Below are 144,179 nucleotides of genomic sequence, written 5' to 3' on the forward strand. Positions count from 1 at the left end.
AGTTTCATATAATTCAATGTTACGGCTCAATCCTGCATAATATAATTAATAACAACAATTTCAACATATATTTCCAACAAATAGAACAACTAAACAAATACAACATTATATAATTATATGATAATATGAGATCTCTTACGCACAAGTAATCTGTCATAATATAATCAACCTGCCAGTTTAAATCCTATATACTCACCTGTGGTCCTGCTACAGCATACACTCGCATTCCTCAAAATCCTTGGTTACCTATTAACCAAATTCATATAATCCATCAATATCTATATATATTGTCTTTTCTAACCTTTTCTTACTCAATACTTCCCAGGCCAATTATTTTCACTTCCTTATCATTATTTTATCATTACCTTATAAAATCATAGCTTTTCTTAAACTTTTTATGTCACATAGCGTGACACAAAAACTATCTCCAAATCTTACCAAAGTTTAATATATGCTTCATAGCTGAGCCTAAAAAGAAATTAATATGGACCCAAACAGCCACCTTTTCTTGACGTAAGGTATTTTTATACAACTAATAATCAGACTAGAAAACTATGAAATAATACCTTAAAAAGATGATAATCAAAACCTATAATCGATTAGGAATGATTTGGTATATTTGGTTTGGTCAGATACCCGCTATTCCTCTTCTCTTCTTCTTCTTTTTCTTTCTTTTTTAGTGGACCGTCTGGTCGTTTATTTCTTTTTGCCGACTTCATTTTCTTTTTCTTAAATGATCCTTTTGATCATCATCACCATATATATTATTTCATACCTTTGAATTAGTTTATATTTTACACATTAAGTCCTCCACTTTACAACTTTCTTGCACTTTTAGTCCTAATGAACGTCACGTAAAACACTAGGCCCGACATTTGGTTTATACGGCTTTTTAAATAACTCGGCATTTATTCATTTGATAGATATTACTTTTAGTAATTAGTTTTAGTAATAAAATACTACTGCGAAATTTGGTATGTTACAACTATCCCCCACTTGTTTGATTCGTGTCCTCACGAATCATCTTTGCACTGGGTTTGTCTTAACTGCAATCAATCTATCCAACTTCATAAATCTTAATAACTTGAAATCTTGGCACGATTACATATTGAGTGCAATTAGCTCATTTCTCTTTACGGCTAGTCTAAATATTATATCTGTTAATTCTTCGGCTTAATCGAAGGCATCTATCTACAAGGATAACTTCCATTTACCATTTTATAAGACATGTCATTAAGTCATTCAAATACTTTAATTGCTATCTGCGGGAACTCTGAATTAATATCTAATCAAAGGAGTTTAAGACTACTCCACTAACCAAAGGTTAGAAAAATATAGTTATTTTCCCTACAACAATTTATAAGGAGTCACTCTCTTACCCCTAATTATCTTAACAGTAATTAGGGTTTTGCGTCAATTCAATCAGTCTCTATTGGCAAATTATATATCATCATATATAAAAATATACATAACATCAGATTTACTAAATACGACAATTTGGGTTGCTACGCCTATTTACATCATAGGCTAAATTAAATACTATACTCAATGGCTACTTTTGGTCTTGTCTGCCTTGTTACCCGTTAAGCTTTCATTCTAACACTGTCTAATTGGTTACTTAAATCTTACCATCAACTAAATCTTACGATTACCAATCCACGACTTTGATTAACCGCATGTTCTTGGGAATTTCTCTTAAATATTATCTCAATCTCAAGTATTTATCGTTGGTCGCTAACATAAATAACTGCTATTTTACGGCTATTCAAATAAATATGACTTTATCTCATAGCAAACGACCATTTCCCGCCTAATATACTGCTAGTAATATTGGTTTCACACCGTTGGTGATTAAAATTTCAATCAAAATCTGTATTAAATTCCACCACTTAAGTAGACCTGGCTTAATGTGCATATTAACATGATGCACTCTTCTGGTAATATATTATCGTAGTCATTCAATGCTAACTTTACTATTATCAAAGTTAACTTATTAATATTACGTGGCTTGACCTTGCCATTAGCTTATCTCAGTATATGACATTCAATCTATCACTTGCCCTCAGACGACATATTTGTTTTACTTTGTGGACTTTTACCTAAATCTACGTCAACTTAACACTTATCACTTTATAATACTAATGGTTTATATATACCCTTATCGACTCGTATCTGAGTAGGATCCTTCCAATACTTGATTACTATATTCATGGTACATGACTACATGTATGAGCATTACTTTTGCATTAATATCTTATCTGCATATTACCATACTTCTTGTCTTAATTCTAGCCATGTTGCTATAATTATATATGCTTATCTGCAAACAAATAATTAACATATATATCAGCACAACCTAACGGTGACATATTTCAGCATTTTTAAAACAGTTATATATATATATTCGAATCTTTCCGGCCTTAGTTCTACTCGGCATCATCAATTACTGCATTGCTTAGTAGTAATAATTATTAACATTTTAGTAAGCACACTTTCTCATGTTTTCACAAAATAGTAATGCAATACAAATGTAATACTTGGTGACTCTAATGATTCCAGGTAGCGTAATACATCATAACCCTGTTGATCAGGCGAAGTTACAGTATTTTATACATACCATGCAATCACCATCATCGTCACTTCGTATCTTCAAATTAAGAGATATCAAATTTTCAAATAGCATATTGCAACAATTTATTTCATATAGATTTATACACAAAATTCAACTATTTGGTGCATCGGGATATTCTCATCACTATATAATAACTATTATGTCAATTTCAACCTTCATTTCGTAATCATTGTTTAGTGACTCTAATACGAGTCCCGCTAACGACTACTAACCTTGCATATTGATATAATGAATATACATCCATTCTAAGTCTTATATCGATTTTTCAGCTATTAGTTAGCCTATTAGTCATTACTAACGCAATCTATTTAATACAAAATATCGCCCATTTAATGTACATATGGTACAAACACATTCTGCAAGCATCACTTCCTTCTAACTCCAGTTTCTCATTTTCTATAATCTTATACTTTGGAAGATTTCTTTTATTGACGGCATACCCAACAATTATCAATAAAATATGGCTATTTATTCATTTACTCCCTATACTGAATTCTGCTAACGACTGCTAGGCTTACATATAATCACATGTTGATGATGTCGATACGTCTATTCTCAATTTCCTCTTTCGATCTTACTGCTATTAATTTGACTGCTATTCGGTATCGACATATCATATTCATTGAGAGACAATTCTAAGTCATCTTACTCATCGTACGAACAAACCTGCCAACATTCAGATTTACTGCCTATATCCTAACATTTAATACATAGTCTACTTACAAGGGACTTTCATTTACAACATGTTCATCAATTTTCTCATCCATATTTGTTCCCATTATACATAGATATGCATCTATATATTACAATCAATCAAAATCTATCCTCCTATACTTTTATCCTCTAGAAGAAGTTAAAATTCTTCTTTTAATGTAACACATATAAACAAACAATTGGACGTGAACATAAAACACATCTATAGTTATAAAATCTGCTAATCACATATCAGTCAAATATTTGTCCTAGTTTAGCATGTATACAATAGAATGTACTTCTAATTAACAAAATCTACATATAACAATTTCAACTAAACTACACAGAATATCACGGCTAAATATCCACTAAATACTAAAGCTAGAAGCGATTATAATTCTATAACCACTTATACTGTCCACACACACACATATATAGTCAGCCATCAACATTTCCGTACACTTCTTAGAAGTGATGATCCTTAATCACATCACATACTACCCATTACTGGTCAACTGCGTTTCTGCCTTTTAATAGTGTCATACAAGAAATTCAGCTATTTATTCATAATAATTCTCAAAATATAATGCCCTTATCTGCTAATATATAGGCAATTTTGGCTATACATTTTACATCACGTATATCAAATCTATTTTTGGGGACTAAACTGCTTGCTAACAAAACAATGTCTAATCATCATCAAACCTACATAATTTCATTTATCTTTTGTCCCAATACTAAGTCATGCTGCAGGCATTTAATTCATCTGTTTATGCATATCATAACAACTTAAGTCTAGATAACTCATACTGGTTTACTCAAATTTCTTAAATCAATGCTAATCATATAAGTGCAATTAATCACCAGCAAATAATTATGAACGGGGGATCATAGCAGTTCGAAATCAACAACTAAGTTAACAGCATATAATCAATACGGCTAATCATGCATATTCTATTGGTTTAAGTCCAGACAATCCTATTATGGATCATCTAAATCCCTTAAACCACAGCTCTAAGACCACTTGTTACGCCCGTTTATTTTTTTATTATTCAAGAAAACTTTATTTAACTATCTATAGATAAATATGTATTCAGTAAATACATATTTATTCGACAATGTCGAATGCCAATTTATTCAAATGACACCATAGAAAAATTAGAAATTTCGGCATGACCTCATCGTAATATCAACAATCAATACCTGCTAGTTTTCAAAACAACATGCTTTAAACAGCCAAAATACTTGACACAACTCAGTTTAACGACCACATTGCTAACTTAAAAAGAATTACATATTTAGTTCCAAAATATGGGCTATTAATGTAACAAACATAATATACTCGGCTGTAATTTAAAAGTATCACTTGCATAAACCTTCGGCAAGTGATCATCCACGGCTATGGCTTTCCTGATGCTCATCCTATCCAGTTGCTCATCATTAAACATTAAATCCATAAGCACCTACAGCATTATAATTAAAGGAATAAGCACATCGCTTAGTGAATATATAGAAAATAAACATATTAACCTTCTGCATTATATAAACTGCGTGTAACCTTTTGCACTATATAAACTGCGTGTATATTGCACTGCATAAGATAAATTGCATGATAAAAACTGCACTTATTAACTGCAAGTATAATCTCCAAGTATAATCTGCCAGCTGCTGCTCACTTATATGAACCAGACTACACGTATATAGTCAACCTCCATATAATCAACTCTGCCTGCTAAATTTAAGAGGGTCATTGTATCAAACTATAAGAAATTAAATAAGTCAGCTATACGCATAGAATGATTAACTGCTATTCTTTAATACATCTCTTCTACAATGTCAATCTACACACATCCACAAAATCTGCACATTAGCCTTATATATCTGAATGCACATCACACAATCACATAACGATTAAAGCATGAATGATTTCATAACATACACACTTACACAACATGACATCTAGATACAAATAACAACTTGACTAACACAATTCTACAATCACATAACAATGAAAGCACGTGTAGTTGCATAACATAGACACTTACACAACAAAACATTTAGGTAACCCATTGCTAATCCAATGAACAACATGGGTATCACATATCTAGCCTACTTAGCGTTCTCACTCACAATTAAGTCGATTCAGCGCTATAACCATACCTCAATGTAAAACATCAACGACCTAGATTCTGTCTTTGGCATGATCATTATCTAAAGTCAATAACAATGGTCAACTGCAAATATTGGCTATAAATCTTCAAGCTGCTTAATTATTACCTCAATATTTTAACTACAATAGAGATTCTGCTCAATTTATCAGCTTAATATTATATATCTATAACAAATTCTGCTACTAACTTCTCTATTACTATACTAATTACCATAATCTTATCAAATGAGAAATCTCATTGCTATGTCTTATTTATCTTCAGAATTTTAACAAAAACCATATCACATAACTAAACAAGACTGCACAACTACTACTATAATAGTGCCAACTGCATTATTACTTGAAATCGATCACACATATATAACCGAGTTTCATATAATTCAATGTTACGGCTCAATCATGCATAATATAATTAATAACAACAATTTCAACATATATTCCAACAAATAGAACAACTAAACAAATACAGCATTATATAATTATATGATCATATGAGATCTCTTACGCACAAGTAATCTGCCATAATATAATCAACCTGCCAGTTTAAATCCTATATACTCACATGTGGTCCTGCTACAGCATATACTCGCATTCCTCAAAATCCTTGGTTACCTATTAACCAAATTCATATAATCCATCAATATCTATACATATTGTCTTTTCTAACTTTTTCTTACTCAATACTTCCCAGGCCAATTATTTTCACTTCCTTATCATTATTTTATCATTACCTTATAAAATCATAGCTTTTCTTAAACTTTTTATGTCACATAACGTGACACAAAAACTATCTCCAAATCTTACCAAAATTTAATATATGCTTCATAGCTGAGCCTAAATACTAAGAAATTAATATGGACCCAAACAGCCACCTTTTCTAGACGTAAGGTATTTTTTTACAACTAATAATCAGACTAGAAAACTAAGAAATAATACCTTAAAAAGATGATAATCAAAACTATATCGATTAGGAATGATTTGGTATATTTGGTTTGGTCAGATACCCGCTATTCCTTTTCTCTTCTTCTTCTTTTCTTTCTTTTTCAGCGGACCGTCTGGTCGTTTATTTTTTTCTGCCGACTTCTTTTTTTCTTCTTAAATGATCCTTTTGATCATCATCACCATATATATTATTTTATACCTTTGAATTAATTTATATTTTACACATTAAGTCCTCCACTTTATAACATTCTTGCACTTTTAGTCCTAATGAACGTCACGTAAAACACTAAGCCCGACATTTGGTTTATACGGCTTTTTAAATAACTAAGCATTTATTCATTTGATAGATATTACTTTTAGTAATTATTTTTAGTAATAAAATACTACTGCGAAATCTGGGATGTTACACCAATCTAACCAAAAAAAAGTACAATGAGTAAGCATTATATTTATACATACTAAATGTTGTGTATCAACAGTTTCAAAACAAATAATTTTATTCATCAAGATCTCTTTTAGTAATCCAACTTACATATGAGTAAACGTATGTAGTTTATTTCTTCTGACAATAGTTTCCAAGTGTGTTCACATATGTCTCAAGACACGACAAACTATCTGAGGTAATAAGTGAAACAGACAGTTCGTCACCCAAAAATCAGCACTTGCCCATTTGTTTGCCTCGACTATGCATTCAATATAGTTACTCCTTGCCATCATCAAGTAGTCCAAGAGCATAGCATGCTTCCTTGCACGTAGATCATAGCTTGCCATTAACATAAGTTTGTTACCCAAAACACAAATCAACAAAAGTTAGCTCCCCGCTAACTTTTTACGGTAGAGCATATGCACGACACTCTTTACGGTAGAGTCTTTTATAGCAACTTGATCTTTATAACTGTTATTGGGTAGAGTCCAAAAGTAAGGCCAATGAATATGCCAGCTCTCTGCTCCTTTGACATAAAACTTACTGAGAACACTATTTAAAAAGTAAAAACACAAACACATTCAAAAGTAAAAACACAAACATATTCAACGCTTTTGCAGTCACATTACACGGGTAGTCAAAAGTTTGTAGATTGGACAAAAGGATGCTATCATTTTTAAATTACATAAAATTCTAATACAACTAAATACAATGTATGTCTTTGATCTCCATATTTGATATTCCTATTATAAACAATAAAAAAAATCTTTTTATGATAATATTGAAATTTGGTACTCAATTATGGAGATCTAGGAGTATTTTTTATCTGTATTTGTATAAAATCAAAAATCTTTGATTATGTAAATCTTTCCCAGTATCTGCATACGCTATATTTATATGAACGAAATATAAATCATAATGTAATTTGTTTGGATTGAAGCTAATATACTCATAAATACTCATTAAAAAGATGTAAAAAACTGAATCTAATAACTAAAGGTCCTGGTGAATATATAAGAACATATATATGTATAAAAAAATCCAAAAACTTTAAAATACAATAGAAAGAAACTGTTCAGTGCCGGTTTTGAGTCTCAATACCTCGACGGTGTATAGAGAGGTTAAGATGTAGGCACACCTTACCTCTACCGGTACCTTAAATATTAAAAAACCCTAAATATGCATATCAATCTAGAGCTTCGAATTTCTCGACAAGGAATTAAGATGTAGATGCTTACTTGATGCATCTTTTTAATTTTGAGACAAAGGTGTTTGGGAGATTGAATACATAGCAGAAAGATTTGATATATAGTTTGGAAAGATTTGATATATAGTTTGAAAAGTTGAATAGAAAGATCTGAAAGTAAATATTCTTTTCTTTTGATTTTGATTCATTGTAATTGTTGTATAGTTAGGATTTTTGGGTTTTTTTTAAGAGTAATGTGATTTTTCTTTCCTTGCAACTTTTACGACGACGGGAATTTTTGAAAGAGGGGGAGAGTTTGCCACGTGGCAACTTTTTAATGAAATTTAGTTAAGAGAACCTTGCTTTATTAGGAAGAAAGATGCCTTAAGACTTATAAAAGATTATTTAATGTACTCTTAACTAGGAATTATGAACTAACCTTAATCGAATAATTTAATGCCATTAGATGAGAGGGATATTGAGAAAATACCAACCTCATAAATATGTTACTTAATCTAGTGTCATGTCATGAGTTGACATTTTGCCGTTTATACCATGGCTAGCTGCTACCATTTGGTTGTATTCATATATATATATATATAGACCCTCTTTCTAGCTATCTTCTCAATCTTATTAAATAAGATGCTCTTTCCTTTCTAACAAAGAGAGACAATATAAATATGATCCTGCCTATAGTTAACTTATTAGTGAAAAGAATAAAAGAAGTAAATTTAGTGAAGATGCTCTTTCTTTTCTAACAAAACATAATTTATTTGGTACGTTCTTAAATGAGGTTTTGCTAGCTTCAATAGTCGCTACCATTACCACAACTCGTTTCCACCATCAGATCGTCATCGCAATATGCAGGTATCACGTTCATCTTTATCTTTATCTTTACTCCTTATAAAAGAAATGACCTTTTTTATTTTAAGTAATTCTACCTTTGAATTACCGGAATTACCATTGACTTTTTATGTTTTGCCCTTAATGAATTATAATTTACACTTTAAACCTTTATTTTAATAATTAACACTATAAGCCCTTATTTTTTTAAAATTTCCACTATCACAAATAAATCAACCTACACCACTTCACACCGCCACCAACACCAATAATACATCGCTGACACCACTAGACCGTCTTCCCCACCACCACCGCCGCATTACACGGGTACCATGCTCCTAAATTAAAAATTAACGTAACCGTTATAAAAAAAAGTAACGTCTAACAATCAAACCCAATTGATTACTCCTCTTTCCGATCCGATCCATCCCCATTTTGGCGCTTTCAAAATATTTTGAATTTAATCAAACACACATACACAGACACAGGTTAGGGCAATCTGATACTATTATTATTATTCCATTAATAATTCCAATGGAAATCTCCGAAGAAGACGATAATTCTTCTTCTCTTATCAAACAAATATATCCTCATTCTCAATCCTCTCTCATCACTTCCTCCCCTCTCATTCGCACCAGTAAGTTTCTATTTCTAACACATCTTCTTTTTCCTTATATATATATATATATAATGTGAATATATATTGTTATTATTATGTATTTCTATGTATGTATGCTTTACTTTAGGGATATAAATATCACACTTTCAATGTGCAACAAAGCTAGTTATATGATTTTTTTAGCGAAATGCTTTAAACTATTCTGGAATCTTCCTATTGTTAATTACAAGTGTGTGTGTTTTGTCGATTTAGGTAATTATAACTCTATTTGTATCCGCTAAATTCTAGGTTTTTTTTAATCATTTTAACCGGCGTGAATGGTTAAAATGGTAACAGTTAGGCTTTAGCAAGTTAAATATAGTTATAGTTACATAAACAGATCTTATAGTTACCAAGATGAGTATTTTCGGAAAAAGTTTATTGCTATTTTATGACATTGTTGTAAGGTTGAGTTTTTTTTTTTTTTTTTTTTCCGTCTGGTCATGGACCGAAGTTAAATAACGATGTTTATTGAAATTACAGGAAGTAGTGAGAAACCTAATAATGATAAAGAGAATGTATATTCAAACAATGTAGAAGTGCCAAATTTAGGGATGAAACCTATGCAAATGAAGTCCAAAAGGAAGGGAGGTGGATACAATTTGCGGAAAAGCTTAGCATGGGATAAAGCTTTTTTCACCGACGAAGGTTGCCCACTCCCTCTTTTTCTCTTTTCCTTTTTCCCTTATTTTTTAAGTAAGATTCATGTACGCTATTACATTTGATTCATTAGTCATTACCTTTTGATGAGGTCGTAGGAGTGATTGATACTTTCTTCTTTCTAAAGGCATCCTAGATCCTCTTGAATTGACATTGATTACCGGGATTAATGCCAACACAAGTCGGGGGGAATTGGCCACTATAAGTGAACAAGGAAATAGTTCTGATAGCAATAATGATGCGGAACTCTCTGAAGAATCTTTATGTAAAGAGTCACATGACACGACTCTTTCATCAAGGGGAAACAGAAAAAAGACAGACTCTTCATTAGGAAATCATGCTTCTTCACCTCATCGTAAAGTATGTTCGCATGTTGGGTTTCTTTATTTACAACTATTCTCATCTTCTGTAGTAATTGTCTTGTTTACATTGTTTTTCGTTCTTGATTTTGAATGTTTGCAGGTTACACACAAAGTTCTTTCAGTTAATCAAACAAAAAGAGTTGTGTCCAAGGTTGGTGGCTGTTCAGGGCCTTTAGCTGCATCATCATATCCTTTTTGTACTAGACCAAGATACAAATTTAATGTTTAAAAAGTTGACTTTGTTTGATCTTTTGCATGTAATCTGACCTACTGTTTGTTATGAGCCTTAACGCTTGTACTTTGAAAAGGCCGGCCAATTCAAGCATTATGAGAACAGCAAAGAAAGATTCCAAACTTCCTAAAATACCTGTTTCAAAGCCAGAACCGTGTTTTTCTGCAATGACCAAGGTTTCTAATGCACCAAGCCATTTGAGGCATAATTCGATTCCTAAACCACGTAAGTGTCACTGTATTTGCAGCACTTTTCTATATCTGGTCTAATACTAGTTTATTGCTTGGATCAATTTTGTTTTTCGTCATTCTTCCTGCAGTTATGGATGCTAAGAAGAGTGTTGCGTTGAAAAGCTATGCAAAAAATGTGCATGACTCCCAAAGTAAAGCAAAAATGAGTTCAGGCAGCGTCCATTTACCAAGTAAAGAACTACCTAAAAGAACTATACAGGATTTGGTAAGAACATAGAGGCTTGTTCAATATTTATTCTTCATAGTCTTCTAAATAGAAGCATGTTAAGTATATGAGTTGGTAGTTTGAAGTACATGAACCTCAAAGCCGTAGAACCTTAAGTTTGTTATACCTAAACCATTTTAAAATGACCCTCCTAACTTGTGCAGCCAAAGTCATCTTCTAAAGCAACTTCTTCGACCAAATCATGTTTAGTACGGACTGACAGATCTAATAGTGCGTCAGATATGGTACCAGATAGACTGTCATTATGCAAACGTGAAGAGCAATCAGAGCCTCTTGAAACTACAAGTTTAGCTCAACAGACTACAAAAAATGCGGTATAGATTGGAGGCTTTCTAACCTTTTTCAGTATTATTTGTTAAAATAATAATTCTAGTTCTGAATGCTGTTGATGTGAAAATGAAATGAGATAATCTACCATTTTACTAAGTAGGAAATACTAACATTTCTTTCAATATAATACAGGACAACTCATTGTCTGATGCAGCTAGGTCGACCAGTTCAGGACACTGCCATAATCAAAGAGCTAGTAATGGCCTAATGATCTCTAATAGATTGCATCCATGTAATAGTCAAGAGCTCCCTGTCGCACTTGCACCTCACCCCGTGATCCCTAACAATGGTGGTGTTCCTTCACATATCCCACCGGCAGGACCATCCAGACTGAGGTTGCCATCACCATCGCTGAGGTTTTTTGACCAGGTTATCCTTTCGTATATTATATCTGAAGATATTTGTATCTCTATTTGTTCTCACTTTTATGAGTTTTGAGGGAAAAAAATGGACAAACGAAAAAAGAAAGGATAGCATAGTTTTCCTCTGCATGTTCCTGAGTTGGAAATTAAAGAAACAAACTTGTCATACTTTATTCTTATTTGTTTATTCTTTTGTTGGGCAATGGTGGTGTCTGACCTTTGGTCCATGTCCAGCGGTACCCGAATCTCTTACCTCTATATGTGGTTTTTGTTTGAGAGAAACGGTAATAAGGGTGCCAAAATTTAAAATATACCCTCCATATGCTTAAGATGTCATTTTAAGGGATTGTTTGGAAATTAAAATAATATCATCAGACACTCTTTCCTTACATTCTATCCTATATTGCCATATTTGGGACGAAAGTTCTGGAGAGAAATTTACTCAAGTTTTTTTTTTTCTGGTCCTTTTATAACGACTAAAAAAACTTAATAACATATTATGATGTATTATCTGAAAGTTTATAATTTCTTGATGTCAATCATTGCAGAAAACAACTTCAGAGTGTAAGCAAGGAAGGTTTGAACAGCTGAACCCTATTATGGGTTCCAACAGAAAAATTGGTGAGCTGAGGCCACCAGTAGTACCAGCAAGAGCAGCAATGAAGATTAATGACACTAAAGAAAACTCATGTTCTGCACCATCTTCACTTTGTACTCCTAGTGGTAGCACTCAATTGAGTCTATCACCCAAACATGTGGAGAATACTTCTAATGTGGTCCCAGTTTCAAATATATATACAAATCTTGCAAGGAAAATGGTAGACATTAATGTGCTATATGAGGGTAGGGGTCCTGAGCTAGAGTCACATAAAGTCGTTGAGCAAGATAAAAGAAGCTTTGGACATGAGGAAATTAAGGAGAATGAAAAGACAAGTCATTCTACTGTGCAGTTGGGAGGAGGCTCCGGGGCCACCATTCATTTCGGTCAAAATGCAGGATACAATGAGGTTGGTGTAGGGACTCTTCAATTGATCCCTGAAGGTAATGATGAAAGACTTCCCTGTTTTCTTGAAACAAAAGACAAACGTGTGCTTCATATTGAGGAAGACAGACTACATAGTTATACTGCCATTTCAATGTTAAAGCTTCCACAATCCAATCAGCATGAAGAACATAATTTATCGACAATTAGCACCGACTTCAGAGAGGATATTGCAGTATCAGGGAAACAATCACATGTAGAAAAATCTGATGCTCTTAAGGTTAATTCCGAATCTTGTTTTGATGCTTGTAGCCTGGAGGCAGAAGACCGGGCAATTGAAGTGTTTGTTGATTCCCTGACAGACCAAATTGGAAAACGAGCAGATATTGTAGGTCTTGATTTGGAAAGACATTATTCTGTTCTGCAACATGAAATCATTGGGCAAGAAAATGATGTTGCTAAAGCAGTAGATAACAAAAATATACCTATGAATGATGATGCTAGATGGAATACTGACAGTCCTTGTGGAGGGACAACAGGAAGAATTAGCATTACATCCAGAGACTCTTTAATGGATATTGCCCAAACATCAAGGGAGCAATCGGGGGAAACAGAAAAATCTGATGCTCCCAAGGTAAATCTCGGGTCTCAGTTGGGTGTTGGTAGCCCGGGGGCAGAAGACCGAGTCAGTGAAGTGTTTGTGGATTTGCAGGACAGAAGTGGAAAAAAAGAAGAAGATACTGTAGGTACTGGTTCAAAAAGTTCTGCTTTTCTGCAAGATGAAAATGTAGGGCAGGATAATGATGTTACTAAAGCTGTAGTAGAGAAGAGTTTAACTATGAAATTTGATGCTAGATCGAAAAGTGATTGTGCTTGCAGCGGGACAAAGGAAAGCCTTAGCATAACGTCTATAGACTTTATGCAGGATATTACTCAAACATCATGGGAACAATCTGATGCAGAAAAATCTGATGCTCCCATGGTTAATTCTGAGCCACATCCGAATAATGGTAGCCCGGAGACCAAAGACTGGGTCGGTCAAGTGTTCGTGGATTCCCAGACGGACCATCCTAGAAAGAGAGAAGATGATGCATATGCTGGTTTGGTGAAGTATTCTGCTGTGCTGCAACAGGAAACCATTGGGCAAGAAGATGATGCTGCTAAAGAAGTAGATGACAAAAGTTTACCTATGAAAGACGATGCTAGATGGAATATTTCTAGTCCTGGCAGTGGGACAATGGGGAAAATTAGCATAACAATTAGAGAGTCCCCAAAAGATGAGGGTGAAATTGGAGTGAATACTGTTGCTACTAAGTCAATAGATAAGTTCCATTCTGAAGGGCCATCTGTTAGTTGCATTAAGCCATCAGAAAGCTCAGCTCTAAATAAGCGTCCATATACCAATGTCACTGAGAGTTTCCAAGGAAAGAGTGGCCTGAGTCATTTAGGGCCTGTCTTTTTCGAAGTACCAGAAGAGAAACAAGATGTGAAACCACTTGCAGAAGATCTGGAATATAGAAAGATTGATCCATTGATTGATGTTCATGAACAATTTAGCCATTTATGTACCAGACCTGGAGTTGAGTTACTAAGTGGTACTGCGTCATTGGGTGATGCGGAATCAATTCTGCAGGTTTCTCAATATGGAAGTACTTACCTAACGAATTTGGAAAAGGAAGGGCTGGATAAAATACCTGCAGCAACTGAAGCCGTACATCAAGTCCACAATGACCATATGGATCAGGTAACGGGGATAATCACTGGGAGCTTTTCAGTGGAAAGTGTTGTGGCTGGAAATTCACAGCACTTTCATGATAATATATTGGAGGCAAATCCAAATGTTCAGATAACCGAAGGGTCTGCTGCTATTGATAACTTTTCCAAAACACGTGTAGAAGATTCACAACTTCATATATTGGAAGAAGAGACGTTAGATCAATCCTGCAGCACATTAACATCTGAACTACACTGTCATTCTAAAGAAGATGTTGATCGTAGTGACGTATTTGGAAAACAGCCAGAGCTGCCTAGTATTGGCATTGAACTTGAAAAGGTATCCAGAAGTAATCAATTTCTCAACAATACAATCAACTTTCAGCAGGAGTATATTATTGATGCAGTAAAGGATGCTGTAGGCCGAATTGATGCTTATGAGTGGGATCTAAAACCGTCCAACATTGATGCTCCTATGCCCACTTTAGGGCCAGAAGTTGGTTTCCAGCTTAACAGTGAAGGTCAACCATGTGTTGAGTCCGTAACATCAGGTTATACAGTGATAGATTCTGCTACTAATTATGATGCAAACTGCAATGACAGGCAATTAAAAGAATGTGCTGATCTTTTGTTAGAGTTTGAGCCATCAGATGAAGATAAGATGTTTGTTGATTCTATGCTACAAGAAAAGGAAACATTGTTTGGGGAGTTTGCTGAAATCAAACAGGTTTCGGCAGATTATGATGGAGTGTTTATGGAGAGTTCATCTTCTGAAAAGATTTCCAACTCTAACAAAGACAACAATGCTTTGGACAGTGTCGCTTCAGAACAAAGTATTAGTTATGGATGTACTGTACAGACCTCATGTGCTGGTGTTCAGAATCTGCCTTTGGTGCAAGTTAATGTTTCTGATGTAACAGGAGGCAATAAGCCCAATGAGTCTCAAGGCTCCAATGAGATCATGCTATTGATGGATACTTCTGATCCTTTCACAAATGGACAGTCTAACTCAAGTTTTACAGTGAGCCAACAAGCGAATACAGGTGTGACAACTACTAGTACAACAGTCTGTTCAGTCACTGCAGAATTATGCTCGGATGCTGGTAGAGATGAGAGCATGCTAACAAGCACATACAGAATAGGAGACGAGGGATCGAAGGTGAACACTGGAGATGAAATTGATGCTGGAGTTTTTAAAGAAGGAAAGATTTCAATGGAGGATGAACTTCACCATGATTTGGACAGTGGGAGCGACCTAAAAAGGAACCAAGAAACAACAGTGTTATCGTATGTAGCTTTAAGTTGTACCAATACATATCTTTTAATACATATTCATTTCTGAACCTTTTCACTTATATCTTGCATTCTGTTGTCAGCAAGAAGCCAAATGACATCAAGAGGCAAGATACTTCTCTGGTCATACATCCGCCAAATGCTGTTCCCTTTTCTGATGAATGGTTAGCTGCTATTGAAGCTGCTGGAGAGGTAATATCCACTCACAATGTATAGTAATAGTGATGAACATCATAGAAGGAGCTTTTAATGCTTTTGACTTTGCAAACCACATGATCACCCATTAGAATTTACAGAATTTATCTTTTATATCGTCTAACTTGTCACGATGTGATTTGCATAATTTATTTGTCTGCAAAACTGTGATGGTATTATGCGTTAAAACTTAATTACATTAGCTAATAGCCTTAAATAATATCCTGTTGGGAACGTCATAATAAAGATAACTCTTCATTTGGCATTTTTTTTTATTGAACATGTTTTTGTTCCTTTTTTTTTTTTATTTGTGTTTAATTTTATTCTTTATATTTGAAATTTAGGCATCCAATTTCTTATACCAAACAGTTATGATATTTTTTTTCTTCCTTTTCCGTTTATATCTATCGTGAAACTCTCTAGACTGTACTCAAGCGGTTGGCTACCTTGTAGCAGGCGTGAAGTACTCTGATTGGAATTTAGCATGTTGATGTTCATATCTATCGTGAAACTCTCTAAACATAATTGTTCATTGGTCCCTAGAAATATGTTTAGAAACATCAACATACTTCAACGTTCTAACCCATTTTTCAATAAGGATTGACTGATTTTGAGCGAGTTAATACCAAGTTTTGGCAGAGTTGATCGAGTTTTGATAGAGTTGACCTGGAGTGAAATATTGTAGTTTTTGGTCGATTCAGCTCAACTCTCCTCGGTCACTGACCTTGTGTTGACTGGTGAGTAGTCTGATTTTTACAACACAGTAGCGTTGACACCCCAACCAAACCACCCTCTTTATCCTATAACATTTATATCTTCCTTACTTACACCACCGCCATCCGAAATCACCAAAATTATGTTCGAAACCACCAAGAAAATTGAAGAACTGCCGTTAACTATTTGCCACTGCGGTGCCATGCTGGTCATTTCTGTATCATACAGTAGCAACTTGTCATGTGTTTTTTTTGCCTTGTCGAAATATTGTCACTTTGTTTAGATTGGTGTATATATTTATTTATCTTACAAGTTGAGTATATTGATTCCTTGGCTTTACTATTCAACTATCATTAGAACATAATTATAATTAATAATTGTGTTATATAAAGTAGGCAAGTTATTATCTTCTATTATTCGATTAATGGGGAATAAACTTTAGGATCAGGTTTTGTCCAGCAATTTTAGGTTTAAGTCAAGTATAATTAGGGGTTTAGAGTTGTAGTTAAATATTGATAAAAAAATGATTTTATACCATTCAACATTGACACAACCTTAGAATATCATACTCGCCATTTCCTAGTAATGAATATCAGAATATGGAAGTTTTACATGCTTGGTTGCTTAAATGGATAAAAACTCTAGATCTGATAAGCAAATAGTTTTTATTAGTTTAATTTTGAACTTGTATTTTTGCAGTACCTGACTATTAAAGATAAACAAGTAAACTCATATAGTTATACGACCATAAATTTCTAACATGTGACATTATATATCTTTGGACTTTTGACCAGCTTGAGTAGGGGATCTGTGCTATCTTATTGCCTCAAACCTCTGATGCAACTTGATTAAAGTCAATACAGTAGTTTGGCATTGCATTTTGTAACCTTGTGCCATCCACACAAGATTAAAACTCATAAAATTGACTTTTTCAAGACTCGCTTTACTCTTCATTGACATATATTGAATTTCCTATTGATTACTGATTTTCTGAATAATAATTATTAAACATCCATACAAATTCTGCATATATTTACAAGCTCTCCACAATGGGACTGGAATCCACAACCAATTGGTTGATGTGTCATCACACATATCACTAGGATCAAGGCCCAAGGGTATTGATTACTGAGTACATATTGCCAATAGTATTGTTCATTGTACTTCAAACGTAGTCTTAGTTTATGTTTCTTCACATGGTAACAAAATAATGTTTTAATCAGAAAGAAATATACCCAATAGTGTTATAGATGAAGTATATATAATGCAAGGTGATGTTCAATTATATAATCATCTACATGGTTTTCTGCAGGAAATACTTACCATGAAGTGTGGTGCCGTACAACATTCACCTCCAGACAAATCTCTTCCTGAACCAAGCCCATGGTCTCCGGTATGACCCTACAATCTTAATAATCATTCTTTAATGGCTAAGCTAGCATGAGTGTGACAGAACCAAACTTTTTTACGACTATTGAAGCACCTAGTGGCTAGTACTTTTAGTCACATCAAATAACAATTTTGGTCTTTCATACTTGCCTGTAAGGGATAAAGGAATCCGACCACTAAATTCTTGCATGAAACTCCAATTTGAGACTTGGCCTATTTAATTTAACCTCTAATATTTTACTCATTGGGGATTCCTCTAACATCATATTTTTTAACTTCTTAACTATTTCTTAACATCATTCTGCCTGTATGGGGGACCTTTTTCTACACAGTCTTGTAATAGTTGTCGAAGATAAGATTGTAATAACAGCAGAATAAGGATTATTGTGTTAGATACCAGACAGAACAGCCTGGGACATGTTCAGGAATTATAACACACTTTTATATTGTTATTTCTTTTATTAACTGTCACAACTTCTTTTTTTGGGGTGAAGGAAAATTAATTTGCCAAACTTACGTCATTTCACAATTATACGTTTTGGACTCGATTTAATATACATCGCTTGCTTTAATCCTTTTATATAGTTCTGAATTTTGCTGTTACTCATTAAACTTCTAAGACTTGTATATTCATGTTAAGATCAAGTTATCAAGTTATTAAACAAACAAGGAAGAATCAGAAACCAAATTTAAAATCAAGTATAAGCCATCTCGTGCCCTCTATCTTTTATCCTTGAGTTTTTTTTTTTTTTTTCAAATCAGATATCATTAGAATTCATATTTACAACGAGGGTTGAAATCGCAAACTAATTAATTGCATGATATGGGACTATAGAATAATTATGGAGATTTTGACGCCACAGCCTTGACATGCAAGTTTATCTTTTTTGCTTTACTCATTTCATTTTGCAACATCCTTATGACGATGAGTCGATGACAACAATTCATTTTAGTCTCTCTTTACCTCAAGTGTTAGAATATTAAAAGAAGGATTCTCATTGCCGAGGTTCCTATTACTGTCAGGAATGAAAATGTGTAACTCAAAACTGTACTTGAAATTTTGACACCACTAACGTTGGCATTCTTTGTGCAAGTTTAAGTATGTGATGACCAATTCCAATTTGTTGGCTTGATCAGTGAACTCTGGTTAAGATGGTAATTAGGTGTGTTGGGTAACGGGCTGGTTGGCCCAAAAAGAATCGTATATCAAAAGTTGCAAGTGTGTTTTATGTATAATCAGTTTGTCAACTTTATAACAAAAGTCATGTCAATTGAATAGGTTTTAAGTTATTCGAAAATAATGATTTAGGATCTCTTATGCATTGCAAAATTTACCAACTTGGTAGTTTTTTCATCTGTTCAGCCCTTTTTGCGGTAAGCTACTTTTTTTTATTTAACCATGTCGCCTGTAGTAGATAAGACATAACCAAATTAACCCATTGATAAGTGAATGGGTCAAATTGCCACCTCTGGTTTCTGCTCTATCTTAATGCGTCTCTATTAGAATTGTGTTTGGAAGCACTTAGAATGGAGTTTTTTGTTTTGTTTGTGGCAACTTTTTTTCGTTGCTTGCAGTTTTGTATTATTTCTCATTGAAATTAAAACACCACTCATTTTTGTTCTCTGAAAATGCTTTCTTAAGGGAGTAGTTTATGTTGTGTTTTCTAGCTTCGAATACGCATCTTATATATTCATTTCAATGGATTTTCAGGTTAAGAAGAAAGTCAGTCAGATTGGACCATACGACTGTACGAAGTACACCAATGCTATGCCGTCAAATTCTCATTGATCATATTAATAGTTTAGTCTGGTGCATTTGTCCTGCCAACATGATGTACAGTAGAAATCTCTGCCAACTGTACTTCCTAATCGGCACTTCCTATTACTCCTAAAAGCATCAATAAGAGTGACCCTACCCTATTAGAAGGGTAAGGGACCGTCCAAAAAGCTATTGCCGCATTGGACTTTTTTTTTTGGTAAAGGGCTACCCCGCTTTACTTTTCTAACAACACAAACAATGTTTTACGAGTAATGTGGCTGAGATACGACATTAGGAAGGGGTCCATGGTGAATTGATGGCTAATGCAGTTGAGGTTATGATCATGCTTCATGACAAAAACAATCATATTCCTGAAGTCCAGGCCCCGGCTGGGATTTGAAACTGGGCATGGGGTTATGGTCCATGACTAAAGCTTTTGGCTGGCCATCTGAGTGCAAAACAGTATACCACTAAACCAAAGTTTGGTGATTCTAATGAGGGTTTATAGATTTTGCATAACTTTTGTGGTATTTTTCCTTTCCTTTTGCAGTTAGAATTAATATTTCCCTCGGTTAACAACCTGTAGCAAAGACAACATAACCAGATGTCCATTGTTTAAACTTAAAAATTCTCTGGATTGTAGGGCTTGTGACTCTATCTGTTGGAGATCTAAGTTTAAAGTTTTGAAACATTGTTTAATCATATCTAAAGAACGTGTGCATATGACAAGAGATTTTAATACAAGATATGGACTCAACTAAATTAGGTTAGAAGTTTCAACTTTCAACCTATATTGTAAGAAACGCATTCAGTTGTAAATTTATTTTTCCTTCTAACTTCTAATATTCATTTTTCAAGAAATTGAAATAGGTTTTCTTATTTGTAGAAAATCTGAAGATGCGAAGAGTCTTTTAATCTTATATAGTAAAAGAGTTTTAGAAAATCATAAATATGAGTTTTCCAAAAGTTAGATATAATTTAAAAAACAAGGTTTTTTGCTATTACGAAAAGTTGATTTGGAAAAATTATATTTGAACACATTTTTTTTTAGCTGAAATTGTTTTTTTTTTTATAGAAAATACTAACAAAATTGAAACCAGAAGTCACATAGGGGCGATCATGGCCTTAACCTGACCAGGTGACGGCCTGGCCTGGCCAGCAATCCGTAAAGTACAAGAAACATGACCCGAGGACCGGCCCATGTTTCACCGGGTTGGTCTGGTCTGGTTTATATAGCGGGTTGGCCCGTAGCCTGAAAAACTAATATTTGTCATGCAAAAAACAAGTGTAACTACTAATGATTAAATGTATTAGCAATTATTAGTATACGTTAATATGTTATACTAGTGATTATATGTTACATGTTACCATGAGATAAAGACGATATGCAAGAAATAAGTGTAACTTACATGCTCGATTCAAGTTTCTCGTCAATTAAAATTCTCCTTATATGTGTTAGCTAGGGATATACAGTAATTATTAAGCAATTGCATTTAAGAAGTATGCTACTATAATAAAGATAAACCAAATAAAGTTCATGTTGTGATAACTTTCGTTGGTGTCATGGTGTAGATGTAAAGTCAATATCATGTGTTAACACCTCACCGATGACAACATAAATAGTAATTTTTTTTTAAGGCAAACAAAGATTTTATTTATATATACTAGCTAATTAAACTCGGGTTCGACCCGAGTTTTTAAAATTAAATCGGTTCTGACCCAGACATTTTTCGTTCAAATCAATATTAGAAGAAAAAAGTTGAAAAGTTCAAAAAATTTTAAAAAAAATCCGTAAAAGGTTTAATGTTAATGTTGATGACTATTCATTTATCATTGTATATATGATTTAAAAATTATTTATATGAGGATAGAAAAAGGGATGAAAGTTTAAGATAGCTAAAGAAAGTAAACATGTTTAAGGTAAAAAAAAAAAGCAATAAAAAAATAAAAATACAAAAATTATGATGTTATATCTATTTAAATATTATGCTAGCAAAAGATGAAGACTTGTCATTTCATTCTTTTTCTAAAAAAAGTTTTTGAAAACAATTTTGTTTTATTAATATAAGAGAGAAGTAAACATGTCTAAGGTAAAAAAAAAACAATAAGAAAATAAAAATACAAAAATTATGATGTCATATCTATTTAAATATTGTGCTAGCAAAAGATGAGGGCTTGTCATTTTATTCTTTTTCTAAAAATAGTTTTTGAAAACAATTTTGTTTTATTAATATACGAGAGCAAGTACCCGCGCGTTGTGGCGGTGAGATGGTGGGGTGATACCTAGGTCATAGAGTATGATAGGTTATAGGAGTTGATATGTCATAGAGTATGATAGTCAAATGCCTTAACCGTACGGGCTCCGCCCTCGGATTTAAAAATTTGTCGAAAGTATATCGAATGACATCTCTAATGAAAGGGCATGAAATTTTAAGAACACCCATACAATTTTTATAATTTATCGATGTACGGCTTTTCAGATCAAAGATTTTGAATGAATTGGATGAATAAATGATTTATGGAGGAGAGAGAAAAAAGATGATTGGTTGAGATTTGAGGAGAGAGAAAGGGTATTATAGTTATTTTAGATAAATATAGAATAGATAGAAAAGGCATTTTGGGGAAGTACTTAAAATCAATATTGAAAATTTCAAGTTTAATGTTGAAAATCTAGGAAAAATCTAATATAGTATAGATAAGAGATATACTTAGTTAGATTTACATCCACGGTACAATCGCCCAAAAGGCCAAGAACAACAAAAAAAACCAACACAATATGAAATAATGTGGCTACGTCAAAAATCTTCCACTGGTCTCATAATAACGATGCTATTTTCCCCCTATTTTTAACCCATAAGAAGCTCGACACCGTAAAGAAGTAAAAATTTGGCAATCTACGTACACCATCTAGATATAAAATTCTATATTTCTTGAGCAAGAGATGAAAAGATGGTTTACAGCTTCTTTGTGTACACCGCAAATTGGTCACCGGGTGAATGGAACTGTTACGTTACGACGAGCTAAAGAGAAAGTTGGCAGCGTATCCAGGTCTACCTCCAAGCAGTGAAGGTTACTTTCTATAAATAGTAATTTCATTATGATAAATGAAGGCATACAAGGAGAGGTGTTTTGCTATGAATATATCATCAGTATTTTAGTTTATTAATTTTGTAACATGTTTAACATGTCTAGTGGCATACGGTTAAACATTATGGTGTACACCAACCTGCATCAACGCGTTGCTCAGCCCAGCTGACATGCTGAGTGTTGCATCTAACTAAAATACAATTCACATCATTCTCTACTAGTAGTAGTTGTAGCTCCCAAAATAATTCTGAATATCTGAAACGAATAAAATGTATACTTCACATATCACAAATGTAAAAATAACCAGAGAGATAACAGATACCAAAATCATATACAACACCACATCGCAATAGATGCTCGCTCAACTTGAAGACAGAAAAAACAACAAAAAGCAATTGAGATATATGGAAGTTTTTAAGACATAGTTAGCTAGCATAAGTAGCTGTTAAATGTGGAGCTAATCTGTTACATTTAGAAGCGTTTTCAGGATAATGTCAGCCATCCCATCTGCTAAAGAAAACATATGGCCTGCACGTGGGAGCTCCTTGTAATTGATCCATGGGAGTTGCTGGGCGATATAGCGTTGCAATTTCACAGGCGTAAATCGATCATCATCACCCTGCCATATATGAACTGACCCTTCATTATTTGGAAATGGGTTCTCAAGTTCCACTGGATCAAATTCCCAGTTGCCAAATGCAATTATCAAATCACGGTGAAGAGACTCGTATTCTCCTTGTTGTGTTGGCTGTGTCTTTAACAAAAGAAGAGGAAGACAAACGGGTTGAGTCAGTGAGAGTACATGATGCTTACTTGATGCAGTTCATCTACTTATGAATGAGGCGATATGAGTTCCATTGTAACTCTAACATATAAAACAAGCCTAACAAAATAGCAAGTTAAAAGTGAAACGGGTCAAAGAAATCTAAAGTCACACAAAATATACTTTTTAAACACCTAGTATCCATTTTGAGAAACCATCCACCACCACGCATTGTTCGATTCTATAGATTATTATTGAAATGATATTTTCAAATCTTAGTTGAAACACTATTTATCCAGTAAAATTTTAATTAAGTTGGAGAAAAAGTGTTTTGACAAAACCATTTTGGACATTTGAAAAAATGTGTTCTGACATGACCTGTCTTAGTCCTTACACTAAAATAGAAGAGCATGTATTCAGCATTTCCCTTCTACTGCAAATGCATCAACAAGGATTGAGATCCTCTAAAGTTAAAATGAACTTCATAGGTAAAGTTGATGGGAGTGGACCATTGGATTAAAATCAATGGACAATATTAAAAAAAATCATTTTTGAATCTTAACCTTTGATTTTAATCCAAAGATCAAGATCATCCTAACTTTACCTATAAAGTTACTATAACTTCTAGTTTTGAGAGATTTTCCTTTTAACATGAGATTCATCGACTGACACGATATGATTATGTTAAACAATTCTCTATCTGTGGCATAATATGTAGTTCAAGATATGTTAAACCACTCCCTGCACCTAGAATTTAGAAAACTGCCCGTTGTGAATTATAACTAGATGATTCATAATTCAGATCTACAGAGCAGACACCAGAACTAGTACCTTTTGCTTTTCTGTTGGAGCGGGTAACTTTGACAGAACTTCCATGTCTGGAGGAGAAAACATAGCACGGGATTGAGAAGTAACAGAGGAACTTGGGAACCATTTTTGCGTGTTCCACCAATAGGTCAACCACGGTAGATGGTGAACAACACGCAGACACCATTGGTCCTGCTTAAACTGCTCATAATATACTTCATTCGATAAGTTGGAAGGAAAGTTAGGCCACCAGTGATTGACTACTGGAGAAATGAGTGTTGCCCCTGCAAGCCTGTTTTTTAAGAAAAACAACATTAACACAATTATTACAAGTTCCTTAAAGAATATAACATGAACTCTCTCAATAAGCTAGAATCTACACATAAAGCTGGAAATTTCAATCTATTTACTTGTGAAAGGATCAAACAGGTTGAAAGTCACCCAAATTTAATGTTGCCAGATGAAATTGTATTTTGTTATGGTACATTTAATACTAGGTGGGATACGATATGTATAGATACAAGTAGCTAAACACAATCAAACCCTAACGGTGCATTGGGTTAACTCTAAATCTAAATAGAATCCAACAATGCCCCTGAAGCTAGAGCATAGATAACGGTCATAGCAGCTTGCTCCAAATATATAACTAATCTGACTTTCAGTCAGTGCATTGGCGACATACCTACTAACTCTAAAGTGACAATTAACTTATATGTTTGTACTTTGTTCATAAAACCCTGAATTGGTTGCAATATTAATATCTGCCTTGATAGAACCCCATAATTTCATTGGCTTAGTTTGAATAAACCCAGCTTCACAAAGTGAATTGCATAGTCATACAAGTGTACTTGTAGCCTGTACCATGGCCCTATATTCGGATTATGCACTTGAAAGAGATACAATATTTTGTTTCCTACCCTTGTAAGATACGAGATTTCAAGATATTTTGTTCCCTACCCTTGTAAGATACGAGATTTCTTCAACAAAGACTCAATAAACACCTGCTAGTAGGGTTTCCATTGTGATCGGATTTGTAAACCTTTCTATAATGTGGTGACATGATTTTGATACAAGATACCATGGCCCAACACACCATTTAAATATTTGAGAATATGACTCGCGATATCCTAACGTCAGACTCTTAGAGATACCATGAACCGACTAAGTAAGCTTACCGGAAGAGGGATGTCAGGTCAAGTAACAGTAAGGTTGACCCCAAGTGGCAAGTACAGAATTGTTAACTGTTGACTTCTCAGATAATCAATATCATCAGAACAATGCCAATATTTAAAAAACCAAATTAACAATCTGTAAAACTGTGACCCTTTGCCACCCTCAATAGTCAATGATAAAAAAAAAAAAAAACAAAATTCACCTCGTCAGATATATCCAAAAAAAAAAAAAACAAATCAGAACACATGACAATTTTATAATTCCAAATCAGATTTCTTAAACGCGAACAGAACAGAATAGGAGCAGGAGCCCGAAGGCCAAAGCAACACAATTATGAGAAACAAAAAGTGACATAACCTAAAAGATCTCACGATGGATCACGTGAGAGTCAAAAATTTTATGAACCATGAAGATAATGGAGGCACACAAGCGGCTACAGAAACATATTGATATCGGAGGAGTGTGAGTGATCGGATGACTACCAAAGTCGCAGGGTTTGGTTGCTGGAGTCTCCTAGAGTGATCTGTCTAGGTGGTGAGACTTAGACGAGAACTCAATCAGAGTACCCAAGGTGAATCACCACTAATTCTCACAAACCCTAGCCAAACTATTTTGTACATTTGATATCAATTATACATTTTGATATCAATTGGGGGATTGTTGAATTCAGGGGGATAGTTGGATTCTATGTACATTGGTTTAACTCTAATTCTACATACAATCCAACTAATTCTTAGTGTACATTTGATATCAATATGGTCCTAATGGCCAATTGGGCAACTACAGTTCTAAATAATATACTATGAACCAAACGCATACAGCCTTATAAATGCTTTTGTTACTTAGATAATTAGTGTCATACTTAACACAATCATAATCAAAATTTAACACGATAATTATTTGTAACAATTAATAAAATCTTGCCCCTCTTTGGCAAAAATTCTTAAAAGGCTATCGAATTTGATTTACGCTACCTGTGAGGGATGTACTTCAGACAAGGCCAGACCAATTCACCACCCATAGATAATCCAACTACATAAAACTTAGATCCAAGTCCTAGCTGATCAGCAAGTTCTTCAATATCCAAAGCTAAACTCTTCAGAGTTCTTTTAGGATCTGGATCACTCTCTCCATATCCAGGCCGGTCAAATGAAACAATGTACACCCCTAAATCTTCAATAAGAGCCTGTAATAAACACGATTCAACCATCAAAAGTAACCTCAAGCGCAAGACAAGGAAAGAAAAGGAAATGATGGAAGGGTCTATACCGGAGAGGCTCTACTAGCAAAAATATTATGATGCTTTGAACCACCAAAACCATGTACAAAAATAACTTTGTTCTTGGCTGTCTCTTTCGGGACACCAAATTCTAAATAGGACAGATGCCTTCCATCACGAAGCTTGATCCTGGGTGAAGTAACAGGTGGTCCATCTGGAGATCCACATATCTTTGGAGGCGGTGGACGTGTTGCTTGGTAGGCCCATGCCAAAAACCCCGTGAAAAAGACGAGCAACAACTTCTTGAAAATACCTAAGTAGTTTCCAATTGAGCAAAGTAATTAAAGCATGAAATCAACAACACCATGATAGGTAATTAAAGCATGAACCCAATATAACAAACACAAAGCCCTAAACTTGATTCGTTCGGCCACTAAAGCCAACTCCATGAGATAAAAAAGACGAATACGATTCAGAATTGACTCTCAACTGTCTTGCATACCCTCATAATTCGTCCACATGGATACAAAGACACCCTTGACCTAGAGGTATCTAAGTGGACCCACGCCAAGAGGTTGTGGATTCAAGTAAAAATATGTATTATGTATATTTTCTCAAAAAGAGAAGGCATACGTGCCCATTAGTTTTTTAAAATGAAAGACAGAAAGAAGGCTTTCTAAACAGATCGAATTCCATGAAAATCTAAAAGGATAAAGAGAAGATTGGCTGCTACTTTATCTATCAAGTTTATAAAAAATATCAAATTGAAATGAAGAAATGATAGTAGCACGTTGTTTTTATACACTAGTAGATATTAGCCAAATTAGAAACACGTAGGACTTGTTATAATGATAATTTGAATTAGACTAGAATAGGAATTATGTAAAACGGTCTACATTGGAGTGCAACACAAAGGAAAACGGTTATAAGGTAAGTTACATTCTAGGATAGTCTACAAGTTATATTTAGACTAGGATTGGGAATCCTAGGAATTTTCCCAGGGGGAGGCTGAAGTAGGTATCCCATCATACCGTTGTAAAACCGAAATCAGTTGGTCCATAATCAAGGATAGTTTCTGGTCACTTTCTCTCTTATATTCAAGCGTAACTTTGGATCGACTTTGTCTAAGGAATATAGGGAGGTTTTCAAGGGCGTTTTGCAGGGGCGGTACTACATCGAAAGTAGGGTAGTCCGAGCTACAGGTATGTTCAATCCATGTATAAAATAATTTGAAAAATGTTGGTACTACAGGGGTCATGTAACTGACTCTAAAACTTTTGAAAATGAAAAATGTCAAAAGTGCCAAAAACTCTTAAAAACAGTCAAATATTACTAAAATCCGCTAAAAATCATAACAATCTGGTCGTTATCGTTACTTTACGTGGATACATAGATACAAAAAAAAAAAAAAAAAAAAGTGCTATGGGTCACTTTTGATCCTAGTTCTGCCATTGTTATTTTGGGTAGATCAGCAGCTGCTGTCATAAAGGGCTGTTGATCAAACTCTTATAAGGGTATCGAAGTGAAAATAATAACATAGACTTTGTCATATTGAATCAGTAGAGTTTGTTTCAAAAGATTTTTGATTACTTGATATATTAATATTAATATTAATATTAATAAATAAATAAAGAAAACGGGAAAAGAGGGAAGGAGGTGGACTTGGAGTGACCTTTGGTGGGTTTGGACTTGGATTTGGTGCGGGTGTGAGATCTGGCTGATGCAGCTGATATCTTCACTTTCCCTGCCATTTCTTCTTTCTTTCACTACTTTGGAGTAAAAGAAAGTAGAATCACACAACAACTTTCTTTATCTTTATATATGTCTATAAAAAACGTCATTTACGGATCTATCATTCTATCTTAGTCAAACATGGCACCTAAATGAGTCAATTAGTGACGGTTTGATTAATGATTTTAAAATGTGAATAGTTTAAAGACTCTAAATAAAAAATGATTTTTAACCCTAAGTTATGGGTTTGACTTTTCACAATGATTAATTTTAGAGATTTACTGGTTCATGATTTACATTTAATAATAAGCACGGTATCCGTGCTATGCGGCGGTGTTCGTGACGGCGACGGTGTTGGTGGGGGACGACTGTTGATGGTAGAGGCGGCGTCGAGTGATATAAATAATTTATGTAAAAGTAATTAATGTAAAGAGTTAATTGAGATACTTTAAAAGATTAAGGACTAATAGTGTAATATATATTTAAGGGTATTTTAGACATTTTCCCCATATAACTTTCAACATGAGGGCTATTCTTTTTATAGTATAGTATAGATAAAATACGTGTAATACTTCATATAAAATATCTCATTATGTCAAATACCAAAATAAAATAAAATAAAATAATCTTCTAAATGAACGACTTACCTCTTTTACCATTGTACTAGTTAATCAACCCGGGTTCAACCCAGGTATGTTAATTAAAATTTTAAATTATAAACTATAAACAAAATTATGTAATGTTTTTCTTAAAACATTATAACTTGGTATAAATCTAATAATTCAACTAACGCAATAATGATATAGTTAATAAATCAACTAAATAAAAAGACATTTTATTTTGTAATATTATATAAGAGATAATTTTTTATTCTTTAAATAAATGATTAATATATTTATAAAACATGTAAAGAGTTATTTCTATTTTATTTATATATGACATCATAATTAAAAAAAAACTTTTTTAAGATGAAATATGGATTTGCCACATCAAAAAATTTCTAAGAATACTTATAAAAAACAATCTTGTTTTATTATATATAGAGAAGATATGATTTAGCATTGATTTATTTACGTTTATGTGTCCACTAATTAAAGTTTTTTATAAAACTATAATAATATTTAATTGTATAACGTATGGAGAAGATTTCTATCTGAGGGGTGGATAGACTATTAATTGATGTATCTAAATTTATGATCTTAATCTCTATTACTTTATAAAAATTATCACACTTTCTTTTAACACTTTTTAACACTTTTTCTCATAAAAATATCTTTATGCGAAATGACTATCCTACCCATAATTAATTAAATAATTCTCTCTTTTATTTATTAAATTAAACATCTTCACTTAAAATACCTACAATTTTTTAATGAAATAATCTACAACATAGACCCATAAATTCCTAAATACCTACATTAACCCTTTTATTTTAATTATTTTACGAAAATAACCACACTGCCACCACCTGCCACGCCACCACCACTAATAACCGCCGCCGCCAACACCACATCACCGCTACCATCACTATCGCCGTATTGCATATTGTATATTAAAAATATACATTACAGACAGGGGGCGTTTTTACTCTACCAGATTTGCCATTACAGACAGGGAGCCCACACTATTTTAAAGCGATATGGTCGAGATACCAAAAATTTGGGTCGGGATACACCAGACGTTTATAAAATACAAACCATGAGTTTATATATATTTAGAAAATATAATCAAACCATATATTGTTCAGGGAACATTATTATTGTTGCGAGTAGAAGTTTTTTTTATTCTTATATTTAAAACTGTCAAAAGTTATAAAATAAAATCGTCTATCAATTAATAAGGGTAAATAGTGCAACAAGTCCTTATTCTATTAAAGATATTAAAAAACTTTTGAAAGAAAAAATAAAAAAGAAGTCAAGGTAAAGACATATCGATCATATCATACATGATACATACGTGCTACTTAGACTTTACCTATATTTGAAAGTTTAAATTATAAATATAGAAATGTGTCTTTTATGTAGATAACAAAGAATGTATATAAATGTTGTTTGATTGCTGAAAGCATACCCCTTGACAACATTCTGTAATTTAATGGTGGTTTGCTTCACGTTACTGCAATCATATATGATATATGATATACAAACCTTTCTTAAACAACATTCCTTTGCTTCCAACATATAATGTTTATAAGTTTAGTTTCCTCCGTACTCCAAACCATGCCCAAATCATTCCCTGCCCTCGTCCTATTCCTAATTCCGATCTTGATTCTGGTCCGACCACACCATGCATCAGTGGATTTCGTTCGTCCATCTTCACGACCCATTGTTATCACCCCTCACAATCGTCCCGAATCTCATCCACAACAGGTATAAAATTAGGCTTAATACTACTTTGGGTTATGTCTTTTAATATGTATTTTTGGTAAGTTCGTGTATTAACTTACCTTAGACATATAACACAATAAGTTAGCTATATTATTGTTTTATTTGGTAAAGTAGTCAGCTATATTATTATGTGATGTAAGATACTACAGTATTTACTTATTTAGGAATGTTTTCTTAATTTCTTTAAGACGTAGTTTTATCAATTTGAATAACTTTTGCATGTTAAGAGGTATGATGTGGGCCCAAGTCCCAATTGTCTAGAAACGACTGCCATTTTGTTTTTAGAAGCCCAAGATCGTATGAGGCTTTCGCCAAGATGAGCATAACTTAGACTACGGGGATCCAGACTTGAAACCAGTCGAATCAAAGCTTCTGGCAAGGCCTTGTCGTTTTTTGGTCCCCCAAAAGCTTTATTTTCCGAGTCATTTGTATTTGGGAAAATGATCCATACCGAATACTTTACATAAATTTAGGTACCGCCACATTAAAAAAAGGTTACAGATTAAACATTTGAATTTGATAAACATACATAACTCCATGAATTTTAAATAAACCCTTCCTGAATTTTACATAATCCCCTGTTTTACCTAATATAGGTACTACATGCTTTATCCATTATTTCCCTTTTGTATTTTTATGTTTTCTTTTTCCAGTTTGTTGGACTTTGTTTGTGGACTAGTTTTTGGCCCATCTGTCTTTTCAAACCCAAACAGTCTATTATAGGGTTGATAGTGCCATAGTGGTACTATTTGATTATAAGAAATTTCAAATTTTTTTCTCCCAAATCACAAAATATGTGTTTGAGTGAAAAAATACCCTGATTATCTTGAATTAACAATAATTAGCAAATTATTCTTAACGTTCGTGTAAAAGCAATATGCTCAATTGTGTTTCTCTCGGTTTTAGACTACATCACAAATGTCAAAATGCTGCTATTAGCATCACCAAATGTTTGCTAACTTTTTTTTTTTTGTCCGAAGCTTCCAACCCAAGGCCCTTAAAATGGATATATATGTCTCTAGATGAAGTCATGCACAATAGATCAAAACATGAAAAAAGTATTTTTGTGAATTATAATGTAGGTTTGCATTTCATGTCAATAAATGGTTGAGCTTGTTCTAATGATAAATAAAAATATTGGCATTTTTAGGTGCATATATCTTTGGTTGGAAAACATTACATGAAAGTTTCATGGGTGACCGAGGGAAACGGCGGTGTGATGTCTACAGTCGACTACGGTAAATGTCCTGGGGTATACGAGTCGTCTGCAACTGGGGAACACACATACTACAACTATTTTCTGTATAGATCAGGTAAGATTCACCATGTCACAATCGGGCCACTTGATCCAGCAACAACTTATTACTACAGATGTGGTGGGTTGGAGCCAGAGTTTAACTTTCGTACACCGCCTGCTACATTTCCTATCGAGTTTGCAGTTGCAGGTTAGTACATAATTCAACTTTTAGGCCCTTTCATATTGGATATATTATCTATGTAGCACCGAAAAGGGTACGACAAAGGGGTACGGGAACGGAGAACGGCAAAACTAAAAAATCTAGAATACGGGTACGGCAATACAAAAAAAATTTACAAATATAAATTATATCAATTTTTTTATAGAGAGACTTGAGATTTGAGAGATTATATGTATAATTGTATAATACATGCTTGATCAGTGATCACTCATTGAATGTTTAGCGTTTCATAATTGGTTTTGGTATATAAAAAATTTAATGTTGATCAAATCGTATATACTATATAGCCTGTTTGGGTTTGGGGAATAGAAAAAGTTCATTAAAACCTTGATATTAATTAGAAACCGTATGGAAACTTCAAAAAACGTTTTGGTATCTATAGAAAATTCAAGGGAACGTTTCATACGTGGAAACGTTTCCATGGAGTTTCAGATACGGGTACGGCTACCTGTTTGGAGTTTCAGTGTATCATAATATTGCCTACATTTTCAATTTTTTGCCAATTACGAGTACAATTTTTACAGATTTTATAACCATTCACTATTTTATTTCATATCATTTCAGTACAGAACAACACTCTACATAGAAATAAAAGAGAAACGGGCAACAATTATTGATTTTTCACTTTGTATATATAACAAAAAAAACTCACATACACATAGGTGATCTTGGACAGACAGAATGGACAAGTAGGACTTTGGAGCATATAAGTGCAAGAAACTACGATGTTTTGCTCCTACCCGGTGATCTGTCATATGCAGATACACAGCAACAACTTTGGGACTCTTTCGGACGTTTAGTTGAGCCATACGCTAGCCAAAGGCCATGGATGGTCACTCAAGGAAACCATGAACAAGAAATATTCCCAATCATCGACCCAAAAGGGTTCAAAGCCTACAATTCTAGATGGCCTATGCCATTTAAAGAAAGCGGATCAGAATCAAATTTATATTACTCATTTGATGTTGCTGGAACTCACATTATCATGTTAGGTTCTTATGCTGAATTTAGTACTGATTCTGATCAATATAAGTGGTTGGCTAATGATCTTGCTAAAATTGATCGGTCTCAAACACCGTGGGTTATAGCAATCATTCATGCTCCTTGGTATAATTCGAATTTGGCTCATCAAGGTGAAGGTGAAAGCATGAGAGTCGCTATGGAAGAAATGCTGTATGATTTTCGTGTTGATGTGGTTTTCGCTGGTCATGTTCACGCATATGAACGCTTTGTAAGCCCTCTTCCTTTTTGATTCTACTGTTTTCCTGTTTGATATTATGGGCTTATGAAAGATGAATCACTGTATAACTTGTAAACATCTCTAACATTTCCAGACAAGGGTTTACGATAATCGAGCTGATCCTTGTGCTCCAATATACATAACAATTGGAGATGGTGGGAACAGAGAAGGCCTAGCCATGTTGTAAGTTTCTCCATAAGCTAATTCCTTATATTAGCTATATGTATTCTGACAAAACTATCCAATTAATTAGTAATGAGTGATATATTTTGAATAAAACTGTAGATACAAGGAACCTAAGCCGTCTATATCTATATATCGAGAAGCAAGCTTTGGCCACGGCCGATTGAGAATCATAAATGAGACACATGCTCATTGGTCATGGAATCGCAACAACGACACCATCTCAGTTGTGGCTGATGGAGTTTGGTTAGAAAGTTTGAGATCATCGCCCTCATGTAACCCGAAAACAACAGCTAACAATAAGGTGTCAACATATGAAAATGATGAGCTATGATCCTCCTGTAACTACTCTAATTTCTTTTTTTTCTTTTCTTTTGACAGCCTCTTTTTTACTCTATTAACGGTACGTATCAGGATTGATCAATTTCAGCATTCTTGTTTTAAGATATAGAGTGTATACAATGTATCATTATATATTGATTCAAAAACTGCTACTACTTTTTAAGTGTATAGAATGATTTCTAAGTAACGTTTCGAGTATTCACCTAAACAGCCTCTCAATTTCTTTTTAGTTTTGACCTTATTGATTTAATTAGGATATGGATATCGCATAATCTTTTGAAAGTCATAAAAACAAAGTAAATTTCCTAGTCCGAAACAACTAGGAATTTAAGCCTGGATTAAAAATTCATGTGAAAGTCTCATGAAGTAGGGGAAGATCAGAGTACCAGAAGGAGTTATGGTCCCTCCAGAATTTTGAGTTATAGTTAATAATTACTTAATATTTGATGGTAAAAAAATAAAATTTATGTTTATTTACCCTCTCAAAAATTAAAAAACAAATATTAAATCTAAAAACCAAAATTAAAATTTTTGTTTGACCCCTCCTATAAATGATGTTCAAGTTCCACCGCTGGTTTCATGTAAAGAAATTTAAATCAGATACATTCCAACATCTCTCATTTGTCAAAACAATGGGATGTCGATTTGCTAGACAAAATTGCATTTTGCTACTAATCGTGATACGATACGGCCTATAAAGATGTTCCCTGGATTGAAATTAAAGAAGCATGCACGTAGTATATGTTGCATGTTATATTATGTTAATTAATATTATTTTCATAGTTGTAGTTTTGTTTAATGGGTCAAACTAGGAGTTGAGAATAATGATATTCAATATCATGTTCTCCCTGTTTTTAGGTTCAGATAGGAGTGGTTATTTATTTCAGTTGCCTTGTATGTATTATGTAAGGCTATATATGCATAGCCGTATGTCCCTTTTCAATTATGAATAAAATATGAAAGTTATAGTCTGTTATTTTTTCTTTATTTTTGAAGTCTTACCTACTCTACGGGTTTTATATTTGACAGTTTATAGGTTTTCTATGTAAACCTATCAAATCGCAAGGGTCATTTCATACGTAGCACGTACATATGAAAAAAGTCAAGCTGGGCTACAATAATACTACCAATATATACAAAAATGATATTATATTATTTTGATACACATTTAATGTATTTGATTACTTAAAAAAAAAAAAAAAGTTGCAATATCTTCTATATTATATTATAGGGTAACACTCCGATGAGAACACTCTTAAAATAAGAACGGTGAGAACATCTTAAAAACATCATTTTGATGCATTAAAAGTCCATAAAACTAACATAATGCAGAACTAATTATCTTTATTTAAGTGTTTAAGAACACATTCATCCGTCAAAATCGAAATAATCATGTTTTTGTTTTGTGCATCCATCTTGGATGCATAATCATCAAAATGATGCATCCAACAAAAAATGTGATTTTTTCGATTTTGATGAATCAATGCGTTGTTAAACACTTAAATAATGATAATTAATTATGCACTATGTCAGTTTTATAGACTTTTAAAGCATCAAAATGATGTTTTTAAGGTGTTCTCACCGTTCTTATTTTAAAACTGTTCTTATTTGATTGTCCCCCTTATATTATATATACTAAAAGTCAACTTTATTGACCAATCACATCTCTCAAATTTATCAAATTAAAACTGATGATGTCATAATTATAAATATTACAATTTACGGGTATATATATATATATAGGGTGGCAATCAAATGAGAACCAACTTAAAATGAGAACAAATGAAAACACTTAAAAACTACATTTTGATGCATTAAAAGTCCATAAAACTGATATAGTGCTTAACTAATTATCATTATTTAAGTGTTTAACAACACATTGATCCGTCAAAATCGAAAAAATTATGTTTTTTTGTTGGATGCATCATTTTAATAAACGTGCATCCAAGATGGATGCACAAAACAAAAAACGTGATTTTTTCGATTTTGACGGATCAATGTGTTGTTAAACACTTAAATAATGATAATTAGTTAAGCACTATGTTAGTTTTATGGACTTTTAATGCATCAAAATGATGTTTTTAAGTGTTCCCACCGTTCTTATTTTAAAAGTGTTCTCACCAGAGTGTTACCCTATATATATATATATGGGGGAAGGGAATATGAGCCTGTTAGGCACCTAAGTTGGGTGGAAAACCCCTCACATACCTTTTTTTAAAAGGTAAAAATCATGGGGGGACATGTATTTATTTAAAATATTAAAATATTAGTATGTGAAGGGTTTTTCACTCAAATTGGGTGCATAACAGCCTCATACTCACTTTTCCCTATATATATATATATATATAATTTTAAATAAAAGTCTAAATTTAGCATACTAAGTAACACATTTAGGCCCAACTTTGTGTATAGATAGGACCAGGCCCAACAACATATGGATATATGTTAGATACAAGCATACAGCTATATAATTTTTATCATTTAATTTTTTTTTCCCCATTATTTATACTTCTATATAAAGTAAAGTATCCTCTCCGTTTTTAGTAATTAAGATTTTGAAATAACCATATTATCTCTTTTCTATATTACTAATTTAAATATCTTCATACATATTTACCTATAATACCCTTAATGAAATAAATTACAACATATATCCTCTAACCTTTAAAGAACCATATTAACCCCTCTTACATCAATTAATTTACATTTACCACCACGCCACCACTATCGTCACCGCCGCACATCTCCGTTGCCACTGTCGTCGTCGCTACCACCATCACCGCTGCATCGTGCGGGTATCTATCTAGTTGAACAAAAATACATGATTCTAATGTTCCTACTAGGGGGTTAATTGGATGGAAACCCTTGATCTCATGTACCATTTGGTATCCACTATCCCCATCTAGGCTAGTGTCAAGGTGAATCTCAACCACTTAATAATCTCCTGTTTATCTTAAGTTTGTCTTTGACAAAACTCGAATCCAAGACCTCTCCTAGAAAATAACGGCTGATGGCAACTGAGTACCAAGTGGTTTTAATGTTCCAACTATTGCATGACTTGATTTTAAATGCATTCTTAACATGTAAATTTACCGAATTATTTTTTTACTAAATTTTTACATCTAAATTTATAAGGCTTTTTGGATACTAAATCTTATTTTTATAATAATTTTATCGTTATAATGTTGTAAACCACGTATAATTGTATTTATATAATGTCGTAAGACCCGTGTATTTGACGTGAGTCTAGTTTGGAACTAAACATGTGATTTATACGAGTAATACTTAATTTTCGTTTTTGTACTCGTAGTTTTTAACGGGTTAGTTTTGTTGATCTAAACCAAATTCATATTTTATAGGCATTAGTTGTCTCGACCCCTTTGAGCCTCAACCCAAATTCACTTTTTTCTTGTCGTGTCATGGGTGGTGGTTTGTCGTGTTGGTAATCGCTTAGTCGCTTACCCATAATTAACCCGAAATCTGTTGGTTTCGAAAACGGACAACACTAAAATAAGCCGCATATATAACTTTTGCTATTAAGAAATTTTAATATTTTGGCTTTCTGAAGAGGTAAAAAACAGAAGATAAACCAACGACTAACTTCGTATGTGAATAAATATGCATAGGGATAGGGCTGTAAACGAACCGAACGAACATGAACAAGGCCTTGTTCATGTTCGTTCGTTTAATTCAACGAAGGTTCACGAACATATATACAAACATAATGTCGTGTTCACGGACAGATAAATGAACATAATAACTTGTTCATGTCCGTTCGTTTGTGTTCATTAACACAAACACGAACGAACACAGACAAAATATTTATATAATACGTATTTATAATTTAACTTTTTATTAGACTTCATATAACTATATATTAATAATATATATATAGGGGTTGAGTATTGTAAAACAAGTATTAAAGTATAATAAATATGACAAGATCTTGACCTTTAGATAATGGTTAAATTGATGCACAAAGATTCATGAAGCAGTTGATGCACAATAATTTTTAGTGAAGAGAAACCTATTATTTTATTTGTTTTACTTTATCCAAAACCTCTATATACATATATACATATATTATATATGATATAAAAGAAATATTTATATTTAAAATAATTATTAAAGTATAGTTGATTAGGTATTAATATATGTAAACGAACATAAATAAACAAATGTTCAAGAACATAAATGAATTATTGTTCACAAACGACGGTTCACAAAAAATAAACGAACGAACGTTCACGAACAGATTATCGAACGCCCATGAACATAAATTAATGAGAACGAGAGTTTTGTTCGTGTTTGTTCATTAAACTAATCGACCATATTTTTTTCATGTACGTTCATTTAACTAAACGAATGAACAAGAACGAACTTCTAGCCGAATAGTTCATGAATTGTTCGTGAACCGTTCGGTTCATTTACAACCCTAGGTGTTTGACCAGTATATCTTAAAAGGTGGTTATGCTTATTTGTTTATTACTCTCTCCATCCCATTTTAATTGTCATGTTGACTAACTTTGACCGTAAATAACTTTGTTTGTACTATATAGTAGTTGATGAAACTTATATGAATGAAAAGTACATTAAAAACTCAATCAATTCATATATTTTATATCAAGTGTTACATGACACAACCAAAGTTATTTACGGTCAAAGTTAGTCAACACGACAACTAAAATGGGACGGAGGGAGTAGCATTTTAGCTTATGCTTTATTATAACGCAATATAAAAAATAACTTCGATTTATTTTTTAACTTATTAGTATCATAGGACATAGATCGAATACAAAAGATTGTTAATTTTTGAAATAGTGTTTAATTACAGTACAATTTACGTAACAAAATCGATTTGTTAGACCCAAACTTTATCGTTTGCTAAGTAATTTAAGAAAGTCTTTGAGCTTTAGTTCAATTGTTGTAAGACCATTTCCTTTGTATGAGGTCTTGAGTTTAAGCCTTGAGAATGACATATGAATTAAGTCCCTTTATGAGAGCTTGGGTATACCCAGGTTCAAGTCCGAGGGGGCACGGTCTACCCCTATTAATCGTCGTGCTTTCGGGTGGATTAGTAGGGGTTTTGAAACAACCAACCCTTTTTATCATTTATTTCTAATAAAATTTATCAATTTTGACCATAACAATTATTTTTTTTTAAATTTATTTATATACAAAAGATGACTACACCGACATTAGTCCAAACGTTATAAAAGATTAACATAATTACATATTCTTAAACACAACTTTTAAACTTTATTTTACAAACGTTCAAACAGGTACCCAGAGCTTGATTCAAAAGACATCACTACAGTCCCACATAACCAAAAGATATCATGCATTCAACATTTCACATATCAGTCTCTGCTCGTTTCCCCACCTACAAAATGTCAACAACTAAAAAGTAAGCTTAATACTTAGTGAGTTCTAATCTACAGGCATAACTATTTATGTGCTCCCAGCACTTCGTGTGTCCCCGACACTTTATGTGCCCCCGGCACTTTATGTATCCTTGGTACTTTACGTGCTCCCGGCACTTTAGGTGGCCCCTTCATGTACTAGTACTTCACGTGCCCCCGACACTTATCATTTTTATGTGCCCCCGGCACTTACTATCTTTTATGTGCCCCCGACACTTTTAATTATACTTATAAAATAGAACTCACCTTGCACGTAGTAATCCTGCCTAGCCAACGTCACTTCTCGATTATTGTTACTTATTTCAAAATCACATATCTTGGTCATTATAACTTAACATTTTTAGCCGTCACCATCATTCTTGACCAATTTTATCATTTATAAAACTCGTTTCTTGCTTAAATATAAATTTACTAATGATCATCACAAATATTTTCATATCATACTAGTCACTTAGCATCTATCAAACCATGTCGTTAGCTATTTACATACTTTCCTACTAACGACAACAGAACAAATCATCACAATTAAAGGATTCTGTTTACTTATTTACTACCTTTAGTGTTAGAACTTTAATTCTAAGAACTCGACAATATAATCTTTCTTTCTGCAGCTACACCCCAACTCAACTTCTAAATATCCATAACAATATGTTTTCTAGTCTATACTAATCTAGAAAAATTGATATAGTAATATGGCTGAAATTAAGTTAATGATTGTACTCGTAATCTGTTGCTTAAAATGCGTAGCCCCCCACCACAACAATCTACTTCATGTTTCTTAAAAATTCTAACATTCTAACTTTATTATAATAAACCCATCACCAATGCATTATTATCATAATTTATTTCATAATCCATGATCATATTTATATATAAATTATCATGCATAACTTATAATATTACTAGTGTTGATAACAACAATCAAACAAATACCACTTAATAATCTACGTACCTTAATTTTGAGAATTTAAACTTGATTCTCCAACCAATTTCTAGCACTACAAGCACCTTTAGTTTAATTGTTTTCTATGTAGTGAATTATTATTATTGTTACAAACTTTACTTTTAGGCAGAGAATTAATAAAGACTTGAATTAAAGATCATTGTATTTGACATAGAATTTGTATCTCGATTAGATGCATCAGACAATCTCCATCCTTATGAGCTTTATTTAATATTCTTCAACTTATTGTGATATAAAATATAGTTGGTTGTCTTATTTACTACAAAAAAAAATTTATGTGTATGAAAGGATATATCATAATGAAATTTTTAGTTTTATTGATACTTAAGAGTTAAAATCGGCAGCAACACTCATCCAATTTTACTTGCTGGCCATCTGTCCTAATTACTTATTTAATGGACATGTGTCCATTAATTATATAGTTTAATATTAGTATCTATTTGAAGCCAAATAATATATAGTTATCTATACTATATACATTTTATTACTTAATCGTATAACTTATTTATTTGTAAAGACCACACATCAATTTATTATTATTATTTATAAACTTAATTCAAAAGATTACCTTAATATATATTTTAATATTTTTGAGACGTTACAGGTTTTTCTCTCATCGTGTATTTGAAATAGACATTTATATATTGAGGGAACTCTCTATCGCGACCCGGTTAAGACAACGTATGCTAGGCATCTCGTTATCGAATCGTGACATGAAATTTACAACGAAATTCACTTTAAAAAAAAAGGTAATAAAAGAAAAGGTTAAAAAGAAAAAGAAAAAAAAAAGAAGAAGAGAAGGGATGACGTATAAGATACGCGAGTACTCCGTATATCAATTGGAGTAAATAAGATTTTTCCAACGGATGGAATGGTGAGTAGCTCGTGCCCGATCCGTCAGGTGGTTAGTACATCCAACGGTCGTCAACTCACAACAAACTTGGTACCTACCTCACTCCCGCCATTTATTTATTTTTATTTTCCTTTATTTATATATATCAATAACTGCCCACTTCCGAATTCCCCCCAATTATAAGACAACCTTTTTATCCTTATTCTATTCTATGATCCGATCGACATCAACATCATTCTAATTATTCTTTTAATTTAATTTAATTTTTATATTTACAAAAACATCCTTTTGGATTTTGATACCAAAAAACAAATCTTTATATTTTGGTTGGAAATTAAATCAATCAATCAATGAATTTCTAAATATAAATAATTTCTAAAGTAATGGATAGTGTGAAGAATGGAGGAGGGGGAGGAGGGGGAGGAGGGGGGTTATGGAGGGTGTTATATGTTATATTATTGGGTCAATTAGTTTCCTTTTCAATGGCCCTTATGAGCTTTAATTCTTCTCTTTCTGCTAATCTTGGTATCTTTTATATCCTTATTCTTTTTATTGTAATAAATTGGATTTTTCTTACGAGGACTAAATTTTCACTGAATAGAAATAGATAGAGATTTACCTTTTTATGAATTGGTTGCATATAATGTAGGTGTAAATGCTCCCTTTACTCTTGCATTTTTCGCTTATTTGGCTTTAACTTTGGTCTTCGGAAGCATCTTTCTGTATCGTCGTCAAAAGCTACATGTACTCATTTGGTTTTTGGTTGATTTTTATTTATTTCTTTTTATTTTTCAAATTGAAGTGTTTGATGGTTTTTCTTATTTTGTTGTTTTTTAGATTTCATGGTATTGGTATCTCCTCTTAGCATTTATAGATGTCCAAGGCAACTTTCTTGGTAAGTATAACAGTTAAAAATTTATTATTATTGCTTTATTGAAATGACAAACTTGTCAAAAATTTTGTAGTCAAATAACATCACAATTGGACTTGAAATCTTTGTGTAACTACACTCAAACTGTGAAAGAATTTCTATATAGGGACATTTTAGATAGATTGTGGATTCATGAATACCCCCAATAGATAGATTTCGGTGTATTAATGGAACCCCGTTAATTAAGTCTTAATAAATTTTGTGTACATAAATACATAATGAATGGTTTTGTGCCTAATTGCTGCGCAGTTAACAAAGCATACCAGTTCTCATCAATTACAAGTGTGACAATACTCGATTGTTGGACAGTTGTTTGGGTTATAATTCTCACTTGGCTTTTTTTGGGCACAAAGTATTCCATTTGGCAGTTCTTTGGGGCAGCTCTTTGTGTTTCAGGGCTATGTTTAGTGCTACTGTCAGATTCCGGGGTTGGTGGTGGAGGTAAAACCGTAGTTCAAAGTATGTAGGTCGGCTTTCTTTTGGATGCATCCTACTTCTAAATGTCTATTTTGTTGTTTCAGGTGGCTCCAATCCTATTCTTGGTGATGTAATTGTGATTGCAGGGACATGTTTTTTTGCATTTAGCAATGTTGGTGAGGTTAGTTTTAGTAGTCGTGGCGATTTTCCACCCATTTTCCCGTGATTGTGTCAATTTAGGTTTATTTTCCAATGATGTGTCAATATAGGGTTTAATGTCACTCAAATACTACCTACTTCACTTTTCTTGAAGGGTTAAACCTTTGCACACAAATCGTTGTTTGTTAAATAATTGGACAAAAAAGAGTTTTTGGTTAACCCCAACTTAAAAGTTAACTGCTTTTACCTGTTACCCAACCCACCCCTTGTCAGTTTCGGCTTGCGCTAATTTCTACTACAAAATCCTGGAATACATGAATCTTATTAGTTGGATCTGTTGCGTATGCAGGAATTTTGTGTTAAAAGAGCTGGCCGGGTTGAAGTTATTACCATGTTTGCCTTATTTGGATTGCTTGTGAGCATGTTGGAGATGTATCCTTGTATGTCAAACTCAGGGGATATTTAAGTTTGTTTTCATACTAACATTGATGAAAGCATGGTACCTTACATATGTGGGGCTAAAAGAATCAAACTGAATCAAAATAAATGTGCCAACTTTCCATAACAATCCCTTAGAGCTATATTTGAGAGGAAGAGTCTCGAAGTGGTCTCTTGGTCCCCGGAAGTTGTAAGTGAATGCCTTATGTTTTAAATGTCATTTTAGACCAATAGAGCGAGTAGGATCTCTCAATTTGTATCGATTTGTTACATTTTTGTGTTTATCTTCGTTAAAATTTGAAAATCCGGATAGAAAACTGCTTTCGACAATTGTTATGTTTTCAAGTTTAAATACAGAAATCGGCGTACATATCTTTAACCATGATTTCATCTTTCAGATTTTAACTTTCGCTGGTTTTGGATTAGCAGGGTTTAGTTTCTCTTCTTTGACCCCTGTTGTTCTACAGGTTCGCTTAATCCTTAATTTATAAAAAAGGAAAACCATGAAAATTTGCATTAATTTAGTTTAATTTGACAAATGGCTGGATACTTGAATTTTGCAGGCAAGTGGAGCCACACTATTCAATCTCTCGTTACTCACAGCTGATATGTGGGCAGTCGTCATTCGTGTGTTTTTATACCACCAAAAGGTAATGTTTCTGAAGTCTCATGTGGAACTCATTTTGGAATGAGCTTGATTTGTTAGGAAGAAAAGAGAAGTCTATAAAGTTAAGTTAAAACTTGAAAGAAGGAATGTGTAAATAGTTTTAATTCACACTTGCATAATACCTATCTTTGCGGTTAGATTGAAACTGACTATCCAAGATGATACTAATAGCACAAATTGTTTATCCAAACAGTAAAAATTGATTTTATTGACTTCAAACATAAAGGAAAACCCATACAACCCCAACTCGTGCACTTTTCCAATGTCTTTGACAATATAATTTTTCTTGCAGGTGGACTGGTTATACTATGTGTCCTTTCTATTTGTTGGCATCGGCCTTGTCATATACTCCAAAACGTAAGTCGGTCTTTTTCTATTGCCGGGGTTTGTTATTTCATTTCTCATATACTTCATTTTTGTGATCTTTATATGAAACTCTATTCAGGGAGAAGCCTTCTAACGAGCTACCAAAACTCGAGAATGGTGACCCTGACCAACCGTACCAGCTGATACCAGGGGAAGCCATCCGAGTGTAGAGTTAATTCCTCGGTGCATTAAAAATAGACTTGTGATAGGATACTGTAGCTAGTTGCGACTTGCAACGAAACGATAATGGTTTCATTTTACATACGCCTCCAGTTTCACCTCCGTACAAGTAGCTGCATTTTCCTTGTAATAAGTTGTATCTCCAGTTTCATCCACTTTTCCAATTGGGGTAGTAGGGCAAGAAGAAAATACACCCCTTTTTAAAAGCATCTCAATTAATTCCTTTTGGATATAATTTTGTCATTTTCTTCAACAAAGTATATATCACGAATTCACGATACATTGTTAAATTGTCGTATCTAACAACTTTAATAACGGCCAAGTTAAATAACGGTCGTTTCAAGAAATATTTGTTCAAAAAATAGCATATAAGAACGTACTCATACGGTAAAATTGTCATTTTGCGATATACATTTGTTATGATTGTTTTTTAAATAAAATGTTCTACAAAATTGAAAATTGAATAAAATTTTATCCAAAAATGTAATTATTATATGTTGAATTATTGGTAAGGAAGGCCACATAAAGCCGACACTTAGAATTCTATTACTGTTCTCTTTTAGTTGCTTCTTATAAATTTATTTGATCAAGTGAATATTAGAAACATAAGGTATATGTATTACTCTTGAGTAGCGACACATAATTATTTTAGAATATTGTGGGTGTTTTTCTTGAAGACTAAAGATGAGACATTTCAGATACTAAAGCATTTGATGACTTTAAGGTCACAAGTTTGATTTTTGCTTGATATAAGAAAACAATTTTTTTAAGGTACTTGTTACCAAAGTCTAATTTTACATGTGAAGTTCCAAAGACGCGAGTTCGATCCTTCGGAGTACTCTAAATCATGTGGTGATTAAGATGATGACAAGTCAATGAGTATCCAATTATAATATGAGGGATATAATTCCATCCATTAGTTTTTCATTTTTACCTCTAAAGTATCAATTAGTTATCTTATATACTTTAGCTATCAATCTCTGGATAATTAATTTTTTTTTTCATAAATACAACATTGAGGTATGAAGTTAAAGTGGATGAAATAATTGTCTATTTATCATAAAAGATTTAATATTAATGATATCGTAAATTCCGTGTTTACTATTTGACACAAGTCTAAAATTTATTTACTATGCATTGAATGAATACGTACATAATGCACGTTATGTTAGAAAATAAAAAATAAATTTAATTAATTTTTATCACGATTTTTAAAGTGATCACGTCTCCTGAGTGATAGAAAAGGTTACAGTTTCTAACTAGACATTGCAAACAATTTCTGATACGATATATATATATATATATATACTAGATAAATCTGGCCTGAATTTGTTGCCAGGAAAATATATAACTCAATTCCCGAGAAACCAAGATATTTGGTTTGATAACAGATCTTATATAAGATATTAAAAAAACATAAAAGATTACGTTGGGGAATGGGCATGAAAAGAAATATATATAGATAAGTCATTTTGGTAAATGTATATATAAAATTTATCTATATAAAACCAGGGAGGTGAGTTAGAGTATCTGTTGGCCACTTGTAAAATGACAATGCACCACGTGGCCTTGCTGCCGCCATCACCCAATCGGCAACAACCATTGCAAAGGATGGCCTGTACCTCACTGATACGTGGCGTTCCCTCATACCTCCACTCTCTATGAGTCGCCATAATATTGGCAAGACATCTGTCACCCTTTTTCCTTTCTTAATTTTACTTATATTATGCAGTCTTCCATGACCACTTTTTCTCATTTTTCACATCTCTCCCTCCCTTTTGCAACTTGTATTCTTTCTCTTTATACTTGTAACAATAACAATAGTGATAAAAAAAAATATATATATATATATATATATAGTTTGATCATTATATTGTAAGTATATGGATATGGATGGTGTGAATAAGGTTTCATCATCATGGGATCAGTGTGATAATGATAGGATGGTGAAGATTGAATTTGAAGCTGCCGAGGCGTTGGCTGGATTAGCCCATGTGTCATCCGAGTCTCATAATAATAATAATGTTGTTGAACAAGTTAAAGATGAGTCTATTGATGATGCTTGCAACTCTTCTTTTGACACTTTTCCTAAGTCTTCTACCATTTCATATGAGGTAATTATTATTTGTAACGTACTGCTTTCCTAATTGTATGTGTATGTATATATTACACCCAAAAAAAAAAAAAAAACCCCTCCCTGTCGGTTTTAGACCTCAATATCTCGACGATATATTAGGGAGTTTAAGATGTAAACAAACCGGCCTTATCTCTACCTAGGTAGTGAAGCTGTTTCTAAGTTTTACCTAACTGGTAGAAAAGAACCTCTTTTGCATGCCATAAGAATCGAACCTTTGACCTTTGATGTTTACCACTAATTATCCACATCATGTTGCTTTATGCGTGTTTATGTGTAGTACAATATAAAAGTGTGTGTACTGATATGAACAATAGATCGGATACTCTGAATGACAAAGACGTATAATCACTTTCAGATCAAATTAATTTGGCTGTATATGTTGACTAGTGTAGTTTATATTACGTTGTACTCGTATGATTTATTATATGGATAATCTTTTGAAATAGTAGGGTTATGTCTTTTGTGTGTGTGGAAACTTGGCTTTGAAGAAATGTCAATGGTTGTTGTCTCCTTTGGATCTTAATTTGAACAAATTAACCTTAATAGTATAATTATTTTAAAATAGTCTTATTGAACGGAAAGTTACCTAAAAGAGAATCTAAGGAGTATCTTTTTGGGTAATATTTTTCTACGTTCGGTCCTACATGATAGATTTCTTGTTTCTCCTTCATTTAAGCAAAATGCGAACACCCAAACATGTTTTTATTTGAGTTTTAATGGCCAATAGAGGTGAGTTAATATCATTGGAGAAGTACAAACCCAAATAGATTTGATGTGGGCTCCCACCTAGTGTCATATTTTGTGCTTGGTTATTAGAAGACCCAAACCCGAATAGATTTGATGTTCAAATCTTATTAGGTACGACCTTTAGGGTGGCCAGGGAAGGTTTTAAAAACGGCCACAAAATGCCCCAGGGTCAAAAGACCCGTTCGAATAACCTGAATACGAAAACATCATCTATTGACCTGTTTATTTGTTTGTTCCTACATCATAGTCTCTTTCCTTCTATTTTTATTTTTGTAACAATTTTATTTCGCTCTTGGTTTTTTCCACTTTGGATCTTGTTGATGTACTTTTAGACGAATTTCTGTCTATTTGATATATCACACAAGTGTAAGTTGCAAATCCCAACAAGACATTGGACCTTTTACAAATCCATCTTAGATTTTGAAGTTTGGGTTAATTTTTTTTAGACTTCATTCTTTTATGTTAATAAGCAGGATGCAAAACAATTTATGGTCAAAAAGTCACAGACAACGGGCTTGCTGGCTGCGAAGTCGGTGAAGGATGAGCAGAGCACTGAACTTCGACTTGATCCTAATTACCGAACAAATTGTGTGTCAAGTGGGAGGAAATCTAGACAAAATCTGACCGAGGTATAGTGAAATATATCTTCCCCTCTTGTTTTAGGAATGTATGCATACACCATAAATTTGGTATACAACACAAGTACAAGAAGTATATTGTACAATGTATGTTTTATACTCTCTTTATTTGCTGATTCAAAACTTTTTCGAGCCAGGCTGAAATGGAAGCACGTAAAATCCGCAGAGTTCTAGCAAATAGAGAGTCGGCTAGACAGACTATCCGTAGAAGACAGGTGGTTATCATTTTTAATGATACTATACCGGATGGACCTTTTTTTGATTTCCAAGTTTGTACATAGGAAAGGTTTATCAATTCTTTTTTAGACAAACTGTTATTGAGTGTTTCCTTTTATATGTTTCAAGGCTGTTTTTGAGGAGCTCACAAGAAAGTCTGTTGATCTGGCATGGGAGAATGAAAACCTGAAAAGGGTTCGTTCTTTCGATCTCCCACTATTATTTGGCTTATATATACTTCTTTTTGGTCCTTGAATGGCTTAATTTCATGTTAAGCGAATCTAAATATGGCACGATTTTTGGGAATAGGATAAGGACGCTGCTTCAAAACACTATGATTCTCTGAAGACGAAGAACGAATGCTTAAAAGCAATGGTGAATCTTTAATTAATTTTGCAAAAGCATTTTATCTGTGTTTTTGGAAAGAAGAAACATTTGGTTAATCAATTTGGTTAATATCGGGCATATTTGTGTAGATGACCCGGATAAATACTATTGAAGCAGAGGAAACCAAAGAAGACTCGATTACTACAAACGAACCAACCATTTCTGCATCATCCACAAATTCTCCTTTTGTTATATACAACCAACCACCCTTCCTGCCAATTGTATGGCCAAATTCGGTCCCGTTACAATGTGGCCAAACAGCCGGAATAGTTTTTCCATCTCATATCCCAATATCAACAGCCAGTAATCCCGATTCATCATCATGTGAAGAAGGGAGTTCAATGAGCCCACTATATTTACTACCGTATCCTTGGGTTGTTACTGTCCCTCAAAATAACCATGAACGCCGACCTCATTCTTTCAACTTAAATGACAAACCGAAAGAGATTCTTGAATGCAATCAATTCTTCCCGGAAAAGGTGAAATCAGAAACACCTTTAAGCGGGTTCCCACCAGATGGAGGTGGTCGACAGAGCGCCACCACCGATTCAAACCTTAAAGTCAGTATACCCGCAGCATCTTCTGTGAGTTGTGAAGAACTTATTGAACATGATCATGATACTAATACTTTTCTTAAAGAACATCTTAGGGCTACTACTACTAAAGTTGGTGATGATAGTGAACAAATGTTAGGGGAAAATTTTCACAAAATTCACCAAGTTCCAATTGTTTGCTCAGGCAAGAGATTAGGTGACTTGGCAGCCGCGACCGAGGCCAGGAAGAGGAGAAAAGAGCTGACCAGACTAAAGAACCACTTCCATTGCCGACAACTAAGGATGCATTAGACGGGCCGAATAAATAAAAGACATACGTTTGGCACTATTTTTTTCCGTTTTGTTGCGGAAAATGCAAGATGATGAGTGGTGGTTTTGTTGCCTGTTATAGTGACCATGTATATCTATAGTATTGAGGACGGAGGCTCTCGGCATAGTGTTTTGGATCAGTTACCCACAACGGTCACTCTCGTCGTATCAATAAACAGATATATACATACAATGTAATCATATTTTTTAGATAATTATATGGAGCTTGTTAAAGTACTTACTTTGAAGTACTTTGTCTGGTTGAGCTTGCTAGTTTTTGAACCTTGCCACCAAATATTGGTTTATAAATTTGGTTATTCATGGTTTCATATATATCGATTAGTTGTCTAGCTTGCCTAATGGTTATGTTGTTGAGCTTATATAGGAATCCATCATACCAGTTTTTTCTTATAATGTTCTCAAATATACAACTACGTACTCTACAAAGCCTGGTCAGCCTCATACATTGCATTATTGCTACAGAGAGCTTCACCAATACCTTGACAAAGAAATAATTATTTGAAGTTCTCAATACAAGTATAATTGGTAATCTATCTTATTAGTATTGGCAAAGCTAAAAAGTTCTTTCAGGATTGGGCCAAATAAACAAGAAAAACTAAAACATAATATATAAGAAATTTTTAATAATAAGAGTTTTCAATAACTACTTATCAAACAAACAAACTAGGTATTCTATTTTTAGAATATTTTAAATACAAAATTTATCTACTTGTTACCTTCATTACCTTCCTAAATCACACGTGAATTATTTTACATCAATTATCTATTTTACTCGCCGTTGTTGCCACTACAAGTCGCCACCGACACACCGCCGCATTGTGCGGATATTTATTTAGTTTAATAAAAATCAAACATCGGATCATTAAGGTAGAGGTGCAAGAAGCGGTTAACCGTTTTCGGTTATTAATTTTAATAATCGATTTCGGTTATTTTTTGAAACCGTAATAACCGGTTGCGGTTAACTTGTACTGGTTAATTACCGGTTTCTACGTTTTAAAACTGTAACTTATCTAACCAATTTCGATTAATAATAACCGGTTAATTGATACCGGTTAACCTATTCGGTTTTTCTATTTGCCCATTATAACTTTGAGAAAATGGTGAACAATGGGGAAAAACAATCATTTCCGACAATTATGAGCGATGAACTCATATTCCGAATAAACATCATTTTCTAAACATAAAACAAAATTCATCATCACAAATCTCAAAAACAACCAAATATTGATTTTGAATCTGATGAACGAAGCATTAATCTATATATAGTAAAGATATACTGAAAGTTTACGAAATCATCTGATGATGCGATCTTTCCGATTATATATTAGTGTATGTATATAATATATGATTAACCGGTTAACCGGTTAATAATCGGTTTTCGTTTTGAAAAGAGTAATCGATTAGTAACCTACGGTTTCTGGTAACCTATAATCGGTTTTTACTATTCCGGTTACTAACCGGTTTTGATTATCGGTTACAAATCGGTTTGGTTCGGTTAATCAGTTTTTTCTTGCACCTCTACATTAAGGGACTCTGAGTTAAGATGGGCCAACAGATAGAAAAGCCTTTTTATAAATATGAAATTACATATATCCAAAGTTTAGAATGGGCTATGACCCATCCCACTCCTAAGGACGTGGACAGTATCTATCTTGTAGGATTAGGATCAAAGATGGCCGTGACTGTTTTGGGAGCCGACTAGGCGTCATATAAGTAGATCCAGAGTGAACTCTCAGAATATGAATAGACATCTATGTTTTTATTATTAGGCCTCCATAAGGAACCATTAATATATACATAAGGTGTCCAAAAACAAAATAAAACATAATTTGGCCCCTCTACGTAGAGATGAACTCAAATTCCGTTCCTAAATGTATTTCTGGCATGATACATAAGTACGTATAACCATTTAATACGTGTTATTTTCTATTTTTATACACACACACACACACATATATATATATATATATATATTGAAAAGTTATTTTAAAAACTTTTTTTTTTGCGAGAACCTTTTAGAACTTTTCAAATCAAGCCCAACTAATGATTATTCTTTACATGAAAATTATTTTTTTATTGTTTTCTGAATAACTTGTGTGTAATTTTGAAGTTTATAATTGTGTGGAGGCATGGATTATCATCCGTTATACAATTATGTGGAGATTTGGATTCTTGATCACATGTGCACGAATATTGCTATGATTACATATGATCGACTTGTATACATGTGATCATAGCAATTTTCGTGCACATGTGATCAAGAATCCAAATATCCACATAATTGTATAACGGATAATAATCCATGCTCCTACACAATTATAAACTTCAAATTACACATAAGTTATTCATAAAACAATCAAAAAACAATTTTCATGTAAAAACAATCATCTGTTGGGCTTGATTTGAAAAGTTCTCAAAGGTTCTCGCAAAAAAAAGGTTCTCAAAATAACTTTACTTTATATATATATATATATATATATATGAGCTTTGTTCATGTACATCCTTAATTTTTCATGGATCTCAAGGGCTTAATCTTAGTCCTTGGATCATTCCCATCAATGGCGGAGATTAACATTTACCCCTAATTAAAAATAAAACACGGAGGGGTATATTCGTAATTTACACTAAAAAAAATAAGACTCTATCTTTCATTTATCTTCTTTTCTTTTTCTCCTGATCAAAACACACACACACACACAAACACACACTCTCTCTCTTCCACTCCTTGGACAGTAACCACCACCACCACCAACATATCTGACCGCCGTCGCCGCCACCACCACCACCACCACCACTAAAATCTGGATCTTCATCTCAAACTATTAGCAACAACAACAAATAAAAAATAATGTTTTAGATATTATTAGAGTGATATTTTATGTAGTTTATGTTTTTAATATAAAAAATGGACAAACAAACCATTATTATCCATGATTTGTAGTCTTTTTCTCTTATTTTTGTTTTTTCATATGATAAGAAGTTGTATTATTGGTTGTTGTTTAAAATTTTTATAATGAGTTTTGCCCACATAGTGTTTGATGAAATGTCTAAGCCAAAGTGTATGTACTAAATCAAATTTCGAATACGAAAATGTATGCTAAAAATCATTTTTGATTTTATATATGATTTGTTTAAGGAAGCCATTTGCTTTAACTAAAATAAAATCATATATGATTTTGTATATGTTTTCCCCAATGCATACGTATAATCATTCTTATGGATAATTCAAAAATGATTTTGTATAAGTATGAATAAAATCAAAAATGATTTTGTATGGATAATTCACACTATGTTTAAAATCATATATGATTTCAAACGGTTATATTTTTATGCAACTTATTTTGGTTTTGACTCGATGTAATATACAAAATCATAAATGAGTTTCTTAAGTTTTCCTCTAATGTATGTGTAAAATTATTTTTGATTTTGCATAGGTTTCTAAATGATGCATAAAATCATTTTTGATTTCGTATTGTTTTTTTATGAATGAGATGGAAGTTACCTAAATGTCCTACACAAAATCATATATGATTTGGTATACTTGGTTAACTAATTACGACTAAAATCATATATGATTTTGAATAGAATTAATGATATCGAACTCAATTTTTTTTAATATATTTATAAATAAAATAATATATGTTTTTGTATATGTTTTCCCCAATGCATACGTAAAATCATTCTTATGGATAATTCAAAAATGATTTTGTATAAGTATGAATAAAATCAAAAATGATTTTGTATGGATAATTCACACTATGTTTAATATCATATATGATTTCAAACGGTTATATTTTTATGCAACTTATTTTTGTTTTGACTCGATGTAATATACAAAATCATAAATGAGTTTCTAAAGTTTTTTTAATCTTAAAGGCGAATTTATGAGTTTCTAAAGTTTTCCTCTAATGTATGTGTAAAATCATTTTTGATTTTGCATAGGTTTTCTAAATGATGCATAAAATTATTTTTGATTTCGTATTGTTTTTTTATGAATGAGATGGAAGTTACCTAAATGTCCTACACAAAATCATATATGATTTGGTATACTTGGTTGACTAATTACGACTAAAATCATATATGATTTTGAATAGGATTAATGATATCGAACTCATTTTTTTTCTATATATATAAATAAAATCATATATGATTTTGTATATGTTTTCCCCAATGCATACGTAAAATTATTCTTATGGATAATTCAAAAATGATTTGTATAAGTATGAATAAAATCAAAAATGATTTTGTATGGATAATTCACACTATGTTTAAAATCATATATGATTTCAAACGGTTATATTTTTATGCAACTTATTTTTGTTTTGACTCGATGTAATATACAAAATCATAAATGAGTTTCTAAAGTTTTCCTCTAATGTATGTGTAAAATCATTTTTGATTTTGCATAGGTTTCCTAAATGATGCATAAAATCATTTTTGATTTCGTATTGTTTTTTTATGAATGAGATGGAAGTTACCTAAATGTGTTACACAAAATCATATATGATTTGGTATACTTGGTTGACTAATTATGACTAAAATCATATATGATTTTGAATAGGATTAATGATATCGAACTCATTTTTTTTGTTTATATTTATAAATAAAATCATATATGATTTTGTATATGTTTTCCCCAATACATACGTAAAATCATTTTTGATTTTGAATATCACAGTTCATGCTTTAAATCATTTTTTATTTTATATGAGTTTCTTTGTATGTAACTCATTTTAAATCTATGTTTTACTTTTTGTTTTTTTTGTTTCTCTTTTATTTTTACAGTCTCTTAAAATTAAAGTGCGGTGGTAGTGTTGAGTATATATCCTCAACAGTTGACCTAATTAAGAAAATACATAATGGTTGTGCTAAAAGCCCAAAATAAATAAGCCCAATCTTTTATTAAGAAAATATATACAAAATCATTTTTGATTTAAATACTAAACTAAATAAGCCGTTAGGCTAACCCTACGACTTCAAACCATAAACCCTTAAGCGTACCGTATGCACCCGTCCCCCTCCTGTAGGCTTTAGCATTTTAGGGTTGAGCATTTAGGGTTTTAGAATGTAACTTTCCCCTCGCGTTTTACTTTGTAGCTTAGGGTTTAGGGTTTGAAGTCGTATGGTTAGCCTAACGGCTAACCCTACGACTTCAAACCCTAAACCCTTAAGCGTACCGTATGCACCCGTCCCCCTCTTGTAGGCTTTAGTATTTTAGGGTTGAGCATTTAGGGTTTTAGAATGTAACTTTCCCCTTGGGTTTTACTTTGTAGCTTAGGGTTTAGGGTTTGAAGTCGTAGGGTTAGCCTAACGGCTAACCCTACGACTTCAAACCATAAACCCTTAAGCGTACCGTATGCACCCGTCCCCTTCCTGTAGGCTTTAACATTTTAGGGTTTAGAATTTAGGGTTTAGATTTTTCCCGGGTTTTTATATTGTAGCTTAGGGTTTAGGTTTTGAAGTGTTGTAGGGTTAGCCGTTAGGCTAATCCTACCACTTCAAACCATAAACCCTTAAGCGTACCGTATACATCTGTTCCCCTCCTGTAGGATTTAGCCTTTAAGGGTTTAGCATTTAGGGTTATATTTTATAGGGTTTTCATATTGTAGCTTAGGGTTTAGGGTTTTCATATTGTAGCTTAGGGTTTAGGGTTTTCATATTGTAGCTTAGGGTTTAGGGTTTGAAGTTGTAGGGTTAACTGGGCTAACCCTACCACTTCAAACCATAAACCCTTAAGCGTACCGTATACATCCGTCCCCCTCCTGTAGGCTTTAGCATGTAGGTTTTAGATTATTCCGAGGTTTTTATATTGTAGCTTAGGGTTTAGGGTTTGACGTTGTAAGGTTAGCCCACTTCAAACCATAAACCCCTAAGCGTACCATATACATTTGTCCCCCTCCTGTAGGTTTTAGCATTTTTGTTTTTTATATGATAAGAAGTTGTATATTTGGTTGTTGTTGTTTAAAATTTTTATATGAGTTTTGCCCACAAAGTATTTGATGAAATGTCTAAACCAAAATGTATGTACTAAATCAAATTTGATTATATATGTATTTACTGATTGTACAGTCAATCATATACTTGATTGTACATATATCTATTCTAAAATATGAATTTGTTAAATTTGTGTTTTGTAACTTTGTTTGTGCAATTAAATTTGATTATGTATTGACTTTGTAGTTACTTGTGTGTTTGGGACTATATGTCTATAATCAAATTTGATTATGTGTTGATATTTTAGTGATTTATATTTTTGCAACTTTATGTCTAGAATCAAATTTGATTATATATAGAGATTTTAGAGATTTTGATTTTGTAACTTTGTTTGGACAATCAAATTTGATTTTGTATTGAGTTTATAGTTAATTTGATTTTGTGACTATATGTCTAGAATTAAATTTGATTATATGTATTGATATTTTGATTTTGTAACTTTGATTTTGTGACTATATGCCTACAATCAAATTTGATCATGTGTTGATATTTTTTGAGATTTCAGTTTTTACAACTTTATGTATAGAATCAAAGTTGATTATTTATAGAGAATTTAGACAAATAAATGAGCTCCATATCAAGAAACCTATTCAATATCAAATTTAATTTTATGCATATGGTGTCAAAGTTATACAAAATCAAATTTGATTTTATGCATACATTTAAACAAAACAAATTTAGCTCATACTAAACAACCTACACAAAATCAAAATTGATTTTACGCATACGGTTTCAAAAACCTATACAAAATCAAATTTGATTTTGAATAGGTTTAATGATACCGAACTCATTCCTTTTGTCTAGATGTATGAATAAAATCAAATATGATTTCGTATGGGTATTTCACACTATATGCTTAAAATCATTTTTGATTTTTAAATGGGTTTCTTGATATGTAACTCATTTTGTTTTGTCTCCATGTGCTATACAAAATCATATATGATTTTGTATAGCTTTTCCCCAATATATGCATAAAATCATTTTTGATTTTGAATAGTTGATTTTGAATAGGTTTTCAGACTTTATGAGTAAAATCAAAAATGATTTTGAATAAATTTCTTTTTAAGGAAGCCATTTGGTTGACTCAATGTGCTACACAAAATCATATATGATTTTGTATACAAGTATTTTCTTGACAATGTATGCGTAAAATCATATATGATATTGTATACGCTTTTCACACTATATGCATAAAATCAAAATTGATTTTAAATTAGGTTTATTTGTATAGAACTCATTTGCCTTGTCTCAAAATACGTAAAATCATATATGATATTCTATAAATTTTTCATAGTGTATGCTTAAAATCAACTTTGATTTTGAATAAGTTTATTTGTACGGAAGCATATACAAAATCATATATGATTTTGAATATGTTTAATGATACCGAACTCACTTTTTTTTTATCTAGATGAATGAATAAAATCATATATGATTTTGTATAGGGTTTTGACACTCTATGCGTAAAATCATTTTTGATTTTAAATGGTTTTCTTTGTATGGAACTCATTTGGTTTTGTCTCAATGTGTTATAAAAAATCATATATGATTTTGTATAGGTTTTCTTTAATGTATACGTAAAATCATTTTTGATTTTGAATAGGTTTTGTCACAATGTATGCGTAAAATCATTTTTGATTTTGAATAATTCATTATATATAGGATTTTCACACTGTAAAAGTAAAATCAAATATGATTGTAGGCATAAGAACACAAGTAACTAAAACCTCAATACAAAATCAAATTTGATTGTACAAAACAAAGTTACAAAACACAAATCTATAGAATCTATATACAAAATCAAATATGATTTTACACATACAGTTACAAAAACAGAAATTTCTATGATCTCTATACATAATAAACTATGATTATGAACATAAAAGTAAACAATAACAGATAACAAATCGAATTTGATGTTATTCATACATTTCCACAAAACAAATGGAGTTTATATGCACAAACCTATACACCAATTTAATACAGAATCATAAAGTTGATTAAATCATATTATCAAACATTGATTTAGACATTTCATCAAACACCTTGTGCAATACTCAATCAAATGTGATTTGATATTAAATCATATATAAGAACTTTGGTTCAGACATTTCATCAAACACCTTGTATGCAATATTGTACCAAACAACAAAGTCAATTGAATAATTAATAAAATTTAACAAGTTCAAATGTTAGAATAAATCTAATCACATATTATCAAATTACATTTGATTATCACCTGAGAAAATTCGAATTTACATAACAAAAAGTCGTAATGTTCGTATTCAATACATCCTTCAATGATATTAACTTCTCAAGATCCATTGATGATGACTGATGAAGATGATGATGACGACGGAAATGATGGCTGTGCCATTTCGATTAGAACGCGACGGTGACCTAAACACGATGAGGGTAGTGGTGGCGATGGTGGTGGTGGTGGTGGTGATTTCCCAAGAGGGGGAGTGAGAGAGAAAGAGAGATCTCTGTGTGTGTTTTTGGAACTAGAAAGGAAAAAAGTGGGATAATGTGTCAAATGACGAAAATACCCCTATGTGTTTTTCTTTTAAATTTTAATGAGTCGTAGATCTGTTTTGATCCAAGGGCTGAAATTTAGCCTTTGAGTTTCACCAAAATTTGTGTTTTCACATGAATACAACTCATTCATATATATATATATATATATATATATATTTGTGACATTACATATCAAGAGGTAATATTGATAGAAGAAAGCAAAACATATATATGGTGAAACATGTTCTTGATCGACCAACTTCTAATTATAATTAATAATATCCGCCAATTCCCCTCCTACCAATTGCTTGGCTCCTGCTTCTTGAAATATAAAACTCAATTCTAATGTTTATTTCTTCATCAAATTCATACCACCTATCCTCATCGATAGTTGCGACTCTTCCCAACCCTAAAGAGCTGAAACAACGGTGTTTCGGCTCATCCTGATCAAACTCTCTACTACTCGTAGTAGTAACCCTTTCGGATGATGTTCTTAGTAGGACCGGCTCTTTATTGTCACATTTGCTACATATATGATTGATAGTCCAATAATTTGCACCAAAGTGTTGTGGTGGTGGTGCTAGCGGCGGGAAACCACACATATTGGTGATCGGTCCAACCTTTTCATCGAGATCGACCATTCTTTCAACATACACCTCTCTTGCCCTTCTGAGTAATCTCACCGGTGCACCCATGTATTTCTTGAACTTCATTTGTTTGTTGTTGTAAGGTTGCCATTCACATATTTTATGAATAACAAAACCAGACTATGACTATAATATGGTGGACTAATGCTATAAATAGAAAGGTGTTAGTTTCTACATTTTTGATTTGGATCGAAAACTTTAAGAGAAAGAATTTCTATGTTTGTTTCTTTGTAAGTGGGTCAAATTAAGGTTGGTTAGTGTTAGTTACAAGTCCTTTGTATGTTTTATGAAGATACTCATTTTTGAATTCATGCTTTGATGCACACATTTTTTATTGATTGCAGCAAGTTATATATTTCATTCGTTAGTTTATTAGAAAAATGAAATGAAATATATTTGAAAGACTACTTTAGTTTTCATTATCGTTATAAGTCTATTCGTATGGTACCTACGTAATGTGGCGGCGATCCGACGATAACGGCGGTGTGATAGAGGCGACGGCATCAATTGGTGTATATAAAGGTATTTGATTTAAATGGTATTTCGATCAATTCACATGTTTCTTGTTTTTTTTTTTTTAAACTTTCAACATGAGGGTTATAATTTTTATATAGTTGTATAGATTTGTGAAAATCATTACAATTGATAACGACGGATTAATAGGGTGTTTTTCCTCCCATTGGGTTGAGGTATGGTGTATGGTACTCTAGCATGGAACAAGTTAAAATAACATAGTCTAGACCTCTAAGTCGTCGTTCCAAAAACAAAAAATAAAAGCTCATGGGTATGGGGTGACCCAACCCTTTGGTTCTTGATTGTTGTGCTCACAACCGTGAAATGCTTAAAACTGATGTGGCATCCTCAGTGATTCAACGTCGTGAGGGATACCTAATTCTCTAACGAAAAAAAAAAGAACGTCATTTCATTTTATTTAAAAAAACAAACAAATGAAATACAAAAAAGCTTTCCAAAACAAAAGATCCCAAAAAATTACAGTCCACGTTCAATTGTTCAAATAACAAAAGGAAAACAAAGAAGTACAAAAAACTGAAAAAGGTATCCAAAAACAAAAGGCCCAGAAAATAAGAGTCCACATTCAAATATGGCAATAAAACAGCCTAATAGAGCCATTTTAGTACAAAAAATTCTTGGCCCAATAGAATAAAATTTTGCTACCAAAATTACTTGTTCCTTATTTTGTTCTCTTATGTTATGCTAGACATGTCTAGTTATACGGGTTGATTACAAATTTTAGCGGTATATGGTACCGGCAGAAAGAGTTGAAGATGACTAGAACAAAAAACATCTTTTTTCTCAGTGCTAGTTACAGATTTATGAAAAATAATAAATGTGATTTATATCTTAAGTAACATATGATAGATCAAAGACTAATCTTTTTTTCCTCCTACTAAATGTGCTCACTTTTAAATTTTTGAAGTCTTCATTTATAAACTTTCACCTTAAATATTTTGATTTGTATTATATAATATTTGATAAAAGTTATACTAATAAAATATACATTTAAAACTGAATCAATTTTTATAACTTTCATCAAATATTATATAATACAAATCATAATATCTAAGATCAAAGTTTGTAAATAAATATTTTGAATATTCAATATATGACACATTTGATGGGACGGATAGAGTATTAAAAAAAAAAGAAAAAAAAGAGGTAAATGAATGAAACTCATTTTAACATCAAATTTATAAATATGTATTTCTATCAAATTAATCTCATATAGCTTATCATTTTATTATCCATAAATAAGAAAGATATGTGAGCAAAAAAATGTCGTTTTACAGTATTAAAGTTTGAATTACTTATAAATATTAACGGTTAACGGGTATAAAATATATTGTTTTGACATGGTTCATATTAAAGAGCTTTTTTAACGAACAAGTAAAAAGTAAAAACCACTGAAGAGGAAAACCTTATCATGTCAAGACTCGAAGCCAAACTTAAAGGTTCCTCAAACCCATCTAAAGACAAACGAATGGCTAACTCACATAAATAAGTTGGTTTGGAATTAGGGAGAGTCTCGAGGCAAAAAGATAGATAGAGGTGGGGGTAACAAGTGGAGAAACGGTGGCATTTGGCATTTGGAAGTTAGCTTAAGCTCCTTGTCTCCTTGTCTTCAATATACCCCCATTTGAAGCCTCTTTTGTCTTCATTCCTCACTTACAAACAAAACTCCTAACTTTTTCGTAACCACTTTTCTTAGCCCCTTTTCTAGATCTATGTTCAAATTCAACACCATCTTTTCCTTACCATATTATATTCATGTCAATATAATAATAATAATACTAATAACTTTGGCAATATTATTACATCGACATCATAATTCTTTTATTTACATTTCGGGTATGTATATATACACAGTTTTCATACATATTTAAGCCGATACTTAAGGTATGTTTGGCACAAAAACTTGAAGCTGAGACTGTAGTTAAGGGCTTGGGGTTGAAGCTTGATGTTGGGGCTAGGGGCTGGGGCTTTTTTTCCAACTCTCTTTCTATGAGCTTTTATTTTAAAGACCTTTTGGAGCTTTTAGGAGTTTTTCGGGGCTGGGGCTTTTGATTTCTTATGTATTACCAAACAAGGCTATAATTTTCAAATGAGCTTATTTTTAAAAGCTAGGGTCTTTTAAGCCCTTAAAAGCCCCTAAAAACCCTTTGCTAAACAGTCCCTTAGACAATAGTAATTGACTAGTCCTTGCTTTAAGATATATAGTTTCACTATATATGTTGAGTTAGTTTGTAGAATTAAGTGGCTAAATTAAATAATTTTTTTTAACGACAAATTTGGACTCAGCGGCATAACTATTTATATACCAACTCTAATTTCAGAGGAAACTCATTATGAGAAAACCCATGTCTCCATTCCTGGGAGCATTTTGCTCACACCAGGATTTGAACCTAAGACCTCACAGTCTTAGGCTCCACATCAGGTATGGGAGGGTTCACCCCGACCCCGAACGTGATGTGGCATGTCGGCAAAGAATCAGCCACCATTCCGCCCCTTTCGGCGCTGACCCTTGATTCGTGGCCCGGCATCTGAAAGCCGATGCTCGGCGTCCCTTTTTGTCTTTGTCTTTGTTTTATCAATACTTTTATAGTTCTCTAATATATATCATTACCCTTACATATTATGTGTCAATCTATTTTATCTGGTTTTAACCAATATATAAAAAAAATTATATGATACAATAAATTTGTAATTATTAAGCAAATAGGATAACATATTTATCTAAGATTATGATGACAATGAATAAAACTGATGTATGAAATTCATAACATATGAAGTTAATAGAACACCGGATGTATAAACAAGCATATAAATTGATGTATCAGCATATAAGCGAATGGTGTAAGTCTCCCCCTTTCTTCGTTTTTTCGATTAAAGACTTGTTGGAATATCATGAGATCAGAGGAAAAAGTAAGATGGAAAGGAAAGCTATAAAAGGCATTATAATGACAAGTTGTTGGAATATTTGGAAAGCGAGGAACGAGATTAAATTTGAAAAGGTCAACCGCAATGTGACTGGAATCCTTCAAGATATCAAGTCTTTCGGGTATTTGTGGTATAGGAATCTTACAAAAAATAAGAGTATAACGTGGGAAGATTGGTGTAATTTTAAAATTGTATAATTTGTTGTATATTTACCGCCGGCGCTTTGCCGGGGTCATGTGAATAAAAGTTTACTTTTAAAAAAAAATAATAATAAAACTACTTAGTTACCAAACATGATGCACGATTCTCACCAGTTAAAAATAATAATTATTATATTTATTTTATTTTAATATTTATTGTATTTGAGTACCACCTTTTATATATGTATATATAGCTATAGATATATAATATATAAATTGAATTTACAAAAAAGGTGGTAAATTGTGGTGATGAGCATTTAGTGTTTGGTTTTGGTAGGGCGTGTTTGGAAGGATACATGTAATTGTGACTTGTGAGAATAAAAGCAAAAGGTATTTTGGCTACCCCTCTTTGATTCCCCATCCACCTTAAGACGTGACAAAACCATTTTCCAAAATCTTTTCTGTCTCAAGTTTTTCAAATTTCAACAGCCTTACCAACTGTAACTTTGAAGAAAGTTCAAGTAATTCCAAATTGCAATATGATTAAAGTTAAAGATTGATTACAAAGTTAATTTATGCATTGGATATTTGGATATGTATAACAAAGCTTATACTCAATAGTTATGATCATTTTCACTTCTAGCTGTAACTTTTGTGTAATAATCGATTCACATCAGTTTCAAAATTCATTGGAAATTTCAGCATTTACATTTTGATATTTAAATACTTGAAAGCAGTTAAAGTATACCAAAGGTTGTATTTCGTTAATTTATTTTATGTTTATAGTAGTTTTAGGCTTTTAGCATTATCCTTTGATAATTTTTTATCTTCAATTACATAAAAAACCCATCTCTGTAGTTATTTTATCCTAGTTAATTTAACTCACGCAAAACAAAAACGAAGTAAGAATAACAGGAGAAGGATCGTAAATAAATTCTCGTTAAAAGGAAAACTACATAAAGCCATCATAAATTAATGTGTTCATTTTTATATATATATATATATTATATATATATACTAGGTCTTTTACCCGCACGATGTGCGGTTATTTAAAAATGTTGTTTTAGTTATATGAATATTTATAATAACTTTTAACAATTATACATTATTTAGGCATGTACATATAAATCTATATTATCATTAAATGGAAGTTTTTACATTTATTAAAATAGATAAATTCAAATTATAACTGTTATTATTTATGAAAATTTTTGTATTTATATAAAAATATACATTATCAAATATTCATATTAACTATCACATATTATACTTCATGCAATACTAATGAACATAAAATGAAGTTAAAATGTAAATGTAATGTAAAATCATGGCGATCTTTTATTTTTTGCAAAGTGATATGTGACTTATTAGAATTTCATCACACTCTTTCAAAGAAAATAGTTTCATAAAACTTACTTCATCAAATAATAAAATTTGTAAAAGTTGAAAAGCTTTAATTAGATATAGTTATAAACCAAATTCAAATTATAATTAGATTACAAAGAACAAACCTATGATTCAAATTACGTTGAATTCACCTAGTAATTGATAATAGTTTTTATAAAACGTAAAATCACCACAACGAAAAGGATAAAAAAAACTATATTACAATGTGATATATAATATTGGTTATATTGGATAGTAAAATTAAGAAATAAATAATTTGAAAACCAAATATTTTCCAATTTTAAAAATAAATTTTAAATTCATACGGTTTTTATTATGATATAGAATGTGATTTTTTACTTTTATTTTTGTAAGATTTTGTTTATATATAAATTTTATTTTTATTTAATTTAATAGTTTTAGATAATATAATTTTGTAGATTTATATATTGTAAAAAAATATAAAGATGACACATAGGATAAAGACCTATGTAGCAATTTTTAAAAATAGCTTTAAATTGTAGAAGACTTTAAAATGCTAGGATAACTATTGTTTTAATATATATTTATATAGATATATGTATATACATAAAAATCATTTTAATATAACACTAGATTTTAGACCCGTGTGTATAATACTATATCGTGGTTTACGATATTATCAGCATTAGATATTCATACATTTAAATTATAAAAGCTTATAATTTTGAAGATATATATACGGTTCCAAGTGTTATACTTTGCAAGTTGTAGTACAATATTCACATGTTCATCACCGTCATTATTAGCTGAGACATATTGATGGAATTGTTGGCACATGCTATAATAATTTTTTTGTTATAGAATTTTTTGAAAACCGGTTGTACTCATAAAGTGATATTATTACGAAAGATAGAACGAATTGCATTTTTGGTCCCTGTATTATCACACCTTTTGCAAGTTTGATACAAAAATGTGAAAAGTCACGAAACGCATCCCTGTCATATCACACCTGTTGTAATTTTGGTCCAAAAGTAATGTGTCGTTAACACAGGGACCAAAATTGTAACATGTGTGATATGACAGGGATGCGTTTCGCGACGTTTCACATTTTTGTATCAAACTTGCAAAAGGTGTGTAACACAGGGACCAAAAATGCAATTCGTTCTGAAAGATAATTAAGAATATAAATATAAACATATTTGTGATCCTGTACTTGACATTCAAGTATATGTATTTAATCATGATGCTGACTCAAAACACGAATATGTTTATTTTCAATAATGATTGAAAATTTTAAGTGATGGCTAAAATTAAATATAAATTAAATATTCAGGGCTAAAAATTGTAAATTATTGATGGAAAACAAATTGATGAGACTTTTTCTACAAATTAATATAATACTAATATAATAATATATTTGGATAATGATTTTTATGATTTTTAATTTGTTGTTTAGTTAAATGATGACATAAGCGAAAATCAATTTAATGAAATTGAACGATTTGATTGGTTAATAAGTCATTAGTTCAACTGTCTTATACTATATATTAAGATTAAGATTATGAAATTTCCATTTAATGATATATATATTTATAGGGTAGAGATCCAGAGAGAAGGTTTTTAAGGAGAGAAGAGAGAGAATGTAACACCTGTCATTTTAAAAACCTGGATTTCAGAAAACTTTTGCCAAACGGCGTTTAAAATGTAGCGGAAATAAGATCACTTAAAAACTACCCCAACCGAAACGGTTGGTAATTTCAATAAATGGTGTTACCAAACGCATCATCAAAATGATATCAATGAAATCCAATTCGTGGCACCAACATAAGCGTCATTCATCATTACAAGTATCATAAATATAAATGAAGTAGCCGAAACATAGTCTAAGGGAAGTCTAAGCATTCAACAATCTATGCTAGCCTTCTTTATTGCATCTATCCCATCTCACAAAGCTAATCCTTTCCTAGTTCAAACCTGCTTATCCTGAAGGACACAATATTTTCATAAAAGCAAGTGTTAGCTAATAAATTAGATAACTAATATACACAAATTTTGATAAAACGTTCTTCATTTTACTTTCATAAAACTTCGTCATATTTTACTTATCAAAACATAATCACATTACATATCATCCACAACAATCATAGATCAACCCATACTTCCCTTTTCCCACATTGCATCACAATTTATTTCATATCAACATATACATCATATCAACATATACTCACGTCATTATCAATATCTTATATCATATCAACATATGTTGGATCAAGTGGTTAACACTCTTGTCTCTAGAGACAGAGGTCATGGGTTCTATCCTCATCCCTTGCAAGGCCGGAGGTCCTTTTCTATCTTTAGATAGAACCTCGAAGCAGCCTCTCTACACCGTCGTGGTAGGGGTAAGGTTGTCTACATCTTAACCTCCCCCATACACCGTCGAGGTATTCGGATCCAAAACCCGTGAAAGACGACATTGGACGTTACTTACTTTTTTATATCATATCAACATATACATCATATCATCATAGACTTACCACTAAACGTAACGTCATATCATATATTGGCATATCACACATAAACTTGTCACACGTATTCATATTAGCACATATTCTCATGTCACATTGTGATCTCACAACGTAAAGCACCTATACTTCTTTCACATATATTTTATTATCAACTTAATCAGCTTAATCAAATTCATCTCACGTCTTACAAATCACACATAAACATATCGCACATATATGTATAGCACATGTAGGATATATACTCCTAATTGTGTCTATCCGTCGTTCTTAAATCACAGGTCTTAACATATCTTATTAAATCCCACATCACATTGTAATCCCACGTCTTAAATTACATGTACATCTTTCTTACATATTCATATATTTATTTTAATCAACTTATTCTCACGTCTTACATCTTTACATATTACGCACTAGCTTTACAATTAGCACGATTTCCCACGTCTTAACTTTTAGGAAAGGCAACGCCATTTCCATAGTATTCCGTCATGCTTTTAACATTGGTGGTTAGTTACTCCACCCGGAAAAACTAGTCCCACGTAACTATGTCGCAAGGAGCCACTCAAGCGACCACGTACGCACTAGCTTGCCATAAACTAGCACAGGTTAAGCTTAACACTTCCCACGTCAATCTCACATATTTAGCTATAGCATTACCCACGTATTTATATCTTTCTTACTTTTTATGCACTAACACTAAGGCTAGAACGGTTTCCCACATCTCACAATTTACTTTAACATTAGGTACAATCGTTACCTAATTAGTCCCACGCCTACTTTTGCATTTAATCCCACTAAAGTGCACAACTCATAGCAATTCCCACGTGTATCTAGTGAGCTAGACATATCAGACTTAAGTGCCACATATAAGCCATCACATATCAAATTTAAGGCATAACAACGACATTATCAACAACACATATCTTAGACATATCATAGCAACGTTATTATAAGCATCATACTTCATATGAACATATATACTTCTATTTTAAACGTCATCATATCAATACAAATCATTTCAACATGCATACATTCCCACATAACCTCCCGCATAACCCGAAAAACCCAACACATATAAGATAATCCGATTAAGAGATTTAATTATAGAAAACTACTTTTGTTGTGCCTCCAGCGTGAGAAAAGTCATGTATCTTACCTCTTGCACGCGTCACACACACTTTCGAATAGTTTACTAAGCTCAAAGAATGTTCGCAAGAACCTAGAACAAGTATATAACCAACATATAAGCTTAAACTAAGTGTACAAGACTCCTGGACAAAGTTGTGCCGCAACTAGTGAAAGTTGCGCCGCAACATTGAAGTCAGAAAATTGCCCAGACCAAAAGTTGTGCTGCAACTTCAAAAGTTGCACCGCAACTTTCGCCCGACCTGTACACAACTTTTTGTTACGCACATCTATTTGATCCTTGAACGTTTCTATCATACCCCCATGTCTTACAAACACCTAATACCTTTAATTTAAGACCTAATTGACTCAACCATAGTCTCAATTAATCCAAGAATCAATTACATAAGCGGTTCACACTTTAGCTTACCAAAAAACGTAAAATCGGTAACGTGTTGATCAAAAACATAATACATCAAGTGGGTTTTCAATTAACCACCTGGGATTTACTCATATATATATATTTATATATAAACATCATAAATCAAGATTAAAGTTAGCATCTTGATGTAGTTAACCAACTCAATTAATGATTTTACTCACAAAAATGTCGTTTTTAACCGAAAACATCAACTTTAAATAACCCCAACCCTCAAGGTCGAATTTACAGAGACAAAACCTACTTTAAAAACTTAATCAACATTTAATTAATGATATTATACCTGTAGGTTTGATTAACGGACCGGAAAGCAAGTGAAATCCCTTCCGAAAACCCCCGAAATCAACTATAACTTGACGAATTGACCTAGGGTTTTGTGTGTGAGACTTTCTTAGGGTTTTTTGATCTGATTATAAGACTTATGGGACGTGATTTCTACCCTATATTTGCTGGAACAACTTTCATAACTTAACATCTAAGCCCTTGCACTTCCTTATAACTCCATTTGTCTACTTAACTGCTCGTTTAACGCGTACGAGAATACTTAACGACTCTTGTATCTTATTGGGAACAATAATTGACTTCATTAATCATTAACAACTTTAATTTTTATTAAGTTAATCACTTTAACACATATCCCACGTTAATCATTTAATTCACGTAAGCACATATAAAACACATAGTAACTAACGGTCGCTAAGTCAACGATCAACATCAAAAAGTTTTGGTATGTTACAGAGAAAGTCCGTTTTTTTAAATATTTTTTTAGCTTGTTTTTTTAATTTTTTTTTTTCAATTTTTCATTCTTTTTTTAAATATCTCAATCTATAAAAGTAAATTTAATTTTTTAAAAAAAAAAAAAAAATTCTAATCCAAGTTAGTGAGTTATACATGTAAGGGTACGGTACGGGCTTCGCCCTTAAAGATATTAATAAAGGGTAGCTGGTGGGAGTGATAGGTCATTGATGAGCGTCCATTTTGTGATTATTTCCTATATCATTAGGTCGTGTTTTGATGCTTAAATGAGTCTAGAAATGTGAACTTTTGGTACTTAATGGGATGACATGTTATGATAGGTTCACAAGGCGTGCAAGTGAAGGCAAACGTCTCTACTCAACTTAACACGAAGCCACAAGACTTTTGGACTAAGACTAGCAAGCGGAAGATGAAGAATTCGAGGCCAACATGAAGCATACGACCACGTGTTAGTATTTTGGGCATAACGTCTTCATACGAACTCCGTTTCTGACGAATAAGCTATCCACGGAAAGACGAGAGAAAGATCTACAACTTTCATGTTGATGTTCAGGACCAGTGCCGCTCCCATCAAGCTCTAGCGCCATTGGAAGTCATCCTGAAGCCCACCAGCGGAGCTGGAACATCACAAGCGGAGCTGGGACCCAACCAGCGGAGCTGGGACACCAACCAGCGGAGCTGGAAGCCAGCCAGCGCCGCTCCCAAGGTCGGTTCAGCTAGGGTTTATCCGAAAACTTATAAATACCCCTCTAAAACCCTAGGGCCGCAACTCACTTCCTCCAGGAAACTTGTAGGTCGTTTCTAGGGTATTTTCACCAGATCAAAACCTTCCTACACCTCCATATCACACATACGATCCATCATCAGTCCTTAACAACATCATCATAATCATCAACCACTTTCATTAGATCTAAACCCTAGCAATACCTTCTTAGCGTCTGGAAGATCGAGCATCAATTATCATCAACAATAAATTCAAAACAGCCAACATCGGTCAAAACAATAATAGGAGGATTCGTGGGTGTTGAATTGAAGGAGCGGCCAAGAAGGATACGGACCGCAACTTCGCCCTATTATTAGTTTGATCTTTCTTTACTCCTTTTTATTATTGTTAATACTTTACTGCAAGACTTGGTTGACAATTGTTCTTATGGATTTATTTATATTAATGATTGTTAGTTTTATTTGTCTTGTCATGAGTAGCTAAATTGTTATACATCTGCTTGGATAATGTGATCATGTCTATGTAGTGATATTATTTGCTTGTACTTGTTGAACCGTGTTTATGCTTGATCTAGTTAAAGTAGGTTGGGGACTTGACCGGAAGCCAAACTGCTTGGGTGACTTGACATGAATCCCATAGACTATAAAGATTAGGTCATAAAAATAGGCTTAGTTCATCATCTTAATTAGGGGACTTGATAGGAAGCTTAATTAAAAGGTAGTTCATCATTTTAATTAGGGGACTTGATAGGAAGCTTAATTAAAGGGTTAGGTGACTTGACAGGAATCTTAACCACTTAGACCGGGGACTTGACAGGAAGCTTGGTCGTGATTAGTCGTTCAACAATTATAAGTAATTTGGTAGATGATCTATGTGGCATGTGAACTGTTTCCAAGTAGATGTATCATTTCCATTATAATTGTTTTGCATTTACTTTACAAAATCTTTTCGTTGTGTCTTCCGACACGACCTACCCTGGTAATACCGGATTTGCATTTTATTATTATTAGTTTAAGCAACGTGACAACTCGGTCAAAAACCCCCAACAATCTTAGAATTACACCTAGCTGCATTCTTAGAACATAGTCCCTAAGAACGATCATGGTCCCTGAGAACGATCATGGTCTTACCGATTTGCTATACTATAAACGAACGGGTCCACCGCTCGTGAGTGAGTGTAGTAGAAAAGTTAACCTTGTAATAAATAAATTTAAAACTTGTTAGAAAATTAAGTTAAACTTCTAGCTCATCAAGTTTTTGGTGCCGCTGTCGGGGGCTATTTACTTAGGAATATAGTTAGGTTAGGGTAATTCGCCTTTTTTTTGTGTTCACATGAGAAAGTTAGTTTCAGTCTTTCTAGAATTAGTTTTGTCTTTTTAAAGTAGTTTAGGTTAGGTTGTTTTTAATTTTTCTTACAATTTGAAAAACCTAAAAAAATTGAAAAATTTTAAAAAATCCAAAAATATTTTTCTTTTATTATTCTAGGTTAGTTTTAGTTTTCGTGTTTTCATTTTTGTTTTTTTTATTTTTATCAATAAATAGGAATGTTTCACGGGTGTGTTAGACTTTCAGGCACATCGAGGTTTAGAGGAGGTAATAGACCAATTTCAAGGGTTCAAACAAAGGGAAGATGTAGATTTTGTGGAAGCCTTGGAAATATTGAAGACCATAGCTCGAAAGATGGAAAGACTTTACCCCCTACACGCGCCATTCTAAACCACTATTACATGGGGCTAAGCAAACCAGTCAGGGAGGCATTTTATGAAGAAGGGATCTTCGGAAGCGATAATCCACAAGAAATTTGGAAGCTATTGGAATAATGTCGAGAAGCAGAAGCAAAGCAAAAACACAATTCTGAAATCTGTCCAAGCAATACGAGCGCCATTGGCCACACCAGCCAGCGCCGCTGGCAACCCTCTAGGAGAAGCCCGGCGCCGCTCAGCACATACCAGCGCCGCTGGATGTCACCCGGGTGAGCCCCAACGCCGCTCAAGCATTTCCAGCACCGCTGGAGGTGCTGACAAAGCCCAGATGGCTAGCAAATGCAAAATCAATCAAGATGAGGCTATTTCAAGCACCAAGGAGCGGACGATCTTTCAAGGAGTCAAGAAGGCATAAGAGAATTCAACCCTGAGGTGAGACGACTATGACATACCACATCCGGAACAACACGAGTCGAGTAAGGAGAATGAGAGTGACCGTGTTGATGTGGAATTGGAGGAAGAAGGTAAAGTCATTTGGGATGAAGCCGAATGGGAAGACGAGCTTGAGATCATATGGGATGAAGAAGTAGTGACTACCGCGACCATGGGAATTAAGATTGTGTCGACCATGAAGAAAGTGACACCTGACATTCGAGTACAAGATGGTCTAATGGACAAGAAGAGGAAGCTAGAGGAAGCATTTTCTACTTTCCTCAACGGTGAGCACTTGGATATCTTGGCTAGCATGGAGAAAAAGCAACGGGTGGAACCTTTGGAGTTAGGAGTGAAGTATCGACAAGTCATTGATTTCGACGCATTGAACGTCCAAGGCGAGGTTTTCTTACTTTTCAAGTTTAGACCGCCCGACACTCTAAGTGTGTGGGAGTCTATAATCCCACCAACTCGAGACAAAGTGAATCACATGTACACTTATTCAGGTAAGTCTTTTGATCCCTCTCTTGAATTTATTTTTAAACCTAATGATAATTGGCAGGTCCCGAAAATTGAAAGCTTAAAAATCAAAAAAGAGATTGAAATCCGGAATTTGACCTGGACAGTGACCAGCGCCGTTGGGGAGTACACCAGCGCCGCTGGTGGCTTTAGATCAACATCCAGTGCCGCTGGGAAACCTCTAGCGCCGCTCATGGGCACCAGACAGCAACCAGCGCCGCTTGCAACCTCGTTTTTGACAGATTCGGGTTCTAAGTTTGTTTTAACCCCGGAATGGACCTCCGATCATGTTCGGATCATTTTTGAACAATAAACGAAGCATGAAACAAGTAAGCATTCGAACTTATTTGAATTATTATTTGCTAACATGCTTTCCTTTGATATGTTTGCCAGAGTGCTAAAGCAAGGTGATCATGGCACGAAAGAAAGAGCCGGATAAACGGGATACGACTGTCAAAATGGAGGAATGCAAGGATGCAAGTCGAGATGATTTGCAACCCAGGTCGGGTTATCCAGGGAGCTCTTTTACTCTAACTCATGGTTATTTAACTTTTAGTTGTATTGAGTTAGACCATATTAGGGCTAGTAGTAATTTCATGAACTATTTGTTTTTAAACCTAGCCCTGGACCCGTTAGCTCCCGACCCTTTTGAATGGACGGATTTAAGCCTTAACATGAAATACTTTAAGGTTTTGTGTCATAAAGGTATTCTTGAAATGGTATATGTTAGGATGAAGGGATACATTTTTAAAGTGAGCTTTGTTAAGGTGGAAGAAATGGTTTGTGTAATGATTAAGATTAAATTCACGTTCTACTCACCTTATTCGCGTAAACCGCCCGACACATTAAGTGTGGGGGCGTTTAAGACCCCACCATGACCTTTGGGGAATGAGTTTGGCTGAAGACTCGGTAAATTTAGCGCTTCTTGGGAGGCAACCCATGTATGTGTTTTTATTTTCATGCATTAGGTTATTTCGTGTTATAATAATATTGCTTCTTGTTCTATTTCGGTTGAACAAGCAAGTAATTGTGTTTTTCATTTTTATTTTGTCTTTTCAGTTTTAATATTTTGATTTAGATGTGCAGACGATAGGTAAAATCATGAGCTTTGTAGATCATTGCAAGTGGTGAGGAGGAGGATATCAAGGAACAAGGTTATACGAGCTTAAAGAGGTGTAGTGACGATTTGGAGAAGCATCGGTTAGTGATTCAACACTCAAGGTGAAGGAGAAATGATTGATATGAAGAGTTTGGCGATGTCTTGGTATTTTGGTCATAACTTTTTCATCCAATGTTCGTTTTTGACGAGTGACCAGGCCACGGAACCGCGAGACAGAGAGATACAACTTTGATTTTGAGCTCCAGGTCTGACCAGCGCCGCTGGGACTACTAAAGCGCCGTTGGTTGCACAGTTTCTTCACCAGCGCCGCTGGGAGCTCCAGCGGCAGTTCGAACTTCATTTTAAACCTTGGAAACACATTTCTAACCCTTCTCAATCACCTAACACTTATGAAGAGCTACCCGAACCTCTGTCAGCACATCGAGATCACCAAAAAAAACCAAAAAAATCAGAAAAACCCAAAAATCCAAAAAAAATAAAATATCAGAAAATACCAAAAAGAAAAGAAGATGGAGAAGCAACCATGGATTGTCATCAAATAGAGACGACTCAAGTCTTTGAATATTCTACATCATTCAAGTCGCTCCACAAATGTCATCTTCAACAATAATCATGCAATTTAAGACCCGAGAAGTTTCGTCAATCCTTTTTCTTATATATTTTTTTTTTATTATTGTTAGCATACGTTACTGCAAGACTTGGTTGACAATTGTTCTTGTGGATTTATTTATATTAATGATTGTTAGTTTTATTTGTCTTGTCATGAGACTATCCACATCAGTGAACCAACTCAACCCAATCTCTTATTAAAAATTAATTTCTCTCTCTTCCGCATATACAACCCAACCATACTCCAATTTTCACTCACATTCCCAACCCAACCCAAACTACTATATTATTATATTAATTTTATTTCGAATATATGCGTTTTTAATAAAATTTATATCAAAATGTTCATATGAAAAAAATAAAAAAAATCATGTCTTTATATTTGTATAAAAACTTATAAATTACAAAATATTAATGGAAAAGCAAAAAAGGTGTAAAACTAATAATAGTAAAAAGAATGTTATCTAATCAAAGAGGGCCATGTGGCAAAGAAATACTCACAATCCAATTCTTGCAAACGAGCAAATCATTAGAAACATTTTTGACATTTTCTATAGATATTATTATTATATTACACGATCCATTGATCATTTCCATTATTATTGTTTTGCATTTACTTTACAAAATCTTTTCGTTGTGTCTTCCGACACAGCCACCCCGGTAATACCGGATTTGCATTTTATTATTATTAGTTTAAGCAACGTAACAACTTGGTCATAAAACCCCAACAATCTTAGAATTACACCTAGCTGCATTCTTAGAACATAGTCCCTGAGAACGATCCTGGTCTTATCGATTTACTATACTATAAACGAACAGGTCCACTACCCGTGAGTGAGTGTAGTAGAGAAGTTAACCTTGTAATAAATAAATTTAAAACTTGTTAGAAAATTAAGTTAAACTTCTAGCTCACAGTCATAAAGGGTGATAGGTCAAAGGGGGTGATCGGTGATAGGGTGATCTACCTAACGGGCTCCTCCTTTAGCTATCATGGCTCCGCCATAGACCGAGAGGCTTCGCCTATAACTTACGGGCTACGCCCTTTGAAAAAAAAATATTTTTAAAAATTTTTAAAATTTTTTATATGGAATTAGTTAATTAAATAGAGAATGAAAAAGGTGAAAAAAGAAAAAAAAATTCAAAAAAACAAGTTAAAAAACCTCGAACTTTCTCTCATTAAGGTACCTTTTCATTTGATATCTATCTTATAATGACTTTATACACAAATGTTATATTATTAGTACATTATTTAGGTGTTAATTTTTTTTTAATGAACTTTTAAATCTTGATTATTAGATTTATATGACCAACTAAATCTTGCAAACTCACAATGTGTGACAGTTGACGTGACAACATATATCTAGGTACATCTAATAATCGGGATTTGAAAGTTAATCGCATATGAACACCCGAATATTTCAAATTCGTGTATGTATAGTTCATTACATGTCGACACCTAAATGATACTAAAAACTTTAGCATAGTACTATTAAGTATTAAGCGTCAAATTGCGAAGTATACAAAACGTTTTTTATTTAGTTTCAACAGATTTTTCAGCGAGTTCTCTTTTGTCAAACATAGTCATATTAAAATTCTTTAACAATTACTTGATAATATTTATATTTATAGATTTATAGATACGCTTATCTCTATCTCTACTCCCTAATAGAGCAAATCCACTCTATTAAATACTTCTGTCTTTGAAATATCTTATTTGTTCTTGGACTTTTTTGTTTTTTTTTCCCTTTAAGTAACTACCAAAAATCCTACCGTCTGCTCCACTACTGACGACGTATTGTGTGGATACCATGCGCATTATGTATAATGTATTTGATCATATCTTTCAAGAAATCTTGAGGTATGGCAACACGTACACCGTCAACCGATGTCACATCATCTCTTCCTCCTTTCTCTTTGGATCATTGGTGGATCTAATGACTTTGTAACTCGACAATAGATTTTTGATAGATTTATACTTGATCTTGACTTAAATAGAAAAAATAAACCAAACATACAAAGAATAAAAGACCCGAACGATGATCATTTCTTTTAAGCCCCAACTTGATGGAATATCTGAATCCGCCACCGCTCCGATGATTAATTTGCGGAATCCCTAGTTTCTAATTAAGGTTGTAGTTGTATTTACTATTGAAACATTCAAATGAATTATCTGTAAAAGTGTACTATTTTGAGTTAAAAAAAAGAGAAGGTTAAACAAAGAAAGAAGAGTATAATAATGAGTAAACATTTTACCTGCCATGAGGTATGGTAATGTATTTCATAGTTTTTGATTCCCAATCCAGGTTAGGTGAAGACAAATGTTTGCAAAAAGTAGTTTTGTTTTTGGTATATAAGCAGGGAGAAAAGACAAAGTGGTTTTTCTTTCTTTACTTTATATACAAAATAAGACAGGACACTCTTGTTCACAAAACTTTCACATATATTCTCCTGCAACACTAATCGACATAAAATCGGTGAAGATAAATACAAATCTCACTCACGCCATTTGTCTCCTATCTATCTCTTTCTTTTCATTTTCTTTCATTCACACTGATTAGAATTAAATTTAAGAACAAACCGCCTCACAAACATACCTACACTTGAAAACTTTCCTCTTTTTTTTTTTTCTTACTGTTTTCTTACTCTTTTTCTTCATACAAAAATCACTTTTTTTTTTTCAAGTTAGAAACTTGTTGTGAGATTTGAGTTGGGTTTTTCATGAATCTGAAAACCCAGTAAGGATTTTTTGTAATTTTGATTGCATTAGTGTTTTTCTTAAAAAAATTTTTTTGTCTCAAGAAACCCTTCAAATTACAGAGGGTTTCTTCTTTCTTTTTTCTTTTGTGTGATTTGAATTGCTCCTACTTCTGTCATCTGGATGTAAAATAAGGTATCTTTTCCCATATTCTTGACCTTTTTTCTTTGGAAAGATATATGGTAATTTGAGTTGAGTTTACTCTTTTTTATTGTTGTTTGATATAGTAAAGTTAGAAATAATCCCTGATATATATATACATATAGATAATATATATATATATACCGATGTTTCAAGATGATGGGTCATCATCAGTGACATCAACACCAACACTAGTCCAAATGTTTCCATCTGGAATGGGATCACAATCACCATATCCATGGCTTAAAGAGCTTAAATCAGAAGAAAGGGGTTTATGCTTAATACATCTATTACTAACTTGTGCAAAACATGTAGCTTCGGGAAATTTTGAACATGCCAATATTGCCCTTGACCAAATTTCACATCTATCTTCGCCCGAAGGCGATACAATGCAACGAATCGCTTCGTATTTTGCTGAAGCACTTGCTAACAGAATCCTTAAAACATGGCCTGGGATATATAAAGCTTTACATTCCACTAAGATATCGTTTCCTTCGGATAACATTTTAGTTAAAAAGATGTTTTTTGAGTACTTTCCTTATTTGAAAATTGCGTTTGTTATCACGAATCAAGTTATAATTGAAGCCATGGAAGGGGAAAAGATAGTTCATGTAGTTGATCTTAATGCGGCTGAGCCTACTCAGTGGCGTTCACTCATTCGTGATCTGAGTGCACGCCCTGAAGGCCCGCCGCATTTAAGGATTACGGGTGTTCATCCACAAAAAGAGGTTTTAGATCAAATGGCTCGAGTTTTGATTGAAGAGGCTGAGAAATTAGATATCCCTTTTCAGTTTAATCCCATTGTTAGTAAGATAGAAAATCTTGATATAGAAAAGCTGAATGTCAAAACAGGGGAGGCTTTAGCTATTAGCTCGGTCTTACAATTTCATTCATTGTTGGCACCTGATGATGAAGTCGTTAAGTCGAAAAATGGGGTTCATTTTAATGGTGGGTTTAGTGCTTGTCAAGATACCGCCTCGTCTTCACCTTTATCTAGTACTCAGACTTCAACAAAAATAGACGGATTTCTTAACGCCTTGAGGGGTTTGTCACCAAAAGTGATGGTTGTAGCAGAACAAGATTCTAATCACAACAATTCCGCTCTAATGGAAAGACTTTCGGAATCTTTATACTTTTATGCTGCATTGTTTGACTGTCTAGAATCCACATTACCAAGAACTTCAATGGAAAGAATGAAGGTGGAAAAGATGTTATTTGGAGAAGAGATCAAGAACATTATCTCGTGTGAAGGTAGTGAAAGAAAGGAGAGACATGAAAAACTCGAAAAATGGGTTCAAAGACTTGATTTGGCTGGATTCAGGTGCGTGCCTTTGAGCTATTATGCTCTTTTGCAGGCGCGCAGATTGCTTCAAGGATATAGTTGTGATGGGTGTCGGATTAAAGAAGAAAACGGGTGTGTGGTTATGTGTTGGCAAGATCGGCCCCTTTTTTCAGTTTCCGCGTGGAAGACATGTCGAAGGTGAAAAGATGTTCGAGCATGTTTCATGCTAATGTTTTTAGGTTTTGCGTTTATTAGTCTTTAAATTTGTGCACGAATCATCTCCCTTTAGATATGCATAGTTTTTGGTTTGCATGTAGTTTGATTAAATAACATAATCAATGCCTTCTTCTCTCTAATTATCCTACAGAAACCTGCTTTGAGACACATGTATTTTAGTTTTGAAGATACCATAATGTTTAGCATCATTCTTTGTGGTTGGTATTATTCCCTCTTACAAAACATTGTTTTCAGGTTTGCCTTTCTTTTTTTGTGTTTCTTGAATAGTTCTATGGTTCCTCTTAGAAATGTAAATCGGTAAATTGGAAGTTTCGGTAAATTTTAGTTAAATGTCAAAAAGTTGGTACATCTAATGGTTGCTTTTCCATCAAAAGTGGGGTATGACAACAAAACAAATTCCAATCCTATCAAACAGTGGGGTATGACGGAGTTGAGATTTCGATGGTTATAACTTTAACCGAGGATAAAAAAATTATTTTCAGAAAGAACTCCGATAGTAATATCTCATGGAGGTGAGATTTCGACAGTCATAATTTCTACCCGAGAATAAAAAATTGTTTCTAAAAAAAGCCCTTCGATAGTAATAGCTCATGGTCAAGAAAGCCCCAAAAAACTGTGGAGTGGACATAGACACATAGTGAACACAACTACATCCCACCTAAACACAAAAGAGTTGGATATCAACTAATGTGCATTAATGTTATAAAATGGCCTATGCCAATAAGACAATGGCCCATATATGCGAAAATCATGTTCAATATGGAATGTGTGTTTGATTTTTGTCTCTGCTTATTTAGTTCTTCGATTGTTAAGTTTATGATTGCTGGACCCGGTATTATTATTGTATTTTATTTCCATTTTTTGATCTATCATTATTGTTCTTTGCTCACGTGGGTGGTTTACGTACACGATTTTAGGATAACGTTTGGTCTCTTTTAAAGTTAAATCTTGGCTCCCTTTCTGTAATTGAATGAATGAATTATGAATATAATGTAGGTAGTAGGGGGATAAAGAACATCGAGAAGATGTGAGGGATAATTGATTATCTTGATCTTTATTACTGTTATACAAGGCATCAACCCTTTTTTTCAAATTACAGGTTTGATAGGCCTCAAATATCCTTCGGCATTCAACACACCTAACATCTAACATACATGGTCTACCAAACTACCCATAATAAAATAATTTAGAACATTTATCTATCAACTACTAAAATAATTAAAGTATTAAATTACTCTCTTAGTCTCTTTTATATTAACCACTTTTAGATTGATGTTGCTACTATTACTATCGTCATCGTATCGTTCGGGCATGAGTTTGATAGTTTAAAAGTGTATAAGCAAAATATAATATGGACACCATGTCATATGCGAGGAGGGTAAGATCTATATGCAATGTCTTGGAGAAGGATACGAGCATATCGTATATCCACAAAACCATTAGCTAACTGAAATGCTTAGTCTCGTTGGTCTCATCTATTGTGGACTAACATCAACACTTAATTTTAATCTTTTGTTTCAAAATAAAATAGAAGTAATAAATAATTGGATGGTGGAGAGAGAGAATGTTCATTGACGTTAAGAGAGATTTTTAGGGTGTTCTTGGGTGACATGTCGTTTTTGCGACATTCGTAATAAAGAGAGAAAAATCATTATTGTCTAGGGCATGATACAACAAAATTCATAATGTTAATAATCTTGCTACGTAGTTGACCAAAACATATGGAAAAAAAAAAATTTAGAGATGAAATGATGAGAGAATAAACGTATTACGTGTTATCCATTGATTTTGTTTTATATTTTAATTTTTTTTTTTTATCTAATTTTGACTTATCATGAGCCTCTACTCTTTAATTAACTATAGCTTATGTTATAATTCTATATGTATGAAAACTCAATCAAATCTATTAAATAATCTATTCGCATAGTTCACTAATAGCCACTTTGCAGGATTCAAAGTCCAAGGCTGCGACCGAAGAGTTATGATTTCATAAAAATGTGTATAAAAGCGTTGGAGTGAAATATACGAAGGTATTTTGTAATAATTATGTAGGTTGTGCAAATTGCTTAAAGAAATTTGGGTTATTAGATGGTAAATTGCATTTTAGCAGGAAATTGAGCTTAAGATGTTTCGTTTTTAGGCTTCAAATTCAAGAGCAATCGAGTTTACTTACCCACGATTGGTAATGTAATATCTCCCATCCTCAAATGTAGATTAAACATATTTTATACGCGGTATCTATCACTAGTCCAGTAAATACCTGCACATCAGCAATATGCCCATATATTATTAGTTTAACAGGCCTGTCACAAGCCCAACAAAAACCCAAATATGCATCTTGTTGCTGGTCCGACCGGTCGACATACACCAATTGCTAATTGCTAGTTTAAAGCACGCTTTGGACATATTTCTAATTTTTGATTTGTATACCACAATCTGCTTGCAAGGTTGGGAAGTCAAGTAATGATGCTCATAGGTCGGTAGACTAGAAAGTAATCAGGTATATGCTGGAGTACTCGGGGGTCAAAGCGGACTAAAAAACTCCATTATAATGTCAAAGCTTATTTGCCACATGTTTCAAACATTGAATAGCCGACTAAAAAGAACATATATAAAAACTTTTGTCATGCTTATTCTCAATGATCTTCACAGCCACATATGTCAAGTTAATAAGCAAAACTTGATCAGTAGGAATCAGAGTTCATCGTACAAGTGTGGGTATGTGATTACAATGGATGAAGACAACAAACTTTGAAAAACACATGTTGTAAGGTAATCAAATTCAGAGTTGAAATGATTATAACCTATCTTCTGCAATCTTGAAGAATGTATACGAGAGTATAATATTATCGATGCCATTCATCCTAGGATCCGTTTCGAATTCTGGGTCTATGTAAAAGAACACCTACAAGTCAAGATAATCAACATTAGATCCCATTTGTTCTGCAGTAAAATAGAACTTTACTCTCCCTGTCCCATGAAAATAGCCACAACTGGATGCCTATGAAAACTATGACCTTTCATTTTCTGACAAATTTGCTAATAGTATATTTTAAATAGAATTAAGTAGTGTTTTTAATGAGAGGATATATAACTCTTTTAAGAGATGGAAGAAGTCGCTATACTTACTGGCATGTCAATCTGCTCGCCTGGAAGAAGACGCTGCTCCTCAAAGCAGAAGCACTGTATTTTGTTAAAATAAACTGCAGCCTGAACATCCATGCCAATTTATTAGATTAGGAAAATGTACACGTAAAGGTAGTAAAAAAAACTTAAACCATGATAAAAGTTCTTCACATGCAAGATCAGTTGCATAGCACTACAGCTTCATGGATCAACCATAATAATGGTCATAACAAGAAAACTTTTACATAAGAACTTTCAAATTTTTTGCTATTTTAACAGTATACTAATACACTAAAAAATTTCTTTATGATTTCGGTATTACATCATAAAGAGCTATAAATACTTTAGTCATTCACAAGGATATGAAATCAGTCACGCATAACCAGTTAATAGCTCTTAACTAGAGGTGGACTTTGACCCACTTACTGAATAACTAGTCTATTCAGGTTGTCTATCTCCAATTAGTCCAACAGGTACAATGCATAACTTAGCTTCAAACAAAAAAGTCCAAGTGGGATGGAAGTACCCAAATACTGTACTTTCAACTCATAAAACCACTTATATCATTTCATTAGGAAGAAAATTAATTGTAACTGAGATAATAAGACTACTGATTACATTTAGATGGTAATTATATATCAACGAGTGTTTCAACCAGCACAAGCAAATGCCAGTTCTGACCAGCACATTTGCCACCTGTACTCCTACCGAATTATGGACTCAAGCATAACAGATCCCTATAGTAACATAATTCTAAATAGAGTAGGACACAAAGCTTTGTTTCAAAATTCCCCATCTCAGTTCAAATAAATAACTTAATCAACAGAAAAATGGCTTTAATCATAGAACTCATTCACCAAAATTTCGCACATTGATTGGAATTTATGTCCAAAATATAAACAGCCATCTGTATTTTGCTTTTACTTAATAAAATTTTGCATAGAATAAGGTAATGGGTACATTAGAATCGACTACCAATGAGCAGCTCACCCCTTGTTGGCCTCTAAAACTAGTTGGTTAACCTCCAACAATGACGTATCTTAGTTTCAAACTACTTTATATGAGCCCACATTGCAGGAGCAGGACCTCAATTTATCGTGGTTGTGTTTGCTATTGACGTAGTTTACCACCGGACGCAAAAAAAGTCAAATCACAAAAAAACAAAAAGTTAAAGAAAACACCAAAACCACTATAGTGTAGGCATGTTTGTTACAAAACGATTCATATCAAATTTTGATACTGTGTGAAAGAAACAAAATTTGTTTGGATTTTCATCAAGAGGGGCAGCAGCCAGAAGACCCATTTGGGGATTCCATTGTTTGACTTCGACATCACATACAGCCGCAAGACACAAAACTCGTTCGGCTTCTTCACTTTCTATTTTATTATTATTAGTTGTTTAATTGTAAGACAATATTATTATACAATTGCCACTATGGATTTTATTTATTCGATAATTGTTAGTTTTATTTGTCTTGTCATGAATAGCTAGTCTCTAATAAATGGTCCCTGTGTTCGACCTGGTCTTACCATTTAGCTATACTATACACGAATGGGTCCACTGTCCGAAAGTATGCATTAGTTAGTAAAATCGGTATTTCTTGTTTATAAATATAAAACTCGATGGATTGTCCAGGGTGCAGGGCATGACCTTACTACAGATGGGGATCAATTCAATGGATTCACTATTATTGGAAAGAATCAAGACTTTTTGGGTGCAAGATGTGGATATATGTAAAATAATTGACAAGTTGAAGAAGGGTGAAACTATTCCAAACAGGGCTTGGGATGGTCAACTTTTTAAAAGGAAATATAAACTGGTAATTGGCAAGGATATGGATCTCAGAAAGGATATTTTTACACTTTTCCATTCTTCTGCCATAGGAGGACATTCTGGTGTAGTACCAACTATGGCAAAGATTCAAAGCTATTTTTATTGGAAAGGTTGTGCTTAGGATGTAAAAAAGTTTGTGAAGGAATGTGGAGTTTGCCAGAGGTCAAAATATGAGACAGTGGCTTATCCTGGGTTAATGCAGCCTCTACCAGTTCCCCAAACCATCTTCAGTGATATTTCTATGGATTTTGTGTCAGGACTTCCAAAAGTGCAGGGCAAAGACACTATTTTAGTGGTGGTAGACAGATTAACCAAGTTTGGCCACTTCATTACACTCAGCCACCCATTCACTGCTGCAATGGTTGCCAAAGCCTTTCTAGATCATATTTTTTAGATTCATGGAGCTCCTGCCACCATTGTATCTGACAGAGATCCTATATTTCTTAGCAATTTCTGGAAAGAGTTTATGAGGCTACAAAGCATTCAATTAGCAATTTCATCAGCTTATCACCCCCAATCTGATGGCCTAAAGTCTTGAATAGGTGTTTAGAAGATCATCTAAGAGCCATGTGTTTGGATGCCCCCACTGAATGGGTAGAATGGTTGCCTCTGTGCCAATGGTGGTACAATACTTCATGGCATTCCACCATTAAGATGTCTCCTTATGAAGCATTGTTTGGTATTAAACCTAGTATCCACACTCCTTTTGTGCCTGGAGACACTGCAGTGGCAGCGGTTGAGACTTTGTATCAGCAAAGTGAGGGAATGATTAAACGTCTCAAAAACAATTTGGAAGTTGCCAGGATTAGGATGAAACAGACTGCAGACAAACACAGGACTGAAAGGGAGTTTCAGCCTGGGTACAAGCTGGATTTGCCTGCATCTGCTCAAATTCACCACACTTTCCATGTTTCTCTCTTGAAACAAGCTCATGGGACTCCAATGGTTACTGCTCCATTGCCTCAAGAACCAAGATATTTGCTTCCACCAAGAGTTGTGGTGGACAGGAAGATTGTCAAGAGTAATCGTATGGCATGGCAGGTTTTAGTCCATTGGGAGGAACTTCCTTTGTCAATCTTGGGAATTTCTAGATGACTTGAAGTGCAGATTTCCAGATTTTCCTTTTTGAGGGCAAAAAGCTTTGAAGGGGAGGCATTTGATACTGTGTAAAATAGTTATAGCAATAAATGTCATATAATAAAGTGTAGGGGTCGTATGTGTAAAATCTGTATTAGTCGTTGGAGTTGTTAGAGTCAAAGGAGCGGTTATTTTCTTTTGTTGTATAAATACTCAATAGATATATGAAATATAACAGATTTGAGATAACTTCTTTTTCTAACTAAATTCTTCTTCTTCTCCATTTCACCTCTATCAAATTTATAGGTATTTATGAGCAATACCACGACCCTAGATAGGGTTTGCGATATGATATATATGTTTTTAACGATCCCTGATTCGTTGTTCAAGATTTAATTGCAGAGGTCTAGTTGCTTACATATTGACCTCTCTCTACTTTCATTTTTGAAGAACCTTTTGGTATATAGCAAGTCTGTCCTCCAACAGACTGTCAGGAGTGTCTATAAAAGAAAGGTTTGGGGCTTTAGTTATATTTATGTTTAAGAACTAGTATATATAGTATTAATACCATGAATCTTGATGTTACGGGTCAAATAGTAAGTTCATTTAGTATAGATTAATTATTGCATTCCAGGATCTCTGCAAGCTGATCTGAACCACTCTTATCTTCAAATTTAATAAAAAATACCATAAAACAGATCCTAATTATCCTTTTTTGGTCAAGTACAATTAGACATGTTTAAAAATTAAAAGCATTAGGACGATGTGTTGTAGTAATCTCTAACTAATAGCATCTATGCTGTATCTTTAGATATTGCCTCACCTGAAAACACCCACATGTATTCCTTTTGACATACTACTCTAGAACATGATTGGAGTAACCATCACAACTAAAAAGAATGCAAGACTATTTTCTAATGGATGAATCCACTTAAGCAACATGTATAGGTTATTCAACACACCCGACGTGTATCTAATATCTCGACTTGTAAGAAATGCGCGTCTTCACATTCATTAATGACAACTTTAACTCTTGGGATTAGTCTACTCGCAATGAGAGAAGGTACGGCAGCCCACGAGCCGAGCTTTTATCGAGCAACTCGAGCTCGACTCGAACTATTATCGAGTTCGAGCCCGAGCCCAAAATTAAGGCTCGAAATAATTATCGAGTCAAGCTCAAGCTTTACACAGCTCGGCTCGAATACTTATCGAGCTTTCCATATATTATGTAAATATTTATATATATAATTCTTAAATAGTAAATTTCTAATTCTACAAGGGCTATTTGTAAAAACTTTGTTACAAGTGATATATATTTTCGAGCCGAGCTCGAGTCATGTTTATAGACACAAGTCAAACTCGAGCCTTTTTCGAGCTTTTCGAGCCGAGCTCGAGCCATATTATAGGTAAAACGAGTCGAGCTAGAGCCTACACACTGAAAGCTCGTCAAGCTATCGAGTCGAGCTCGAGCCGAGAAAATATGGCTAGAGTCGAGCTCGAGCCATGCTAAGCTTGAGCTCGACTCGGCTCGATAACACCCCTAAGAGTAGGACACCCAATGTATTGTTATTGTGCTGACCTAGAAGCTTAAAAGAGTGTTATGACTACATATATCATACAAAACTTTACATTGCAAAACCAGCTTATGCGAAATGACTCAAGCTACTTTCTTTGAAACACTAGGATTCGGAAACTGTGGTATATGGGAGGGATGTTAGAAAGCTGCCTAATCAAGAAGATGGAATGCGGCTGCCATATATATATATATATATAGTGAAAAGTTATTTTGAGAATCTTTTTTTTTGCGAGAACCTTTGAGAACTTTTCAAATTAAGCCCAACCGACGATTATTCTTTACATGAAAATTGTTTTTTGATTGTTATCTGAATAACTTATGTGTAATTTTGAAGTTTATAATTGTGTGGAGGCATGGATTATCATCCGTTATACATTTATGTGGAGATTTGGATTCTTGATCACATGTGCACGAATATTGCTATGATTACATGTGATCGACTTGCATACATGTGATCATAGTAATATTCGTGCACATGTGATCAAGAATCCAAATCTCAACATAATTGTATAACGGATGATAATCCATGCTCCACACAATTATAAACTTCAAAATTACACATAAGTTATTCAAAAAACAATCAAAAAACAATTTTCGTGCAAAGAACAATCATCGGTTGGGCTTGATTTGAAAAGTTCTCAAAGGTTCTCGCAAAAAAAAGGGTTCTCAAAATAACTTTACCCTATATATATATATATATATATATTGTCTAACCTCTTAGAGATATGAATGTTTGTAGGGTTATCGTGTAGTTTTTCTCTTGTTTGGTACACTGAGCCCTGTCTAACAGATACTTAGTCTGTTTAATAAATGATCGCCTATGTTCTTATAAGTGTATATATTATTTGATATCTTACTAGGGTACTCTCACTTTTTTATGCAAGATAAACTGTGTTGTGGATATACAAATGCATCAAGAACCTTTATGTAAATCACTAAATTAATCCCATCAGGCCATCACTTTATATAAAATACTTCTTAGGTTGTGCAAAATATTACCTGCGCCTTTATCACATGGTTGTTCCAAAAACAAAATACAAATAGCTTAAAACCAGCCTAACAGACATATCAAACATAATCTTCAAAGTCGTGATTTATAAATAGAACACGCAGCAAAAGTTTCAACCATATACACCATGAATAAATAAAGGGGACATCAACTATTAGTATTATCACTCGATTCGATATATGAAACAAAAATATGAACGTTAGTACTTAGTACCTTCATGGGCGTAACATTATATGTAGACATTCCTGTTATAGGAGTTGAACTACGATTTTCAGCAGTATAAAAAGCAAGAGCACTCTCTCCTGGCTTTACTCTCACCTACATATACAAGCTAAAAAAATCAAACTAAATTCATTTAGAGCAGATGAAATATTACATAGAATAATGTATTAGTAATATGATGTTATGGGCAAATTAAAATAAAGGGCCAATATGTAGACTTTTAGTACAAAAGATATTAGTCCCCATTTTAAAACAGTATATAATTCCTATATCATTTATGCCAAGGGTAAAAACAATACAGATACAATAATAATAATCTAACTTTAACAAAACGCTTTTAAGAGATTTTTTTGAATTAAAAGTAAACTGGGTGACTTATAGCAATTTAACTTATTAGCTAAATTCTTTATTTGACCCGTTAGAGATCTAGCACAATTCAAATTCAACCCATTATAAGTGCATATGTTAAAATGGCTTATCTCTACTAGAGCCCATGTGTTTATATCTGATCACTACCCAGGTAACTACAGAGAAAAAAAAATGGTGATCTTATACGTTAAATTGAAAAGCAAAAAAAAGGTAGCGTAATGAGCATAATACCTCTCGTTGAGTAGGAGTAAACTTCCAAGGCATTCCATCAGACACATCAGCATTAAAGTGCACAACAATCTCCCTGTAATGATAAATTCATCATTTATTCAAAGAAAATTAACAAAAGCAGGCTCACGAACAAAATAGATTCTTTAACAGCAACGCACCTTTTGGTGACGGTTCCATCTTGAGAATGTCGCAATATCTTTTCTTCTACAGTCTGGAGAGAGGAAATATAAAACAATATAACGAAACAAAAGTCTAAGATTTCATGTCCAGTTTGAAAAAGAAAAACATTTTACCTCACGACGTTGAACAGTACCTCCATAACCCGTAGCTTGGCAAAACCGTCTATATAAAGGAACCGAAGCATACGTACATCCCACCATCGCAAACACCAAACCCGTCAAGTAATAAAGCATCTTTCTAGATTTCCGTTCTGTAATGACATTGGTAGAATAACGGCGTCCACAACCCGATAGATAATAAGGTCTCTTCAAATACCCGATTCCCAAGTGCGAAACGTTTTTCATAGAATGGCATTGGTTATGTCTATAACTACCCGCTGCCGCAAAATAATATCTACTTTGTGTAACTTCTGATAAACACCTGAATTAACAATAACAGCTGAATATAAAGTAGACCATATTATTATTTTTAAAACTAATAAAATTCAGGTAATACAAATGTACTGAATTAATGTTAGTTAACTGCACAATTATCTTTCTAGTCTGGTTTGTAACAACAATAACAACAAAAATGTGATGTTAAGCAACAAATTTATTTATTATTTAAGTTTAACACATATATAAATAGCAAAAACTATGTTTAACCCTAAATATATATATATATATATATATATATAGATAAAATGAAACTAATTATGATATAAAATGAATTCAATGTAATTACTAACCTGGAATTGGTGAGGGTTTTGGAAAAATAGGATCTTGATGCATAGAGCTTAGATAATGACATAATAAATATATGATATTATAACTAATTTTTATATCACAAACTTATATAATTCTGATATATTGATTTATATATGTATAACATTTGGTGTGTAGAGTCTCTGAAACACAGGGGATTTTCAAATGATGGAAATGAAAATAAGTTGAGTGAGATGGGATTGGGGGTGCCTGAATCAAATACGTTGCTGCATTCAGGATCATTTGTATTTTCGGGTTGGGCTTAAAAGTGTGTTTAGTATGCCCTCACACAAAATAAACCCGACCCGATCCAAAACCCAGCCAAAATATATCTTATTTAAAATTGATTTGTTTTAATGGAAAATAATCAAAATATATTATAATTATAAATTTATAATTATAATAGGATATTCATTACCATATTTATGTATTTGTATCAACAACATTTAATTCAAATTTATAAATATAAAATGTTTCTTTTTAATAAAATTAACTCTCATTCTCTTTCAAATCTTCTCCTACTCGTTCTCCACGTTATCAGCATGAAGTCTTATAAAACCCTAATTAAGATTTTCATTTGATGACTTCTTGGTATCATGAAATTTTTTATATTATAACACGTTATTGAATGAGACTTTTGTCCAATTATGAAAGTATATTGATGAAATGTCAAAGAGTTTCAATATTAATAGAGCTTGCCATTAAAAACATTTTAGTCTCGAGGGACATTGCATGAGATTTTAATGTGTTTTATTAGTACTACACATCGTATTACATATTCCCGATGTTGCATTTTTCCATAAATGTGTTAGCAATACAAGACGTTAAATCAACACACAAGCATTGGTGCATGTGGTACCTGATTATCTTATCAAAAGATTTCATTATCAAAAATGGCTGGATATATTCATGCAAGATATTTGCTTGATCCACTCAAAATGTAGTACAAAGAATTCAATTCTTCACAAATTGTGACACTACAAATTTTATAAAGATTAAGCAATTACTAACAATTACGTTGTTATCTATCAAAATCAGTCTCTATATCCTCAAAACCGACCTCCAGCGCTAGCGTAGCCGAATACCTGACTCCCCTCCCTCCCCTCTAAGCAGAAAAAATCCAGAGGGAGCTGGTGAGCCGTGCAACGATTATTAAACTAGTTATTTTATGACCTATACATTGTCATAATTGGTATCACATCTCAAATCGTGGATGGTGTGTGACTATGTGGTTGTGGATGGTATGTGACCATGTGGCTGGTGCTCCCCTATGAATCATAGGCTATAATCATGTCATTTCAGAGTTATAGCCTTATAAGATTAACATAAAAGGATGATGAATGATAGAATAAGATAAATGCACACTGAGATTTTCTGATTTTACTTGGCGATCTAAACAAGTTTTGTTGATTTATGCAGATGTGGAAAATATTTGTTCCTCAAAAAAGGAATGTATTTTTATGTAGGGATGTATTAGTATTGCTCAACTTATTTGGTTGAGAATCATACAAATCTGCTACGAAAGGCGTTAACTGACTGACCATTTAAGCTGATTTAAGTGTACCAATTTATGGATCCCCTGGTCCGATCACAAAATCCTACACAATTCTCTTCATCTTATTGTGCTGGTATTGGTTTTTTACATAGAGGTGATAAGTAATCATTAAAAAACAATGGTAATCAGAAAGTACATTGTAAAATTTATTTGCAATGTGATGTATTTTATATGCAAAATGATATTGATGCCATCTATTTTAATTAATTTACCAAATTCATGTATTAAATGCTTGTACAGCATGATATAAAAACTATACCGTATTCTAAACTAATCAAAAAGAATGGTACGTATATCACTTCCCATTTGATATTCATGTTCTTTGTATTGTTGAACCACCGGTCCGATCTCTAAAGGGGAGAAGAAAAAAACACAGGACTGTCAATGATCGACCAAAATATCCACATCTTATTATATCATTTCATTCTTAACAATGCCTTCTAAAAAAAGTTGCTAAGTTCATTTGAATTATTTATATAACAATCCTACTTTTTCGGTACACTGGTAGAAAAGTTATCAAGGTAAAGAAATATAAGAGTCTCAATAGTTGTTCGCTGAAGATCCAAATCCTGCAATGCCAAAACAAACAATGCAAGATTCTAATATATTATGACCAAAGTGTAGCAGATCTATCTGATATAAAAATACGACTAGGAAGTAAACATCTGAAGAGTACCCAAAGTGTAGCTTTGAGGCATCAAAACTACGTTGACTATGCCAGAACTTTATAATACTTGTAATCATATTTGAAATACCAATTATTAGTAATAATGTATAAAAGTTGCAGATAATTGAAAAAGGACATTTTAGTTGAGCACACCCCTACCCCCTATTTGGTAAGAAATGAATGTTACTAACCTTTATGAATGACCATGGTCTTGCAACTGAGCAAGGGCAACAGCAATCTGGGAACCAAGAACGGCATTGTTCTTCACAAGTGCAATGTCTATCACTGATTAAGGATATACTTACAAAAAATGTACAAAAACTAAATATATACTTCCAAATACACAAACTAATACACTACTTGTAAAACATATCTCAACTGAGCTTTTCCTTTTTCCCTTGGCTTTCATATGGGTTGTTGTATCAAATCACTGAAATTCTGATCCATTAACTCGTGGTTTGGTCAATCAAGGTTCTTTTTTTATTGCAAATGGTTGCGAAAAAGGGAAACATGTCAAATGGGCAAACAAATCGCTAGTTGTCCAATGTCTGTTATTCAAAGGCTTACATTATTATAGTTAAGATTACTGTTTTTGCAATCATAAAAACGTTGATTATCTATTAAAAAAAGACGGAAAACAGGATAAAAGCTGTTTGCAGGTTAAGTCGGCCCGGCCCGGCCCGGCCCGGCCCAGACCATTTCAATCTGTAAATAACATGTGTCAATGCAAACCTGTTTCAAATTTCGAAAATTATTTCAGATAAGGTTAAATAAACTTTCTCTGCCTGATAAAAGTTTTCGGAAACAATATGTACACCGTACATATTTGTACACTGTAGCATTAAAGGATACTTGATTCGAGTGAAGCTCCTCCTGTTAGTTCATTCACTCTGGAAAGTAAGTAAGGAGTTTCAGCACTACCTGTTATGCCCTTATCACTGAGTCCAAATTACAAAAAATTAGACATACATGGGAACATGAAAAAAATGCTAATTTACTTTTCAATCATCTAAAAAGCAAAATCGTTGTATTTAGTAAAGATGATTCTTACGCAGCTTCTCTGAGTGCCGTTTGAATAGCAGACTCTATAATGTTACCAGAAACAGAATGTTCTTTTGGTATAGGAATTGCTATCAAGATGCCCGTCTTAAGATCAAGTTTCCTGTTGACCTCTGTGATCAGCAAGTCCAAAAAAATAATCAGCATAATTAATAAATTTAATTGACATAAAATAAAGAACGAGAAAAAGTTAAATAGTACTTGCCAATCATACGAGCACAGTCTTCGGGTGAATCTAGTTGGCAAGGTGCCTGGTTTGTCATTCACAAATTGAAGCTCTTAAGGAAGGGTATATGCAAGGAAGCATAATTGTGAAAGGGGCCAAACATATTTGATAGCTTCGGATAACATAAATTAATAGCTCATTCTAAATTTATTGACACTAATTTTTGTCGAAAAGTTGAGTTTTATAACATACAGACAAGTATCCTTTACACACTAAGTATTGGTTATCTTATTTACCAAGGCAAGAGAAAATAGTACTAGAATGCTGGAGCCCAGGTAAAATTTCTAGACAGTTCAAAACATTATAATACAATTTAGATGCACCCTTGATTATTTCATGAGCTGCACCCTAACCTGATAGACAAGTTTCCCCTTTCGTTAAAGTTTTTCATACTAACGTGTTTGACCAAGTATCATAAAAATACGTACTAATCAACCCGTTTTCACATAAACGAGTTTAAATCACCACATGGATGTAAAACGGACATACCTTGCAGCCACTTTTTTCAGTAAAAAAAGCTGGAAAGTCATCAGTTTGATAAGAAACAACAGAAACTCCTTGAGTTTCCTGTAAACATTGGAAAGTAAGTTAACTGGAGCCAGCCTTCTGAACTTATAATGGTACATTAGTGCAAGGATGAAATACCAAATACTCAAGAGTTTTGGGAATATCTAATATGGACTTTACGCCTGCTGATACTACAGTCATAGCATTTCTTCCAAGCTCGGTAAGATCAGATGATATATCCAATGCTGATACAATTCAAGAAACAATAGTTACACTCACATGCATCAACTTTAAACTAATCAGAAAGAGTTGTATGCTTGCAAAGGTATAGTGTGGAATCCAGATCGACATACACACACGCACAATTCATTATTTGGTAGATCTACTGCTGACTACTACATAATATTTTCTAGAAAATAACAAAAAAAACTAAAGAGTTTGTCCCAAGAAAACAAGCTTCGTTTTAAATGCTAACGATTGGTTAAATTTTAAGTTCCAAAGTTACCTTTCATTTAGGAAGAATGGATAAAGACTCATTCCATAACTAAAAACCAAATGTAAATTTTTCTCAATTTAAACTTGCTAAGTTCTGTTTTTGAGTCTAAGTGTGCCTTCCTTTTCATGATAGAAAGAGCTTAAAATCACAACAGAAAACTAGAATCCAAAACCAAAAGTTAAAAATTAACAAAATGTCAAGAACATAAAATGATAATCGACAGCTTCGATCATAGCACGAGGTTTATAGTCCTATTCTAAGTTCTCTATAGAGCAAGCAGAAAATCAAGCTGAGTTTCCTTGAACTAAACTTCAAAAAACAGTAAAATATCCAGCATATAAAAATAGGTATCTAAAAGCTTACTGCTTTCTCCATGCTTGTGAACTCCTCCGATACCCCCCGTCACAAATATAGATATGCCAACCTGAGAAACATGGCATGCTTAGGGTCGATATCTTTATTAAACTATTATAAAACACCAATATTCCATATATAAAGTTTGCTTTTACTCTTTAACTATTTAGAGTAAGAACTAAGATTTGTTTCACGTAATACGTTGGCGTTTACATAATCTGGGCATATTTCTGTTTATGACTTTACATGAAAACTTTGAATCATAATGTAAATATCAACCATGTGTATCCATACACACATCCTTGAAACAGAGGCACAGAGTTTCAGTAAAACTTGTTTATCATGCTATCATAAGGTATGGTGATATCCATTCAGATTTACGAAAAAGCTTCCTCACAATGGAAAATCAAAGGTGGTACTTTTGACCTATTTATCAATGGGCTGTTTTAAGTTATATATTATCTCTAATGGCGATGGGTAAATTAAATTTGGAAAATAGCTAACAAGGTCACAGAACAAATATCACCCAAAGTCCCAAAGAGTTTTTATTATATAGGGTTAACATCCTAGATCTTTTAACTCGAAAAATTATATGTATTGTTTTCCTAAAATACTGTATTATATTAGAAACTAAATTTTTTGTTAAAAACAAATAAAGTTGGACATAAAAGTGTTTGAAGGTCAAACCCAACCCAGGTGATAACCTGTTTTACCCTTACAATTTGCCACCTCTAAGCAGCATGAAATATCCTTAAAAAGAACCAGCGACAGAGCACCCACCATTGAAGCAAAGAACATGGTTGCAGACACGGTAGTCCCACCGCTACCTCTAGTAGCCACCTGCGTATTGGCAGGTTATGTACAATATTCACATAGAGTTATATAGTACGAGTCAAGTCACATTAGATGATAGGCCAATAACCACTTTCATGGATTGAATAAACTAAACAATCAAATAATAATTACAACTGCACCATTCTACAACTACTCTACTCTTATAGTGTCAAGTACATAAAGTATCTCACCCCTACAGCCTTTTAATTAAACTTTCATATGAAGTTTAAGGGTAAAAATGTCTGTGAGACCCTAACGAGTAGATGACAAATAGCAGCAACTAAATCACACAAAAGTTACAAAACGTTAAATTGTTACTTTTTTGTCGTTTAGACAGTCAAAGTTACCAAAGGACATTGAACACTAAATCATAGAATTTTATAAATATTAACAAATGCAACAGTAGTACAAGAAAAAAAAAACAAGAAGAGAGAATGTAACATGGGCATATAACATAAACACGGAGCCACATTTAATGCATACTTACAACATGTGCAATGTCCCTTCGAGATATCTTCCGAGCTTGGGTTCCCAGCTTAGCTAACCTCTCCAGTTCATCAGTGCTAAGACCTACAAGTAAAAGAAAGGCATGCATTTTACATAATCAAAATGAGCTTTAATGAAAATACAGAGCCCACATAACTAATCTCCAATCAGTTGTTCTAACTAACAAGCAGGCACATCGTCATCATTAGTTGGCTCTCATAATTGAACTAATATGTCATTGAGTAGCTCAGTTGACTTTTCCACATGTAGCAAAGACTCCAAATCAAAAAAATCTGTGAACAAGAGTTTTTCACCTTAAGGTATGTATTTGTTCTCTTTTGGTTGTAAAGCACTTCCAAATGACTGCTAAGGATTAATCATGCATTTCACCCCTAAGTCTCAAATCACAACTCATCCACTGATTCTCGAGCACCAGTCGGGAAAATTGTGTGGTTTAGCCATGTGCTGTGGTTTGAAACTGTAGTCAATCCTAATTTCCAATAGTAGAAAAAGATTTCCCTAATGACAAAGCTTTTAATGACGCCCAATATCCATAGTACATAGGCTAAAAAAATGCTTGAAAACATAAGTACTTTGGTCATTATTATGTAAGCGAGGCAAAACTCAAGTACCACACCACTGGTCTGTGATATAGCAGCAAGACCTCCAACAGGTAAAAGAGGTGAGATAACAAGAAGAGTTGAAAACCTATTGATATTAATTTTGGTAACTAAGTTATGAAAATACTAAGCAAGTAACCCTATATTCAAGGAGTTCATTCTATTTTTAACTTGATCCTCGTAAGCAACACAAACCATGAAAACGGAAGCTATTTGAAGAATGAAATAATTGATAAGCGACTAGATGACAGTTTGGAATCACAGAAAAACATTCACCGTCATATTGTGAAAAAACAGGGGATTATATAAGACAGACATCTAACACTCTCAGAAAGTCATCCTAGCAACACCAAAAACACTACTTTGATTTATCTCGATTAAGAATCTTACATACAATTCATAATTATATAAGGCCGCATCTGGTTGTGGAAAATCTCCTTAACTTATGCAAAACATATCCAAGAGAACATGAAAAAAAAACATAATCAACTTCATGTTTTCTAGAAAACCTCTCTAAGAAAATGGAAAACACTATTTTCCATGTTACCACTACCCATGGAAAACTCATATTTATCGTTTCCCGAACATCTTCCATTTCAAAAATGAAAAACTCATTGTGTTTTCCAACTTGCAACTAAACGCTTCAAAGGTATTCAAGAGAAAAAAAAACACTTTATATCTAGAATGAAAAAAAAAAACGGCCCCTCTAAAAACAAGAACATAACACTAAGGCACAATATGTGTGAACATATAGCGAGAGGCTATAAAAAGCAAACTCCAAAAGTAAGTAGGGGCGGACAGAGTTAAAAAGAAAGATACCAATGCATGGAATGCCATCTAAAATAGCAATAGTAGCAGGAACAGCACCATTATCCCTGACAATAGCCTCGACCTCTTTCGCAGTCTCCATATTTTGAGGATACGGCATTCCTAATATATATAATAATTTAGATTAAACTAGAAAGTACTCCGTAATATATAACAACCACCAACCAATGAATCAAACCGTTAATAGTAAAACTTTAGGGCCCCGTACCATGAGATATAATAGTTGATTCAAGAGCAACAACTGCTTTCCCATTTGCTAATGCTGTTGAAACATCTTGAGATATCTTTATGGTTCCCACATTTGCATTGTCATGCCCACCCTATTCATATATATATATATATATATATATATCATCCAAATTAACAAAAATACATATACAAATATAAATACCTCTTTATATGCCAATATGCACATTTGTTTTCTCTACTTTGTGACATACATATTTTCTTATATCTATATTCTATACACATAAACATTGCATGCCACTTATCTATACTATATTATAAAGCAAATTTTCTCTAGATTTTCAACATTGAACTTGAAATTTTCAATATTGATTTTAAGTACTTCTCCAAAATGTCTCTCCTATCTATTCTATATTTATCTAAAATAACTATAATACCCTTTCTCTCTCCTCAAATCTCAACCAATCATCTTTTTTCTCACTCATCCATAAATCATTTATCCATCCAATTCATTCAAAATCTTTTATCTCAAAAACCGTACATCGATAAATTATAAAAATTGTATGGGTGTTCTTAAAATTTCATGCTCTTTCATTAGAGATGTCATTCGATATACTTTTGACAAATTTTTAAATCCGAGGGCGGAGCCCGTACGGCTAAGGCATTTGACTATCATACTCTATGACATATCAACTCCTATAACCTATCATACTCTATGACCTAGGTATCACCCAACATCTCACCGCCACAACGCTCGGGTACCTGCTCTCGTTTTTAAAACACACACTGTCACCAAAAAATAAAATTTAATATCAGTCTCTCTACCTCGCTAAATTACATTTCACCTCTCCAAAATACCTTATAAAAATAACAGTTTTCAAATAAATGTTTATTTTACTACTTTTTTGCTTAAAAAACAAACGATAAGCATATAATACTAAAAAAAAAAAAAAAAACCAAAGACAATATACATATAGATACAGACATATATATATATAGAGAGAGAGAGAGGAAAAAAAAAGAAAAAAGAACGATGAAGGTAGGTACTTTAGTGCTTGATCTTGTAATGTGGAAATGACGATGAAGGTTGGCTAGACGTGATAAGGCGTTGGAAGCCATTACCGATCGATTGATCGCTCCTCGAGGTTTCTTTTTTCCTTCTATTTTTTTTGATTATTATTATTTATAAATATTTATTTTATTTTACGGATTTTATTTTAAAAGTTATTTTTCCAATTTCAGCTCGTATGCTACTCTGGGCGCTTCCATGGGGTTAGTTTTCTTTGTAAATTGAATGGATGGATGGATGTCCGGTAGTCAAGGGAAATTCATGGTTTTCAAAACACCGTTACTGAATCGTTATCGTAAATCCCCCCAATTTTTTTAAAAAATAAATGGAAATTTGTAGTTTGTTACAAGAAAAAAAAAGGAAAGAAACTACTACTAAACTATTCACTACTTTTAGCAGATATCATGGTAACCGCGCAATATGGTGATAATGGTGGTTTATGTGGTTTAGTGGTGTTGGTAATGATGTAATTGTGATAGTTAAAACTTTTTTAGAGACTAAGGATTAAAATGTTAGTTATTAAAATAAGAAGGTTTATAGTGTAAATTAATTCATTCTGAACAAATTTGGTATTTTATAAAAAAATTTTACATAGTGGGTTTTTATTAAGAGTAATTTAATATTTTCGTAAGTAACTATTGTGTAACTATTTCTAGAAATGGATTATATGATAATTTTTATAAAAGGGTATAGATTTGAGACCCAATGCGATGGTATATGGAGGTAAAGATGACAGACCTTACCTATGCCTAAATAAATAGTTGTCTTCATTGTCTATCTAAATGATGGAAAAGACCCTTCAAACTTTGCATGTAATGAGGATCGAACTCATGACCTTTGTCTTTAAAATCAGATCACCAATCTAACCATACATTTTTTATGAGTGTAATAAGTTATTGGTAGAAACTTTTAAAGCTGATATATTTCTAAAAAAAGTAAAATATGCATTTTTCTGAAAATATATATTACGTTCAAATACAGTCCAAATTTGTTGTCAAAATTAATAATTTAAGATCATTTTTATATGGAAAATGTTATTTACTATTGTCAATTTGAATGCATAAAAAAATTTTATCTATACTTTTATATTATCTATATCTATACTATATTATAAAGAAAATAGTTTTTTTATTTTAGGTGTAACATACCTATATTTTAAAGGTAAATAAAATTAATCTTTATTATAGTTTTGTCATTAAAATAAATTCATAATATTTACAATTGAGTTATGGGGTTAAATTAATTGAAACATTAGTGAATACCAAATATTTTACCATCTAAAAATTGGTAGGGGCGTGGCATCACTAGAAAATGTCAATCATCTTATTTCTTCTTTTTTTTTCACAATTCCTTTATCATTCTCTTAACAACCTCCATTTGTTTCTTCAACTCAACTTCTTCAAAGAGTGAATTCTTATCTTTTTCAAAACTCAAGAAAAGCTTCTAAATAGAAATAACATTCAAATTGATAGATGTAAACATGGAAGATTTTGGTGTGGGTGGTGTATATGGCCGAAAATAAGAAGAAAAAAAAGGAAGCAAAACTAATTTTATTCATCTCCCCATCTAGTTAATAATCTTTTAGGTATAGTGTGATTGATTGTTTTTTAAGAAATTAGGGTTCTTAGAATCCAAATGATTCGGGGGTGTTTGGTTCAAGCAAAAAAAAAGAAAAGGAGAGAAAAGAATTGAGTGTGTGATTGCATGCCATAATCTAGTTAATTTGCATTTCAAATTGAAGGTACTTCTAATGAATTTAGTTGTTTTTATGTCACACCCCGACTAAGGTGGAAAACTTGGGATGCGACACATATTACACACGTCATGAATATTACATAGGAAGACTAAATGAATCCAAAAATATAGATAGTCTTATCATAGATTATAACAAACATTTAACATAAATCCAAACACAAATAAAACATAATTTAACTCCCACGCAGGGGATCAAAGGTTAGGCATAATGTCATACTAATACAAAGAGAACATAAGATGACATAGCAGCAACAAGGAATCATAGAGTCCAAAGTCTGCTATAAAGGCACCATGCTACTCTCTTCAACCACCTCTAACCTGTGCACCTGAAAGGATACTTAAAAGCGTCAACACAATGGTTGGTGAGTTCGCAGAGTTGTAGTCTAGGTTGTCAGGTTAACTTGATGCATTTAATGTATACTCAATGTTGCCATAATCACCAGGTTGCCATAATCACAATGTTGCCATGGACTTATCGTGGTTGACATAATCATAAGGTTGCCATGGACTTATCAAGGTTGACAGCACTTACGGTACCAGGCTAAGGTTGTCTACGAAGGGACTTACGGTTCAACAACCAGTCGTGCTAACAAAGGAAGGGACTTACGGTTCAACAACCAGTCGTGCTCAATGCATCCAAATGTATCCATTATATAAATTAATAGGTATCCAAGTCATGAAATCATATATGTATCCAAATCACGTTATCAAAATGTATCCACAATAGGTTATCAATCGTGTTGTCAAAATAGGTTGTCACAATATCATATCAAATAATTACAGTTTTACATGAAAACATTTTGTATCCTTTCAGCCCCGAGAAAGCATGTAAAAAGGGGACTACAAAGCTCACCTGAATGCTAGCAACAAGATTATGTTACGCAAGATATCAGTAAGCAAGTAACCGGCACGCAACAATCTGTTTTAAGTTATCACAATTAAGTATGTGTTCATTATAGGTAAACGTGCTCATAACGTGCCACCAAGTATTGACTATCTTGTCCAAAAGTGTACTAGTTTGATTTAAACCAATTTTTTTATAAGTTTGACCAAGGTTGACCAAATTACAAGTTTGACTAAGTTGACCAAATCAACTAAAGTTGATCAAAGTTGACTAAACCGACCAAAGTTGACCAAGGTTGACCAAATCGGGGTAATAATCGAAATCCGATGTCTCAATTGAAATTCGGGGTTTTAAATTGATCTTGAGGTCTTAAATTGAATTTGGGGTCTTATTTTCACTAAAGGACAAAATTGCAATTGAGAGGCTAAAATAAGAGGCTAAAATTAAGAGGCTAGTAAATCTAGGATAGTATTTCCAAATACGAGGTCACATTTGAAATACGACGTCACAAACTAAAATACGTGGTCGCAAACTGAAATACGGGGTCACATTTGAAATACGAGGTCACATTTAAAATACGAAGTCACATTTGAAATACGAGATCGCAAACTTAAATACGAGGTCACATTTGAAATACGAGGTCGCAAATGGAAATACGAGGTCTCATTTCGACGGGGTCGCAATCTGGGTTGTTCTTCCTCAAAATTAATTCTAGAAAACCCTAATCGTTTCTTTCGATCTGAAAAGTATTTTTATCATCATATTGTATTTTTAGATTCCCTAATATGATGGGAAAACAATACTAAAGTCGGAAACTCGAAAAACGGACTTAAACCCGAAAATCCATTTGAACAAAGTTTATAAAAAGTGTACAAAAGTTCTTATATCACAAGATTTTGTTAACGAAATCACACAAAACTTTGACAAAAGATATAGTATATGATTCTAAACATTTTGGACGTAATAAGTTCAATACTTGGTGGGTGTAGCGTGTGTATTAAAAGAAAAACCGAAAAATACAAAAAGAAGAGCATAAAAAGGGTTTTGATTCTTACATCAAATCTGACCAAAATAGATGTTTGTGATGATGCTTAGAAGGTAGAAAAACTGTTTTTGACACTAAATCTAAGCAAAAGTAAGGTTGGATTTCATTAAAGCTTGTTGTTTATGGGGTAGTAATGGTGAGGTAGTAAGGGTATGTGTGTGTTTTGCTTGGAGGCTAAGTTGGTGGAAATGAGAAGTTGTGAAGGAAAATGAGTATTTATATGTAGGGTAAAAGAGAATATTCCATACAAGGCCTTAATACTAGGCTGAACCAAATACGATGCGGCCACGCAAATACGAGGCTAACTCCAAATACGAGGCTGACTCCAAATACGATGCCAAATTAGAATTACGATGCCGACTTAAAATATGAGGTTGAAACCGATTTACGAGGTTGTATTTACTGAAAGGTTTATTTTGACTCGAAATCTTAAATGGTCAACACACGGATGTTACATTTTATTAGGGTTCTTGATTTTTATATTATTATTATTATTATTATTATTATTATTATTATTATTATTATTATTTTGAACGACAGGGTTCTTGATATAATAATTTGGGAATTTTGGGTAAATGGTTAATTTTCCTTGGAACCCCGTGTTGTTGGCTAAATTAGAACCAAGCAAGAATTGTTGTAAATTCTCCATTTTAATTTGAATGATTTTGTTGTCATTGAGTTGAATGATTGATTTTAGTGTTAACTTTGTGGTGACTTTCATAGGCAAAGAATGGAAATGATGATTTTGATGATTATTGAAATGACTAAGTTGTAATGACTATATTTAGATGATGAGATCTTAAATGAACCAACTCAATGACATAGTGGGAATCGAAATGGGTAGAAAGAATGCTAGTGAAATTAGTGGCTATGGATAGATAGTCATGTATGTGGTGAGTTGCTAGATGGCCTTATATGTATGTTGTTATGATTGTTAGGTTGAAAGCGATATAGGTGTTCATGTGGTCATCGTGGACTTGGTTGTTCGTCATTGAGGTGAGTACTATATGCATTTGATGTGAGCCGCAGAGTCTTGGACTCTTTTGCTTGATGTAGGATGAGTCGCAGAGTCTTGGACTCTTTTGCTCGTTGCTGATGTTATGGTGAGCCGCGGAGTCTTAGACTCTTTTGGACATTGTAGGTGGCAAGGCATGGATGACGATTCATGGGCCTGTCATCGTATAAGGATCTTTATATGTGTTTGTTACTTGCGTGATATGATATTGTTGATGTTGAATGTTTATTGTACTCACTAAACGATAGCTTATTCTTTTAGTTATTTACCCCTTTTTATAGGTTGTCCCGTAAGTGGAAACTAGAGTAAGTGCTTGAAGAATAATGATGATTTAAATTGTGGAAATGTTACCTCTTTGGTGGTTAAATGGTTTATGGCTAGAACCTGTAGTAGCCCCCTTTGAACTAGTGGCTCTTGGTATATTAAAGTTTGGTCATGTACATTTATGCAAATAATAAGTTGGTCATTTGGTCTTTTGTATCGAAAGAGATTTGGTTGTCTTTTGATTGGATTATGTCTTAATTGTAGCAGTGAAAGGCTATATAAAGTTTGGATTTGAGTCGAAATGTTGAAAAACGTCAAAAGGAGTGTTTTTAACAAGGTTGTAAATAACGTTTCGTGGTCACTCGACGGTCGATCACCTTTAAGGTTAAATTTCATTTCGCGGCGTTATAATGGACACTATAAAATACAAATGAAATTATTTTAAATAAATAAATATATTTATTAAGTTACTATATAACATAGACTAAATTACAAAATCATTTTTTTTATTGTTTAACATCTTGATAAAATGTCTTTAAACCATTTTAAATGATCAAAATATAATCTAAATTTCATAAAATTAATAACATTATTGTTTGATCAAATAATCGCACTATGACTCAACCGGAGGTGTGAGTTGGGTTGTGGGTGTTTATTGGCGATTCCCTTACGGTCAGAGGGTCGGAGAGACCGCTTTACGCCTGTGATCAGTTGATCCTAAGCTGTTCGAGTTCGACTTAGGGTTTTGTGGGATGTGTTTGGGGTTTATTCGGAAGTTAAATAAACCGCGAGTTAGGGTTTTATACTTGCGAATTATGAATCTGCCGTAAGGCTTCCTCCTCTATTTATATAGAGGGTCTTGTAACACCCGTCATTTAAAAACATGGATTTCCAAAAAATTTCGCCTAACGGCGTCAAGAAAGCGGAATTAAACTTTAAAAGTCAAAACCAGCAAAATCTGTTTGGTTTATTCATTATATGGTGTTACTAGCCATATCATCAAAACAAGTCTAAATGGAAATCCTTCGGTTGCCCAACATTAAACAACCGACATTATAGTAAATACAAATCATAAATATTTAAACATAAATGAACATCTAATGCGTGCAGTCACTATGGGTAAATTATAGCCAACTTCAAGATATCTACCCATGTCTCACATCTTCTCACATCTACCTGCTCACTATGTTGGACCTGAGGGCACAACACATTTTAAAAGAGCAAGTGTTAGCTAACGAATTAGCTAAGTAAGATAACTCATAGTTTATAAAACGTTTGTCCATTTAAAACATTATAAAGAAGTCGCATTAAATCGTTAAGGCACATATTATCAAACATATCATCTTACATACAAATCATACCATTAACATCTTTCATATTAGGATGGGTCATCCTAAATCATCTTTTGCATCTTCACATATCACATCTAAATATCTTTATAATTGTGACATAAGTCACGCATCTCATATAACATATGCATCTTTGTAAGTGTAACATAAGTCACACCCGACTGGATGGACAAACCTTACGGTTGTATATCATTGTTGTTAAGGAATGACAAGCCAATCCAGGAGTAATTTGTATGTACATGACAAGTGGGGCGGGTTAGACCTGCCGTATTACTCTTCACATCTTTGACCATGTTGCAAAGAGCCACCCAAGCAACCACATCTACGCACCCGCCGGGCAAAGGCAAGTACGGGTTAAGCTTACTACTTCACATCTAAATTAAGAGCTCGATTTCACATCTCATATGGTTTAGGTGTTTATACTACCTAAATAATAATCATATATACATCTTTACGTTTTGGCCCTTAAACGTGCACGTGTCATGGCAACTTAATAAGTCTAGTGAACTAGATGAACAAGCCATGTAATCATGCACATTTCACATATCATCAACATATATCACATTTCAATTCATCTCAAAACATTACATATCATTTCATAGCATATCATTACATCCCATATCATTGCATAGCATCTCATAGCATATCATTACATATCATCTTTCATTGCATAACATAGTTCATCACATAATGTATTGCATAATAACTCAAAGCATTTCATATCATATCATAACGTCACGTATCTTTGGGGTAGCATTTCAGGCTTCAATATGCATATACATAGCCCATATCACCTCCCGTGTAATCCCGATTAACCATAAGTAAACAACATATCAATTGGGAAGTTATTATATGAAACCATGTTTGTTGTTGAACCCTCAGCGTGACAAAGTAGTGTATCTTACCTTGGTACTGCTTAACAATGAGTTACATATGTCTTAGAGTGCTTGCTAAGTATCCCTGACAACCTATTATACATTAAACGTACATTACATAAGTTAAACGGAGCGAAAATGGTAAACTGCAGTTAGTGGGGCGCACTAACAATTCAGTGGGGCTCACTGAATATTTTCTGACCTAAAACTGACCCTCAGTGGGTCGCACCACATTCCAGTGGGCCTCACTGGCTTCAGATTTTCCAAAAAACGGGATTTTCGTGTTTCTTTCGTTTCGAACCCATCTCAAATCGTTACGACTTGAAACTTTCTAGATCACTTCAAGGCATCTTTTAAGACTTAATTAACACCATTAAACCATCAATTGATCCTTAGATTACTTACATATATTAATCACTCGAATGAATCGAAATCGATAAACGGATTGCAATTAAAGCATACCCAACCCTTAAACCAGAGATGGGTGGACAAAATCTATCAAAGACCATTACCCTATGATCTTAGAATAAAGAATTACCTGTACGAATGATTGAGAGATCAAAACCTAGAAGAAATCACCGCCGAATAGATCCAAAATCGCACAAAACTTGAAGAGAGGCTCTAGGGTTCTTGAGGGAAAATTATTTTTGAGATTACAATCTGATTATGGGGTTTATGGAACATGATATGGCCCTAAATCTGCTGGACCAACTTTCCAAAACTTAACATCTATACCCTTGTAATTTATATCTTTCACTTATTGCCCCTTAACACACCAATTGTCTTCACCACAGGGCTCATCAAACCAACAAGACAAGATAACACGTACTTCATTCATTACAATATATCACTAAGGGGGAGAATGTTAGAAATCCAAAATAGTGATAAATTGTAATTTAGACAAGAGGACTTTCTTGTAGTTAAGTCATAAGTGTATGATTACTAAGGTTGGGAGGCTAATTGTGATCATTAGCATAATTGTATAGTTAGCCTATAAATATCCCTCATAACCTTAGGAATCAAAAACTTTTGAAAGCCTTACACTCACACATTAATTCCAATCAGCAACTTTACTTTCACATACATACACTTTTTCTCTCAAAACACACACAAACACCAAGAACACACACTCACCAAAACCGCCATTGATGACGTGAATTCGGTGCTAGAAATCGTGTTATCACACTTGTGTTTATATAATAGATATAAAAAGTATACTAACAATGTATGTACGTTTTTGTGGTAATCGATCTATAATGTTGATTCAAACTCGCGAAATAGAAAACAAAAACTTTTCGATGATGGCATAAAACAAAAGTTTTTCTTTCGATTTAAGTATAATAAAACACGAGACGTTATATAGAAATGGATCGAGAAAAACTTGATCAATAGCTAAACGATTAATCATATTACTCTTAGTTTTGTATGTTGCAAAATAATGACAACCTTTGTAATGAGTTTTCCGCATATGTATGTACGAGAAATAAAGCCAGTCAGCCATATGACAAACTTTATCATTTTAATATATTTTTTAAACATGCTATGGTTATTAACCATATTAAATAAAATAAAACTTATAAATCTAAATAACTAATCCTTATAGAAAGTCTTAAAGTATTTTGATTTTAGTTAAAATTATTTTAATGTAGATTTTGTTTGCTAATCTTGGTGGAGTACATCGACTTTTAAAAGTTTAGACCTTTATTAAGATACGTATATTCTAAAGGTTATTAGGAGCTTTTCGGTCCAATCTTTTCTTTCAAGACTTTTATTTGTTATATATGTATATATTATTGTATGGATATTGTAGTTGGTCTTAGGATCCTTCTGGTAAAATCTTTTCTCTCAAAACTTTATTTGATTAAATGTGTATTTCTTTTTATAAAAGTTGTGTCTTATTTGAAAAATTAGTTGTTTGCTATCCTTTGTATAAATAGTGTGATATCTCTGACTTTTGATGTACTAACGAAGTTGCCTTCAGAAATATTTATTTGGGAATCATAATATTTTATTCTTTATAGTTGTGTCAAAACCATCTCTTGAAATCCGATTTGAGTATGGTCCCGAAAAGATGCGTTTGGTATATTACATTTGATGCAACGATTTGTACACTAATATGTCCCTTCAATATTCGTTGGTCGAAGTAATAATACAGTCGCTTATTATGAATCATATTAACTGGCCCAAAAGATTAATACACTCGCATTTTGTGATTTATGATATGTCCCTCGAATATTCGTTGGCCACGGAAATTAATACACTCGCATATTATGAATCATATTGATTGGCCCGAAAATTTATAAGTGACTCTATTTAAATTTTGTAAGAATTGGGTGGATGAAGATGTGGTTTTAAGTCAATATTTTAGAATAACTCGAAATATATGTAATTATTATTTATTTGTCCGAAAACTAAGTTTGTTATTTGATATTTTTAAGTGTGTGTATATACATATATATATATATATAAGTCGGTCAAAATGGTTTTTTAAGATGTGCATATAAGAGTAACATATCCATGGAGGTCCCATGGGCGCGTTATTGTGACACCGATGGCGTGGCACCGGCCGTAGCGGTGTATTTGATTTAATCTACGGCGTCTCCTTTTAATTACCCGGTAGTGGTATGCACACTTTGATATTTTGATAGGAGGCGTATAGATCGGTCCTAGGCATTTTGTAAGTTTGACGGCTGGCGTTTTCGTAGTGTCATACGAAGCGTTCGACCCTTTGACAAGTAATTTTGTTTGACTCTTATGTGCATTATTTTATGGAACTTGGTTTTATAGTCTACTTTGATTTGTTAATGTATAAGGTATTTGTGAACTATGCGTATGTGTACTTTGATTTGAAATAAGTTTGTTAAGGTAATAAGTTTGTTCTTTTAATATACGTCTCCGCATTTGATAATATTTTTCAGCTTTTGTCATATCCGTTCACTGGGCTTTTTGCTCAGCCGTATTCCTTTTTCTTTCTTATACGACAGGTTATCAGAAGGGCTTTGAGATCGAGAGAAGAGTGTAGATAGAAGTGGACTTGACACCCTTGACTTTAGAGTTGTATTCCAAGCTTTAGAAGTATTTATTTTGGTTTATCAGGTTGACTTTAGTTTGATTTTGAATAAGATTAACGCTCTTTTGGCTTTTAGTTCTTTTAAAATCATTTTGTATTGTTTAGAAAATTCCAAACCATCATAAGAAAAACCCGCTAAATAAAAAAAATGTACAAAACAACCTGTGAAGCTCGGTCGTGCAACGCACGGACCTTCACTCTAGTTTGTTCAAAAATATCAATTTTATTCAAGGATTCATTATTGCTTTCCGCATTCATCAAGATTGTCGGTACATTATGATTCCTTTTAATATTATTTGTGTTTTCTTGGTTACTATGAGTGGCTAAATATATTAGCACCCGCTTGGATAGTGATAATGTCATAGGGTTGTTTGTTGTTACTTGCGATTGTTAAATAAGATTTATATGTTTAATCGAAGATCCGCATTTAGTTGAGTTTAAATATTGTTTTTATCTTTTATATTTATTGATTGATAATTGTAATTAGAAGTTTGGAAGAAATCTATATCATTGTCTATTGGTTTATGAAATGGTTAAGTAGTCTATAACTATCCTAAAGTCGTTGGAGTTCGGAAGAAACTAGCGATAAAGATTTTAAACAATTAAATTCATTTTGAGAGTGCAAACACCTATGATAGAGAAATCCGATTAGGTGAATAAGCAGTTCGGAAGAAAGCTTTTAAAGATTAAATCATAAAGATCAACTTAGGTTCTTCATGCTTAATTGTTTTGAGTAGAAATTATCCGCGGAAGCGATAACTATATTTCTTGCAATTAAAGTTTCAAGTATAATCGAAGTTCGCCTTGTCTACCTTTTAAGTCGTTTAACAAATGCAAGTAATGTTTAGACCCGATGATTGACATGTGAGCTGATCCAAGTAGGTCTCCCTTTAATAATTATTGTCATATAAAATCATTTTTACTATCGTTTTAGGACGATCCTTGCCCCGGTCATACCGGATTTCTTTTCGATTAATCTTTCGAGATTACTAATTATTCACTAACTTTTGCAAAGTGGCAATTCAGCCACAAACCCCCCCCCCTTTTAATTTGAATTACTTTATTATAACAATTGCTTTCAAAGTCCTTGTGATCGACCTCGGATTTACAAGTTTGCTATACTGCATACGAACGGGTTCACTGCCTGTGAGTGTGTTGTAGTCAGTTTTCAAGTAGTTCGTGTTTATAAATTTTATAACTAGATTTCGCACATCACATTATATGATTATTAATTATTAATTTATAGTATATATAAATATATATATATCAACAAGCCAGTGCCCAATTTAAAAAAAATATATACAAACTTAAATATTGTGAAACCCAATGAAGCCCAGCCCACCCCAGCCCATTAAAAAACCTAATCTAGCATAATATAAACTTTTTTTTTTGAAAGTTTAATATAAACTTCTTAGTGATAAGGTTTTAATAATTCAATTCAGTCGCTCTTTTCTTTTTCAAGAACAATGGAATAGCTATTTTCCTACTTTTTCTTTTAATTGACCACAGAACACCCAAGTGTTTGTCTCTCTCTCCATCTCCTATCACTTTTCTCTTCTTCTCTTCTTAAAAACTAATAACTTGATGAAATCTGAAATATATAGATGAATTAGAGTCTGCTCACCCTCCCGTTTGTGTAATGTGTTGAAAATAAACGAAACCCTAAAAAATAAGCCCAAAACCGTCCCTTTTCTTTCGAGAAAGTCAACATTTTTTTTATCGTTAGGCCCGTTAAGCTCTGTTAAATATGTTATTTGACCGTTATTGACTCAGGCCTTTAAATCTACCCTACAAGCCCTTTAACGTAACGATAGACCTCTGTTACCCGTTATAACGGCCGTTAAGACCGTTATGTACAACACTAGCTTTTAGTGTACAGCGGGGAGCACGACCTCTATGTCACAGAGCACGGCTCTTGCAGTTTGCAAAGGTCGTGCTCCACTGACCTCGAACTCAATATTTCCCGAGCCTTTGTTTGACCTTTTTGGGCCCGGAAACTTGTATAATAGTCTATTTACATCATTTTATGATCATTGCAAGTGTCTTTTCTTAATTTAAAACATTTTTGATTATTCATGAAAATTGATGATATTTTTCTAAGTATAGAATATCCAAAGCTTTTTCTCACACTTTTTGTCTAATTTGGTTTGGGGACGATACAAATAGTATCAAAGCCTTGGTTTAAGGGATTTAGGTACTTCATGATGATAGGGATACCTAGACTTAAACCGTTGTTTGACTTGGCCTTAGTTGACATAGTTGCTTTATAGTAGCATATGGAAGTATTAAGCGAATTCATCTTGAGGTGCCATACTATGTAATCATAATAATGACTGTAACATTATTATGACCGTACAATTATTATTAGTTGACATATTTCTTTTGATCTTTCTCTTTTATTATTATTATTATTAATGTTATAAGGGTTACTTTATTGCAAGACTATATTACTTATCGTACAATTATTATTATGGATTTGTTTATCTTAATAGTTGTTAGTGGTATTTATTTTGCAATGAGTAGCTAAATTAATATGCATCTGCTTGGATAATTTGATCATGTCGGTATATTTATTTATAGTTGTTGAAACGTTTTTATGCTTGACCGTCGACCCATAATTATTTAGGTGTAATGCTTAAATGAGTATGATATTATAGTTAAAGTAGGTTGGGACTTAATAGGAATCCCATTAAATTATAAATGTTAGGTCATAAAAACAGACTTAGATTATAATCTTAATTAGGGGACTTAACAGAAAGCTTAATTAAAGGGGTGGGTGACTTAACAGGAACCTTGACCATTTAGACTGGGGGACTTAACAGAAAGCTTGGTCGTGATTAGTCGTTCAACAGTTATAAGTAGTTTAGTAGATGATCTATATGGTATGTGAATTGTTACAAGTAGATGTATCATTTTCATTATTATCGTCTTGTTTTACTTATTAAAATATTTACGTGGATCCTCACTAGACCAAGCGGTTAAATTGCTTTTAGTTTATTAAATCGTGACAAACCCCCAACAATCTTAGGATAACACCTAGTTGCATTCTTAGATATAGTCTCTAAGAACGATCCTGGTCTAACCTATTTGTTGTACTATAAACGACCCGGTCCACTGCCCGTGAGTGAGTGTAGTAGGGAAGTTAACCTTGTAATAAATAAATTTAAAACTTGTTAGGAATTGAAGTTAACAAATCTCGCTCATCATCACTTTTTTCTCTCCTTCCTATTTACACACACGCATATCAATTACTTCCCCACTGTTTTGTATTATCATCACCGTTTAACCGCCGCAACGCGCAAGCACCAACCCTCGTTATATTATATAGAAATTAGATCTTATTATTATAAGTGTTGAAAAATATGTAATATTTTCATTTAGCACACTTTAAAATATTTTAACATACACTAGCTTCTTAACATTAATAATTAAATTACACTATCAACTCTTTGTCTTTTAAAGTATTTCTGTTAACAATTTACATCAATTACCTACACCACTCGATGTCATTTCCACCATCAACTGCCCCCACCACCACACCGATATATATATACTTTCTTACACTCTAAACTATTTAATTAATGTATATTATATACTATAGTAAAATAGGAAATACGAATTTACATGCAAGTACTATTTTATTCATTTATTAATTAATAGATTATTTTTATTATAACCTCCCGTAAAATACTCTTGCAACAATGGTCTCCATTGTTCAAAAAATTGAAAAAAAAACCCAACAAGCACTAACAAACGTTAACTGATGTTTGAGTAACGTGAGTCACAATAACTACCGCAAATAAGGTCCTTTTTTCTAAAAAGGAGTTGGGTCTTTTCTATAACGAGTTTTAACAACCGTTAGAGGCTATTTGAGTGTTTAATGAGGGTTATATAAGCTTTTGCAAATCAGGTCTATTTGTCTAACATGCATCGGAGTATATATAGTATTTGTGTTAAATTGCTATTGTCTATCGGTCGTCCAATTCAACAAAAGGGCGTGAGTTTTTTTTGGTCTTACGTTTTTAATTTTGTCTTATACTTTTAACTAAAATTGTCGTTCTTTCAGTCGTTTTTGGCTTTTTACAATTTGTTGTACAAAATTAATATGGTATTTGCGTTCATTTATCTTTTATTTTCTACAATGATTTGTATGGTACTTTATATTTCTTTTTGTGTTTCACATATAATAATATAGGGCTTAACATCGATGCAGCGGACTGCAGCCACTTTTGGCTGCAGTAAGGTGAAAATCAGGGGGCATTTTGTATATATATTAATCAAAAAGTTTAAATTGAAAAAAAATCTTAAAAATTTGTACATAACTGCAGCTATCATAGCTGTAGTCTGCTGTATATTCGATTTTCCAAATAATATAATTTTGATGTGGTTTCATTTTTTTTTTTGTGTTGGCACATTTTTCATTTTCTTTTTTTTTTCCCAATTAATCGTATATACCTACTACATAATTAACATTTATTCATTATTCTTTTAAATATTCATACAATTGATCACGTAAATGATTGTTATATCCTATTTTTGTACACGACAATACATATTCATACACACGTTAAATAAGAAACAAATAAATGTATCTCCCGTCGGTATAACGTTTCTGAAGCAACGTTATGTCACCCGGAGCAACACCCGGATAACCTAACTAGTTTTTTAAAAACGAGAAATGGACATAGCTCTTTACAACCACACACACAAGAAAAAAGTCACGATTGCCTACAAGGCGACTACTATCTCACGCTACCTCTAAGAGGAGAAGGAAAGCCCATTCGATGCAATATATAATGTGGCAAAAACAAACGGAGAACTTAGTCAATGGCGGATTACACGGATAAGGAGATTGTAAGTGGCCTAGTGGGGGCGGCTAGAACTCTTTTTCGAGAGATAGAAAAAACAGTACAGTAACATTATTTAAGAGATCATATCTCTATCAGAGTATCAGTTGTAGGTTATCGTGCGACTTTTTTCAAAAGTGCGAATGCCACAAAACATTAATATGTACTCGTAGTTTAGACGTTACCAACATACGAATGTTAATAGTAAAACATTTTCAATTATTATGTTATATTAGTCAATAAATACATATTAGTTACCACTTACCATTGACATACATCTTGATTATATGCATGGACCGATGCATCTTAGTTACCACTAACATACATTTTAATTACCAACGATTTTCACCCACATATGTTTTTACCTTCACTCGATCTGTACATAACTAAATCGCGATGTTTAGAATAAATTTACATGTAATATTCTATGTTTATTTGTTTATCTATATCATGGATAGATACATGCGCACAAATATAATAAAAAGTATGAAATAGCTATAAATAGAAACAAAATTTTCAAGTCTAAACGTACAAGTATGTATTTTGGGTATGTACTTTTCAAAAAAAATGTAGTTTGGGTATGTGTTTACTTATTTAATTGCGTCTACATATTATCATCTATCTATCATCTAAATTGAGTTGACCAACTATTTTGGGTATGTATCTACTTATTTAATTGCGTCTACATATTATCATCATATCTAAATTGAGTTGACCAACTATTTTGGGTATGTATCTATAGTTATTTAATTGCGTATATATATCATCATCATATCTAAAATGAGTTGACTAGCTTTAATCAAAATCTTTGAAATGCGAGTATATATATCATCAGTATATCATCAATCAATAAAGACAAATAAACACACATAGCTAGCTAGCTAGCAACACCAATGGAGTTTTTGACAATTGCTATTGGACTATTATTGTCCTATGCATTTATCAAAGTAGTTCTCGGTATACACAAACCGAAACACCTTCCTCCAGGACCAACCCCATTACCGATCATTGGAAGCCTTCACTTACTTGGTGACCATCCACACCAATCGTTAGCGAATCTCGCAAAAATCCATGGCCCGGTCATGTTTTTAAAACTCGGTAATATCACTACACTAGTAATATCCTCGGCTTCAGCCGCGAAAGAAGTCCTCCAAAAACAAGACCTTGCCTTCTCATCTACACGACATGTACCCGATGGGCTAAATGCCCATAACCATTCAGTGAATTCTGTTGTTTGGATGCCAATAAATGTGCAATGGCGAACCTTGCGCAAGATTATTAATACCAATATTTTTTCGGGGACTTCTCTTGATGCTAGCCAATATTTGAGGACCAAAAAAGTGCAAGAGTTAGTAACATATTGCCAAAAAGCTAGCCAGTCTAACGATTGTGTGGATATTGGTCGGGCTGCTTTTAGAACCTCGTTGAATCTCTTATCCAACACGATTTTGTCTAAGGATTTAACTGACCCGTATGAGGATTCGGGTAAAGAGTTTAAGGAGGTATATGGTAACATCATGATAGAAGTTGGGAAGCCAAATTTGGTTGACTTTTTTCCTGTGTTTAAGAAAATGGATCCACAAGGGATTAGAAGGAGATTGACTAGTCATGTTGGGAAGGTTCTTGGATTGTTTGAGGAATTGATTAATGAAAGATTGGGTAAGAAAAATGTTAAACAAGATCCTGATGTATTGGACATGATTTTAAAGATTAATCATGAGAACCCACAGGACATCAATAGGGAACACATCAAAAGTATGCTTTTGGTAAGTTGGAAAATGTTCACTTTTTTTTTTTTTTTTACTTTCGCTTTTTGCAAAATTTACCTTTGCCTCTACCTTTAATCAATTTGATTTATATTTTGTGTCAATTAAGTATAAGGTATAGAAATCTCTGTATAGAGCTTAGTTAGCTTTGGTAGATATTACTATTATCATACTATACTAGATTTTAACTTAGTTGTTATTCTATTATACTCGTATATTATTTGTTCCACTTGATCCCATGTGTGATATAGACTCAAATGTCATGTTGTATTTAATTAGTGATTAGTCAAATGGACGGTATCGAACCGTTTGTCATGTTTTGTATCAAGATATTTATTTTGGTATTACTGATAGTGGAGTTTAGATATATCGATCAAACTTTAATTAAAAAATGATAATAAGTGTAAGCACAAGTAATTAGATTTTTTGACGGCCTTAAAAATAATTTCTCCCATAACTGGTTATATCTCATTTTTCTCTTCTTATTATCGATATACGTATAATGGTTTTCGAAAGCAGCAACATGTAACTGATTACAACATGTTTCACAACGTATCTAAACGAATTAGATGGTCATAACATATCACTATGTGTTTATTTTATTCATTATAAGTGTTTGTTGCTATTTTCATTAGCCCTTATTTTCTTTGTGTGACACATGAATATAATATAGTAAGCAATACAAGATCATATATTTTTTTTGAACAAAAAGGGGAAAAAATTGATCGTTTGAGTTTTACTTTATAGTTTATACCTCATTTTGTTATATATATGATTTTTAACATGCAAGTAAGTGTATATCAAAACAGGACTTGTTTGTTGCTGGAACGGATACAACTTCAAATTCATTGGAATGGGCCGTGGCAGAATTACTACGAAACCCACACATTAGGGTTAAAGCTAAAGACGAACTTAAAGAAGTTATCGGAAAAGGTAAAATCGTAGAAGAAAAAGATCTTCCGAAACTACCTTACTTACAATGCATTGTGAAAGAGACATTAAGAATTCATCCTCCAATCCCTTTTTTGGTTCCTCGAAGAGTTGATAACGAAGTCAAAATCAACGGCTACATTGTCCCAAAAGGTACACAAGTGCTTGTCAATGCATGGGCCATAGGGCGAGACCCAACCATATGGGAAAACCCACTCGAGTTCAAGCCAGAAAGATTTTTGAACTCAAAAATCGATGTCCATGGTCAAGATTTTGAACTAATCCCTTTTGGTGCTGGACGAAGAATATGTCCTGGTTTGCCACTTGCGATTCGTATGATTCCTTTGATGTTGGGGTCATTACTCAACAACTTCGATTTGAATCTTGACAATAAAATCCGACAAGAGGATTTGGACATGACAGAAAGGTTTGGTATTACCTTACAAAAGGCGGATCCTCTTTGTGTTTTTCCAGTATCCTTAAACTAGCACAATGCATATGTATGTTTGTGTATGACATTTGCTTCACATATTATTATCTTTGGTTATCTTGTATTCGAATTCTCAGTGCACACCTATGTTATGTGATTACTGATTAAGCTTTGGATGTTTTAAAGAGTTATGTTTTATTCATCTTAATTGGCAATGTAATTAAGGCTATGGGGAGTGTGGCGAACCCACCCTTGGTTCGCCTCTCACACCACTCCCACTCATTTCTATCGCCCAAAAAATGTTTGACCACTTACTCACCTCATTCCATACAGTAGTTGTCATCCCACAATAGTAAAACAGATAGTCCGTTGATTTGTCCCCAAAGTTGCAAAGGGTACAACCAGTCCCCCCTAAACTACAAATCTAGTCTTTGAGTGCCATCAAGGCTAGTACCTGGTTCATAACCACACGGCACAAAAAAATGTTACACTTTTTGGAAACCCTTGGGGTTAGGGATGGCAACAGGGTGGGTATTGTCGGGGATCTTAATCCCCATCCCCGTACCCGATTTTTACTTGTAATCTCCATCCCCGTCCCCATCCCCATCGGGGAATTAAATTACATCCCCATACCCGTCCCCATCGGGTATCGGGGATCCCCGTCGGGTATCGGAGATACCTTTTTTTGAAAGAATATGAATTTATTTTAATAGAAGATACGTAAGAGAATGTGTATTTCGATATTTTCTTTCTATGTATAAACTAATTTATATGTTAAGTAAATGATTAATAAAGTATAACACATAAAAAGTATTAAATAAAAGCACTTAACTTAAAATTGATTCTAGAATACAGATAAGAACTTAAAGTGATTTTTATAAATATATAGAGTATTTTCGGGTTCGGGTATAGGGATCGGGGATTGACGGTTTCCCATCCCCGTCCCAATCCCCATCGGAGATTAGATTTACATCCCCATACCCGTCCCCATCCCCGGTCAAATCGGGTGCGGGTATCGGGTTCCCCATCGGGTACGGGTAATTTTGTCATCCCTACTTGGGGTGTAAACGAGACAAGACACTTCGTAAGCTACCCAAGATCAACTAGCAAATTATTTGAAATCGACTCGTTCTGAGTCAAGTTGAGCTACTCGAGTATACTTTTGAGTTGAGCTCGAGCCTCAACATGACCTACTCGTAAATCTCGTGAGCTTAATCGAGCTTGTGCTATTTTACAATTTACCTTTGAATATTATATCTTTTAACATAGTGATTATCCTACCGAGCCGAGCTTAATCGACTCGGGGTTAAAACTTAAAAGTATCGAGTCAAGCTTGAAATAATCGAGCTTATAGAACTAATTTGATTTAAAAACTTAGTATTATATTTAATCGAGTCGAGTTCAAAAGTATCGATTCGTAAAGCGAGTTCGAGGTTGAATATATAGGCTCGGTCGAGCTCGATCTTCAAGTTTTATAATTGGGTCGAGATTAAGTTTGACCACTATCGGCTTGATTAGACCTGTTACCCACTCTAGCACAAATGTATTACTAAAATCTTTAGGGGTGTTTGGTTTATAGAATTCATAGGAATTCTTTGTAATTGGAATTTGAATTCCATTGCTAATCATGTTTGGTTAGTATAAATGATGGAATTAGAATTTAAAATTTTCCATCACATTCCTTACCACAAGGAATTTAGAATTCCTTCAATATCTGAGTGCAAAGTTGGGAATTCTATTTGAATTCAACTATTATGACAAAAATGTCCACCAACACTGTCCTTTCAGCTGCAAATTTGCCACATATCATTTCTTCCTCTTCCTTATGGTTGTTGCCTCTCATCTTAATCTTCACTAAACAACCCCGATCCCTGCTTCCATGGCTGCTAAATCCAATCGGGATTCATGGAAAGAGCTTGGGATCAAAACCTATTTTTACAAGTTGATGCTACCGATCTATATATCTATACTATATTTTAAAGCAAATTTTTCCTGTTTACATTTTAAGTTTCAACATTTATTTTCCCAAAATGTCCATTTATTAATTTTATATTTACCTAACACCTTTTCTCTCTCCTCAAATCTCAACTAATCATTTTTTTTTCTCTCCTCCATAAATCATTTATTCCTCAAATTTATTCAAAATCTTTTCTCAAAAACCGTACGTCGATAAATTATAAAAATTATACGGGTGATCTTGAAATTTCATGCTCTTTCATTAGAGATGTTATTCGATATACTTTCGGTGAATTTTTAAATCCGAAGACGGGGCCCGTACAGTTAAGGCATTTGACTATCATACTCTATGACCTATCATACTTTATGACCTATCATCTCCACCATCTTACCGCCGCAACGCACGGGTACTTACTCTCGTGTATATATAGTGTATATATATAGAGCTAACTTCACTAACCGTAAACTCCTTGTGCATGTTCCCAGACATTCCCAGTTTTCCATTTATCAAACTGATTATTGAGTCCAAAATTTACCAGCAGGCAGCAGCCCATCCAGTTTTTTTCATTTTTCTATTTCCAAAACTCTTTTCCACTTCTTCCCCTGCCATGAAAGCCTATTTCTCACGACACACTTTTTTTTTTTCTAATATCATTTTCCAGCTTAAAAAGGTTCGGGCAACAATGAAATTGATTAAGGAATCTATGGGTCAACTTTGCTTGACAAATTTCACCCCTTTTTTTCTCGCGTATCAAATCCCCTTTTGAACTCATGAATTAGTCCCCTTTTTCTGGCGGATTAAATTAAGGTATGCACCCTGTGATCCAATTGCTTTAATTAGGGTTTCATGTAATTGAAATTGATCAAGGCAAACAAGTATGATTCTGTTTAAATAATATCTATATTTCAGATCAATTTCTTTATATGTACACAGCTTTAATTAGGGTTTCATGTAATTTAAATTGATTGAGGCAAACAAGTATGTTTCATTGAATTTGTCGGGTCATTGTACCAACAGAGGCGGAACTAGGATTTTTACATATAGGAGGCACGATGACAAAAAGTAATAACACGATGCCATGATTTATGGGTAGGGCAGGTAATGAGATTTTTGATGCCCTGGGACGAAACGCTTTGAAAATGTCCCCATTAAGTTTTGTAAATGAACAACTTAACTATTTTTTTTTTTTAGATTATAACTATGTAGTTAAGCTAGATGGGTCGTTTTTATATTGATTTCTCATTATATAAAAATAACTTTACAACCTTGACTAATGACTTTAGATGATAAGTTTAATATGAATTACATATAAGATGCAACGTTAGTTCAGGTATCTTGTCATAATCTATTATAATATATTTAGTTACATATATGATTAAGTTTTTTTAATTTAAAGTAACATTTTTTTAATACTTATAATATAGTTTTGAAATATAGTCAAGTTTATAATTAGAATACTTGTTTATAATTTGTTAGTATTTATTTAAAATGTTTTTCAAAATGCTATGAAAGGATTTATACAAGACCGGTGTAATATATTGTCATTTGATAAGGGATATAGACTAGTAAATGTTAGACTTATAGTTACATATTTATTAGGAATATTTATGGCATTGAAAGAATGTACTCAAAAGTTCAAGGACGAAACTTGTAACTTTAAACAACTATAAGGGTTTTATGGGATAAATGTTAAAAAGGGCCAATGGTAGTTATCTTTTTCTTCTCTGAATCTTTCAATAACACAAAACAGAGCTTCTGCCATTAATGTCTAGATCTTAAATTTATTTTAGCTTGCTTTAGAGTTATTTGTTCTTCGTTCTTTAGACAAGGGCACACTAATTTTTATGAAGGGGGCATCTTGAAGAAGTATTAAATTTCCAACTTGTTTACAACAAGATTACTACATATCTAGCCCATAGTTATCGGGGGCATTACCCACCGTTCCTTTACAGCTAGATCCGCCCTTGTGTACCAAGTGTTGCCTTATCTTTTTGTTTTTGAATGTAGTGTTGTATTACATTTGTTCAGTCTTTTATCATGAATATATCTATATCTGTATCTAAATCTATTTCTATATATGGCTGCTCACAGCCCTAGCCAAGAAGCTCTGCTCCAATAAACTTAGATTAAAAATTTCTTGAAATCCAACGCCGCCAATAATTTTGATATCTTTTTTAAATTTCATAAATGAAATCACACTTGTTAAAATATAGAATTGACAATTAAGTATCGAAAAAGGGCTAGAATGAAAATCCACATACATTTATACGAGTATTAACTAGAGCATATTTTTTCTAATGAATCAGAGTAGCCAATTGGCTACAACTCTACACTTTTGTGTGTGTGCATATATATATATATATGGGGGATGAGAATATAAGCCTATTAGGTACATAAGCTTATGTATGCAACACTCACATATTGTTTTTTTAATCCATAAAATTCATGGGGGCCCAAGCATTTATTCATTAATCAAGAAATATTAAAAAATTTGTATGTGAGGGGTTCCACACCTAAGCTTGTATGCCGGACAACCTTATATTCACTTTTCCCATATATATATATATATATATATTACAAAACAATATGTGAGTGTTCCACACCTAAGCTTAGGTACCTAACAACCTTATATTTCCATCCCCCATATATATAATTATATATATGCGCACACACACACAAAAGCGCATAATTGTAGCCAATTAGCTACTCTGATTCATTAGAAGAAACTTGCTCTAGTTAATACTCGTATAAATGTATGTGGCCTTTCATTCTAGTCCTTTTTCTTTACTTAATTGTCAATTCTATATTTTAACAAGTGTGAATTCATTTATGAAATTAAAAAAAGATTTCAAAGTTATTGGCGGCGTTGGATTTCAAGAAGGTTTTTATTTAAGTTTATTGGAGCAACCTCTTGGACAGGGCTGTGAGCAGCCATATATAAAAATAGATATAGATACATATATATATATGGTAACACTCCGGTGAGAACAGTCTTAAAATAAGAACGGTGAGAACAGTTAAAAAACATCATTTTGATGCATTAAAAGTCCATAAAACTAACATAGTGCATAACTTATTATCATTATTTAAGTGTTTAACAACACATTGATCCGTTAAAATCAAAAAAATCACGTTTTTTGGTGGATGCATCATTTTGAAGAATATGGATGCACAAAACAAAAAACATGATTTTCTTGCTTTTAACAGGCCAATGTGTTGTTATACGCTTATATAATGATAATTAGTTATGCACTATGTTAATTTTATGGACTTTTAATGCATCAAAATGATGTTTTTTTAAGTGTTCTCACCGTTCTTATTTTAAGACTGTTCTTATTTGATTGTTCCCCCATATATAAAATATATGGGGGAAAATATATGGGGGAACAATCAAATAAGAACAGTCTTAAAATAAGAACGGTGGGAACACTTAAAAAACATCATTTTGATGCATTAAAAGTCCATAAAATTAACATAGTGCATAACTAATTATCATTATATAAGCGTATAGCAACACATTGGCCTGTCAAAATCAAGACAATCATGCATCAAAATGATTTTTTTAAGTGTTCTCATTGTTCTTATTTTAAGACTGTTCTTATTTGATTGTGCCCCTATAGTATGGGGCTGCTATGCACCTAACTTGGGTGAAAAACCCTTTACATACCGATATTTTAATATTTTGAAAGCTGAACTTTTGTGCAGTGGTATCAATCCAGCAAAGACACCCTGAGATGAAAGCTAAACTTCGTCCAGCCAAAGATATAATCAGTACCCTTCCTCAGAACATAATAGAAACCATCTTGTGTCATATGCATATAAGAGATGCAGTAAGGACTAGCGTTCTCTCAAAGAGTTGGAGGTATAGTTGGACCCGAATTTCCAAACTTGTGTTTGATGAGGATACATTTGAAGACGTAACTGGTAGCAGTTATCTGTCTGATTTGGAGGGACAAGCTGATAGTTGGGCTCTCGGAAAATGTAATTTTCTTTCTGCTATATACCAAGTTTTGCTAATGCACCGGGGTCCAATACTTCGCTTCACCTTTCACATGGAGGTAGATTCAAACTGTTTTGAAATTGATCAAATAATACTTCATTTGTCAAGGAGCAATACCGTCACCGAATTGAAGCTTTTGCTGAATAGATGTTGTGATGAAACATACGTGTTGCCATTCTCTATCTACTCATTGCATCGGTTAACGTATCTACATCTCATTTATTATAAGCTGATATGCTTACCATTCTCTGAATATTGTAAGCTGTTGCAGTCTGTATATAATTACTATGATGAACACATCCCCTTTATTGAGCTATTGGAGTGCTTACGATTGGTTGAACATCTGACAATTGCTAATGAATGGATTGACATGGTAAATTTCTACTATAATGATATATCATTGATTCGACTTGAAACTAAAAATTTGCATGTTGATCAAATCCTCCCCAAACTTGGAAAAAATTAATCTGCAGGTAAATAACAAGTTCATCTTAAATAGTTATGTTTTGAATGTCGTGCCGATATATAGGGTCGTCTGTATTATTGAGATGAGCTATTTATTGAGACAAACCCCATTAAACTGGAAGGTTATTCTGATATTCGGCTAGAGCATCTGTATGAATTGAAGATTGAATATTTTGCCAACTTGAGTACTGAGTTGGAGTTTGTGAAGCTAATCTTGGCCAAGTCACCTCTGCTAAAGAAGGCGAAAATTGTCCTCAACACAAAGGTTACAAAGGATGAAGTATTAAGAATTCTCTTAAACTCTCCAAGTGTATCACCCGTGGTAGAAATCACTGTGGAGCGCCGAGCCGCCGAATTGAAGTTGACTTGAATGATGTAGCCAATTCGCTTCACATCCTTTTTTTGCCCACTGAAAAACTGTCCTGTTTTTTTCCTTGTATGGTAGTATCTATGAGTTGTTTTTATTTTCTAGTTATTGATATGAACATATAGTTTCTATTGGTAATAGTAGATGCAATTTTTTTTTTTTAATGGTAGTATAGTTGGATGTTTTTTTCCCCAGTAACCGACTTGAAATTGATATGAACATAAACGGTGTTCTCAAAATAACTCACTTTTTTTTCTCGGTACTATATGCTCGAAAAAATAAACGTTTGCTGTCCCTAGCCATTTTGTGTTAAGATGTCAAACCTTTGCCTTTCTCGAGTTTTGATCGGTAATAGTGACACAGCTAGTTGATATTGGCTTTACCCAGTTTGGGTTAGTTACGTTTGTGAAGGTGAACTGTGAGCGTTTAATTAATGTCAAACAATCTGCATACAATCAAAGTGGTTTGTGAATCTCCATTTATTTGTTGATGTGGTAAAGTATGATTGGTCAATGGCAATCCTCCTAAAACAGGTGCGCAGATTAAATGAAACGAGTGGATTCTGGAACTGTCTTGTAAAAGGCACAAATGGGAACAAGATAATGTTTATTGGGTAGAAATGTAGAAAGTCGCATAATTAATGGATACAATTTGAAATTATTTATTTTAATATAACTCATTCAATTAAGATGATCATGAATTCCTAATTTTGTTTTTGTTTAGATGACATTAATTCTATTTAAAGACAAAAAATAAAGTATATAGTTATTCAAGATTACTATCATGTTATCCGCGTGTTGCAGTTGATATCATTAATATTGTGGCATGGTGCAAATGAAAGAAAGAGAATATAGAGAGAGATACGTGTGTGTAAATAGCTACAAATGTATAAGGGAATGATTTTTTGTGGAGGATAATTTATACATTCCCCCATATAACTTTCAACATAGACCTATCTTTTTTATTATATAAATAAATTTCTATCAATCTTCTATAATATTATACTAGATTATATACCGCATAATACACGAATAAACATATATAACTAATTTGTTCTAAAAAAACATATATAACTAATAAAATAATAGTACGTTGATATCGTATTGACAAATTGTATATTAAAGGGGTTGAAAAATAATAATGTTATATTTGTTTATATATAGTTAAATGAGTTTAAGTATATATGTAGAAAGAAATTACATGATGTAGATATAAAAAACGAGAGTGATTTTAGTGATAAATTATCCCTATACATAATCTTCATATTATATTTGTAACATTTTGTTAATTTAATAAATGTAAATAAAAAATGTCAAAATTTGATGATGTTGTGATTTATATAACTTTTTATATTTTGAATATTGAATACACTATACATAGATCAAATATATGTTTTATTCAAATATCATAAGATATTAACGATGTAAAATTAAATATTTATAATTGTTTATATTTTTTTTTTTGAAAAGTAAATACTTATAATTAAATACTTATAATTATAACCAATATTTATTAGGTTATATAAAAAAAAACCCATATATAAAGTCATAATTTAATAACAATTAAAAAAATTCAAAAAAGTGATTTTTTAAAAAAATAATATAAAGTTTATGAATTAATTTTTATAACTATATCGCTTAGTTAAGCTCTTTCTATAATTATATAATGTAGAGACTTACTTTTCATGATTAATAACCATATTTAAATTTATTAAATTAAATTTAAATCTAAAAAATTTATAAACGTATATGACATCATCATTCTAAGCTATTGGTTTTAATTAAAAATTAAGGTTTATCTAATAGTCCAAACTTTTCTTATTTTGAAATTAAGGTTTCCTTTTTATATATATTTAGATTTTTATATATATTTAGAGATTATTTGTTTTGCTCACTCTAACCTTTAATATAATGAGTATAACTTTATTTCAGTTTTTTTCTTATTTTATATAATTCTAATATAAAGATAAATATTATGGTAAAAAGTATGATGATCACACATAGGACTGAATGACAATATTATAAGGTGTGAGTTACAATGACTTTAAAATCGTTAGATTAAGTTTTAATATATATATATATATATATAGGGTAAGGTTCAATTAAGAACCATTTAAATTGGAAGAACCATGAGAACCACTATATTATAACTTGATGTTCATATGTGATAGGTATATGTGAACATATTCATTCACGTAGGTTCATATGAGAACCATTCATATATGAACATAGGTAATATTAGTTATAACTTGACATGTTCATATATGCATGTATTTGTTCACATAAACTATTTACATATGAACACCAAGTTATAATTAAAAGGTTCTCATGGTTTTTCCAATTCAAATGGTTCTCATTTGAACCTTTTCCTATATATATATATAACCCCTTATAAAGCATATTGACATCTCCTATTTTAGGAAATTCAGCTCTTTTTTATACCCCAAATACCTTTATTTCTTAATCTTAATTCTCCTATACACATAATCTATACTTTTATACTATTTAATAAATAAAACAACATTCTATTTAAAAGTTATGGAGTAATTATTTAAAGAGAAAATAACCTCAATACCCAATTTTTAAAAAAAATATATCAATATACCCAAGTTTTTTAGGATTTTTACAAAATACCCAAAAAAATCGCAATAAATTTCAAAAATCGCAATGAGATTCATAAAATCGCATAATGATTAACAAAACCGCATAAAGATTTAACATAATCGCATAAAGATTTTATAAATCTCATAAAGATTTTGTACATATAAAGTTCTTTATGAGATTCTAAGTTCTTTATGCGATTATCAAGTTTTTTATGCGATTCTGAAAATCTTTATGTGATTTTTCAATGTTCTTTTACTTCTTTATGAGATTTTTAAAGTTCTTTATGCGATTTTCAATGTTCTTTATGCGATTTTCATCATTTTTATGCGATTTTCATAATCTTATTACAATTTTAACAATCTCATTACGATTTCTTAAAATTATTGCGATTTTTGTAAGTATTTTGTTAAAATCTAAAAAAACTTGGGTAAATTGATAAGTTTTTAAAAAATTTGGGTATTAAGGTTATTTTCTCTTTAAATAATTACTCTATAACTTTTAAATAGAATGTTGTTTTATTTATTAAATGGTATAAAAGTATAGATTATGTGTATAGGAGAATTAAGATTAAGAAATATAGGTATTTTGGGTATAAAAAAGAGCTAAATTTCCTAAAATAGGAGATGTCAATATGCTTTATAAGGGGTTATATATATATATAGGAAAAGGTTCAAATGAGAACCATTTGAATTGGAAAAACCATGAGAACCTTTTAATTATAACTTGGTGTTCATATGTGAATAGTCTATGTGAACAAATACATGCACATATGAACATGTCAAGTTATAACTAATATTACCTATGTTCATATATGAATGGTTCTCAAATGAACCTACGTGAACGAATATGTTCACATATACCTATCACATATGAACATCAAGTTATAATATAGTGGTTCTCATGGTTCTTCCAATTTAAATGGTTCTTAATTGAACCTTACCCTATATATATATATATATATATATTAAAATCGCAACGAGATTATATAAAATCACAATCAGATTTCTAAAATCGCATAAAGATTAACAAAACCTCATAAAGATTTAACATAATCACATAAAGATTTTGTACATATAAAGTTCTTTATGAGAATCAAAGTTCTTTATGAGAATCTAAGTTCTTTATGCGATTATCAAGTTCTTTATGCAATTCTGAAAATCTTTATGCGGTTTTTCAATGTTCTTTATGAGATTTTTAAAGTTCTTTATTCCATTTTTTTCAATGTTCATTATGCGATTTTCATCATTTTTATGCGATTTTCATAATCTTACTGCGATTTTATGAATCTCATTGCGATTTTTGAAATTTATTGCGATTTTTTTGGGTATTTTGTAAAAATCCTAAAAAACTTTGTTTATATTGATATATTTTTAAAAAAAATTTGGGTATTTAGGTTATTTTCTCCCATCTAAAATACCACTAATGATTAAATTATAATATCAGTCATTTATCCAAATTATCTCCATTAACCTTTTACATCAATTACCTACACCACTCGCCGCCGCCACCACCAACAGCCCCCCCCCCCACCCCCACCCCCCACTGTTGCCATCATAGCCGCCGCCACATTTGTGTCGTGCTAGTATTAAATTACTTTATGTCATCTATTTAGAATATCAACTTTTTAGCAGATTATTTTGTGTTAAAATAAGTAATAATATATCAAATATATAATTAATCCATATACTGTTTATATATATCTCTTATCAAATATATGGGATTAAGAATATTTTAAAGTAGATGATGATCATATATCATGTCAAATGCGGGTTTTTACATTATATTTGGGGCTGTCAAATTGCAAAGTTACCCCTAGTCACCAATTATTAATACAATTTGCCACTGTTCGGTTACTACATATTTATATGTTCGATACTTGTTGATTTAGTTTATAAATCTATATATGTCTATGGATTATGTTAAAAGATTTAGAAGATTGTTGCCAATCAAGACAAAAGTTATCCGAGATTAAACGATCCGTAATAGTAGGTGAACATATCATTAAATAATATTGAACATAATCGATAGCTATAAAAGTGAACAAGGGACACAATAATTTTGTCAAAGATTTATTTAAGAACAATGACATTCATAAATTAGGTAAGAATATTAACATATATGTACTAAAAAAGAAGATGGTAATTATTAAAGTTAGCGTGAATTGGGTACATCCCCGTTCCTAGCTAACCCCCACTATTCTTCTTTATACATTAATCTCATTATATATATGCACATACAATTGAAGACTCACTTTTTCTTCAAGGAATTAGTATGTGTACCCCACACCCACCCTCAATCCCCGCATATCAATCCGGCTTAATTAGCTAGGCCTTATATAAATCAATCGAATTCTACAACTTTGAGAACCATCACAAAGTGCCATGGCCTCTTTTGGTAGAACCATCTTTTTTTCCCACTTACTATTGCTCTTACTCCTTTCTTTGGCAATCCAACCACATGCTACTAGAGAGAGCAAGTTCTTTACTAAGCTCACTCATTATCTTTCCAATTCACCAGCCCCAGCCCCAGCCCCAGCCCCAGTATTGGTACCGGGGCTGGATTCGATGCCGCTGAGTCCAACACCAGCCCCAACACCTGCTGAGAAAGAATATGGTTATGGTCTTTATGGTCAAGAGTCGGGTGAGTATTCTTCTGAGGAATATCGCACCTCGACCCTAGATCAGGGTTTGAACAATGAAATGCCTAAAGATGATGAGTTTGAAAAAGGGTCTACTCAATTTGAGAAGTTGTTAGATAGTAATAACAATGGCTACAATAATAATGATAATGCTTATAACAATAACTATAATGACAATGGAAACCGATTCTCAAGCTCCATGGATGAGAACATAAATGGCTACACAACCGGTAGGTACAACAACGACAACAATGGATATAGCTACAATCAAAACAACAATGACAATTATAACACCATGAGGTTCGGTAATGAGAACAATGGCAATGAATTCATGAGCTCGAACGAGGAAAACCACGCCTACAACAACAACAATGGGTACGTAATGGAGCAACAAGGATTGAGTGACACGAGATTTTTGGAGAATGGAAAGTATTCTTTGGGTGCAAACAACAATGGGAACTACCAAGAAACTAGTTATGATGAAGAAGTGAATGATAATGGTACTCAAGGGTATTACAATAGGAATGCTAATGAAAAATCAAAATATGAGTTTGACACTATAGAAGAGTATGAAAGGCAACAGGGGTATCCAGAAATTGACCCAAAAGGATATGTGCCTTAGGAAATTAAGATTTAAGAATCACTAGTCTCTATAAGTTAAGTAATAAGTAGCATAATTTCAAAGCCAATTGGATGGTTAAAGATAATAGAATGAAAAAGAGAATTCAAAGTTAGAGTTTTATGTTTGTCATCCTCCAGTTTTTTTACTTTGATTTTGTATTTGGTGCTCTTGCGGTTTGATTTATATGTACTTTGAATTCAGATGAATATGAATATTGATTTTTTTTTGTTTGTTTTTTAATTTTTTTTTTCCCACTTTTTCCATTGTTATTTTAATTTACTTACTAACTAATTAACCCGGGGTTAACCCGGGCCGCTTAATTAAAAAGTTAAAACCAAGAAGTATATAGAAATATGTATGTAATTTGTTGTCGATACATTATAATTTGATATTGAGATAACAAGATACTTGTAAAGATGAACATTAATATATAAAACCCGATTAAGGTGATGAAAAAGTAAAAGAACTACGATAAATCAATAGTAGATATAGATTTAAAAATAAAGAGTTAAGATAAAGTCGATCATTTTTCATATTAATTAAAAAAAAATAAGGTTAGACAAATAAAATGGAAAAAAAAGATGACATAAGGCCTAATAAAAAATATATTAAAACAAAATAAAAAATGATTATGACATCATATATGTTTAAAAAATAGTTTAGGAAAAAATGTTGGCATGACACATATGAAAAAAAATTCTAGAAACAATTTTGTTTTATTTATATAAGAGATTCCAAAAAAAAAAAATAATAATAATGAAAATTAAAAATTTAATTCTGGATTTGATAAAAGGGAAGACCAAAGGGGGTGGGGTGGGGGAGATATATATATGTGTTTCGATCGATTAGGTTTAAGAAAAAAAAAGGGGGAAATGTTTTTAAAGGGTATAATAAGCAGACGAATAAAAATACCCTTATGTGGGTGGATGGCAAGAAAATCCGTACCCGATGGGAAAACCCGAAATCCGACTTTGTTGGGCCGGGTTTGGGTCCGGGTCTAGGGCCGGGTATGGGTGGTTTTACATTTCCTTGGGGATACGGGTACGGTATTAGATGAAAACCCGCATACCCGACCCGTATACTCGAAACCCGCCCCGATCCCGTATACTCGATCCTATATAAGAAATTTTTTTTAAGATATCCATCCTTTTCATCAATACTTAAATACAGAAAAGCAAACGTACATGCTGAGAACAATTCGCTAAACATGGACGTAAAATCTAAATGCAAGCAAATAATAAAAGTGAATATGGGAATGAATATATCCTAATTGCAAGCAGTAAATTAAAAGTAAAGAGTACACTACCTATTCCATGATCAAAACGTGCACGTCCTCTAATGCATCTTATGGGTTGTTGTGCTGTTGGGTGTGATGATTTGATCTATTAGTATGTGATTTTCATATGTGACATTTACATCTAATATGAATCCGCCTTTTAGTCCGTTGTTTCACAAAATTTATGTATAAAAGAAATCTAACGGATCCCCGATTACCCGTGAAGAAACCCATTATCAGACAATTGGTAAATAAACGGGGGCCTGTCGGGTCCTGGTTCGGGGATTTTTAATCGGGTCCGAGATTATCTAAACCCGGACCATACCCGGCCCGTTGTCATCCCTAAACGTGGGTAGCACGTGATGGCGTTAATTAACGGCTCCTCATGGACGGACGTTTGAGTCAGGGGTTTTTGGTGATCAAAAATGCAACTTTAGGAGCATCTAGAAGCATTTATCGACCACACGGTGCAAAATGCTAATTTCAACCATCACAGGTGCCATTTGCGATATTAACCCTATTAATAAGGTAACAGGCGAGATATTATCCATGAAAATTAAATACAACCATTTTATAAATATATCTCTCGTCACATATCACCATCCGTAAATATATATCTTAGGACAAATATAAGAATGTTAGGTAATTAAGCTTAGGTGTATAATATTCACATACTATTTTTTTAATCCATAAATTCATAGGGACAAACATTTATTAATTAAACAAATAGTTATTAAAAAATTAGTATGAGATGTTCGAACAACTTTATATTATTTTTTCCTTGGATAAAAAAAAAGAAAGAAAGGTGTTGTGTAAATGTAACCACTAGTCGCTAGACTCACAACTCACTAGACCAAATGTTTCTTTCTTGTCTAACTAATCCTTTTCTCTCCACCAATCAATCTATTTCTTCTTCAGAAATTGTGTGGCTTTCACCTTTACCACCCCCATTCTTAATAATAAAAACCCTAAGTTGTACTAATAATAGTAATATGTGAATAAAGCTGTTCTTCAAGCTCTTCTCTAAGTCTCAACTTAACAAAGGTATTTCAATCACACTACTCTCGCTGTAATATATATCTGCTCGTTGGTTTTTATTTTTAGTTTTTTATGTATAAACGGTCAAAAGGGTTGACGATAAAAGATTAGTTGTGTTTTTGTTTTTTTACATTCGCACAAAAAACAAATTTGACAAAATATAATGCCGCATAGAATTCTGAGTCTTAAAACAACAATCATAAATAACCCAAAAAATTATACCCATAAGGCCATAATATTAGAATAACCAATCAAAAACAAAAGAAAACAATAAAAAATTAACCACCCCACCACCACCCAACTCTTCTCACACACTGAGGCTTCCAAATCACAACCACATCAACTCTTGTAATGGACCACCTTGATGACACCAATGTGGAAGCCTTCCACCTTGTCCACCCAAACACCGTTACAAACACTAAGTATCGTATTGTTAACAAATACTAAAAAAGTAAAAATGGTAAACCCACAGAGTAATTGAAATTGATTAAGGCAAACAAGTATGATTCATTTAATCTATATCTATGTTTTCTATACATACTTTAATTAATTAGGGTTTCATCTTTCTTTTCACTAAGAATTGCCACACTAAAAAATCGTAACGTTTTTCATTGGGTGTTCGGATTTTGTACCAAGTGTTGTATGACATTTGTGATTCAGCCTTTGATCTTGAATAAAAAAGGAGAAAGAACCGCCCACTGCCGTCTTCCACGGGTTTATGACCCCGATAACTTGACATATACGAGGGAGGTTAAGATGTAGACCGACCTTATCTCTATCTAGGTCGAGAGGCTGCTTACAGGTTCTACCTAAAGGTATAAAAGGACCTCGGCCTTTGCATAGGATGAGGATCTAACCCTTTGGCGGTCATGGTATTTATCACTGATCCAAACCATGATGCTTAGTCCTTGATCTTGAAAATATATATATATATAATTATATGTATATATGCAGGTCTTATGTAGTGGTATCAATCCAACAAAGACACCTTGAGATGAAAGGTAAACAGCCGGCCAAAGATATAATCAGCAACCTTCCTCAGAACATAATAGAAACCATCTTATGTCATCTACATATAAGAGATGCAGTAAGGACTAGTATTCTCTCAAAGAATTGGAGGTACAGTTGGACCCGAATTCCTAAACTTGTGTTTGTTGAGGATATATTCGAAGAAGAATATGAATGGCGTCAACCGCGTAATTTGATGCACCTGGAAAGTAAATTTCTTTATGCCATGTACCAAGTTCTGTTAATGCACCAGGGTCCAATACTGCAGTTCACCTGTGACATGAGGGCAGGTCGAAACCGTTTCTTAATTGATCAAATAATACTTCATTTGTCAAGGAGCAATACTGTGACTGAGTTAAAACTTCAGCTGAATGGAGACGGTCATCCGTATGTGTTACCGTTCTCTATCTATTCATTGCAGAAATTAACGTACCTACATCTCTTTGATTGTCGTATAAGGCATAAACCGACATTCAGTGGATTTGGTAGCCTTACAACTTTATGCTTGCGGTGTGTAAGCATTTATGGAGAAACGCTTCTACGTCTTTTATCCAAATCACCGCTACTTAAGACTGTGACTCTGGTAAGTTCTCACTAATTAATATATCTGTTCTGATTGGTTTTATAGTTTATATGAATATTGTAAGCTGTTGCAGTCTCTTTTTTGCCGTGGTGAACACATCTCCTTTATTGAGCTATTGGAGTGTTTACCTTTGGTTGAAAATCTGACAATTGCTAATGAATGGATTGACATGGTAAATTTTTTACTATTATGGTATATCATTGATTCGACTTGAAACTAAAAATTTGCATATTAAACTTTGTTTTTGCCTATGGTTCTAGTGTTTATTTGTAGAAGCAGGTCCACAAAAGCTTCCAAGCCCATTAGTTCACCTTAAATACGTGTCTTTAGATATGTGTTTCGTTAGTGATCATGGGTTATCGTTGCTTTCTGTCTTGATCAAATCCTCCCCAAACTTGGAGAAAATTAATCTGCAGGTAAATAACACAAGTTCATCTTGATTCTTAAATACTTCTTGTTTTGATTGTCATGCCAATATATATTGATACAATAAATGGCAATGCTTTCTGTAGAGTCGTCGATATTATAGAGATGAGCTGTGTATTGAAACAAACCCTGTTAAACTGGAAGATTATTCTGATATTTGGCTAGAGCATCTGAATGAATTGAAGATTGAATATTTTGCCATGTTGAAGACTGAGTTGGAGTTTGTGATGCTAATCTTGGCCAAGTCACCTGTGCTAAAGAAGGCGAAAATTGTCCTAGACACAGAGGTTACAAAGGTTGAAGAGATGATGTTATCAAGAATGCTCTTAAAGTTATTCTTGGTCAAGTTACCTGTATCACCCGTTGTAGAAATCAGTGTTGAGCGTCTTCCCGGTGATAAAAACTGAAAAACTATTGTGTTTTGTTTTTGTACTAGCTAATAAACCCGGGTTCAACCCGGGTATATTAATTAAAATTCTTTTTAAAATGTAAAAATAACTATATATGACATAATAAATAAATTAAAATCTTTTTAAGAAAAACTATGAACATGGCACATAATATTTTTTCTAGAAATATACTAAGTTAGTTAACATAATTTATATATATAAGGACCTATTGCATTAATAAAAATAATAAAATACATTTTAAATTTAAATAGAAATTTAAAATAAACATTTAATGGATTATTTATTTTTAAAAATGTTCAATCAGTAAATATGACATCATAAATAAATTAAAATCTTTTTAAGAAAAAATTGTGAACATGCCACATAATATTTTTTCTAAAAATAATTTTAAAAGACATGGTAGTATGTTTAAAAAAACGTTTCTTTTTTCCAGTTGACACGAACTTAAAGTTTCTGTTAGTAATAGTAGATGCAATTCCTTTTGTTTTCTTTTTTTCTATGGTTGTATGCTTGAGTTATTTTTTTTTTCCAGTTACAAAAATTTATTGTTTTACTGCCGTTTGAATGAGACATACTTAACAGACAAACCCAATAAGATTGAATGAGATGTGTTGTTTTACAACCGTTTGACCTCATGAAAGACATGTTGTACAATTGTACTGCTGTTTGACCTCAAGACAATCAACATATGCAGTTTGACCTCAGGAAAGTCAAAATTTTCTGTAACATGTTGCTATACTGTTGTTTGACCTCCGAAAAGTCAAAATATGCAGATTTTTTTTTTTTATTTGAAAATTGACTTTTATTCACAAAGGATACCACCCATCAAATCGATGAGTGGTAATACAATATGTACATCCCACTACTACATGCAAATATTGAAATCATTCCAGTCTTGCCAACTAATGTTACATTTCCTCGATCTATTTTTATACCAAAGAAAACTCGTAGTCTTGATATCTAGGAAGACATTTTCAACGTTTCGTTTCCCACCATTGAATCTTATGTCATTTCTTGCACGCCAAAGACACCAACAGGTAGTGAATATAATCCCCTTAAGGACCTTTCTAGTCAATCTTCCAGCACCTACATACTCTTCGGCTTGGAAAAGGTCCTTGATCGAGAAGAAAAATAAAGGGTTTACCTTGCACCAGTTGTTGACTTTAAACCAAATTATCGCAGCCATTTCGCATGAGTAGAATATATGTTCCACAGTTTCCTCCAGGCCACCATTGCATAACACACACTCCACATTCTCAAGTACAACCTTCATGTACTTAAGGGCCTCCATTGTAGCTATGCGATCCAAACAAACTCTCCACATAAATATATTGCAATTCTTTGTGACCCATTTGGACCACTTGACAACGAACTGATCATTAGTTCTTAGATGACTTCTAAGAAAAGCTTTTGCTCCTTTAACAGTAAATACATTATCTTTCCCGTCCACCCATAGCCATTTATCTGGAGATCCATTAATGGTGTAACCAGCCAACAAACTAGATTCTGCAAATCTTGTTGTTCCTCAAACGAAGACGGTTCCTTTTTCCATCTACATAAGCTGCCAAATTTGCCATTGTCCTTGCAAAACCGATCCATAACATAACATTTCTTTTCATTTTCAAGTTTGAATAGCCGAGGGAATTTGTCTTTTAAGGTTCGTCACAGGCCCAGATATCGATCCAAAATCTTATCTTTGATCCAGATCCAACAACACCTTTAAAACGACTATTGAAACCAACCCCTACCACCTTGACCTTGTTGATGTTACACACTAAAGATTTCCATACCCCGGTAGTTGAGCGATTGAGTGGTAGAGGTTCCCAACACCTTTTAGTATTGTGAATTGCATCAATAACCTTGTTCCAAAAAGCATTATCGTCATTCCGATATCTCCATATCCATTTTGAAAGTAGAGCCAGATTCGACTCTTTTAGTTTAGATAAACCAAGACCACCCGAATTGATTGGAGAAGCCACCCGATCCCACGCCACCCAATGGATTTTTCGCACCTCCTCCGTCCCTCCCCACAAAAATCTTCTAATAATCACTTCCAAACCCGTTACCACTTTCTCTGGAACTTTGAATAAAGAAAAGTAGTAGGTCGGCAGACTTTCCAAAACGGATTTAATGAGGGTGACTTTTCCTGCAAAAGAAACACAATTCGCCTTTCACAAGGCGAGCCTAGATTCAAAGATGTCAAAAATTAAATCCCGACTCACAATCTTATTCATGTTTCCTCCAATTCTAATTCCCAAGTGAGTGAAAGGTAGGGCACCTCCCCGACATTTACAAATCTCGGCCACTCTATTTACTTCCACCTTATCGACCCCCACCCCATATAATTTTGATTTAAAAAAATTGATGCTTAAACCCGAGCAAATATGAAAAACTCTTAAAAGGCGGGTCACCATTTTAATATTGATAACCGACCAGTCGCCAACAAAAGTCACATCATCCGCGTATAACAAATGAGAAACAACAGGGCCTTGATTAGGAAGACTGATGCCACAGATTGCACCCGCCTCCCTAGCAGACCGCGTCAAACAAGCTAGACCTTCCATAACAATCAGAAAAAGAAAAGGCGATAGAGGGTCACCTTGACGCATACCTTTTTGGCATTGAAATTCAAATGTAGGAGAGCCATTAATTAATACTGCAGACCTAGCTGATGCAAGAATACCACGGATCCATAACCGCCACCGAGCTGGGAAGCCCATTTGCTCCATAACCTCTAAAAGAAAATTCCAAATACGTTATCGTATGCCTTATTGAAATCGACTTTAAGAATGAAAGCTTTCCTTTTCTCTTTTTTCAGCCAAGCAACCATTTCATTCACGATTAACGGGCCATCAAGGATCAACCTTTCACTAAGAAAAGCTGTTTGGGAGTCAGAGATAACAGAACATAAAACCTTTTTCAATCGATTCGCCAAGACCTTGGATATAACCTTGCTTATGACACCAATGAGCGTGATTGGTCTGTAATCATTAAGGCACATCGGATCTTTAACTTTGGGCACCAAGGTGATAAACGACGAGCCAACACCCCTGCTGATTGTTCCTATTTCAAAAAAATTATTTAATACGCCTACAAAATCGACCTCCATCTTATTCCAAAACTTTTTCACGAATCTAAAGTTGAAGCCGTCGGGTCCGGGGGCCTTGTCATCACCACAAGAAAAAACGGCCTCTTTTATTTCTATTAACGAAAATCTGTCCACCAATCCACTTGCCTCATGATAAGACAGCTTTGAAATCATAGACAGATCCAACTTGGGCCTAGACGCCCATTTCTCCTTAAATTTCTTCCTGAAAAATCCCAAAACTTGGTTTTTTGACGATGGAAGGTTTGGTAACCCATTTCCCTTCCACCATCATACCAGGAAAACCATTACTGCGTCTCCTATTATTAATCAGCCCGTGAAAAAATTTCGAGTTTTCATTACCTTCCACGACCCACTTACATCTGGAAATTTGTTTAAGATCCTTTTCCCTATTGATTTCAAACTCTGTAAGTTTTTTAAGACATTCAGCTCGAGTCCAAATCTCTTCTTCCATTAAATCGTCCACTTCCAATTTAGCATTCAGTTCACCCAACTCAATTTTGCAAAGTTCAACTTCTTCATCTTCTTTTTTACGGACGTCATCACGCCATACTCGAATTTTGTCTCTAACCCATCTCAACTTCATCATCAACTTAATATCAGGAGGTCCCACTCCACAAAACGAGTCAAAAGCCTTAGAGACCATTTCATCGAAATCATCTCTATCCAGCCACGAATTCAAAAATCGAAATGGTTTTGGACCAAAGTTCCTATCTACCAAGGTCAGGAGAATGAATCACTTGGAGTATTATTATTAGGCGACAAAATGGCCCTCTCATTGATCACCCCAATAACATTTAACTCCCTTCCTTCTAATGGACCAGAAAGCCCATCAAGACAGTCCAATTCGGATGACCTGGCCCGTTTCTTAGGTCTTAAAGCATTTTTACCCACTGAACAATTATTAGCCCATAATTCAATAAATGAGTTTTGATTCTCATCTACTGCGTTAGACGTGAGACACTGTTCCCTAGTTGAAAAAACCAACTTTTTGTTTTGAACATTTGAAAAAACCAACTTACTATTATTCTTAACATACTTGTTATTTTTCCCACGAGGCAGTAAATGTCCAGCATGTTTCCCATGCATAGACATTTCATTTTCGTTCCTCGGGCACCGCCATTCCCCTTCCTCCTCCTCGACCACCGGGAACCACCGTATCCGTAGTGACAGAAAATGGTCCACAACGCGGCCACATGGGGGACACCAATCAATATGTTTCTCGACAATCCAGACCCTAAATTTCTTCTTTCTCCATCGAACCGACACCGTCTTCTTAATCTCATCCCCATCACCCATCAATAATCAATATGCTTCCCATTGAAGGCGTCTGTTTGTTTTTTCTCTCATGCTCTCTCTCGCCCATTTTAATTAGTAAATTCAAGGCGCATTTTTGACTTGCAAAATAATGTTTGGAGTTGTTATAATGACATTAAACATCAAACAAATGGGTCAAAAAAAAAATGTCATAAATCATATACAAATGTCATCCAACACCCAACAAATGAACTAGTTCAACTAAATTTTACTAATTAAGAAAGACATGTTGTATTGCAGTTTGACCCCAAAAAATTCAAACATAGAGTGTATCGGTGAGTTTGTGTTCTTTTTTTTGAAAAAAAAAAAAATAATAAAAAATTATAACTCTAGAAATTATGGGTCGTCTAAAATATTACAGTTTGACCTATGGTTGCTGTCAATGTTTTAAATACCGGTATATACCGGCCGGTATTACCGGTATTTGAGAGTACTCCGGTATTTTAATCCCGGTATTTTCGGTATTACCGGTATTTTCCGGTATTATCGTTCCGGTATTTCCGGTATTTTCATTTTATTTTTTTTGAAAATTTTTTAAATATTTTTTTATGATACTTTAATGTTAGTTTTTATTATTTGTGTAATTTAAACCTTATATTCTGTTATGAAATACCTATTTGTTATTATTTTTGAGTGAATTATATATTGTTTTTTGACTATTTTCGTTAAATTGTAACAAATTTTGTAGAATAATAATAAACTAAACTAAAATAGTCGTACCGGCCGGTATTTTCGGTAATTCCGATAATACCGGTAATACCGGTAATTTTTTTCACACCGGTATGATTAAACTACCGGTTTTTAAAACATTGGTTGATGGTAATGAGCCTATCGGGGTTGGTGGAATCTGTGTGTTAAACAAAGTCTCGAGCCAAATCTAGGACAACATTGAAGTTAAGATACATGACCAAAAGTTTATGATATGGCCGGGAAAAGGAATTTACATACAACTTGGTACCAGAGATAATTATACGGAATAACAACTCATTTCCTCATGGGAACGAAGATGATAGCATGCATTTGCTGTAAGGATTAATAGTGAATTTGTTTTATTAATTCTGCTTTAATAGCTTGAATCGAAAGAACAGAAAAATTTAGTAATACAATTTAAGGATTAACATAAATAAATTTTAAGAGAAATGATAAAGAGACCTAAACAAATAGGCCTAAAATAAGGCCTAACCATATAATGATGACAATTGTTCCTTTTTAATTACCTAACAGATTCTTTTTTATGGGCTTCCTATTATACCCTTTGAAACATATTAAATATTTGTTGTCTTTTTATCCCGTAAAAAAAATACTATCATGGGTTGATCAATTTGCTGCCGGCGAACCTTCTCACCACCTAGCTTGCAACAATGCAACACCATCGAATCATTTTTTTTCCCCAGCATGAACTTAGATAGGTATATATTTTAGGTTTGGGGTTATATTGTTACAGACTTACAGCGCCTCCTCTGTGATTCTTTTCGTTCATGGCACAATTAATTGTTTTGTATATATTTTTGGTTTGGAGGTCCACGGGTTTTGGGTCCCAATACCGTCTTCGACGGTGTATGGGGGAGGTTGATATGTAGATAGCCTTACCCCTACCAAAGGTAGAGAGGCTGCTTCCAAGTTCTACCATAGGTAGAAAAGGACCTCCAGCCTTGCTGGGCATGAGGATCGAACCCATGACCTCTGTTTTCAGAGGCATGAGCTCCAACCACTGATCCAACCCAGTTGGTTTTTTGGATTTACGAAATGAAGAAGGCAACAAATCTTTAATGGCTTAACCTTCTACAAGGATATAATTGGTAGCCCAATAAAAAAAATCTGTTGGGTGCTATAAAAAAGACAGGTGTCACCGTAATATGGTTAGGCCTTATTTTAGGCCTATTTGTTTAGGCCTCTTAATCATTTCTCAAATTTTAAACATTTGATACATCTAATAAACATGAATTTAAATTACTAGTATAGTCCACGCGCAATGCAACAGCGTTGGCGGTAATTCGGTGGTGACGAGTAGAAAAATCAAGGGTAAGATTAGTTAAGAGAATTAGTAGGATATATGTCAGCTTTTTAATGTTTTAAGAGGATTTTTAGGCTACTTTTTAAGAAGATATATTAGTTTTCTTTTTTTATAAGTAGGTATAGATCTACGTAGATGTTGTACTAATCCATTAATTATAAGAGAAAAGTGAGTATGGGGTTGTATGCACCCAACTTGGGTGAAAAACCTCTTACATACCAATATTTTAATATTTTGAATAAATGTTTGGTTCTCATGATTTTTATGGTTTAAAAAAAAGTATGTGAGAGATTTTTCATCCAACAGTCTCATATTTTCTTCCCTTAGCTATAATTGTAATTTTTAAAATATTTTGAATAACAGACATAATATATCGTATTAATCAAAACATGTTAGGTCCAGATTTACTGGACTCGCTCTAGACGTAACTACTGGAGCCCTCTGAAGATTTGTCCAGAAATTATGTGAAGACCAGTGAATAACTTACTTGTACAGAAATCTGGATTCCACCAGATTTGTTCACTGGACTTCACTCCAGTCAAGATCTTTCCACTGAAGAACATTCTCACTGAAGTCTGAAGAAAGCAGTCTGACAAATAGCGGAGCTCACTGGAAGACTTACCAGATCTCCTGACTGGAGTCCTTGTCAGTGTTCTAGAGCTTACAAGTCTGAACACTGATTACGAGGATTTGACTTTATGTCTTTACATGCCTTTAACCGGACAATCCATTTGTCTTTTGTTAAAAGCCTTACACGCATGTAAAGGTGGTTGGTTAATTAGAAGACAAGTCATTATCATGTGACTTTATTCTTGTACCTTAATCAATGCTTTTAAGAAATTAAAGTAATTTCCTTAAATGCATGTAACCATATTTGTACGGCAAAAAGAATATTATATTTATTCTTTTTGCCTATAAATACCAAGTCACTTCCTCGTCCAAATTACATACTTTTGCAATTTGGTGCCTTTGCTCAAATACTCTCGATCTAAACAGTCATACTTCACAACTTTAAGTATTTCGATCAAAGAGTTTATTTAGCAAAGTTTGGATCACTTGTAATTCATAGGTTGTTTAGATACTTACTTTGTAATATCTTGTTCCGCAACGACCTTGTATTTTATTTAACATCAATAAATAAAATACACTTGAAAATTACATTGTGTGTCTCACCATTTACTTATTTGCTTATCTTTATATTGCTTAAGTACGTATTACGTTATATATATTCTTGCATTTATATTAATCGTAATACTAGTCCAATCTAGTGCTTACTTGACGTTTAGTACTAGTCATCTCTAGTGATTACTTGACTTGTTATTTTAAACTTGTGGGTTAAACCATCGAGTGAGGGACTTCACAAAACATATTATTGAATAAGTTAAAAAAAAGTTTGAATTGTTTTTCCCCAAAATAAAACGTAAAAAAGAAAAAAGAAATGAAAACCGTCACTCCATCACCTATTCACCCATGTGGCCATTATGAGTTGACTATTTCATTTCCATTTCCATTTCCAAAGTAGCATTATTTAATCAAATGATAACACAACTCATCTTTTTTATTTTCCTGCAAACCATCATCTTTTTCCTCCCCATTTCTACTGCCAGAGGTCAAACAAAGCTCATGAGGAGTGGCTAAGTACGATGATACCTCAGTGTAAACACACAAAAAAAAAGTGACCGGTGTCAATACTCAGGAAAGTAAAAAACAAAGAAGACGGCCGGTAGCTACGCGTTGCCGGATTTGTAAAAAAAAAGGGAAGACCGGTGTCTAAGACACCGGCTTAGGCACGCCACATAAGATAAGACCGGTGTTGGAGACACCGGCTTTGTCAAGAAAATGCAAGACCGGTGTCTTAGACACCGTTTTTCGTAGTTTTACAAGATTCTACGCCTGATTTCGTACTTACACCACATGGCCGGAAAAAGTGAGTATCCGTACAATTTTTTCCGAGTACGTGACATGCATGATATGATAAGAAGAAACTAAAGGTAGTAAAGAATAGCCGGACTAAAAATAGTAAATCCGGGTTGAAACCGGACTAAAAAAAGTGGGTTGAAACTAAAGTAGTTTTTGGAAATTTTACATAGTAAATCCGGGTTCTCCAAACCTGGACCAAAAAAAGTGGGTTGAAACCGGGTATCCCAAAACCGGACTCAAAATTTGGGTTTTCCAAAACCGACTCAAAGGTGAATAGTGGACTTGGAGGGAGGCTCTGGCGATGTGACATGCCAATATGACTTAGGGGTCAAATGATGTGACATGCCAATATGACTTAGGGCTCAATATAATTTGACCGAACAAATCCTATTTTGGTAAATCATGTGACGCTTTTTGACCAAATTCTTAAAATGTATATTAAATTAACTAGCAAGTTACCCGCGCAAATGCAACAATGTTCGTGATGACGATGGTGTGGTGGTGGGGGACGACTGTTGGTGGTAGAGGCGACGTCGAGTGGTGTAGTAATTGATGTAAAATTAATTGATGTAAAAAGTCAATGAAGATATTTTACAAGATAAATGACTGATAATGTAATATAATCGTTAAAGGTATTTTTGACATTTTGTTCTATATAATTTTCAACATCGACTATTCTTTTTATAAGATAATATATAATCTTTATATATAATAAAACAAAATTGTCTTATAAAACTATTTTTAGAAAACAACATTATGTGGCATGTTTATATTTTTTTCCAAAAAATTTTATTTTATTTATGATGTCATATTTAATATTGAATATTTTTAAAGATAAATTGTTCATTAAATACTTATTTTAAATTTCTATTTCTATTTAAAAATATTTTTATGTTTTGTTAATGCAATAGGTACCCATATATCTATGATTCCTTATAAAATATATTGGACTCCCTATTTTAGAAATTCAACAATCTATTCAATATCCTCACACGTTACCTCTAATTCTATATCTCTAAACACAATCAGACAAACATCTTATCAAGATCTAACACACAGTCACTTCTTTCTCTCCTTCCTATTTACACACATGCATATCGATTTCCCCACTGTTTTGTATTATTATCACCGTTTAACCTTCGCAACGCGCGGACACCAACCCTCGTATATATAAGTTATGTTAGTCAATTTAATATTTTCAAACCAAGTTATAATATGTCAATAACAAAAATTACATATATTTTTTTTATAACTTTTTTGCTTTTAAAAGTTTTAGTTAAAATACCCGAGTTAAACCCGGGTTTATTAGCTACTTATAAATAAAACTCATTCCAAGTATTATATTAAATTAATAAGTATGGATAAATGGAACATTGTGACTCACACTATGAATTTGTTTTGTAGTGCAAATTTAAAACAACCAATTGATAAATATGTCTTTGTAGTACATATATTTTCTTTCTTAGAAACCGAACTAAAAAAATCAATTAAGATTCCTTTTCCTTTTTACAATCCTACTATATCTCTATAGCTCCAACCGGATCTTTTTCTTCTTTTCTCAAATATGGTTTGGTTGTACTATATATGGCTATAAAGATACTTTGATGGTGAAATCAAGAGCTACTAAAGAAGAGAAATATATCATACCAATTGTGTTTTTATCTTATTTTCCATCATCTTCAAGACTCCAACCCATTTATCAATAATGTGAGTACTCACGGGTCACAGATTTTCGGTCCAAGTTCTCATCTCTAGTGGGGAATAACTATACTAAGAGATGGTTGAAAGAATCCCAATTGAGAAACAATGTAAATATTTTATTGTATGTATACTTGCCATATTAGATTTTAGACTCGTGTCCAACACTGGACACGAAACTTACGACATTATTAATATTAGATATTACTACATGTAACTCATAAACGTTTATAAGTTCAAAGTTGAAGATATAAATAGATACTAAGTATTCAATTCAAATGTCAAGAATGTTAAGCTAATAGAAAGAAAACTAATGTAATAAAAGAACATTGGAAACATATACCCTCCTTCATCATTTGAAAGACTTCTATCATGAACGAAATTTGTTGTAGTGTTTTTTGTCTTCTCATCTTTGTCACATATTAACAGTTTAAAGCCCCTTCTCGACTTAACTCGAGATACTGCAATGTACAATTGTTCGTGTGTAAAACTGGGCTTTGTAGATAGATTCCAATTTTAATAACATTGTAAAAATAATTATTTTAGTTATTTGTTTTGTATTAATTACATAAAATGATATAAAAAACTAAACAATGACATCAGCGAGAGTCAATTTGATGAAATCGAGCGATATGATTGGTCAATAAGTCATTAGTTCAACTGTTTTTACTATTAAAATCTTAATATATTTACGTTAAGTTTAATTTATTTATAATTATGTAATTATATATATACATATATATATAGTGAAAAGTTATTTTGAGAACCCCTTTTTTGCGAGAAACTTTGAGAACTTTTCAAATCAAGCCCAACCGATGATTATTCTTTACATGAAAATTGTTTTTTGACTATTTTCTGAATAACTTATGTGTAATTTTGAAGTTTATAATTGTGTAGAGGCATGGATAATCATCCGTTATACAATTATGTAGAGATTTGGATTCTTGATCACATGTGCACGAGTA

General features: G+C 33.0%; 11 protein-coding genes across 13 annotated transcripts; 8 read left to right on the plus strand and 3 right to left on the minus strand.

Moving 5' to 3' along the window:
- Positions 1 to 23,482: 23,482 nt before the first annotated feature.
- Positions 23,483 to 28,854, minus strand: LOC122603209. Its single transcript, XM_043775850.1, has 5 exons — positions 28,738 to 28,854; positions 27,116 to 27,378; positions 26,821 to 27,032; positions 24,698 to 24,965; positions 23,483 to 23,857 (listed from the first exon to the last, which is right to left on the minus strand). The coding sequence occupies exons 1-5, from the start codon at positions 28,814 to 28,816 to the stop codon at positions 23,561 to 23,563; spliced, it is 1,119 nt and encodes a 372-aa protein (XP_043631785.1). The 5' UTR covers positions 28,817 to 28,854; the 3' UTR covers positions 23,483 to 23,560.
- Positions 28,855 to 31,015: 2,161 nt separating this feature from the next.
- On the plus strand, positions 31,016 to 34,457 carry LOC122605936 (purple acid phosphatase 22-like). The gene is made up of 5 exons (XM_043778900.1): positions 31,016 to 31,165; positions 32,334 to 32,628; positions 33,324 to 33,892; positions 33,996 to 34,084; positions 34,187 to 34,457. Exons 1-5 carry the CDS (start codon positions 31,016 to 31,018, stop codon positions 34,416 to 34,418), a joined length of 1,335 nt encoding a protein of 444 aa, XP_043634835.1. The 3' UTR covers positions 34,419 to 34,457.
- A 7,577-nt stretch (positions 34,458 to 42,034) lies between these two features.
- Positions 42,035 to 45,104, plus strand: LOC122605154 (solute carrier family 35 member F1-like). Its single transcript, XM_043778043.1, has 11 exons — positions 42,035 to 42,191; positions 42,316 to 42,410; positions 42,504 to 42,561; positions 42,847 to 43,038; positions 43,119 to 43,195; positions 43,523 to 43,605; positions 43,750 to 43,801; positions 44,010 to 44,078; positions 44,175 to 44,261; positions 44,571 to 44,635; positions 44,724 to 45,104. The coding sequence occupies exons 1-11, from the start codon at positions 42,050 to 42,052 to the stop codon at positions 44,812 to 44,814; spliced, it is 1,011 nt and encodes a 336-aa protein (XP_043633978.1). The 5' UTR covers positions 42,035 to 42,049; the 3' UTR covers positions 44,815 to 45,104.
- Positions 45,105 to 46,707: 1,603 nt separating this feature from the next.
- Positions 46,708 to 49,810, plus strand: LOC122604253. Its single transcript, XM_043777142.1, has 6 exons — positions 46,708 to 46,938; positions 48,182 to 48,337; positions 48,484 to 48,561; positions 48,692 to 48,757; positions 48,872 to 48,937; positions 49,039 to 49,810. Exons 1-6 carry the CDS (start codon positions 46,708 to 46,710, stop codon positions 49,792 to 49,794), a joined length of 1,353 nt encoding a protein of 450 aa, XP_043633077.1. The 3' UTR covers positions 49,795 to 49,810.
- A 26,722-nt stretch (positions 49,811 to 76,532) lies between these two features.
- On the plus strand, positions 76,533 to 78,441 carry LOC122603558 (scarecrow-like protein 3). The gene has a single exon (XM_043776286.1). It carries the CDS (start codon positions 76,950 to 76,952, stop codon positions 78,285 to 78,287), a length of 1,338 nt encoding a protein of 445 aa, XP_043632221.1. The 5' UTR covers positions 76,533 to 76,949; the 3' UTR covers positions 78,288 to 78,441.
- A 2,491-nt stretch (positions 78,442 to 80,932) lies between these two features.
- On the minus strand, positions 80,933 to 88,923 carry LOC122602629 (cytochrome c oxidase assembly protein COX11, mitochondrial). Its single transcript, XM_043775224.1, has 7 exons — positions 88,674 to 88,923; positions 88,060 to 88,366; positions 87,925 to 87,977; positions 87,767 to 87,839; positions 87,158 to 87,262; positions 81,452 to 81,532; positions 80,933 to 81,227 (listed from the first exon to the last, which is right to left on the minus strand). Exons 1-7 carry the CDS (start codon positions 88,733 to 88,735, stop codon positions 81,120 to 81,122), a joined length of 789 nt encoding a protein of 262 aa, XP_043631159.1. The 5' UTR covers positions 88,736 to 88,923; the 3' UTR covers positions 80,933 to 81,119.
- A 1,706-nt stretch (positions 88,924 to 90,629) lies between these two features.
- LOC122603621 (pseudouridine-5'-phosphate glycosidase) lies at positions 90,630 to 97,879 on the minus strand. 2 transcript variants are annotated; one of them, XM_043776374.1, is made up of 13 exons: positions 97,555 to 97,867; positions 96,530 to 96,641; positions 96,313 to 96,423; positions 94,875 to 94,957; positions 94,334 to 94,393; positions 93,563 to 93,623; positions 92,842 to 92,948; positions 92,686 to 92,763; positions 92,176 to 92,221; positions 91,963 to 92,083; positions 91,764 to 91,849; positions 91,103 to 91,190; positions 90,630 to 90,813 (listed from the first exon to the last, which is right to left on the minus strand). In XM_043776374.1, the coding sequence occupies exons 1-12, from the start codon at positions 97,624 to 97,626 to the stop codon at positions 91,105 to 91,107; spliced, it is 1,023 nt and encodes a 340-aa protein (XP_043632309.1). In that variant the 5' UTR covers positions 97,627 to 97,867; the 3' UTR covers positions 90,630 to 90,813; positions 91,103 to 91,104. The 2 variants fall into 2 exon arrangements, with proteins under 2 accessions (XP_043632309.1, XP_043632310.1); XM_043776375.1 differs by lacking the exons at positions 90,630 to 90,813; positions 91,103 to 91,190 and adding an exon at positions 91,630 to 91,643 and having other exon boundaries at positions 91,734 to 91,849; positions 97,555 to 97,879.
- A 15,624-nt stretch (positions 97,880 to 113,503) lies between these two features.
- On the plus strand, positions 113,504 to 115,968 carry LOC122605089 (7-ethoxycoumarin O-deethylase-like). The gene is made up of 2 exons (XM_043777966.1): positions 113,504 to 114,406; positions 115,216 to 115,968. Exons 1-2 carry the CDS (start codon positions 113,534 to 113,536, stop codon positions 115,822 to 115,824), a joined length of 1,482 nt encoding a protein of 493 aa, XP_043633901.1. The 5' UTR covers positions 113,504 to 113,533; the 3' UTR covers positions 115,825 to 115,968.
- A 2,473-nt stretch (positions 115,969 to 118,441) lies between these two features.
- Positions 118,442 to 122,637, plus strand: LOC122604254 (F-box/LRR-repeat protein 13-like). Its single transcript, XM_043777143.1, has 3 exons — positions 118,442 to 118,530; positions 121,429 to 122,096; positions 122,277 to 122,637. Exons 2-3 carry the CDS (start codon positions 121,458 to 121,460, stop codon positions 122,556 to 122,558), a joined length of 921 nt encoding a protein of 306 aa, XP_043633078.1. The 5' UTR covers positions 118,442 to 118,530; positions 121,429 to 121,457; the 3' UTR covers positions 122,559 to 122,637.
- A 4,865-nt stretch (positions 122,638 to 127,502) lies between these two features.
- LOC122605724 (homeobox protein 2) lies at positions 127,503 to 128,530 on the plus strand. Its single transcript, XM_043778683.1, has one exon. The coding sequence runs from the start codon at positions 127,540 to 127,542 to the stop codon at positions 128,416 to 128,418; it is 879 nt and encodes a 292-aa protein (XP_043634618.1). The 5' UTR covers positions 127,503 to 127,539; the 3' UTR covers positions 128,419 to 128,530.
- A 2,075-nt stretch (positions 128,531 to 130,605) lies between these two features.
- LOC122605903 (F-box/FBD/LRR-repeat protein At1g13570-like) lies at positions 130,606 to 133,218 on the plus strand. 2 transcript variants are annotated; one of them, XM_043778863.1, is made up of 5 exons: positions 130,606 to 130,738; positions 131,687 to 132,323; positions 132,397 to 132,495; positions 132,584 to 132,739; positions 132,836 to 133,218. In XM_043778863.1, exons 2-5 carry the CDS (start codon positions 131,727 to 131,729, stop codon positions 133,154 to 133,156), a joined length of 1,173 nt encoding a protein of 390 aa, XP_043634798.1. In that variant the 5' UTR covers positions 130,606 to 130,738; positions 131,687 to 131,726; the 3' UTR covers positions 133,157 to 133,218. The 2 variants fall into 2 exon arrangements, with proteins under 2 accessions (XP_043634798.1, XP_043634797.1); XM_043778862.1 differs by lacking the exon at positions 130,606 to 130,738 and adding an exon at positions 131,387 to 131,604.
- The last annotated feature ends 10,961 nt before the right edge of the window (positions 133,219 to 144,179 follow it).

The sequence above is a fragment of the Erigeron canadensis genome, chromosome 6 (assembly GCF_010389155.1).
Source record: "Erigeron canadensis isolate Cc75 chromosome 6, C_canadensis_v1, whole genome shotgun sequence".
Taxonomy (NCBI): Eukaryota; Viridiplantae; Streptophyta; class Magnoliopsida; order Asterales; family Asteraceae; genus Erigeron; species Erigeron canadensis.

Coding starts and splice junctions, on each gene's coding strand:
- LOC122603209 (XM_043775850.1), bottom strand. CDS start 28,816: ATGGCAGGGAAAGTGAAGATATCAGCTGCATCAGCCAGATCTCACACC. Junction 27,379..28,737: donor CAAGTCCAAACCCACCAAAG/GTCACTCCAAGT, acceptor GAAACTACTTAG/GTATTTTCAAGAAGTTGTTG. Junction 24,966..26,820: donor CTGAAGTACATCCCTCACAG/GTAGCGTAAATC, acceptor CTTAAAAAACAG/GCTTGCAGGGGCAACACTCA.
- LOC122605936 (XM_043778900.1), top strand. CDS start 31,016: ATGCCCAAATCATTCCCTGCCCTCGTCCTATTCCTAATTCCGATCTTG. Junction 32,629..33,323: donor TATCGAGTTTGCAGTTGCAG/GTTAGTACATAA, acceptor ACATACACATAG/GTGATCTTGGACAGACAGAA. Junction 33,893..33,995: donor TTCACGCATATGAACGCTTT/GTAAGCCCTCTT, acceptor TAACATTTCCAG/ACAAGGGTTTACGATAATCG.
- LOC122605154 (XM_043778043.1), top strand. CDS start 42,050: ATGGATAGTGTGAAGAATGGAGGAGGGGGAGGAGGGGGAGGAGGGGGG. Junction 43,039..43,118: donor TTCCGGGGTTGGTGGTGGAG/GTAAAACCGTAG, acceptor TTGTTGTTTCAG/GTGGCTCCAATCCTATTCTT. Junction 43,802..44,009: donor TCTCTTGGTCCCCGGAAGTT/GTAAGTGAATGC, acceptor TTCATCTTTCAG/ATTTTAACTTTCGCTGGTTT.
- LOC122604253 (XM_043777142.1), top strand. CDS start 46,708: ATGGATATGGATGGTGTGAATAAGGTTTCATCATCATGGGATCAGTGT. Junction 48,562..48,691: donor AGACTATCCGTAGAAGACAG/GTGGTTATCATT, acceptor ATATGTTTCAAG/GCTGTTTTTGAGGAGCTCAC. Junction 48,758..48,871: donor AGAATGAAAACCTGAAAAGG/GTTCGTTCTTTC, acceptor TTTTGGGAATAG/GATAAGGACGCTGCTTCAAA.
- LOC122603558 (XM_043776286.1), top strand. CDS start 76,950: ATGTTTCAAGATGATGGGTCATCATCAGTGACATCAACACCAACACTA.
- LOC122602629 (XM_043775224.1), bottom strand. CDS start 88,735: ATGTCATTATCTAAGCTCTATGCATCAAGATCCTATTTTTCCAAAACC. Junction 87,840..87,924: donor GATGGAACCGTCACCAAAAG/GTGCGTTGCTGT, acceptor TTATCATTACAG/GGAGATTGTTGTGCACTTTA. Junction 81,533..87,157: donor ATAATGTTACGCCCATGAAG/GTACTAAGTACT, acceptor ATGGATGTTCAG/GCTGCAGTTTATTTTAACAA.
- LOC122603621 (XM_043776374.1), bottom strand. CDS start 97,626: ATGGCTTCCAACGCCTTATCACGTCTAGCCAACCTTCATCGTCATTTC. Junction 92,764..92,841: donor CCAAAACTCTTGAGTATTTG/GTATTTCATCCT, acceptor CAATGTTTACAG/GAAACTCAAGGAGTTTCTGT. Junction 92,084..92,175: donor AGACTGTGCTCGTATGATTG/GCAAGTACTATT, acceptor TGCTGATCACAG/AGGTCAACAGGAAACTTGAT.
- LOC122605089 (XM_043777966.1), top strand. CDS start 113,534: ATGGAGTTTTTGACAATTGCTATTGGACTATTATTGTCCTATGCATTT. Junction 114,407..115,215: donor ACATCAAAAGTATGCTTTTG/GTAAGTTGGAAA, acceptor ATATCAAAACAG/GACTTGTTTGTTGCTGGAAC.
- LOC122604254 (XM_043777143.1), top strand. CDS start 121,458: ATGAAAGCTAAACTTCGTCCAGCCAAAGATATAATCAGTACCCTTCCT. Junction 122,097..122,276: donor CTAATGAATGGATTGACATG/GTAAATTTCTAC, acceptor TATTGAGATGAG/CTATTTATTGAGACAAACCC.
- LOC122605724 (XM_043778683.1), top strand. CDS start 127,540: ATGGCCTCTTTTGGTAGAACCATCTTTTTTTCCCACTTACTATTGCTC.
- LOC122605903 (XM_043778863.1), top strand. CDS start 131,727: ATGAAAGGTAAACAGCCGGCCAAAGATATAATCAGCAACCTTCCTCAG. Junction 132,496..132,583: donor CTAATGAATGGATTGACATG/GTAAATTTTTTA, acceptor CTATGGTTCTAG/TGTTTATTTGTAGAAGCAGG. Junction 132,740..132,835: donor TGGAGAAAATTAATCTGCAG/GTAAATAACACA, acceptor TGCTTTCTGTAG/AGTCGTCGATATTATAGAGA.